General features: G+C 35.0%; 1 protein-coding gene and 1 pseudogene across 1 annotated transcript; both read left to right on the top strand.

Annotated features, from left to right (window-relative positions):
- Positions 1-26,645: 26,645 nt before the first annotated feature.
- LOC129230151 (solute carrier family 52, riboflavin transporter, member 3-B-like) lies at positions 26,646-44,770 on the top strand (annotated as a pseudogene).
- A 19,589-nt stretch (positions 44,771-64,359) lies between these two features.
- Positions 64,360-136,345, top strand: LOC129230150 (nidogen-2-like; the record flags this gene model as incomplete). The annotated part of the gene is made up of 16 exons (XM_054864552.1): positions 64,360-64,440; positions 73,624-73,760; positions 77,473-77,614; positions 85,025-85,233; positions 86,390-86,649; positions 87,651-87,884; positions 92,108-92,308; positions 93,645-93,854; positions 97,888-98,034; positions 104,948-105,173; positions 106,809-106,962; positions 107,577-107,953; positions 113,983-114,158; positions 118,038-118,277; positions 119,532-119,703; positions 136,186-136,345. Coding segments are annotated over 16 exons (2,976 nt in total), but the record flags the coding sequence as incomplete, so codon positions are not given.
- Between the last annotated feature and the right edge of the window lie 7,834 nt (positions 136,346-144,179).

The following is a 144,179-nucleotide window of genomic DNA, read 5'->3' as shown; positions in this document are numbered from 1 at the left end:
AAAATTAACTAGTATGTTGTGGCCATCACGAAACTTTCTTCTATATTTTTCTTTTTTTTTTCTGATCCCTCCCCATGCTTGACGAGGAAGCAATATTCCCAACAAAAACAAAATTACACATGCAAAAACTTGACGACCATCCCAATGTCTGAATTATTGCAAAAGCAAAGCAAAGAGCGAAAATTGAAAGTTATTTTAAAAGCCTTGCTTGAATTAATTACAAATATTTTATTTGTTAACAAACATAAGATGGCAACAGTTAAAAATTTTAAATCATTGAGATAATATTTCCGATTATTTCCATACAATTAAAATCACGAGAAATACGCAGACGACAATCTATTACGATTTATCTTTCTTATTGTTGCATTAATAAAGCTATTTTTATTCGCAAAAAAAAAGAGCAAGAAGCCGTTACATTGCTCTTTAAAACGGAATAAAAACTGTCTCGTTTTTTTAGGTGTAGAAGAGATATAAACCTTTAAATGAAACATTTGTTTTTCGTAAAAAATTATGTTTTGTTGTATAGTTAATAAAAATTGAAAGCAATTTGTTGTTTAAAAATACATTTTGCAAATATATTTCAATAAAACATGGTTAGATGGTAGTTTTGAAGGTATTTATCCAGTCTACTTGGCCTCTTTTAAGTTACATGCAAAAGTTATTATTGTACTATTTTAAAGGCTTCTATCTCCTGTACGGCCTAGAAAAAGAAGACAACTTTTGTTTTGTTTTAAAGAGCAATGTAACGGCTTCTTACCCTAGCATTTTCAAATTTTTATCACCTACCCAACAGGCAGTGGCGTAGCTACAGTGTTTGCCGCCCGGGGCGGTTCCTCAATTTGCCGCCCTTTGGTTGGGAAATAGCTAATACATAAAACTGTCAAAAGTATTTAAATTAAAAGTAGAAATGCAATTGAAGAAAAAATACGAATTAATTATTCTCTATATTTTTCAAAACAAAAAAAAAAAAAAAAAAAAAATAAGGGGGATAAGGGCCCACACTTGGAGAAAATTGCTAAATTTAAGTCAAAAACTGCAATTTTAGTAAAGTTATTAGGAAGAGCGCTTTGGGTTTGCTGCCGATTTTTTTCAGAATTAGTCTCTTTTAGTGTTTCTTTGTTGACGTTAGGGGATCAGTGGGCAACGGAAGGAAATTTTACGAAATTTTAAAATGCAGCTTAGGCTACTTTGGAGAAGTCAAGGAAATCCGGAATGGTCGGATACTCAATGCGGCATGCGTATTCTAACGCAGTTGTAGGCATTAGGGGTGAGAAGGCTGAGGTTTCTTACTGAAATGTTTTTAAAATTGAAATCAATTTTTGGGTATCTTTGGTGGTTTGGTTGAATTGGAAGGTTCGAGTTCTTTCTTTGGAAATTTTTCGGCACCGAAGTCTCGAAAACGCAATTCTAGGCTGTCTTTGTTGACGTCGTTGAGGGGTTCCCTAATGGCATAAAAAATTATGTGAAGCCAGGCGGTTCTCTCATGAAAAATTTTCGTAGTTGACGTCCGACTTTGGGCTTTGTTTTATAATGTTAGGAGGACAGAGGGAGGTTTCCCTTTCAAAATCATTTTTAAAACTTAAGTTCATTTTAGACTTTCTGTCAGAAGGAAGGGTTAGCGAGCTCTCCTACTCACGCAAAGTTCTAAGAAAGAATATTATGGGCTACCTTTGGGGAAGTTAGGAAAAGGGGTGAAGAGTTCTTCCCTAGGAAATTTTTCAAAATTGAAGTTTTCAAAACGCAGTTTTAATTTTTGGAGGCGTTAGGTGAGAGGAGAAAGGAGATTAAGATATCTCGCTCGGAAAATTTCCCAAATTAAAGTCCTAAAAACGTATTTTAGGTTATATTTGATCACGTTAGGGGATCAAAGACACTTATGGTTCAATGCTGTTTTCACAAATTGATATTGAAGTATCGAAGCTTTAAAAACTTAATTTTAGGCTAGATGTTGAGACTTTAGAAGAGAGAGTGGGAGTTTTCTCCAGGAAAGTTTTCAGAATTAAAGGCCTAAATATATACTTTTTGGCTGTGTTTGCTACGTTAGAGGAAACGGCAGGGGGATGGACTCTGTCCAGAAATTTTTCAACATTGAGGTCTAAAAACGTATTTCTAAACTATCTTTGGAGATATAAGGACAAGGGATGAGATATTAAAGCGCATTTTTGACTATGTTTGTATAAGTAGAGGGTCCAAACCATACGCTAAAAATGAAATTCGCTTACCTTCCATATCCATTGTCGGATAGATTATCTACTCTCAAAAGCGAGAAAACGAAAATCCCTTGTACTTCGTTTGAAGAAGAGATTTCTTGTAAAGAGTGGGAAATTAAAGCAAACTCTAAAACATATAAAGTGTGATGAGCAGTAAATAGTTTAGTGTAGCATTTTACACCTCCCTCTCTTTTTCTTATTCTTGTCATCATTTTTATGAAGTAAAAAAAAGAAAAGTTTTTGTTTTACAAGTAGGCTTTCAAGAAACTCTCTTAAAATACTGTTTTAGCTCTTTCTTATAACAAAAATTGGAAAAGTTCATTGTTTTCGACTTCCTGAAGTAAACCTCTACAACAGTCTAAGTAACAGATTTTTTAAAAAAATACTATGCACTTTTCATAATGCACTTAAAGAGATAAAATAACTTTTCTTTGTTAGAATGGAATATTTAAGTATTCTTTTAGTTTTCAATTCTTCCAATAAAATGACACCACAAACGAAGAAAAGTATGGCTGAAGTCAGGTAGAGAATTTCTTATTATTATCAAGCTTTCATTCATAAATTTGAGTGTTTAAACACGCGTATTTTTCTGGGTAAGTTTGGTTTGAAATGACTTGAGCCGCACTTTTCTTCATTTGTGGTGTCACTTTCTTGGAATTATTGGAAACTACAGGAATACTTATGCCCCAGAAAAGTTATTTTGTCCTTTTGAGTGCTTGAAGATTCTTTTTACCTGCACTAACAGATTAAAATCATAATTTCCTTATCTGGAAAATACATTTATGTTTTCCATATCAAAAGGATCAATTTGCCCGTCCCTAGAAAAGTGACTCCCGCCCCCCCCCCCCCCTTAGCTACAACTATGAGCCACCTCATTTTAACTTAGAAAACACAGTGAAAACACCATCTGACCTATTGTTGTCTGAGACTACATGTTTGTCCTCTGCTTGAAACTGTATAAAGAATTTTTTTATTCCATTATTTACCTTTTTCTTTTCATTTTTTTATTAATCATCATTTGTCGTTTTGAGTGATTAATAAAGTTCAACATGGTAAACGTACATAACGTTCTTTATTATCTGCCTACGTCTTAACATAGAAACATTTGAAAACTAGAAAAATCTTACCAACTAAAGGTAAGGTACCTATACATAGGTCTCAGAAAATACGTAGGTCTGACAAATTTTAAACGAGATCAAAAAAAAAAAAAAATTACAACTAAAACGCGAAATTGCATTTCTTATTCCAAATCTCATCAAAATAAATAATTTTTAAAATTATCTTAGTTTGTATTTGGTCCGGCGTTCAGTCAGCACCTTCTTCAAAAACTTCTAGTACGGGCTCATGTGTACGCGGGCGATAGGACGACCGGCCAGCCTTTTTCTTTCTTTTCTTACTATTATTTACAATAAATAACATAAAATATAACGAAAGCATCCCTGCAGAGAATAAAACGAAGCTCTAAGCCACTAAAAACCGTGAAAAATAGGTTGCCCATTGTTGTACCCCAATATTCCCATTTTTGATAAATGTTGAGAGCTTGTGAAAACTACGAAAAATTTTAAGTCAACAAGCGGCTTAATTCGTAACTGAGAAATTAGTAAAGCAAATCTGAACTTCCCAGATCTTGAAAAACAGTTTTAGTCATCTGCCCAAAAGAGACTTTCGGCTCTTCCACGAGTGAGTCGAATTACGCACTAAGAACGACTAAATTATATGAGGCGTACAAAAACAATGGCAATCTCTGAAGAAGCGTCTTTAAGTGCCTAAATGGTTAAACTACCTGGTGATTTTTTTGGAGCTTGTAAGTTCGAAAAATAGGCCACTAGAGAGCAAAATCATCGCCATGGTAACAGTGGCCCATTGTTGCCCCCCTTGGCACAAAGTTGTACCGTTTTACGGTAGTTTCTGCCACAAGATATTCACCGTATTTGAGTAGTTGATCTTCAAGAAAAATCTTATACTTTTCGAAAGTCATTCTTAAATGCACAAAAACAATATCAGTTTTCCCTTGAGACGAAAAACCTGCTCAAACCCTTACTGAGCCTCCACCCATTTGGCGGCTCATTAGTATAAGAGGAGACTTCCGTAAATCATGCTAAAAATATTGAAACCCGTCAGGACCATCCAGTTTACACTTTTTTTTTTCATCAGAAAAGAACAGAGTACCATTTGGAGGTCCAGGCCATAGTTTGTTTAGCAAAGTTTAGTTGGTCCATTTTGTGCCGGCTTAGAAGCGGTAGTTTTTTCTTCATTTTTTTTATATTTCACATAGGAAGCATTATGCAACACTCTGCGAATGGTTCTCCTTAAACAATTCAGTTTCAAAGCATTTTTAATGCCTGTAGTGGTCATTTTATTTTGCGTAGAGAGCGAAACACATGGCGTATGTCTCTTGAGGACAAACAAGGAGTAGGGTGAAGGCACCAGTAACACACAAGAGTCCAGTAACAGACAGTCATAAGTTTGGATTTAAATAATAAGAGTTTTAGGCGGGTTAAACTGATTTTGCTGTGACCAATGAATACGATGCAGCCATCTAGTGCTATCAGAGTGAATTTCATAAGTCAGTTGGTATTTACAAGGCAGTAGTGGCAGGTTATGAATAGCTACCACGAGGTTAGCTGATTTTTCATGCTGCAGATAGCTGTTTACGTTGAGAAGTTGAGTGTCTTCAACCGTCATTTTCCATTGTAAAATGTCGATGTGAGTGCATGCTGGAGGTATTTTTAATGTTTGAACTATGCTTTTTTCGGTTTTCCCATCCATTTTCACGTGCAATCACTTCTAATGTGAGTTTTATCTATGTTTGTTAGTCGTCCCCAGAAAACTCGTTTTTCAGTAACAGCCACCCATGTCTGTTATTGGTCCTTGAAGCCTTTTTTATTTTTTCCTTATTTTTTGCTCCAGAATAGGTTATTCATTGGTTCGATTGTGCCTACAGGTTCAATATTGAAAATCGAACAACGTGACTAGTGTCAGACAGGGTGTCTGTTACTTATGCCATATTTTTTTGTAACCTCAGTGAATACACCTTTAGGTGTATACACCATAGTGAATACACCTTTTTTCCAGGGTCCTTTCCAGGTTTTCCTTTTTTCCTTTTTTTTTCCAGGGCAGGATACCCCCCCCCCCCCCGACAGGAAATTCTGTTACAGTGAAGAACAGATGCAAACAGCCTTATTGGATGTAAATAGTAATGGTATGAGTGTTGCTGCTTCAACAAGGAAAAGTAGAGTCCCACGAGTTACACTTTTGAACAAAGTGAAAGGGGTTTATCCTAGTATAAGCAGGATGGGTCCAGATCCTGTGTTTTCAAAGAACGAGAAGAAAATACTGGTACTCTGGATAGCCTATCATCTAAAGCATGGTTTCCGATATTAAAAGAAGAATTTTTAGACAGCGTGTAGCTGCTCTTAAAGGAGTTGGGGAGAAACAATTCTTTTACTGATAGAAGACCTGGGAAATCATGATCTAATGGTTTTCTTAAATGAAACCCTTTAGTCGCTCATAGGATCAGTGAAAATGTCACATGGTCCCTGTTAAAAGTAACCACAGAAAGCCTGGCAGCTGGTTAAGACCGTTCACGACTATTTAATAAAAGACAACAATCACCTTGGCATTTTAGAAAATCCAAATCGATTTTTAATTGCGACGAAACTGCATTTTTTCTCAACCCAAAGGGATCCTGATTGCTTGCAACCAGTTAAAGGTGTGAAAAATGATGAAAAACAATGTGTCACAGTTTTATTCATTGCAAACGCTGCTGGGCATCTTCTACCACCAACAGTGATCCATAAATACGCAAAAATCCCAGATAACTTAAGTTCAGTATGCCCCATTGTTGGGGATTAGGAAATTCGGATTAATGGTGGATCACAAGCAAGACGTATTTTGAATTTCTGGTAGATGTAGTTCAGCAATGGAAAGAAACTTAAAGGCTGAATTCAGAACCAATGATTCTATTTGTAGATGTACATGTATCTTATTTAACACTTGAGACAAGCAAATTCTGTGAAAAAGGGAAAATAATTTTGATTGCTTTAGCCCCCAATGCTACTCATATTTTACAGCCATTAGACGTTTCTGTTTTCATGCCCTTGAAAACAAAGGGAAAAAAAAACAGTGAATCGATGGATAACAACCTCTGCAGATGGACTTTTGTTAAAAAAACACTTTCTTGGCCTGTTGAAACAGACAATAAGTACTTTAAGACCACAAGTAATTATAGGAGGCATTGAACATTATGGACTCAGTCCTTGGAATCCTAAAAAATTAAACAGATTCTCCAGTTGTAAGAAAAAGGAGTATATTGGAGAAAGAAAATGAACCAGAACAAAGCCAGTTGAAAACTACTGTAAACATTATAGAGAAGTACATTCCTTCAGAGAAATTCGTGTCGTTTAAAGAAATGGGCGCCTTCTGTTCTGGGGAAATAGAAGATAAGTCCCTTTATGAACTGTGAAAATTAATCGAGTCAGCATCCAAAAAATCATGGGAGGAAATAAGTAGTAAATTGTCAAGTTCTGAAACAAGTGATTCAGGTCATGATGTTGAAATTATAAAAACCACAACAAATGCAAATGAAACGGGAAACATTGATTCTGTTCAAGAACATCTAACATAATTGCACGAGCTTAAATCTAATTTTTGTTCGTAAAACCTCGCTGTCGTCGTAAATTCTAATTTATTTTATTCATTTTCTTTTTGTGATGAAAATTTTCTAGTTGGGTAGGTACTCAATTATTGTTCACTTGAACTTAAAGGTTTTTGTAGTAAAACTAAAGAACTTTTGAAAAATTTTAAGATAAAAAGGAAATTTTGTCTATTTCTCAGTCTGTCTGTTACTCATCCTTTTAGCCTGCTCCGAGCTTTCTTTGAAATTCAGCAAATAAAAATAGAATTGACTACTTCCGAGGATTCAGAAGCAGCCAAACGTTAGATGAGATGTTGTTTCATGGGAGAAAAATAGTTTTAAAAATCTAAATACATTAAAAGGGTGAGATAATTCAGTTTACCCGAGAGCGATGTCTTAAGCATGTCTGTTACTGGTGCCGTTACCCTACGTCCAGATCTTTTAATCACTGATCCCTTAACTCCTCTTTTCAAAACATTCCTAATTGTGCATCTAGAGCATTTAATAACTTTTGAAACATTACTAATTGAGGCACCCTTTCCATTTAATCACCAAATTTTGTGCATTTCACTTTCTTTTCATTCTATATCTTGTTGCATGTTTGTAAATGCGTGAAATTGGTTCTGACGTCATAACAGCGTGCAGAAGATTTGCATATTGCACATTATTTTCGAAACAATTCAGGCGTTTTAATTAAAAGGTTAGGGTGTCTTATAATTTCGTACATGGTAATGTTAATTTTTTTTAAATAAACTCTATTAAAATGTCATTTCTGTAAAACAATTACGTGTGATAATAGAATAAATTTTTGCTTTTGTCGTATTTAATAAAACGTTTTTAAGCTCTGAACCTTTTCTTTCACTATTTGTAAAATTAAACAGGTGTCTTATAAATATGTCCACCACTGTAGCTGTAAATATACATGCAAATCAAAGGATCTTTTAATTTTCTAACGCAGGCAAAGTCGTGCGAGCACCGCTAGTATGAAAATATGATATTTGTTTGTGTGCCACTTCAGGGTTAGAAATAATTATATACACTGTTGTAAGTTATGTTATGTATATAGCGGTGCATCAATGTTGAAACAGTATAAGGTTTTTTCACATAGAGTAGTCTCTAAAGAGATAGATACATAGGGAGAGAGGTATATGGCTACATTCAGAGACAGGTATAGAGTGTTGGAGAGAAACAGAAAACGTTTTCTTGAAAATAATAGAGGGTGTAGATTGATTAATATACAGAGATAGACAAACATAGAGAAAGATGGGCGAGGATATAGATATAGTTACTGGTTGATACAGTGATAGATAGAAACAATAGTTTCACAGAAATATAGATATTTGATTGAAATAATTTTTGAACCGTCGTAAGAAAGATAGACATGGATATAGATATAGACATAGAGACAAATATACACATAGGTATAAACAGATGTACAGAAATATAGATATTGATTGAAATAACTTTTATACCGTCGCCAATTGTATTTCAGCTGCTGCATAAATATAATTGAGCAAATAGCGAATTGCTCAAAAAAGCGAGTCATTTCGTCACCGAAGGCGGATAGTAATAAAAAAAAAACTATCTTCCGATAGTAATATTGTGGTGTAAGAATGAATGATAAACAATAGCCTTTTTTTTTTTTTTCACGGTTAGTCCATTTCGTAATGAATGCTTTGCCACAGAGTCCTTTATAAGTTTAGAATAAAATGTTTATATTTTTAGCCAAAGCGTAAGCTCTGATTTGCTTAATGATTGGTCAATTAAAACAGCTTTAGCACGTTATCGCAAAACGAACGCGAGCCCTTTCTGACTGTTTCGATTTCACTCAATACTTGAAATGGTATCAGTCCGCCAGAGTTTTCCCTCAAACATTACACTTCTCAGCACAAAATTACTAGTTTGCACTCCTTTAATGGGGGACGCAAAATCTATATGTTTCTTCAACTAAATCTACAAAATAATAAATACATAATATTGACTAGTCGGAAAATACAATAGAGCAACCCTGCTACAAAGTAGACTTCCTACAGCGAATGTCTCCTTGTATCGAAACTTTGAAAGTTTATGTACACGGTGGTATTAATATTACGGATGTCACCCAGGGCGGTAATTTGTGGTGTCACCCCTCCTCAAAATAAATAAATGAACAAATAAGTAAAATAAGTAATTTTATATAAGGAACACATACATTTTATTTTTATGAAAATAGTTATTGTTGGTTGGTTGGTTTGCTTATTTTTAATGGCGCAAGAGCCCTTGAGGACTATACTGCGCCAAACAATTTTTTAGTTTAAAATTTTTACAGAAATATAAAATCATGATATAATAAAATGAAAAATGTTTTGGTGAGAAAGGTATAAACATCAGTAATTTAAAATAACTATTAAAAAATCATGCAAACATTAAAAACTTTTAAAAACGTATGAAACAATATGTTGACAGAAAAACCTTTAATAACAAGGAAAGAGACAAAATTACACTTTGACGACACAAACTAAATTAAAAAGGAGAAGCCAATCTCCTGGAGGAATGAATACAAATTGCGATGGGGTGGGTCCCCCAGCAACTCCTTCAGAGATGGATTAAAATCATTAAAATATTTAAAACGTATTTGGTTAAAATTTGGGCAGTTTCATAAAATATGACCCACTGTCTGGTTGACGTTACATTTGATACAAATTGGAGCTGGTTCACGGCATAAGATGTGTTTATGGGTGAACCTTGTATGACCGATGCGAAGACGAGTCAATAAAAATTGTTTCTCCCCTGGAAAGTTGTAATGATTTGAAACCTGTCGTCGAGGGCTGGATAAATGCAATTTATTTTGTGTTTCGAGATTCCAAGTCCGCTGCCAACGCGTGTTAAGACATTCAGAAATTACGTTTTTTATGTCATCAAAAGGGACAGTACCATCAACCAGGACACTTGCGGCTCTGGCAGCTGAATCGGCTGCTTCATTGCCTGAAATTCCCACATGACCAGGGATCCAACAGAAGAGAACATGAAAATGATTTTGTGTAAGATATTTGAATAAATGATGTGACTGCAGGATAATAGTGTGGCTGTTATTATTACAGTGAGTGATGGCTTCCACTGAACTCTTTGAGTCGGTGTATATCAACCATTTTTTGTAACTGGATAGGGCTATTGATTGAAGAGATGTATATATGGCTTTTATTTCTGAAGTAAATACAGAGCAAGATGGGTTTAATTTTTCTGCCGTAACGTGACCATCAACTATTGTAGAAAAATCGACGTGATCGTTTGCTTTTGATCCGTCGGTAAAAATGTCTTTATAATCCGAATATTTGCTTTTTTGTATCATAAAATACTTGCTGGTAAGCTGTATTTGGTGTAGTCCCTTTAGGGAATTTAGTGAGGTCATTGATAGTAGATGTCTTTACTTCACACCATGGTTCAATTAGTTCTATTGTATTGAGAGTATTAAAATCCGACAGTTGCAAATCTAAGAGCACCTGGCGCATTCGGATCCCAAAGGTTGGGATTGCAGAAGGACGATGAAGAAATAAGACGACATTAGACGGAGTAAAAATATGCAGGTGTAAAGGGTGATCAGTATAAGGTTTTATTTTGAAGTAGAAGTTCAAGGAAATTTTGAGGCGTCTATTGTTTAAAGATTGTTCATGAGCAAGAATATGAAGACTGTTGATAGGTGAGGTTCGGAAGGCGCCTGTGCTGATGCGCAGTGCCTGATTATGTACTGGATCGAGAGCTTTCAGATAGCTTTTCGCTACAGACCCATAAATTTGGCATCCATAATCTAGTTTTGAGCGTATCAGAGCCTCGTATATTTTTAACAGAGACTCTGTATCAGCACCCCAAGAAGTGTTCGCTAAGACTTTAAGGATATTTAATTTCAATAGACATTTTTTTCTCAGGTCTTGTATATGCGGTATAAATTTAAGTTTATCATCAAGTGTGAGACCAAGGAATTTTCCTTGGTCTTTTACAGCTATTGGTTGATTGTTAAGGAAGAGATTTGGATCAGGGTGAAGCCCTCTTTTACGCAGAAGTGGATACAGAAGGTTTTTTGAGCAGAGAAAGTGAAGCCATTTTCCTCTGCCCAGTGTGATACTTTATTTATAGCGATTCGAAGTTGTCTTTCAATGATACTCATGTTCGATGAACAGAAAGAAATTTGAAAATCATCAACGAACATGGTACCTTTTACAGCAGGAGGCAGTTGATCGATTAAGCTATTAATTCCTATTATGAAAAGAGTTACGCTTAGCACACTTCCCTGGGGAACTCCTTCTTCTTGGATAAAGGTATCTGACAGAACAGACTTGACCCGTACGCGAAAAGTTTGATCTCTTAGAAAATTAGAGAGAAAGATGGGTAAATTACCTCGTAACACATACTCGTGCAGGGTTTTGAGGATCCCATATCTCCAGGTACGGTCATATGCTTTTTCAGTGTCAAAAAATACGCTCACAAGATGTTTTCGTTTGAGAAATGCTTCTCTTATTGATGTTTCGAGAAGCAGTAGGTTGTCTATGGTGCATCTGCCGTGCCTGAATCCACTTTGATATGAAGATAGCAGATGGTGCGACTTTAAAATGTACATGAGCCTGGTGTTGACCATCCGCTCCATTACTTTACAAAGGCAGCTTGTGAGAGTTATAGGTCTGTAGCTCTCTGGTTTATCAGATTGTTTGTTTGGTTTAAGAATAGGAATAACTATTGCATGGCTCCAGAATTTGGGGAATTTGTACTCAGAATAAATTCTATTAAATAGTCTCAGAATATTTTCTAATGAAGACCTTGCGTAGATTTTTTAACATGCTATTGTGTATTTCGTCAGGGCCAGGTGATGTGGTTTTTGATTTTTGTAAAGCAATATTTAGTTCTTGAAAGGTAAATTTTGTGTTGTATTGATGAAAAATGTTTGAATTTAAATCTAGAACTCTTTGTTCCTTGCGTGATCTGATAGTTAAAAAATTTTGAACAATAGTTATTTGCACTGGAGACTTCTGCCAAATGTTTCGCCAGGCAATCAGCCACCTCTTTGTGATCCGATAAAAGTTGACCATGTTTCTCCAGAATGGGAGCACAAGATGTATTGTAGTTACCAGAAATTTTTTTAATTTTACCCCACACTGTCTTCGATGGGGTGGACGTCGTGATTGTGCTGACATAGGCCTGCCACGAGTCCTGCTGGCTTTTTCGTCGAATCCTCCGAGCTTCAGCACGAGCTCGTTTAAGTGCAACAAGATTTTGTGTGTTTGGATAACGACGAAATGTGTTCCATGCCTTTTTTCTTATGAGCCTCCTGACAATCAAAGTTCCACCAAGGCTTAGGAAATTTGATCCTACCTTTAGTGGTTCTTGGAATTGCAACGTTCGCTGCCGTCAAGATAATGTTGGTTACTCGGCTTATCGCTACATCTATATCGATATTAGTCACGTCTTCCGATGTTATTTCTGCCAACTGGGTAAATGCTGCCCAATCCGCTCGATCAATGCGAAGTCGGGCATGTTGATGCTGCTGATGGCCGCAGCGTTCAGTAGAGGTTATCCAGATCGGAAAGTGGCCACTGGTGTAGAGACCATCCTCCACGTGAAAATCCCAACGTGGCAGAAAAGAAGGTGAGCATATTACGAGATCGATGGCATGGTAAGACTGGGTAGGTAGATGGAAATAAGTGTTTTCACCGTTATTAAGAATGCAAAGGTCATTGTCTTCAATAAAATTTTCTATTGTTAAACCTCTACTGTTGGAGTCTGGACTCCCCCAGAGAGGATTATGGCCATTGAAATCCCCCAAGATGACAAATGGGGGAGGAAGTTGATCAACCAGTGTCTGCAACTCCACGCTTCTTAAGTCATAAGAAGGTGGGATATACACAGAACAAAATGTGAACAGCGAGTGAAGGTGAATGCGCGCAGCTACTGCTTGCAGGGATGTGTTGATATTGAGCTGTCTAGATGCATAATCACTAGAGATTAGCAATGCCACTCCTCCACAACGACGGTCTCCTGACAAGCAGTCCTTGCGGTATATGTCAAAAACCTTTCAACCTCGTTCTATCAACAGGGGACAGAAATGTTTCTTTCAGACAAAATATGGCCGGTTGGTGTTATTCGACAAGATCTTTGATGTCCGTGATATTATGCGAGTAACTCTGACAATTCCAAGAAAGAATGCTCAGGGCCATGAAGAGAAAAGGAAGGAGAAACGGCCAGAAGAAGAGAGAGTAACTCAAGAGGGAGGATGGTCCGTCCACCCTTCATCGTTGGATGGCGGAAGATCTTCAAAATCAACATCCTCGTCCTCCTCTTGGGGAATAAGGTTGTTGGAGTTCTTCAATTTGAGATTTTGTCAATTTAACTTTCTTGCTAGAAAGCAAAAAGTCCTCTTTTTTAAAATTATAAAATTTTGGGGGCCTCTGTTTAGAGGCTACCCCAAGTTTTTCGCGCGTTTGGATAATTTTCTTTTTTTCAATTTTTTTCTTTTGTTTTTGGTCAGTTGGTTTGTTCGAAATTAATGTAGCTGAGTAACTAGTACTGGGATTTTGTGCAGTTTGTAATTTTATTTTCGTTAGAATTTTTATGTGCTGGTTTAGAATTATTGAGCTGCTTGCTTGTTGATTTAGGTGAGTTCGGTAATTTATTGCTGGTTATTGTGTTTACTGGAGGCTCAGTTTGTGTGCTTATGGAATGGAATATTTTTTTTACAGCAGCAGAATATGAAAGTCCAGCTGTAGGTGTACGAGATTGGACAATTTTTCTCGCGTCTGGATATGATATTTTTTGAGTGATTTTGATGACCTGTATTTCCTTTTCGGATAGCCATTTTGGACATTTTCTAGAGTACAAGGGATGGTCTCCTTTACAGTTGACGCATTTGAATTCCTTCGAGCATTCATTGCTGTCGTGGCCGGGCTCAGCGCATCTGGCACAGGCTCCTGTACCACGGCATGATAGCTTGGAGTGGCCAAAACGCTGGCATTTAAAACACCGTAGCGGATTTGGGATGTAAGGTCTCACTGGGTAAGAGAGATAACCAGCTTTGACACGTGAAAGGAGGATAGGCGTACCTAAAGATCAGAATGATATGTTTCGTATTCTGCATTTCGCCGTTGTGTTTGATAGTGGTCCTCTTCACTCCACTTACGTGTTGATCTTTCATTTCCTCTAGGATTTCCCTCTCTGATGTAAATAAAAGGTCTTGTTCCAAAATGATACCCCTAGAAAAGTTTAATGTTGAATGTGCTGAGACTGTACAAAGATATGAGCCTAGTTGTTTTATAGCTAGAATAGGTTGAACTTGTTTAGGATGCTTTATTTCGACTAATAATTCGCCTGTACGTAGTTTTTTAACTGATTGGAACTCACCGATAAGATTTATTAAAGCTTTGTTAATAAGAAAAAGGGAGACAGCAGTAAATGTAAGGTTTTCGTTTCTTTTGATAATAAAAATTTTTGCAGAGCTGAACGAGTCTTTCTGACGCTCCCCACAGGGGGGAGAAGTGTTCTTTGTGCTTTCTTCCATGAACGAACCAGAGAACTAGGGGGAAAAGTGGGGTCTAGCCCCTGTGTAGCCCCCCTACACAGAGGTAAGGCTGCGTACGACAGGGTTCGCCTGCTATCCCTGAAGACTCCCGTTTGAGGCACCGACTACCCCCGGTACCACGCAGCCATCCGCACGGTTGACACACCTTGGCTTAGGGGTTTTCGTCCGAATTTGGTAAGTGTGATTAGGGAAGGGGGGGGAGGGAAAAAATCCCCTCCCGCCGATATTCTCTTTGAGCAACTATGGGTTCACGACTCCTCCAAAGAGCTCGCCCCGAACTCACCACACCGCAAGCCCCCCCCCCCACCACGACAAGGTAAACGGACACGGGGGGGGGGCAAAGTTATTGTTGATAATGAATGAATGTTGTATCACTTTTGTATATTGCTCAAGTAGATATTGTATTGGCAAAGAGGTGCCTTGTCACCCAAATATATGTGTGCAGCATTTTTTTAATCAGTTTTGCAATTAATCCTTCAGTTATTAATTAGTATTGAAATGTGTGTTCCTTGAAAAATGTATTCGAAGCTTATATTTGAAAGCTGTGTTTCAATAATTTTTGATTATCTAAAATAATCCTCGGGAAACTTGTGTATTAAAGGCAAAAGGATGTTTTTAATTTTAAATTTCTTTAAAATCGTATATACAGCCTATATTTAAAAAAAGAAAAATTAGACATTTTTTGACCCCCCACAGCTTTTAGGGGGGAAAAAGGAAAAAATCGCGTATTGAGGTTTTTTCCCTTCTTTCTTTCCTCTTTTTTTTCCCTTGAAGGGGGGAAAAAAATCCTTTCGACTCGAGAACCGCTAAAAACTTTTGAAAAAAAAAAAAAAAAGAAAACTATGAAAAGGATGAGATATTTTTTTATTATTTTCTTTTATTTTTTCGCAAAAAGAAGGGGGGGGGTAACAAAGAGGGTTTTTTTAACAAAGAGGGGGGGGGGGTCAAAATTTGTTGGAAAAAAAAAGTGTGACGTCATTTATGGACAGCGCCTTAAGGGATTTCCGCTTTGATCAACTAAACTGTAATTCTATGAAACTTTTTCTTATTGAAAAGGAATTGCAATGTATCACGTTGCACCGAAGGAGCCTTTGTGAGTTAAGGCTGCAAATATAAAAAGCAATGCGCAGTGTTTTTTTTTTAAGACTTTTTTTTTCTGAAGGCAACTTTTTTTTCTTTTTCTTCTTTTTGCACAAGTCATACTAGTGTTGAGCTGTATTTAGTCCAAGATTGTTTTGTAAATTACCGTTGAACTATAAAGAATGAGTGAAAAAAAAAAGCAAACATTGTAACATATTTCGTTGCGCGCATCATTAGTGTTGCCTTTTGTCAACAATGAAATCCAGCTTTCGTCAAACATGCAAAGCAAAAATCCGACCGATTCCAGGCGAATGTTCTGCGGTCAGATCTTTGATATCGGGGTGGACTTTCATACGCCTGTTATCTGGTCTGATTACACTGTCGAAGTGAGGAAACCGACCCGAGGAACATAAAACGATTCTGCAGCAGACGACAATTTTCATACGCTGCCGGACGTGCAACAAAATACAGTGAAGCACCGTTTATACGTTTCTCTTTTATACTTATATACTCTTATATAATCTTTTAAGCGTTCTTAAAAAACGTTTTTATCAAATATACGTTTTCTAATTTGGTCCCTGCAGACTTTAATACATTTTAATGGATCCTGCTATACGTTTTTTTCATTTGTACACTTTTTTCATACAGTCCCTTCAGAAACGTATAAACGGTGCTTCACTGTACTATTCTTTTGCTACTCAGCCACCCTGTGGCATTGCCAGGCCTGTCAGACGAGGAGAACGTTCGATCCGCATTTAACACGTATAACTCTGTAGTGAACTATGTGAATTTTTTACTTAATTGAAATTAGTCCCATCTAGTGAGTCAACACCACAAGAACGCGTAGCTGCAATGGATCCGATGAAATTGGAAGTGGTAATTGATGAAAGCACTCTTTTCCTCTCAGAACAACAACGCAAGATGTTTCTCAGGTTGGCATATTTCACATTATTTCCTCAAGAATGATTCGTCACTTTACTGTGAAACAACATCTACAAGCATAAATGTTACCAAAGTAATTCAAAAATACTCCAAGTAATGTTTTAATTTCGGGCAACTGGCATAAAACCATGTACCATTGAATCACCTAAACATTCATTTGTTTTAGAGGACTCCAATCCACGGCCCTGCGGGCCAAAACTGGCGTTCGAGCAGATTTTGCCGGGCCCCAAAAAGGCTTGCCAACTGAATAAGAAAATCCAATTCTTTAAAAAAATGATAGATTTCCTTTTACGCATTTTAAAACAAAATAGAGCCCTGAAAATCTTAACAACCACCAGTCAGCTCTTAATTTGAAAAAAAAAAAAAATGTGTTTGTAGGAAACAGCGCTAACTAAACCATCTGAACTGAAATATATCGTTGGATTGTTGGTCCACTCTACAGCAAATTTACATGATGGCCATCGAGTTAAAAAAGTTGGAGACCCCTGGTTTTGGAGACATCAAACAAAATCCAATTAATTTATCCTTTGTCAGATTTTGTACTTGGTGTTGTTTGACATTCAAGTAACGATTTTTTCTGCTTTTCTATTTGTACAAAGTTTAGGAAGTATTGCTTTCAAGACAAAATTTGCCTCTGATGTTTCAAATTCAATTTCTATTTTAAGCAATCATGAAAAATTTTAAGTTTTTTATTTTCTGAAGTCTGCCTTTATAACATTACTAGAAAATCGCTCGTCAAGCTATAACGGGCATTTTCAAGGCTACGTATATATATTAAAGCTTTATCCGCCAGATAAACTGTCAAATTATCCTTTGTTTTTATATGAGACAGCAGGGTTCATCTGTACTTTTTAAATATTAGTAGAATTAATGTATGTACTCATTCTTTTTTTCTGCATTGCTGATTTTAGTGTGTTTTCAATATTTGTGTCAAACACTAAATGTGTTTCATCATAACTTAAAAGAATTTCCTTGATCTTATTATTAAATTCTGCAGCTAAATCATTACATGTTTTCACTTGCTCTGGTTACTTCATTAATTGTAGCTCTGTCATTCCATCAAGAACAGTAACGCTGTAAGATTTGCTGTTCATTTGCTTCGGTATGTTTGAGTATTTCATGGGATTTAGTAAAGAATCTTCGATGCTACTGTCTACTTTTTCTAAGCCTCATTATTCTAAAATCTTCATTAACTTTGATTTGTTTTTTGACAATTTTATCGCTCCGTCCTGATTAAACATAGACTAAGACTGTTGGTTGGTTTACTTATTTTTAATGGCGCAAGAGCCCTTGAGGGCTATACTGCGCCAAACGATTTTTTAGTTTATAGACTAAGATTGTGGAGCAGCACGAAAATTCATATGCACCTTGTGCATATGAATTATAATGTTATTAAATCAATGTCTTGTCGACTCCTCGATACAACTAACAGACGTGTAAATGACGATCGATCAGCTTTTAACTGTAGAACAGTGCCAGCTATAGTTGTTGATACTTTCTTCATGCTATTTTTACATAGATTAAGTTTTTCTTTCCTCATTGGGTGGAGTGTGTCCATCCTCCAAGATCGATGGTGCACCTCCTCTCAAAGCTACAGCACCCCCCTCCGTCAAATAAAATAAATCCTCCCCCCCCCTTTTATTTCAAGTAGAAGTATTATTCCATGCAAATCTGAAATGCATTAAATCAGGACTGTCCACCCCATAAGAACATAGCTCATCTCCCAAAACAAAATTATATACTAAAATATTATCATCCCCCCACCCTCTCTGATGGTGCACATTTGATTAAATGACCAGAAAAATTACGCTGACCTGTTTTTTGCTTTCAAATGATTTCTCCTAATCTTGTAACAAAAAGTCTTCGTAATCAAGATGTTTTTTGGAATATAGATCCTCAGCAAAATCGTTATTGTTGCAGCTATGTCTAACACAGTTTGAGCATATAATTGAGCACTTTAGTCCACTTTCAGACTTTTCAAACATTCACTATATCCAATGAACTCCTCAGAGCAAGCACAAGATTTGAGACGCAGAAAGTCTTCTAGAGCAGAAGGCTTGGCTGTTGTAACAGGACGCAGATTATATTTCTGTGGTGCTTTCTTTGCACCCAACAAAAATGACACTAGCTTTCCCATACTTACAAGTTACCTATACACTGCATTGCTGGAATATTTCCTTGAAGCTTACAGATCATTACCAAAAATATGACCAAGCAGGTATCTTCCATTTATTACATATGAGGCAGTGAGAAGCAAAGGGATGTAAGTGGCAAAATTAAAAATTTGGAGATAACCAGTACAAATGGTTGGTGAACCTCTCCTCTATCTCGAGGCAAGAGATGGTACTAGTAGACCTGGTAGTTGCTTCTATACAGCATGATTTAGAAAAGAAAATCAGTGAAAGCTTACCTAGGATCTTATCTTTAAACGCGTTTTATTCAAAACTTGAAAATGTCCACTTACATCCCTTTGCTTCTCACTGCCTCATACATGACACCAGCTGTTCGTTCTGTGATGGTGGATGAACCTTTTGCTTCAGATAATAGCACTTTAACGATACAAGATTTCTTTCCTTCTAAAACCAGATTCATCGAATACTGATGGAGGATCAGTGCATAACTCGTACCAGAAGTTTTTAACAATTTGTTATTCCATCTTTACTGTTCATACCATTCGGTGTAAAAAATGGTTTGGGCTTACACATCTTTACAGATAGTAACTACTCTCGCAACAGAAGCTAAAGACATAACTGTTTACCTCCTTTGCAAAGAAATGCCACAAAACTGTTTTGCCTTCAATATCCTTTGTACCCGTACGTTAAAGGTCTCATCGCAACTCATCTTATCATCAGCGAGCAATACCACTACCAACTTGAGAGGGAAGAAACTTCTGGGGGCTTTTGAAACGAATTGTGATTTCCAAAATGGGAGACAAAAAGGTGTAAATATTTAGCATTCTATTGTTGTATTGCTCATTGCTCTCATCAAGACTTGTTCTATCGTTGAATCACTACAGGTTCTAACCACCTGAATTTGTCACTGCGTTAGATCGTTGGATAGCTGATGTTTTAGCTGATGTTTGATGTGATCAATTTTTTTTTATCGCATAATGTACTCAAAAGTTTGAGATAGTGTTGCAAGTATATGTCTGCATATTTAGCATAATTCACATAACCAGCTGCGTAAAAGAGAGGTAGCTCGGTGTTTGTCAATGAGAACCCCCACCGACTTAGAGGGTGCAGAATTGCAACATTGCCCGTCTCACTATTGGCAATTTTGATTTGTCCCCCCTTACGGTGATGGCAAAAGATTGTAGAAAAGTTGAAGTAAGTTAATCAAGAAGTAGGGAAACATTGGTCAATTTGGACTTTTTTTAAGCTGCACAGGAATTTTGTTTTCCAGCGCTCTAAACAGTTTAATAACTCCAATCACAAATAATTTGGTTACTGAGCTCGCTTAGATCTTTTAGAATTATCATTCTGACATTACCATATCATTGTGTGGCATTTTGTACTTCTGAAAAATTTGAATCGGGGAAATTTTTTCGTGAACTTCACTGCAACAGTTCATTTTAGAATTTAAATTCAGGGTCCCCCCCCCCCCCAAAAAAAAGCGATGGCGCACCCCTTAATTGTGACGGAGTATCCATCCAGAATAAAAGCCCTCAAAAAAAGAAAGAAATACCCCTTGAAAAAACTGCCTTAAAAATTTCAATGACGCAAAGCTGCTCCATGAACCCCCCCATCCCCCCCGCCTGTGCACCCCTGTTAATTAGAATTTTTTTCTGTGAGAGTTTATTATTTTACTATTATAGAATGGTTTCTGCGAGATTTGAGAATTTTTTTTAAGTAATAGAAATTATTTTTATTTAAATAGAGAATTATTTCGTCCCCCCCTTCCCCCCAAAACCCGACGCGCAAAGTGCTGGGACTTTTTATCCCTTCTTGCTGGAAGGGTAAGAAGTAATTTGCAACAGGTTTCACCTTTTTTTTTTGGATGTTTGGGTTTGGCCATTTTTTGGCGTAATTTTACTGTACTAACACCCATTCATAGGGAGCTTTTCTCTAATCTAGAACATGGGTTTTAATGAATGAATACAGCATTTTAACAATAAAAAAAGATATTTACTTAAGTACACAAGTTATTTCAAATGATTTAAGTATGTAACGAAAAAAATCTTGGATTGCTTTTGTATGAAACGACTTTGAAATGCAAGAAAAAAAAAAAAAAAAAAAAAAAAAAAAAACAGAAAAAAAAAAACAGAAAAAAAAGCAATTAGTTAATTTTAAAATATATAAAGGAAGAATACAACTTGGTTATAAAATATAAAAATCATTTAAGTCTGAAGAAAAGAAAACCTTTATAATTACGGTGACAGCAAATAATATAACGGCAAAACACAAAGTTTTTCGATTGAAAGTTCACTTTTAGCAATTAAATTAAAAACGTGAAGAAGTAATAACTTTTAAGCTTTTATCAGTATCAATTCAAAAACCAAAGATTTCTTCTTGAAATCGTGATTACGGTACGCTAATTACTTCGAAATAATGGAATAAAGGCAAAGGAGCTAAGGCATTAATGAAGGCTTCCTCTTTGCCTGTATGGTTGTTTATTTTACATCACATTGAAAAGCGTGAAAGGAAATTTCAAGCTAGGTAAAATAAACAACCTAACAGACACAGAAGCAATCTTAGGATGTTCATCCTGCGGTTAATAAGAAAGATTCAATACTTTGACGTTGAGGAAAAAAAATTTACAACTATGAGGCAGTGCATAATCGCACCTCATTAATTTGCCTTTTTTTTGAACAGATTATTGGCGGAAAATGCGTAGGGAATTAGGATACAAAATTTTGTAAAGCAAAAAAAATTTTTTTTTTTCTTTATAAAATCAATTTTCCCTGATTTTTTGTTATTTTATCAAAATTCCCTGATATTTCCCTGACTTTTCCCTGATTAATAAAGTTCCCCGACTTTTCCCTGATCTCCCTGATCTGTCGCCACCCTGTATTATATTTACAATTAAATTCAGGTAGATAATTCTTTTTCTCCTCATTGTGACGAATTTTTCTGATTTCTATATCTAATGGTCCCTTTCTAAACTAAAATCTCAATCCCCCCCCCCTTTCTATATATATCGTCGCCTCAGAGCAACAGTAGGATATCTTAGTGTTATTCCTAGGATTAGATGTCTGAGTGTTGCTCTGAGGCGACGATATATGTGTGTGTGTGTGTGTTTAAAAAAAAGTAGGGCCGACAAAATCAAAAAATTGTACTACAAATCACAAAAATACGATTTTTTAGTAGGGGGCCCAAAATCAGATTTTGCGGGGCAGCCGAAAATTTGAAGTTACGCTACTGACTCACTGACTCCATTTTAAAAATTCCTTTTGAAAAATTCAGATGCCACCAATGTCTACACTCACTTAATTTTGTCTCTTCGCCACCCTGTACCCCTTTTCTGGGAGTTACCTAAACCCTCAAGCTCCCTGGTATAGTGGTACCCCCAACACTGAAGCTCTGCGCTCGGCCCTATAGATCTGACCAGCATTATGACCGCATTAGGATCGGATAAAACAAGAGGAATATTAGGACTCCATGCTGTATCAGGAAGTGATATAACAGATTAACTTGGGAAATCTTCTTTTTGAAAAAATTATAAGACAGCTGGCAAAGATACTCTTGATGCTCCGAGTCAGCCTGGATCAACTGAAGTATTCAGGACAAATGATAAAATTGTTATTGGAGGATTTATTTGTTTTGTGTATGTACCGCTGACAAATATTTCTGATATTGGAGAACTTGGTTGTTTAATGTTTTCCAAGCAAGAGACTCAAAATAAAATTTTGCCTCCTGCAAAAGCATATTTGTCCACTTACATTTTAAGAGCGCATTATCAGGTATTGGGAGTGGCGTCTTGCTGTGACCAGCAGCACCCGAGTTTACCATCCCCGTCAGACTTCGGATGGGAAATGAATAACTGGAACTTCTATGTGTTCCAGTTATGTGTACACTTCCTTGTGCATTTGAATTCACCTTGAAACCAGTTCGATGCAGCTGTGTTAAGGGGAAATGCATTGTTTCATGTAAATACAAATCTTAAAATATTTCATGCACTGAACGTTCTATGTGTGTGGAGGTGATGAGGACTTAAGTGAAAATCATAGCCAAAGAAGCAATATTGATTGCAATTCAGATGAAGAACTTAAAAGTAAGAACTGTTTTTTACCTTTAAATCTATATTTTTGAATTAAAATCAGAGTTTGATATTAATTTAGAGTAATGATATTAATTACTCATTACTTAGAGTACATAAAATGTAAATAATAAAACTATCATTATTTCTGATATTAAGTAACGGAAGTTGTAAATTTTGTTCTACATGGGGAAAAAATGCTTCTTATAACCCCAAAACACGTGTATGCAAATAGTTTTACAGGTTTTTTGGAACAATAAATTTGATTTTATCGTACAAGCTTTCCAAAATATTGTTTAACTGCGATTGGTTACTAAAAAAGTTCATAAAATCTATATCGAAAATCAAAAATAACTAAATGAATTAACTTATTTTAAACTGAATTTCTTTTTTTAAATTTGAAATATAATAGTACTAAAATATTAAATCCTTAAATAAATAATAGCCAATGATTCAGTAACCCGCGAGTTCCAACAATGAAACTCGCGCCACGGCATGATAAATTGATAATATATTTTTGTCATGTTTAACATGCAGGGAAAATCTCTATTGTGACAAGACTGATCCGATAACTTAACTGCTTGACTGGTAAGACAGTCATTTTAGGGGAATGAAGAATCAAAAAAGTGGTTGAAAATTAACGATACCTACTGGAGTTTAGGGTTAATCCATTGGGGTTAAGGTTACAATTTCAAGTATCAAAATACTTGAAATTGTAACCTTAAGCTACAATTTCAAGCCAAATAGGCAATGGCTTCATTCAAATGTAGAAGCAATTTTTATCCGTCATACCTCGACGGGTGATTTTCTAGTATTTTAGATAAGTTGAAAAAATTTCATAATGTGCCTCAAAAATGAGTTAAAACCGAAAATTTTCATCAAAATCTAGTGCAGCCGCGATCTTGGATTAATGACGTCTCACAGGTCGTCCAACACAAAATCAAACAAAGCAATTCTCCCTAGATCTAGGGACACTTGATCTGAATGCTGACTTGAGGAATATAATATTTTTGTAACATTTCTACTTTAAATTATGCTATTGTTTTTAGCCATAATAGTGTGCAAAGTAACAAACTATTTACATATATGCTTTTATTTTGTTCTAAACCAAAAATGTGGTCAAGTCTCCATAGTTTCCTCTATAAACATTCATGTATTTAAGTTACAGACTTTCCCTCACAATTACATCTTTTACATTACATACAGGTAATACTGCCATTTACCACTGCTTAAAAAGTTACTTCACTTTTGATAGTCAACACAGAAGAGTGCGTTAATAGTAAGCGAGCTGATGTGTCCATCACATGGCTTCCTTTTACTCCAATTTAATGTCATTTCCCCATCATTGGCAATTTTAATGTGACTCAACAGTTCACTATCTAAATATCACCAACAGTGACCAAATTGAAACCAGATTTAAGAAAAAAAATCGCCAAATTTGTCGCCAAGTTGGTGACGAAAATACTGGCGATGTATCGCCAAGTGTCCGTCAAATTATAACACTACTTGAATTTACATCGAAATAAACAATGATTTCCCCCCAAAAAGGGGCAGAAGACCCCTTTAGAAACATCCGAATGCAACCAGAAAAGAAAGTGAACAACTAGGCACCACTAGGAGTCTACGTACCAAATTTCAACTTTCTAGAACATACCGTTTTTGAGTTATGCGAGATACATACACACATACACATACATACGGACGTCACGAGAAAATTCGTTGCAATTAACTCGGGGGTCGTCAAAATGGATATTTCGGGTGTCTGTAGGTTCCTAGGCATACATCCACGAGTGGTCGGATCAAAAAAAAAAAAAAAAAAAAAAAAATAAATAAATAAATAAATAAAAATAAAAAAATAAAAAACTCAACATTCATTCGGGGGTGAGAAAAATGGAAATTAAGGTCGATTTTTGAGTGAAATTTTTTTCGCGAATACAATACTTCCTTTTTTGTAAAAGGAATTAAAAATGATAATTGTTTCCAGGTAAACATTCATATATTCAAGTAATTTGCTTTAAATCACCCAATTACATCTTTCACATTACATAATATTACCTTTTACCTCTACTTAAAAATATTACTTTGCTTTTGATAATCAATGCAGAAGAGTGTGTAAATAGTGAAATACGATAATTGCTCGTGTAAACAATTCATATGTTTATATAAGCTACAGATTTACCGAATACTTCAAAGGCAATGAAAAAAAGAAAATCCAATTGGTAAACGGGATAATTCAGCGGTTTCTTAAGAACTGTGTTGAATTTTCGCTACAAATGGCGCTTTATTTGAGTTTCTATTCTTGGCGGTATGACTTTTGCAGCCAACATTCTTTTTAACGAATATCAGTGAATGGATTGTAAGTTATTGTCTTAAAGTTTTATACTATGTTTTTAGCCGTTTATTTCCTCAATTAAGACAACATCAGTTAAAGAAAAAAAGTCCGTGCTGACAATTGGATTACATCACCAATTTTTTAATGTTATTCTTCTGTTTTGCAAGGTAAAACAGTTCATTATTCTTCTTAAATGTATTTAGACCTTAGTGTTTTGTAGTTGATAGGTAAGCAGTGTACAAAATGGTAAGTCTTTTTGTGTACGAGTAACACGTAGGGTGATTAGATCAAGCATTGCTAATATGCAGAGAAGTTTGGTAATTAATAAGCTTTCGTGTGATCATTTTATTCAAAAAATCGTAAAAGGTTTTTTCTCTTTCGACACGAACATCTAATTTAGTCAAATGTTTTAGCAATTTATAATTTTGCAGAGTTGTATTATAAATATGCAAAAAGTTCGGTAATTAATTTGCTATTGTGTGATAATTTATTCCAAGCTTCTTAAAAGACTTTGTCAGTCTGTTTTGAATATCAAGAAACTAGTTCTGCCAAATGTTTTTGCAATCTATAATTATTCAAAGTTTGCTTGAATGAGATAATTTTATTGCAATAATCTTTCAAGATTTTGTCTCTTTTTAACATTAAAAAACTAATTCCGTCAAATGATTTTACAATTTTCAGTTATGTAGAGCTTTATTATAATTACGCTCAATGTTCGATAATTTATTTATTTTCATGTTTTAATTTTCTTCTAAAATTCTTAAAAGATTATGTCTCTTTTTAACGTTCAAAACTAATTCCGTCAAATATTTTTGCAATTAACAGTTGTGTAAACTTGTATTATAACTATGCAGCGTTCGATATTATTATTTTACTTTCGTGTGATAGTTTTATTCTGAAATTCTTGAAAGATTGTCTCTTTTTTAAATAAAAAAACTAATTCCCCTAAATGTTTTTGCAATTTACATAATTATACACAGTTGTATTATGATAATGTATTAGAGAACTCGGTAATTAGTTTGCTTTCGCATGTGGGATCATTTTATTCTAAAATTCTTAAATGTTTTGTCTCTTTTTAACACTAAAAACTTATTTCGTCAAATGTTTTTGCAGTTTTTAAATTTCTAAGCTACTTTTCCTTCGAATTTTACTTCAACATTTTACAGTTGAAATAGCGAACGGATGGGGTGCGTTATATTATTAAATCTTCAGTGATTATTTTTCTTATATTTTTGTATTTTTTATCGATTCGTTATTCAAATGAACTATAGGAGGCGCTGTTGTTTATGGCCAATGGCTGCCGAAAGAAGTAAAAAACTTATACCTGTCCATTGTCCAATGAGACGTCTGCCTTGTCCACTCAAAATTGAAAAGTTATACCTCACTGGCTAATTCCTAAAACCACCGCAATGTGGCGCGTTTAAGCTCTACAACTGCAACGGATTCATAATGACCGCAATGTGTTGAGAACCCAACGATTTAATAAAATAAATTTTTACATAACTAGTGTATTTGTAAAAAAAAAAAATAATACGAAATCAGTTTTAAGATTCTCATTGCTTCTAGTATTCTTAAATTTCAGAAGAAAAAAAATGTTTCATAAGTATAAAGATCTTTTAGCTGAAATAGCGATACGACTGTATGACTATTTATATCCAATGAATTTTTCTTGGGAACTTTTGTGGGATGATCTGTTTTTATGGGACAATGTGCAAGAAATCAAGTGAGAAGGTAAATCATTTTCATTTCACTAACTTTTAGGACGAAACTTTTTTTTTTTTCAGATTATTTTCCCATAAAAGTCGAAGAAAGAAGCATGAATGAAGGCTTAGTGTATCTTTAAAATGTTGCTTAAAAAAATCAAAAATTAAATAATTTTATAAATACTGAAATTTTTTTAAAAAAATTGGAAAGTAGGCTTTGGAATCAGGAAATATGTATCTGGGTCGGCCTGTAGGTCTGTCCATACCTCGTCTCTAATAACTTCTGAAAGAACTGATCAATTCGAACAAACCTTTTTTTGTTCGAAAGATCTCAGCGAGGACCCTCATTCCCACATTACACTTTTTCGTTCAATTTTGAACAATTAAAAAAAAAAAACTTTTAAAAAACGTTAGCGTCTATAGAGAAATTTAAGGCAAATATGGATCCCGAACGAGATGCATTTGCAAACAACCATGATGAAAAAAGCTCTTTATGAAGATTTTTTCAACAAGAAGACTTTTTGAACGTTAACGAAACCACGAAAAAAACAAAAACAAAAAAATTGCAAAAATTGTGCAGATTCTGAATCTATTCTCAATTTTTTGCTTTAAGAAATAGAAGGAAGTTAAAAATTGAAATACCATGTCTCGCGCGCAGACTTAACATTGATGTAAGTCAAAGATAAATGTGATTGAATGAAAATGAAATGAATGCAAATGCAAATTTTTTGGCCGAGGCTGCGAGTCGGTGGAAAAATGATCAACTCCCGACTCAGAGTTCTAGAATTTTAGAGCTTTCGACCCCGACTCCGACTCCTTTTTTCTCAAAATTAGTCAGACTCTGACTCCGTAGCTCTGATTTTTACTGCGACTTAATGATTTTTGAGATGATATATTTTCATTGTCATTCTAAAGTTTTAATTAATTATTAAATTTTTGGCAACGGAAAGTAAAAGAACCTAGGGAAAGGAAGAGCAGTGCAGACGATCATATATTTGAGGAAAATTATTTATTTAAGAGGACATTTTATTATTTATTTATTTAGTTCTAAAGTACATTTGAGGCAGTGAGAAGCAAGTAACGCGTTTTAAAGATAACATCCTAGGTAATCTTTCATTGAATTTTTTTTCTAAACCATGCTGTATAGCAGCAACTACCAGGGCTACTAGTACCATCTCTTGCCCCAAGATAGAGGAGGGGTTCGCCTACCATTTGTACTGGTTAGCTCCAAATTTTTAATTTTGCCACTTGCATCCCTTTGCTTCTCACTGCCTGGGCCTGATTACCGTTTCATCCAAGCATCTCTTATATTACATGCATTGAGATGAGGGGATAATATTTTATGGGGACGATTCCCTTTGTTTATTTCGACTTGCCTTTCGCAGAATGTTTTGGTTCGTTCCTGGACTCCTGCTGAGTTGGAATGGGGTCGTTTCCAAAATTTTAAAAGTATTTTTTTTCTGAAAGAGCATGCCTAAAAACCTAGGATCTGGCCATTTTTTGGTAAATTTGTTTACGTTTAATATTTTTAAAAAAATACTTAAATTGGAGCGCTTTCATTGTTTACGGTTTCTGCCGATGACATCACAAATGATGAAATGCCATTCAGTGTACCCATTCACAGTGCAAAATATTAAATTCGCATCTTTACTCACGTGTATTGTGCAACGAAATGGTTGATAGCAAGCGTAGAGCGCAATTTTAATTCGCTGCTTGATTATCATAACGTGGAAACTTAGTAGAAAGATGCGGCAAAGTGCATCATTTGTGACGTCATCAAGACCACGTCTTGTTTGAAAAATCGGACATTTTAAAAAATTAATTTAAAAAAAAAAATGTTGAGAAAATGAAAGTATTTTTTGGGTCCATGTTATTTTTTTGCTCATTCTATCCATTTCAATGACTAAAAGTATTACTTTTGGCTGAAGGAAACCACAACATTCTGTAAAAACACTTATTTTTGCAATTTTCGCGAGCCCGACGCTATCGTGAAAATTTAGGTTTCGCAAAATATTTTTTTTTCGACAGAAAATCATAATAAAAATTAGAAAATTTTCACTTGTCCAAAATTTAATGACGTATTGCACAGGTACTTAAATAAGACACACGTTATATACAAGAGCCATTCCACGAAAACTTAAATCACAATGAGAAAACATTTTCTTCAGCTAATTGAGATTTGTGCTTATAGATCTTGAAGAAAAATGTGTGCAAATTATAAAAAGTTTAAAAATAGGCGACAGCTCCGTTTTTGTTTATTAAAAAGATTTTACAAAATGGCTGCTATACAGCATGATTTAGAAAAACTTTTCAACGAAAGTCTACCTAGGATTTCATCTTTAAATACGTTTGACTCAAAACTTGAAAATGTCCACTTACATGCTTTTGCTTCTCACTGCCTCAACAGACAGTATGTATTCACAGAAATATAGAGATGAAATGCGTAACTAGTGGGACAGTTTTAACTTTAGTAAATCTAAAATGATTTGATCTTCATCGATATTTAACAACGTGAGATTTGGCAGATATTTTTTAACATGGAAACAAATTATCTTGATATTTTTTTTAGGATCAAAGGGCACCTGATTCATTATTCTTCACTTTGCAAAAGAATTCTCAAATTTCTTTTTTTCAGGTTACGCCCATGGGGGCAGAAAAGAAAACCTTTTAGCGTAGTCTTCTCGTCGATCTCCTGATAGTTCTGTTTGGCGTGAGTTCATGGGTTGCAGTCAATGGTCTATGAGTCGAACTTCCAGTTCTGGTAAAAATTTTACCAGAGTCTTGGGAATTGGCATCGTACATAGTTGTGACATCCCAAGTGGCCAATTTGGGCCCAATTTCATTGGCCATCACAAGCCCATTCAGCGGCTCCAGGAAAATCTGGTCGCAAAAGGTAAGGCATTGAACTTGATCTTATAAAATTATCTGTAGGGTAGGTGAGGGTAAAGCCCCGCACCGACGTTTTTTACTTGATCGCCTTGGTGTGAGAAGTTTTCCTCCAAGTAGTAGGTATGTCCTATTAAAACCTATTGTGTCATGAAATTTTGTCCTTACCAGACACTCCAGGCACGAGAAGATGAGGTAAGTATGTTTTTTACCACTCAATTTTATAAAATATTATTTGAACATTGTAAAATGTAGGATTTGAAAAGAAGAATCAAGGAGTTACACGTAGTTACTGTTGCATTATAGCTTCACCTTCGAGTAAAAATAGTTAATCTAATGCCTGTTTAAAAAAAAACAGTACTCGTTTTTCAGAAAGTGGCTAAATTGGAAAATCCCCGCAGCTCCAAAAGTGTGGAGTTTTGCTCAACTGAGGCTCAACTATTTGCCACGTAGACACCAATAGCTAGGGCGAACCTAACCTGGCAGCGTCGTATCGCTGTGATAAGAATAGTCTTCACAATGCTGCCAAGTTAGCTAAATATAGTTGGGGCAAACCTTACATCTTATTTTTCATGATACGGCTGTCCTATTTTCTCAGGTAACTGAATTCTTTTTTTGTGAAGACGAAAACATTTTTGTACCAGTTTAAAAAAAATCATATTCAAATTTATGAGATATTCGAGTCCAATAGTGTTAAATAACAATAAACCAATGATACAACAGAGTTATCAAGTGTTTTCATCAAGTATTGTTCCATTTTATTCACATTCATCTTGAGTGGGGTAAAGGAGCTGTACCCCATTTTCTGAGGTAAAACCCCGCAATTTTTATTTCTGGCTAAATTGCAAATTTCCGGTTAATTGCAAATCAGACAGAGTTTGAATTTGGAGGAGTTATAGGCAACAAACCGTTCTTCAACCCTAATTTAAAAAAACGGGAAAATCTACTTTTTCTTGACTATGATGTTCTAGAAAATAAAAATGGCGGGCCTTTACCCCCACCTACCCTATCAGCTGTTCTGAAATTATGTTTTATTATGACACTGAAACCCTGGAATTTTCATGTAAAATTTCAATGTCCCCCCCCCCCATATGGATAGAAATCTAATGTATAGCTTATAGCTTGATGTTAATTATATCGGACTTAATCTAAAATTTTTTGGGGGGTAGGAAAATTCTAATTTTACCGAATTATAAAACGCGAGCTTACGCGCATATCATACATACGTACATAACATTTAATAAGAAGGAACGTTAGGTATTATTAAAAAACAATTTTTAGAATTTAGAAAAAGAAAAAAGAATACATATGTTGCAATGTTCATAAACTTGACAGTTTAAATTTCGAGAATACTTTTTTGCATGTTTTTGAGGGGTTTTTTTTGGGGAGGGGGGGGGGCAGATTTCAAATCTACCTTGGTGCGGCATGGAGCTAAATTCGGCCCTGCCCTTGTAGTCAAAACTTACAACTTTTGCCATTTGTAGGCTTCAAAACAGCAGAGACCCTGAACCACGGCGTTGTTGGTCTATTCAGAAATCAGGCCCTTGCGATTTCTGGTAAAAGTTAAAAAATTGTCGGTATGCAAATGTTAGTAAAGGAATTCTGATTTAACATTTACCAGGGGATCCTGCCTCGACCATGTTTATTTTCATTTGTCAGCATCTACACATTGTTATTTTCTACAACATTTTTGAAGATTTAATGAAGAAGTTCTGCTTGGCAATAAAAAAATGTGCGTTCTAGAAGAAACCTTGCCTCGAATGAAACTGATATTTGCTAGTATTATTTTAATATCATCTGACTGTAGCGTAGCTACGCAGTCAGAAATTTTATCTAATAAATTTTATAGGTTGACCCTGTGATAGCTTTTAGATACTTATTAAAAGTTTAATTTTAGATATGTTGACACCAATGGGTTCATGATTTATTTACCTTTTTTTTTTCTCAAGAGGTCCTAGATTCAACTCTTTGCTATTTTTTAATTTTGTTTTAGCATAGCTTTTGAATGAATGACGCGACATGCGTAAATTTCATTTTGATGTGTGAGGGTATGTACTTCACAATGTTATAAGCCATAGAGGCTCCCAAACTTTTCCAATTCGCGGCACACTTTGAAGAATTAGAATTTTCTTTTGTTGCCATTGTCCATACATTGATATTGTGAGTACTTCGTGGCACCTCACATCTCTCCTTGTAGCACCCACTTTGGGAACCTCTGTTTTAGGCGATTTTAATCAAATATGTTTAAGTTCAAATATTTGTCATAAATCCATAAATTTTTACTTATGTTGTTTTTACTTATGTGGAATGGAAATATGAACAAGAAATGGACAATTGCAGAACAGATTTATATATTTCAAAACACAGTACTTCTGAACTTGAAGTGAGTTGTTTTTAACTGTGAGTGAAATGAAAGTAAATGAGATATTCTCACTCAGTTTTGTATTAAGAAATCTAAAAAAAGACATTATAAGTGTTTAGATAAGTCACTGTGTTTCGTGGATTTTGATTCTGTAAACGTAAGGGGTGCCCCTCCTCCCAAAAGAGCGATGGTGTATTCCCCTCAACTCCTAAAAAGTACCCCAGCAGAACGTGAGCGCCAAAAGGAAAAAAATACCCCTTCAAACACCCCATACCAATTTTGATGGCACAGACTGCGCCAACGATCCTCTCTCGTAGGAATACCTGGTAAGAATAGTGAAAAATGGTAATAGCTGGAATATGCAATAAGCTTTTTGAAATTTGCATCAAAACTTGCTATACCAAAAAGTTGAAAGATTAACTATTGTTTATTCCACCTTTCTAGGTCCTTGAAATTCCCTTCATCCATGGCTCTCTAGCTCTAGTCATCACAGCATGCATCCTTTTGAGCATATTTTGGGATGTAACAACACACATTGGCAATGAACTGCACAGCACTGCTCTTCTAGTATTGACTTTCTTCATGTCCCTCGTAGACTGCACTTCTTCTTTGCTCTACCTACCTTTTATAGCCAATTTCAAAGAGCAGTACGTAATATCTTACCTGGTTGGTGCTGGTCTCAGCGGACCTATACCAGGCCTACTCGCTCTCGCCCAAGGTGTGGGAGGTTACGCACAATGCATAAACGTAACCGTGACTAACTTGACTGAAGGTGGGAACGTCACGGAATACGTGCTTCAACCTTACTATCCTCCGCCAAGATTTTCGACGAATATCTTCTTCGGCTTGTTGTCTGCTCAGATGGCAGTGAGCTGGGTCGCATTGTCCTGCTCAATAAATTACCATCAGTGAAGAAGGAAAGGGTAAGATGTAGTTCATTTTCAAAGATTCTCTTGCCAATACCATTTTTCTTCGCTAATTCCATTCATTATAGCAATGCTTTGGTAAAATATGCAAAAATTGTGATCTAAGAACTTGCTTTACATATTACTACAAGTATTAGAAAAACAACAAATTTATGACAGTAATTTGTAAGAGAATCCTTTTTAGGTTGACAGAACTCATGAAGGTGGGTATTAGATTTTTTGTTAAGAAATTCAGAATTTGACATTTTGGTGACTTGTTTCCGTACCATTGCTGATTGATTCTTCAGTTCAACTTTCAGATCTGATGACCAATTAATTGCTAAGTTGAGCTTTGTCAACGTTGTGTTTACTACTGTGACCAATCATATTAGTTCAATTGCCTATCTAGAAATCTTTCTAATGACTGAAAATTTGGCGATTTTAGAAAAAGCGTCAAGCACCTGTTATAACAGCGAAATTCTCAAAATCATTGGGGCGTTTGGCGGCCAAAAACCCCCGTGCCCCGAAACCTTTTTAAAAGGTTGTTATTTTGAAGCGTACAAGTAATCTGAAACTTTTTTTTTTGCATTGTTAAAGTGGTTTCCTTGTAACCCCGAAATACATATCCTCATTTTTTTTGTTCATTTCTGCTTTAAAGCTTTTGATATTGGTAATGTTATTTTAAAATAGTTGAAAATATTAAGCATTTCAGCAAATGCTATATAATACTGTTAAAAGCGCTTATTTTCGCGAGCCCGTCATAAACACGAAAATTTTTGCTTCGCGGAATATTTCAACTTTTTATATTTTCTAATCTTTTGGTTCTCTTCAAAATAAAAAAAAAAGAAAAATATATCAGACCGATTAGTATCGATGAACTCAGCTTTCCCTTATTTTGTTTCAGAAAATGAGAATCAAAACGAATCTAAATTATTATTATTACTAGAAAATCGCCCGTCACAAGACATGACGGGTGAAAATTGCTTTACATTTGAGCGCAGCCATTGCCTTGTTTGGTGATATTTTGATAGTTGAAATTGTAACTCTTACTCCAGTGGATGAAACCTAAACTCCGGTAGATAGCGTTCATTGTTGACCATTTTTTCATTTCTTCATTCCCCTGAAATGACAGTTTTACCAGTAAAACAGTTAATTTACGGATCGATTTCAGCTTCGTCACAATAAATCCTTTCCCTGCATGTTAAACATTACCAAAACATAGTATCAAATTATCATACCGTGGCACGAGTTTCATTGTTGAAACATGCGGGCAGGGCCCGATCAAGAAAAACTGGTGCCCAGGTCCTGGAAAGAAGATGGTGCCCCCCCCCCCCATGAGAAAATCAGCCCAATTTTAAAGTCAATGTTTTATACTAGAAACTTAATATACTAGAAACCTACACATTACTACAAAAACCTGGGATTTGAATACCAAACACTTGATAGTCACATAGTTAAAATTGCCTTATCTTAAAGTAAAAATGAGTTAAAAAAACAATTTAAAACTGCAAAAATAGCAAAAAAAAAAAAAAAAAAAAAAACAACTCATTCGGACATCAAGCTTTAAAAAGGCTTCTTTCTGTCTTTAACAGAGGCAAATGTGTCGATCACATAATCGAAATCTAATTTTGATGTCACAGAATTTTTAATGCTCAATAAGGAAAACGCCTGTAAATTATCCCAAGAAACGCAGCTTCTCAAACGATTTTTGATTCTTCAACGCTGAAAAGGAACGTTCTCTGGAACAGAAAATAAAATGAAGTAAGTTAATTTAGGCTATTTTAGTGCCCCTAAATTTGTGGTGCCCAGGTCCGCGGACCCGCCGGACCGTGCGTTAATCAGGCCCTGCATGCGGGTTTCTCGATCATCGGAAATTATTTATATGAGGATTGTACTTAAAAAGCTTAAAAGATGTCTATTTTTTGCTATAGCAAATTCAATTTGTTTCAGTGATTTCGATTAATTGTGTGATTCACACACACACATTATATCTATAGAAAAAATATATTTATTTAATTATTTATTCTTTTTATTCAGGTGTCATTCATTCCTGTCGTTACTCCGAAACACCCAGCAGTGGATGAAAACTTCCGAAGTTCAACGGATGCCAGTGTCAGCATTGAGAAGACCACATCTTCTGAACAAAATCTGCTGGGACATCCATTCATAAATTTCTCTCAGTACATATTTTTACTCGGAATTCAAGGATTTGTTAGTGCCATGCATAACGGAGTCCTTCTGTCAGTGCAAGTAAGGGCAATTAGTTTTTTTAACACTTGGATGGAATAACTGAGCTGGCGGTGTATTTTAGTATTTCTGCCTTAGCCCTGGCTTTAGGGCTGTAACTTACTACAAAATACTTGGCTTTTAGTATGCGAATATAGCATGACGTCAGACAGTTACGTTAATTAAACCTTAGATCAGAGGTTCCCAAACTTTATGCCTCCGCGGACCCCCTCCGGAAAAATTACGTATTTCGTGGACCCCCCCCCCCCCCCCCCCCCCCGTTGCTTCTCCCCAAAAAAAGATTTGACACAGTTTAATCTTTTTTTTTTCCTGATATATTTTTACGCTTTTTTCCTTTAAATTTTATTTATTCATTGTTCTGTATGTTTTTCAGAGTTTTTGTCTGGTTTTCATTTCTTACATTATTGATTTGAGTTATGGAAGAAAAATTCTATTTTAAATTCAGTTAAGAATTAAAATGTTATCGCCAAATTTCTGCAAGAAATTTACTAATGAAAATGAACTTTTGAAGTTAGAGAACAAAACACTGTTATCCAGTTAAAATGTGTTAACTTTTCATATGAGTTTTATTTTTAGGGCGTATTAGGATTTTAATTATTAACTATGAATCGGGCAAACCTACCCTGGCAGCATCGCAATGCTATGATTAGGATCAGCGTAACCTTCACACGAAAAATATTTCTTCACGAAAAAGATTTCTGTATACGGCCTTGACTTTTAGCATCTGATTCTTTCATGCAAGATGTGCCAATCAAAACATCCAACTCAAATTAGTCACTGTATTATTATACTGCAGAACGTTACAAACAAGTAAAAATGCTTACATTTATCTTCAATTTCAATTAACTAAAAACTACTCATAGAAATATGCACATTGGCACTTCTTGTAACTTCATGTTTAAACTTGGTTTTCATAATTTATGTTTGATTAATTATTCTCAATGCTCTTTTTACTTTCTAGACGTATTCATGTTTACCATACGGCAGCATTGCCTACCACCTAACCGTGACTTTGTCCAGTATAGCCAACCCACTGAGCTGTTTCTTGGCGATATTCCTGCCTGTGTACAGTGTGGGCGCTGTGGCGGGACTCGCAGTCTGTGGCACCTGTTGGGCCGCCTACATTCTAGCCACTGCTCTTCTCATTCCCAACCCACCATTCGTGGGAACTACCCTGGGAGCTTGTCTAGTAGTAAGTGTCAACCCACAATTTTTCAGTAATTCACTCATTTTAAAGAAGAATCAATATGAACCGAAAAATTCCGTGCAATTGAGACGTGGCCGGGCCGGTACTAAGATCTGGATCATTGGCGGATACAAGGGGAGGGTCATGACCCTCCCCCACCCTAAACCGTCGACAATAGTATCCGGCCACATTGTGTTCAAACACTTTATGCATAAAATGTAAACAATTATTATATCTTAAAGTAAATATTTGAACTACTACTTCCTTTCATTGCGAAAGAAATTCATTTGCAACGTTTATTCCCAACTAGCTGCGTTGCCCGGCTTTGCCCGGTTCACCTTGAAAATGAAAATTGTGTCAAGTGACGTATATTCAACAATCAGGCGTAAAAAAATATAAAAAAACATCATGATTTCCCTTCCAAACAATGACGACAGATATTAAAATACTTTTGAGAAATTAAATCCAGAAAGATGGATTTAAAATGCGTGACCATGAAAACACAAAATAAAATAAGTATTTAAGGAGTTAAAATGCGAAAGAAAATGGTTCACAATTTGAATGGAATAGAGATTTCTTAAACTTGATTAAAAAATTCATGTAACTTTTGTTCCTTTTGAGATAAAAGCTTATTTTTTCGACCATAGGTCGAGTTAGATCTGGAGTAAAAAAGATTGTTTTTTCCAATGGTGTCAAAAAGGAAGCTGTGGGACAATTCTTTCACTTTTTATTGATTTATTTAATGAAGAAAGTAGTGCCTAAATTTCAGCTAAGCCTAAAAAAATTCGAGCTAAAAACACGAATAACTCCCGCCGTAATAAAGCTAGAGCACTGAAACAAGAGGCGTAGAACTCGGAAAATTCTACCCTTTTTAAAGATATGTAATATTAATATGTGCAAGTAATTTTTCACCCCCATATTTGAGAATTTATGTGAAAATTGGACGTAAATTGGAATAAAAAAAGAACTATTCATCGATTTTTTTTTTTTTTTCGAACTGTCTGCAAAACTTTTCAGGACTTAAAGGAACAAACTGAAAAATTCAGCGCAATCGGCCGGGTAGTTCTCGAGTTTCGCGAGTTCAAACACACAGACGCTTTTTGGGCACTTCATTTTATACTATTTAGAGATTAGGTACCTTATTCCTGGTCGATTTGGTGCTAGCAGTTTCAGAATTTTTTTGTACCCAAAACCCATTCACTTAGAGAAGTTCGTTCAGGGGCCAGGGGGCCTTCTTTAGCATGACCCCTCCCCTGAAATTGTTTTCTGTATCCGCACCTGATTTGGATGTCCTAAAGAAGGAGGATAGAATAAAGGGGAGACGCTCAACGCAACAAAACCTGAAGCTAAAACCGTAACCGGTTTTAACTGCCGCGGGGAAAAGTCTACCCAAAACATTCGGATTTAAAGGGCTTTATCAGTGCTATTTTACCTAGAATACTGTGTTTAATAGTGAATATTTTCTGTTGATTTAACTAAAATGCCCGCTTGTGTTGCGTACGGGTGTACAAACAGACCGGGAAACAAGATTCCAGGGATATCTTTCGTGCCATTATAAAAGAATATTTAAATGTAAGGTTTAGGTATTGGGGAAAAAATACTGAAAAAAAAGCAATTCACTTAGACAATTATATTCAAAATTATTGCACTTTAAAGGCCAAAGGCAATAGTGGGTAACACAAAGGGTTAGACATTTTGCAGGCAAGAACTTATTTATACCAGGAAAGTGGAAAAAATGGCAAAAACAGAATTAGAGAATGTTGAATTGAGTTCCGTTAACAAAGATATAAGAATGAAATTTTTTAGCTATCAATTTTATTATTTATTATATTTATTTATAATTTGCAAAATTTGCATTTAGTAGTAAAAGTAATCCTTTTAAACCTCCATCACAATATGTTGCAATATAATGCTGTAAAATTTTTCTATGAGCTTAATTCTTTTAAACGTAAAATTTCAGATAAGTATTTTTTTTTTTTTAATTAGGTTTGGCACATTTCTGCCAAAGGTAGGGAAAAAAATTCTAAAAGTGTCCTGGCAAAACTATTTTTTGCCCATATTTGCCAAAGTGGCAAAACTAGATTTGCTTCATTTATGGGGATTGGATAGTGTGTTTAATATCATAGTAATTTTAACTGCATTCTAATAATTTTCATGCTTTTGTATTAAATTGTTTTTCTTAAAATATTAAATTGCATCAGTGGAACAGTAATTCATTGCTTTTGTGAAATGCTTTTCTTTTTTATTTTATGAATGCAGAAAGAAAGTGGAGAGTAAAAAGCAATAAAAATCAACTCACTGACTTTGGTATAAAATATTAATCTGTCCTAACTATTAAATAAGAAATTCTCATCTTTTAATTTTTAGCAGGGAAGTAGTGCAAATTTTGCAATGCCAACAGAGTAATAAAAATTATAAGAGGTCAACTATGATTATATAGTGTGAAATGTAAATGTGATAAAAATGTATAATTCATACTAAATGAAATTTTATTATTGACAATTACTCCTAAAAATAGTGAAAGCTCATTCAAATTCAGTTGGATCCGGTATATCAGGATATTTTTTTAAATATTGCATCGCAATATGCAAGTTTTAAATAATTATCTATTTCCCCTAGTTTACTTTAAATTGTTTTAATTATACATTTATATTAATGAAGAACCTATTCTTGGTCTGCTTTCATTTAAATTTCAATTGGATTATTCAAATTGTACAATTGTTGTACCTGTTTTCCCAGTTTTTGCCACTATCCTGGCAAAAGTATCCCTTTGCTGGCAGGACGACCAACCTCATCAAAATTTAAACTGTAATTCTTTTTCCAGATTTCATTTAGATTTTCAAGCTATTTAATTTTGACAGAAAATAGTCAAATAATATAGAAATTTACCTTTTTCTCTAAAGAAATTATACGTTTTTTTCTCCTGACTGGGGAAATTGATAATCGAGGAGAAGTAGTTGAGAACTGGTAATGTCTAGTCCTTTTAGACAATCATCCTTTGCATTTATTTTCCTGACTCAAATACAAATTGTAAATGCAATTTTTATTTAAAAAAAAAAAAAACAATTTTTATAAGCAATCGTTTAAGCAAGTTGAATCTTACATTTATTTTAAGCTAGATGTCAAAGAAAATAAAAACTGGAATTAAATTAAAGCATGTTTAATATCTTTCATTAATTTACTGAGGGCAAAATTAAAAAAAATACATAAGTTGTCTGTAAAAATTCCATTTTTTGTTCCCTTTTGAATACTGCCAAAAAATCTATTTTTGCTGGAAGGGGATAAAACAGTGTTTTTTTCCAAACGTGGCGAAATGCTTGCCAACCCTGGCAACACAACTTGAATAACTCATTTCTTGTTCGAAATATCTCTACTAGAATCATAGAAAAAAGAGGATAGGGCACATATTTTTTTAAATGCAAGAAAACTATAAATTTGCTACATCATATTATGTTATATAATGATGATTCATCATATTTTAACTTTCACAATTAAAAACAAGAACACTAGAATAAATTTTTATATGCTGCAGCTTAATTCTTTTGTACGTTTCTCTAGTTGATGGTCAAAGTGTTACGTGTAAGAAAACCTAAAACGTTACCCCTCTCATATTTTTCAAAAATTTCATTTTCTTTTTTTCTTTTTACATTCACACATCAAACTGTACATAATTTCCATAACTATTAATCGTTTTAATCCAAATTATAATTCTATTCGCCCATGAAATGTGCAAAATTTTACAATAGAAGATAGAATGGCAACTCTTTATTGTTATATCAGATTGAAAAAGAATTAGATATGAAAGCTATGTTAGATTTTTATACCTTATCAAACACTCTTGTTTTTATCAAGCAAAGGGGTCGCTCCAACGAAGCACATTAAAATTAAATACAAAGGTCACTTGCTTAAAAAAAAAGTATTAATAACGGTAGCTAAGTATAATAACATTGCAATAATTTTATAAGGATGAATTTCCTATATTTTATTTAAAACACAAAATATATTTAAAGGTTATGCAAACACTTATACAGGTGTGAAGTAATATGCACCAGTAGTACCCTAACAATATAATACATAAATAATTTTATACACTGTAGCAGACATAAATTACTTTCGGGGGGGGGGGAGGTCTAACAGGCCTCACATGCAAAGAAAATAAAAAAAACTACCGTACTGGTATTGGCCCTGTATGTTAAGATGAAAGGCTCTATGGCATTGTTGACCCTCAAATTCACTTCTCGGTGTGCAACTAATATTATGTACTTAAACACATTTCATTTTTTTAAAAGTTTGGTGGAAAAGGATTTTTAGCAGCCGCTCCCCAGGATGTCTAATTTACTCTTTAATTTATAGCTAAGACTATAAACAAAAGACAGACAAAAAGTAATTTAAACAGTTAAAAATCTATTGGTGTTATTATATATATATATGATTCTGATTTCAGTTGATTAAGAAAAGAACTTAATCTGTACGTAACTAAAATAGAACATTTTCAAATACTAATATAAAAGATAAATAATTTCTTTAAAATTTAAGTTTGAAATTAAGTAATACAAATATTCAGCTATTAGTTCAAAATATTGATGAAAACAACTAGGCAAGACACCTTTATCTTCAAACTAAAAGATGCAAATGAATAAAAATATAAAATAAAAATACACTGTACTAAAATTTAAAAAATATGTACACTTCTGTCAGTAAGGTGCAGTATAAGTGATATTGCTATTCATTTCATCAGCATGTTTTATAAAACAATAATAATTCTTTCCAATCCTAACAATTTTGATTTACATTCAATACAAAACTACAAAACGGAATGGACCTTGCAAGCAGTATGACCTTACTATCCTCATAATTATTAATATGCCGTTTTTATTTTTGTTCAATGCATTTTTTTTCTTCTTAAAATGTTAAACATCGAAAGAGCATGATATGCAAAACATCAATGTTAATCTTTTCTAACCTGAATTTTTAACTTATTTCACCTATAACAGCAAAAAACAACAGTAGGTATAAAATAATAAAGTTTCCTAATATGTATATATTTATCTGTACATAGAAAAATGCACATTTCCCCCAGAGTAGAAATCCTTATGTTATCCCTTATTTGTTTGGAAATAAGCGATTCACGCTCAAAGCTTACCCTTTCAGCTATTTCAATCGGAATTGCGACAGAAAGGGTATTAAAATTTACGTCTATGGTAAAAATATATTGATGTTTTGAAAAAATATTCACATAAATCTTTTAGCAAAAAAACAAATCTCGTCGAAAAAAAAGAAAAGAAAAGAAAAAAGCATTGTAACATCAAAGACGCATCGGAACTCCTCGGCGCGCTAGGAACTATGGGAGTTTTAGCATGCGTGAGTTTCCCCTTCCCCTCTCCCTTACCCGCTCTGTCCACGACTTCAAGTGCGCGCAGCAAGTTTACGGCTTTGGGCGTCTCCCCTTTCTTCTATCCTCCTTGGTCCAAACGCCACACCAGTTGGTTTTTCTGAGACGGAATTTGGTTCACTGAGTTGCAGCGAAAAATCTAGCGCTAATCGTTTAAAATTCACAAATGCGGAAATAATCAAGATAAAATCTTTGAACAAGTTTTCATTGAAAACGCTCATTAATTTGTTTGCTAAAGTATCCGATTTTTAAAGTTTGGACTAGTAGTTAATTTTGGCATTAAAAGTTGAAATTCTGTCGGGAGCTGAATTCTGAAAAAAATAACCATCTTCAAAGTTTTGGCATGTAAACTTTCATCAATAATATCCTTTCCCCATTTAACTATCCAAAAATACATAATAGATCAACAAATTCGCACAGTATCGATCTATCAGCCTATTTAGGTCCAAAAAAAAAATTAAAAAAAATCTCTATTTGTTTTCAAATACGCCATTGTAATTTAATTTCAATAACGCTTTGATAAGGTAATTATAAACGAGGCTGAGTTACAGTAACGTGACCGCCTGCAGCAATAAATAATGGAGTTGACGGATTAATATTACATTTTTAATGGAACTTTTAATGTAATGAAATAGCTTTTCTATTTATTTGGCTGATTGGTTAAACTTCTAATATAAAATTTTAATTTTAACAGCCTTTTGGAGCAATTTTGATGTTTTAATGGATAGTTTGGAATCGCCTTATTGATAAAGCTTTTTGAAATCTCGCCGAGACCACATTAACTCAACGTAATATTACAACTGCGTAAATTTCTCTCTCTTACAACGTAGCTCTTTCCTCTTGTGATGATTGCTGTATATGTAATATGGTATAACTTTTAAAATATTGCGATTCATTAGTGTTCTTTTTGTATGATATTTATTATGAATTAAAAGTTTCAGAGGAAACTGAAATTCATGCAAAATTATCAAGTTTTTAGAATCACGGCTCAATCACCTGGCCACAATCCTTGATTGCGTAACCTTCAATTTGTCAGAAAGGAATTCAAGTCAGTTGGTTTTTGTCATGGAGATATAAGGTTTTTGTTTGGTTGTTTGACCATGGTTTTTGTTTTAGCATAATTAATCTGTACGCTAATCCTGTGCGCGTCTGTCTGTGTGTTGGTCTGTAACTCTATCTCCTCCGGACGGGCAATGTCTACTAGATCAATATTATACTAGTACCGTTGGATGCAGGACAATCCAGGGGAAGCCATTTCGCCCTATCTCACCCCTTTCAACCTTAAGAGACTTGACATAAAGGGGTAAAAAACATTAAAATCTTTGTCACCCGCGGCAGGTGGTGAACGAAGTGAGCAGGGAGTGGATCCCTCTAGTTTGTTTTTAAATTCTGCTTCTGTATACAATCTGCTAAGGAAAATATTGCATTTCATTAGGTACCCTTTGGTGCCCAACTTTTAGAGGCAGTTATGACATCAGACACTAAATACTCTCAGTATACACACTAAATACAGACAACCTAACTTCTTGAGAGTTATTAAATCCAACAGAATCAGATGGCTGGGGCACTTTTTCGACGGTCAGATTTGAACCTGGATTGGATTAAAAAACTAACCCTTTCGAAGATTGAGGGCACTAGGAGAAGAGGGAGACAAGCTACAAGGTGGTTGGACAGTGTAGAAAAAGATTAGAAGATTTTGGGAATGAATAGGTGGGGAAACTTAGCAGAAAGTCGTGTACCACTTGGAGGAAGCAGACAAAGAAAACCTTGCCCTGCTCCAGGCTGTAAGATGCTGAGGAAGGATATCGGAGGAATTTTATTTGGTGTTTGCTCACTGGGACCGATATGTATCAACGCCTCCTCAATACTAAATGCCTATCGCTTTCTCAATTTTAACATAGAGCAAAATGATCCCAACAAGCAAATTTCGGTACTCTTGTTACTGCTATCTATCGAAGGCCGAAGGTATTAGAAATTAATAGCGTAGTAAAGCAATTGGTTAACTTCTAAATCTAAATTTTGGAATTATCCAATAAACAATCCGATTTCAATTGTTTGGACCCATCGCCATAGCAACGCTATCCTTGTATTGCCGCCAGGTAGCGTTGAATGTGTGTCGGCGGAGGATCACTTTTTGAGGCAAGTGTGATAGGCATTTAGTATTTAGGAGGAATTGTATGTATTGGCATCGAGGCCCCCACATTTTTTGGTTTAAATCAATCATTCTTAAATTTGTACATTAGGAATGTTATAGATCGTGAAAATGACTGTAAGTATCATTGTTCATTAAACTTATAATATCATGATTCTTTAATTAAACTGTGTTGAAATGCCTTTAAACTCTTTTTAGGTTATTGCATGGGTAATGGTTTGTGGTTTGGTAGCTTTCATCAAAGCATGCATCGCAGCCATCTTAAGGAGGCAAGGAGGTCAAACGGCTCTGTATCGATGCGGTGTCGTCACTCAAATAGGATCAGCAATAGGAGCTGTTACTATTTTCTTACTCTTGCGATATACAGACTTATTCCAATCTTACTCACCTTGCACCTGAGACAGAAGACGGTCAAGTTAATTTATCTTGCCACGGAAAAAGATGAAGTACTTTCTTTTAAAGTTCATGGCTTGTATTTTAAATATCACTTTTCCATACTTTTCATGTAAAGAACAAAATGTAGAACAAATATTAATATGTAATAAAAAAATCGGACGAAATATTATTTTTTTTACTTATAAATTTTACAGCACCTGCCTCTTAAAGACATTTTTAAATTTTAAGTGCATAAATGTAAACAATTTTTTGCTCTACTTTTGCATGTTGAATAATACAAATTAATCTTATTTTAAGTGGCGTTTATGTGCTGCATTAACACTAATTCTATGCAAGGGTAGATCGAGGCTTGTTGGCTTTCGGAGGGTCATTACTAAAATATTACCACTCAATTTGGAAAGGGGGTGGGGGTTCATAAGTAAAAAATATTAAGGCAAGATTTCTTGTACCCAGAATGCAGTTTTAAGCTATTTTCGGTCGCGTTGAGCGTGACCCATGTTGACATGTGAGCCCAGAATTCGCAGGTAAGCTCGATTCATTACTGAAGATTATTCTAAATTCGATTGAACTTTGTAATCTTTAATTTACTCAAGACATTTATCTACTGTGTGTTGTTAGCTTTTCAATATTACCAACTTCGCGCTTCGTATTTCCAACAGCATTTCAAAAATTGACACAGCGACGAATATTTTTTTCTGGAGGATTTAGAAAATATTGTATTTGTATTTATAAAGTAACAAAATATTCAAACTTTATTCTAAATGTAAAAATTAAAACAATAAGCATCTTTTTCGCGTTTACAATTCTTCCTTTACTATGTAAAAGGAAGTAGTAAAAAAGAATGTCTCATGAAAAAAAAATTGATGGTATTGAATTCGTATCAAATTCAGTTGTACTCAAATTGTTGTATGATTTGTTTTTCGGTAAATTTTAACCGTTAAAGGCCAACCTTTCTATTTGGACCATATTAAGACCCACCACACCTATTTTGCCCAAAGTTTAAGCGTACAATTTCATGAGAGGCAAAGCGAAGAACTATATTACAAAAAATATTAATATTTCAAATTTGAATACGTAAAAAATAAATCAACAAAAAAAAAATAAAGTAGAAGCAACTCTTTAACAAACAAAAACAACAGCTTTTCTCTGTTCAAAAAAAAAAAAAAAAAAAAAAAAAAAAAAAACTTTTACTCATTCTATTTGGTAGGAAAATAATGCACTTCGAAAAAAATCTCAACAATCACTATTTCACAACTAGCCGGCTTCGGCACCTGGCTCGAAAGTTTAAACTCTCTGAAATTTTAGACATTTTATTTTGTATATATTCGAATTTAAGGAATCATTAGGTCTAATCTGAAGTACAAAGTTTTTCAAAAGTTTTCTTTCATAAGACAAATAATGATTTTTATATGTTGCGGGCGTGACCGTGCGGTCACACCCATAACACGTTTTCAGTTACAATTTTTGTTTTCATGTTAATACTCCATATTATGATACATAATGGTTTCTTATGTTCGAAATATCACAATAAAAAGCCACATCTTAAAATTAGAGGAGTAAACTGAAAATATATCGGCAAAAATGTAACATCCGTGCAAATGTATTGATTAAATTAACCACTATTTAACACGAAAACTAATTCTGCCTTATAAATTTACTTTAGGGACTTTGATGGGAATCACAAACTGCTTAGCCAATATCTCTGGTTTCTTGGTGCCTGCTTTCGTAGGATGGGCTGTCAGAGATGGAGTAAGTATAAAATCCATTATTTTAAAAGAATTTCGGTGAAGCAACTTGAGATTTTCTTTCAGAAAAAGCGCATAAAAAATTGTTTCGAAAGATTAACAAAAAAAATAAGAGAGTATTCTGGTTGTCCTAAATGAAATGAGTCTAAATGTAGGGGGATCAAAAAAATCCATTATCAGTATGTATAACGACGAAAAGAAATACATGCGTAGAACAAAGAATATCCGAGCAATTCTTTAGAAAAGTGTAGTTTCTTGTCCCACGTTCATAGCAATCATAGAAATTCTTTTCCATTTTCTAATTATTATTTATTTGTCACCTTCTGAAAAAGAAGATAACAGGCATTTAACAGTGCAAAATGATAGTTATTTATGTTGAGGCTTAATATAAGAATTAAAATGGCATTACCAAACCACTGTCTCTGATCAAAAGTTCTATCTTTCATGGCCTGCCTAGACAGCTGTATAACTGATTATCACAATGCTTCAAGTATCCTAATCTGAAATCAAATTTCTTTTTTTTCTTTTATTACATTAATGTGTTTTACCCATTATTTTGCGTTATTAACATCTAACAGTTTTTACAGTCTTGCATGACCCCCTAGGTGCAACTGTCGACTCAAATAACTTTCTGCTTTAGTAGCAGCTATCGTAACTTTGATGGCAAAATAAGAATTTCGTGTGTAGAAATTTCCAAGTTTCTTGCCCCCCCGTGTCCGTTTACCTTGTCGTGGTGGGGGGGGGGCTTGCGGTGTGGTGAGTTCGGGGCGAGCTCTTGGGAGGAGTCGTGAACCCCCAGTTGCTCAAACAGAATATCGGCGGGAAGGGACTTTTGTTCCCTTCCTTCCCTCATCACACTTACCAAATGCGGACGAAAACCCCTAAGCCAAGGTGTGTCAACCGTGCCTATGGCTGCGTGGTACCGGGGGTAGTCGGTGCCTCAAACGGGAGGCTTCAGGGATAGCAGGCGAACCCTGTCGTACGCAGCCTTACCTCTGTGTAGGGGGGCTACACAGGGGCTAGACCCCACTTTTCCCCCTAGTTCCCAGGTTTATTTATGGATGATAATATAAATAACCCTTCTCCCCCGTGCGGGGAGCGTCAGAACGTATTGTCGAGCACAGCTAAGTTTTTTCTTATTAAACGCAACGATCCAAACCTCAATTTAAGCAAAGTTTCCCCCTTTTTGATAAATAAAGCGCTCACTCATTTAATAGGAGAATATCAATCTGTTAAAAAACTACGCAGCGGTGAACTTCTAGTTGAAATTAAAGATACAAAACAAATTAAATCTATAATGGCAATCACACAAATTGGTTCATATCTTGTTACAACTTCAGAACATAAAACTCTTAATTTTTCACGGGGAATAATTTCCGAACCTGACCTTCTCTTTACACCCGAGGAGGAAATCTTGGAGGGAATGAAGGATCAAAACGTACATTCAGTCAGAAGGATCACCATCAAACGGAACGGCGAAATAATAAACACCAAACATGTCATTCTGACATTCAATACACCTGTCCTCCCGCAACGTGTTAAAGCCGGCTATCTCTCTTGCCCAGTTCGCCCCTATATTCCAAATCCGCTCCGGTGTTTCAAATGCCAGCGGTTTGGACATTCGAAGTTTGTGTGCCGTGGTACTGACACCTGTGCCAGGTGCGCAGAGCCCGGACACAACAGTAATACATGTAACAAGACCTACAAATGCGCAAACTGCAAAGGGGACCATCCTTCATACTCCAGATCATGCTCAAAATGGCTCACAGAAAAAGAAATTCAGATAATTAAAACAACACAAAAAATATCTTATCCAGATGCAAGAAAACTAGTTGAATCCCGCACACCAACAACAGGTGTTTCATATGCTTCAGCCGTTAAAAAGGTACTGAAGTCTGTATGCACACAAACAGATACCCAAACAGATGCTTCTACTAATGCCAAAACTGTAAACACAACCAAATCAAATAAACAAAATTATAGCCCCAAATCTTCTTTTAAGGAAACTAATCAAAATCAACAACAAATACAAAAAACAAATACTGTATCTGTTACTGTTAATGAAAAGAAACCACTCACACAAAATTTGAAAAAACTTAGTGAAAAAAAGAAAAATATTCAAACGCGCGCAAAAATCGGGGTAGCCTCTAAACAGAGACCCCCAAAACTTTATAATTTTAAAAAAGAGGACTTTTTACTCTCTAGTAAGAAAGTAAAATTAACCAAGTCCCAAATTGAAAAATTCCAACAACCTCCTCCCCAGGAGGAGGACGAGGATGTAGATTTTGAAGATCTTCCGCCATCCGACGATGAAGGGTGGACGGACCATCCTCCTTCATGAGCTGCTTTTTCTTCTTCTGGCCGTTTCTCCTTCCTTTTCTCTTCATGGCCCTGAGCATTCTTTCTTGGAATTGTCAGAGTTACTCGCATAATGTCACAGACATCAAAGATCTTGTCGAATATCACCAACCGGCCATATTTTGTCTGCAAGAAACTTTTCTGTCCCCTGCTGATAGACCGAGGTTGAAAGGTTTTGATATATACCGCAAGGACTGCTTGTCAGGAGACCGTCGTTGTGGAGGAGTGGCATTGCTGATCAACAATGATTATGCATCTAGCCAACTCAATATCAACACATCCCTGCAAGCAGTAGCTGCGCGCGTTCACCTTCACTCGCTGTTCACAGTTTGTTCTGTGTATATCCCACCTTCTTATGACTTAAGAAGCGTGGAGTTGCAGACACTGGTTGATCAACTTCCTCCCCCATTTGTCATCTTGGGGGATTTCAATGGCCATAATCCTCTCTGGGGGAGTCCAGACTCCAACAGTAGAGGTTTAACAATAGAAAATTTTATTGAAGACAATGATCTTTGCATCCTTAATAACGGTGAAAACACTTATTTTCATCTTTCTACCCAATCTTACCATGCCATCGATCTCGTAATATGCTCACCTTCTTTTCTGCCACGTTGGGATTTTCAGGTGGAGGGTGGTCTCTACTCCAGTGGCCACTTTCCGATCAGGATAACCTCTACTGGACGCTGCGGCCATCAGCAGCATCAGCAAGCTCGACTTCGCATTGATCGAGCTGATTGGGCAGCATTTACCCAGTTGGCAGAAATTAAATCAGAAGACGTAACTGATATTGATATCGATGTAGCGGTAAAGCGAGTAACCGACATAATCCTAAACGCAGCTAACGCTGTCATACCAAAAACCACTAAAGGCAGGATCAAGTTTCCTAAGCCTTGGTGGAACCTCTATTGTCAGGAGGCTCATAAGAAGCAAAAAAAGGCATGGAATACGTTTCGTCGTTATCCAACCACACAAAATCTCGTGGCACTTAAACGAGCTCGTGCTGAAGCTCGAAGGATTCGACGGAAGAGCCAGCGGGACTCGTGGCAGACCTATGTCAGCACAATCACGACGTCCACCCCATCAAAGACCGTATGGGGTAAAATAAAAAAAATCGTTGGCAACTACAATATATCTTGTGCACCCATTCTGGAGAAAAACGGTCGTATTTTATCCGATCACAAAGAGGTGGCTGACTGCATGGGGACTTATTTGGCAGAAGTCTCCAGTGCAAATAACTATTGCTCAAAATTTTTAACCATCAAATCACGCAAAGAACAAAAAGTTCTAGATTTTAATTCAAACATTTTTAATCAATACAACACAAAATTCACCCTTCAAGAACTGAATGCTGCCTTACAAAAATCAAAAAACACATCACCAGGTCCAGACGAAATTCACAATAGTATGTTAAAACATCTAAGCAGGTCCTCTTTAGAACATATTCTGCATCTTTTCAATAGAATTTATTCGGAACACAGATTCCCAAAATCCTGGTGTCAAGCAACAGTAATTCCTATCCTTAAGCCCAATAAACCATCTGAAAAACCTGAGAGCTATAGACCTATAGCTCTCACTAGCTGCCTATGTAAAATAATGGAACGGATGGTCAACTCCAGGCTGATATACATTTTGGAGTCGCATCATCTGCTATCTCCATATCAAAGTGGATTCAGGCGTGGTAGATGCACAATAGACAACCTATTGCTTCTCGAAACATCAATAAGAGAAGCATTTCTCAAACGAAAACATCTCGTGAGCGTATTTTTTGACATTGAAAAGGCATATGACCGTACCTGGAGGTATGGGATCCTCAAAACCCTGCACGAGTATGGGTTGCGAGGTAACCTACCAATCTTTCTTTCTAATTTTCTAAGAGATCGAACTTTTCGCGTACGTGTCAAGTCTGTTTTATCGGATACCTTCATCCAAGAAGAAGGAGTTCCCCAGGGAAGTGTGCTAAGCGTAACTCTTTTCATAATCGCAATCAATAGCTTAATTGATCAACTGCCTCCTTCTGTAAAAGGTACCATGTTCGTTGATGATTTTCAAATTTCTTTTTCTTCATCGAGCATGAGTATCATTGAAAGACAACTTCAAATAGCCATCAATAAAGTATCACAATGGGCGGAAGAAAATGGCTTCTCTTTCTCTGCTCAAAAAACCTTTTGCATTCATTTCTGCCGTAAAAGAGGTCTCCATCCTGATCCAAACCTTAATCTTAATAATCAACCAATAGTTGTAAAGGATCAGGGAAAATTCCTGGGTCTCATATTTGATAAAAAACTTAAATTTGTACCGCACATACAAGAACTGAGGAAAAAATGTTTATTGAAGCTAAATATCCTGAAAGTCTTAGCAAACACATCTTGGGGTGCTGATAAAGAGTCTCTGTTGAGAATTTACAGGGCTCTTATACGCTCAAAACTTGATTATGGATGTCAAATTTATGGCTCTGCAGCGAAGAGCTATCTGAAAGCCTTGGATCCAATACATAATCAGGCACTGCGCATTTGCACAGGAGCCTTCCGAACCTCACCTATCAACAGTCTTCATATTCTAGCGCATGAACAGTCTCTTAACAATAGACGTCTCAAACTTTCTTTAAATTATTACTTCAAAACAAAACCTTACACTAATCACCCACTACACCTTCATATTTTTAATCCATCAAATGTTCTGTTATTTCTACACCGTCCTTCGATGATCCCAACATTTGGGATCCGAATGCGACGGATGCTGTCAGACCTGCAGCTATTAGATTTCAAAACCTTCAACACATTAAAACCAATTGAACCATGGTGTGAAGTAAATACATCTACTATCAATGACCTCGCTAAATTCCCTAAAGAGACTACACCAAATACAGCTTACCAGCAAATATTTTATGACACAAAATGCAAATATTCGGAATATAAAGATATTTTTACCGATGGATCAAAAGCAAACGATCACGTCGGCTTTTCTTCAATAGTTGATGGTCACGTTATGGCAGAAAAATTAAACCGATCTTGCTCTGTATTTACTTCAGAAATAAAAGCCATATTTATATCTCTTCAGTCAATAGCCCAATCCAACTACAAAAAGTGGGTGATATACACTGACTCAAAGAGTTCAGTGGAAGCAATCACTCACTGCAATAATAATAGCCACCCTATAGCCATTCAGTCCTATCATTTGTTAAAAAATCTTATGCAAAACAATTTTAAAGTCCTCTTTTGTTGGATCCCTGGTCATGTAGGCATTGTAGGCAATGAGGCAGCCGATTCGGCTGCCAGAACTGCAAGTATTCTGGTTGACGACCGTGTTCCTTACGCTGACATCAAAAACGCCATTTCTGAATCTCTTGATACGCATTGGCAGCGGTCTTGGCATTCAGAAACCCGAAACAAACTGCGTTCAATTCAGCCCTCAACTAAAGGCTTTACATCATTGCCTCTCACCAGGAGAGAACAAGTTTTGTTAGATCGACTTCGCATTGGTCATACTAGGTTCACACATAAATACCTTTTATGCCGTGAACCAGCTCCAATGTGCATAACTTGTAATGTCATTCAGACAGTGTTACATATTTTAAGTAACTGCCCAAATTTTAATCAAATACGTTTCAAATATTTTAATGATTTTAACCCTACTTTGAAGGAGTTGCTTGGGGACCAACCCCATCGCAATTTACACCCCTTCCTCCGGGAGATTGGTTTCTCCCTTTTAATTTAGTGTTTGTGTCGTCATTATGTGATTTCGTCCTTTTTATATTTTTCAAGATATTGTTTTATCCATTTTTTCGTAATATGTTTTTAGCATTTATATGTTTTTAAGGTGTTCCTTTTTTAATACTACATCTTGAAGGTTTATGCTTTTACTTCAAAAAATACTTTGTTTTACTTTTTTGATTCATTCTTAAATGAAAACTAAATAAAATATAACAAAAAATCGTTTGGCGCAGTATAGCCCTTAAGGGCTCTTGCGCCATAAAAAAATCAACTAACCAACCATCCAAGTTTCTTGAATAGTGTATTTAATTTTAGAGTAAATAGAAGAAAATGCGCCGGTTTTACCATCCTTCCTTAATATGAGTTACATATAATGATTAAAATTTTCACACAATTTTGCATAAATATACAAAATTTATAAAAATATGGATGGTAAAGACATTCTAAGGATAAAATGGTACTGATTGCATTTCATATAATATTTTAGATGTTTTTTTTTTAAGTAAACTTTTTTAGCTATGGATGCATTATTCCACAGGTTTAATTGAAAAATTAGTTGAGGAGTATTTTTAAAAATGTTCAATACTTAACATTTTAGGGGGTTTTTTTTGGGTTTAGATAATGAGTTTAATGAAGCTTTGGTTAATCAATTGATTCATGAATCAAAATCAAGAAAAACTTAGGGAAAAAAATTGCTTTCATAACATTTTCCAAATTTCATCCTCAGTATTTCTAAAGTAAACGAAGATTATTTGTAAAATTCTGAAGCTTAAAGAAAATACATATCCTGCATTTCTAAACTAGTATGTTGTGGCCATCACGAAACTTTCTTCTATATTTTTCTTTTTTTATCTGATCCCTCCCCATGCTTGATGAGGATAGGGTGCGTCTTATTTTTAAAGGTGTTATTTTTTCATGAGGCACCCTCTCATTTTGTTCCTTTGGATGAGAAAAAAATTCTCATATCTGAAAAATAAAAATTGAATATTATTTAGAGGGTGCTACCACTGCTGCAAAATTTGTCAACTCTCTCTCTTTTTATTTATTTTTTAAAATTTATTTGTTTAATTTTTTTAGCATTGATTATTATTATATTTATTTATGTGACTTGTTTTAATTAGTGATAATTTAGATTGTCATTGACTTTGTACTTTACATTTTATGAAATCAGTTTAATTACTTGTAGCTACAGTCAACTCTCAACTGTAAGTTAACTCAAATATAAATGTTTCTTTTTTTACACAAATGCTATCATTTTTTCCTTTCTGATAAAAATAGATGTTCTTTATAATTGCTAATAGAATGGAAAAAATGTAAATAACAATTCAAAATCTAAGCTTTGTTTAGTTTTGCTGTTGTGAAAATTTCTGCAGCTACAACTTTTTCAAAATCATTAAGGAAACATCCTCGTCAATTATCATAATTATGTATAAGAGATCAAACGTCCTACTGATTAAGTGACAGGAGACTTTCATCAGAAAAGAAATCTCTGACCTTGGCGGGGAGGAGGGAGGGGAGAGAAAGAAAAAAAAAAACATTCTGTTATAATTATTCAAAAAGAAAATTAATGGAAACAATCGTTCTTGCTTGACATTGCTCCAGCTGGTGATACTTTCCGCAAGACCTCAGTTTCAAACGATAAATCATTTCTGACGAAACAAAAACCAGCATGATGAGGCTAAATTAGTAACCAATATATCTCTAATTAAAAAGGAAACATAATTTATACGAAAAGAAGACATTTAAAAAGACAGAAAATCGTGAAGAATCTGGATAAACTCTTTTGAAAGTGTAGTTTTTAGCTTCTGTTGTATTTGAATGTACTTCAACTAATCCTGAAGAACAAGAATTTACATTAAAAGTTAAATCTAGATTTGGTCTGATGGTGTTAAAAACCAATTTCATTTACAAGAAGGAAAATGCCGAAATTTCAATTGTTGCTTCAAGCAATCTTATTTCGACATCTACTTGTTAGAAGTAGATGGTGTTCTTATTCGTTTTGAAGGCACCAGGGAGGCTAAATTTCTGAGGTGCCATTTCTAGAAATAGAAACTCCACACACACACAGAGAGAATGTTTTTTTCCTAAACAAACAACTTTTCTGGTGAAACGCTGCCTAGCAGATGATGTAGAATTAAAACTCAAGGAAACATCAAGTTTTAGAAGAGACTATCAAATAGTCTGGATAATAAGTAGCAATTAGTGAAATGTTTGTATTGTTACATGGAAGTAACAAAGGAAAAAATTACAATATTGCTGAAGTAAAAGACCGAAAGTGTAAATCTGTGATTTGAATGGCATTACCAAACTTTCGGATGCTTTTTCGACATTATTACATAAAATGACAACCATGAAAAGCTTATTATTTTCATGTATATATAAGAAATAGGTATTTGTGTTATGTTGTTAAACCCAACCAACCTAATTTCACGTTGATTAAAAATATGACAAGATATATTGGGGAGTTGATTTTTTTCACAATGAATGTAATTTTAATCACTGGTAGCACCCCCTAAATTATGTTCAAATTCTACGAAACTTTTATATGTGTATTTTTTCATCAAGAGGAAGCAATTAAAGGGGTGCCCCATAAGAAATCCAAAACTTTTTTAAAAAGTGCATTATAAGACACACCCTAATGAGGAAGCAATATTCCAAACAAAAAAACAAAATTACATATGCAAAAACTTGACGACCATCCCAATGTCTGAATTATTGCAAAAGCAAAGCAAAGAGCGAAAATTGAAAGTTATTTTAAAAGCCTTGCTTGAATTAATTACAAATATTTTATTTGTTAACAAACATAAGATGGCAACAGTTAAAAATTTTAAATCATTGAGATAATATTTCCGATCATTTCCATACAATTCGCTACTCCAACGAACTATAGAGGGCACTGCAGTCACTGTCTAATGGCCGACTTAAACACTAAAACAAACGCACATGGTAACGAAGAAAATGCTAAAAGTGTTGTGATTTTTGTTCGTATGTATGATTTTTTCGCTTTATTCATTTGAAAAGATTTTTCAAAGTCTTTTGGTTATTCTGACCCATATAGAAAGAGATTAGAAACCAAAAAGGATTACGAAAGTAAACAATTAATGCAGAACACACAGTAAGTTGTTCTGAAGCAGCCATTTTCACGATGTTGAATTCGAAATTCATAAATTTTTGGTTCGCTTCGAACGGCATTTTCATTTTGTACCGTTTTTTCTATACATTAGTACATATTAAGTTCAGTTTCGTGACATTTCCGGCATTTGTTGACATTTTTGTCACATAGTGCACACACGTGGCAGACTGTCAAGAGTAACGTTTAACACTAGATAATTTATTTCTATGACTATATGATTGGATATCTAAAGAAATCATGCATTTAATTCATTCGTCATGGAAATGATTTACCTGATATGCGAAATCTTGTTAAGATACATTATTCTTTCACACAATTTTAAAACCATAACTTTATAAACAGATTTTTGTCGAACTTTTATTTTTTATTGTTCAAATTCTTAACGTTCTTTCTGGATTTTTCAATCTGTTCTGCGATAAATATTTTCAAGAAAATTTATTTGCATACTTTCTATTTCAGTAGGATACTGTAGTTAACAAAGGTTATTTAAATCATTTATGTGGAATTAGGTTAAGGAAAAGTGTCCAGTCAATGTTGTTAAGTTCGTTTTTTTTTTTTTTTTTTTCATCGAATTGAAAAACTGATATTTATTCAAATTCACTCAGAACAAAATAAATAAAATGTGTACTCACAGTTTATATATGGTGGTAGTTTTCTTTTCAGTTGATTGACCATTATTTCTTTTTACTTATCGAATTCTGTAATCTTACTATCATTTTATTCCACTCATGATAAAAATTAAAAATGGTTTAACTAAAAACGCGAAATCTCGCCAAGGCTACTTTGCTCGCACAATTCCAAAACTATAACCCCAAACAAATTTGGCGAAACCTTTCAGCTGAGAATAAAAGGAATAAAATAAATTCTTTCTCGGTTAAACATTTTTCATTTTGTTCTACGATAATAAATTCAAGAAAATATTTTGCATACTGTCCATTCCAACTAATTTGGTTGAGTTGGTTTTTATGGCGCAAGAGCCCTTGAGGGCTATACTGCGCCAAACGATATTTTATTATATGCTATTTATTTTTTATTAGAGAATGTAGTAAATAGAAGCATATTTTGAAGGAGAAAGCATAACACTTCTAGTGCCAATATTAAAAAAGTGCGGGCGATAAAAACATTTAAACAATTTGAAGATAAAGACAAAATGGACGAAAAAATATCTTGAAAAACAAAGAAAGGACGAAATCACATAATGACCAGACAAACACTAAATTAAAAAGGAGAATCCAATCTCCTGAAGGAAGGAGTACAAATTGCGATGGGGTGGCTCCCCCAGCAACTCCTTCAAAGATGGGTTAAAATTATTAAAATATTTATAACGAATTAGATTAAAATTTGGGCAGTTGCATAAAATGTGCAACACTGTCTGATTTACATCACATGTAATGCATGTTGGAGCTTGTTCATGACATAAGAGATATTTGTGGGTGAATCTGGTATGTCCAATGCGAAGTCGAGTTAATAAGACTTGTTCTCTCCTGGTGATATTTAATAATCCAAAACCTCTAGTGGAGGGCTGGATCGAATGCAGTTTATTTTGGATTTCTGAATTCCAAGTCCCCTGCCAATACGTGTTGAGGCTTACAACGATGGCGTTTTTAATATCATTGAAAGGGATACTATTATCAACCAGGATACTTGCAGCTCTGGCAGCTGAATCGGCTGCTTCATTGCCTGCAATGCCCACATGACCAGGGATCCAACAGAAGGTAACTTGAAAATTATTTTGCATGAGGTTTTTGTATAAAAGATATGACTGGATGACTATAGGATGGCTATTATTATCGCAATGAGTGATGGCTTCCACTGAACTCTTTGAGTCAGTGAATATCACCCACTTTCTATGAACAGATTGGGCTATTGATTCTAGAGATGAAAATATAGCTTTTATTTCTGCGGTAAATACCGAGCAAGATGTGTTTAATTTTTCTGCCGTAATTTGATCATCAATTATTGTGGAAAATCCGACGTGATCGTTTGCTTTTGATCCGTCAGTGAAAATGTGTTTATAACCAGAATAATTGCTTTTGATCTCATGAAAGACTTGTTGATAAACTGTATTAGCGGTAGTTTGTTTTGGGAATTTTGAGAAATCATTGATTATAGAAGGTATGACTTCGCACCATGGTTCAATTAGTTTTATTGTGTTAACGGTTTTGAAATCTGAAAGCTGCAGGTCTGAGAGTACCCGACGCATTCGGATCCCAAATGTTGGGGTCATCGAAGACCGGTGTAGAAATAAAGCAACATTAGATGGATTAAAAATATGGAGATGTAGTGGGTGATTGGTGCAGGGTTTTGTTTTGAAGTAAAAATTTAAAGAAAGTTTGAGGCGTCTATTGTTTAGAGATTGTTCGTGTGCAAGGATATAAAGACTGTTGATAGGCGAAGTTCGAAATGCTCCTGTGCAGATGCGCAGTGCCTGATTATGTATTGGATCCAGACTTTTCAGATAGGTTTTTGCAGCGGAGCCATAAATTTGACATCCATAATCAAGTTTTGAGCGTATCAGAGCCCTGTATATTCTTAACAGAGACTCTGTATCAGCACCCCAAAAAGTGTTCGCTAAGACTTTAAGGATATTTAATTTTAATGAACATTTCTTTTTTAACTCTTGTATATGCGGTATAAATTTTAGTTTATTATCAAATGTGAGACCAAGGAATTTTCCTTGATCTTTTACAGCTATTGGTTGATTATTGAGGAGAAGATTTGGATCAGGGTGAAGCCCTCTTTTACGGCAGAAGTGGATACAGAATGTTTTTTGAGCAGAGAAAGTGAAGCCATTTTCTTCCGCCCATTGGGTTACTTTATTGATTGCAATTTGAAGTTGTCTTTCAATGATACTCATGTTCGTTGATGAGAAATAAATTTGAAAATCATCCACGAACAGGGTACCTTTTACAGCGGGAGGCAATTGGTCAATTAAGCTATTGATTGCTATAATGAATAGAGTTACGCTTACTACACTTCCCTGGGGTACTCCTTCTTCTTGAATGAAGGTATCCGACAGAACAGATTTGACGCGTACACGAAAAGAACGATGTTTCAGAAAATTGGAGAGAAAGATGGGTAAATTACCTCGCAACCCATACTCATGAAGGGTTTTGAGGATCCCATACCTCCAGGTACGGTCGTATGCTTTTTCAATATCGAAAAATACGCTCACAAGATGTTTTCGTTTAAGAAATGCTTCTCTTACTGATGTTTCGAGAAGCATTAGATTGTCTATTGTGCATCTGCCACGCCTAAACCCACTTTGATATGAGGATATGAGATGGTGTGACTCCAGAATGTGCATCAGTCTGGCGTTTACCATCCGTTCCATGACTTTACATAGGCAACTAGTGAGAGCTATAGGTCTATAGCTCTCAGGTTTATCAGATTGTTTATTTGGTTTAAGGATAGGGATAACTATTGCTTGACTCCAGGATTTTGGGAATCTATGTTCAGAATAAATTCTGTTAAAAAGCTGCAGAATATTTTCTAATGAAGACGTGCTTAAATTTTTTAACATGCTATTTTGAATTTGATCTGGACCTGGTGATGTGTTTTTTGATTTTTGTAAGGCAGTATTTAGTTCATGAAGGGTGAATTTTGTGTTGTATTGGTTAAAAATGTTTGAATTAAAATCTAGAACTTTTTGTTCTTTGCGTGATTTGATGGTTAAAAATTTTGAGCAATAGTTATTTGCACTGGAGACTTCTGTCAAATAGGTCCCCATGCAGTCAGCCACCTCTTTGTAATCGGATAAAATACGACCATTATTCTCCAGAATGGGTGCACAAGATGTATTGTAGTTGCCAACGATTTTTTTTATTTTACCCCATACGGTCTTTGATGGGGTGGACGTCGTAATTGTGCTGACATAGGTCTGCCACGAGTCCCGCTGGCTCTTCCGTCGAATCCTTCGAGCTTCAGCACGAGCTCGTTTAAGTGCCACGAGATTTTGTGTGGTTGGATAACGACGAAACGTGTTCCATGCCTTTTTTTGTTTCTTATGAGCCTCCTGACAATCAAGGTTCCACCAAGGCTTAGGATACTTGATCCTGCCTTTAGTGGTTTTTGGTATAGCAGCGTTAGCTGCGTTTAAGATGATGTCGGTTACTCGCTTTACCGCTACATCGATATCAATATCAGTCACGTCTTCTGATTTAATTTCTGCCAACTGGGTAAATGCTGCCCAATCAGCTCGATCAATGCGAAGTCGAGCTTGCTGATGCTGCTGATGGCCGCAGCGTCCAGTAGAGGTTATCCTGATCGGAAAGTGGCCACTGGAGTAGAGTCCACCCTCCACCTGAAAATCCCAACGAGGCAGAAAAGAAGGTGAGCATATTACGAGATCGATGGCATGGTAAGATTGGGTAGAAAGATGAAAATAAGTGTTTTCACCGTTATTAAGGATGCAAAGATCATTGTCTTCTATAAAATTTTCTATTGTTAAACCTCTACTGTTGAAGTCTGGACTCCCCCAGAGAGGATTATGGCCATTGAAATCCCCCAAGATGACAAACGGGGGAGGAAGTTGATCAACCAGTGTCTGCAACTCCACGCTTCTTAAGTCATAGGAAGGTGGGATATATACAGAACAAACTGTGAACAGCGAGTGAAGGTGAACGCGCGCAGCTACTGCTTGCAGGGATGTGTTGATATTGAGCTGGCTAGATGCATAATCATTGTTGATTAGCAATGCCACTCCTCCACAACGACGGTCTCCTGACAAGCAGTCCTTGCGGTACATGTCAAAACCTTTCAACCTCGGTCTGTCAGCAGGGGACAGAAATGTTTCTTGCAGACAAAATATGGCCGGTTGGTAATATTCGACGAGATCCTTGATGTCCATGACATTATGCGAGTAACTCTGACAATTCCAAGAAAGAATGCTCAGGGCCATTGAGAAAAGAGGAAGGAGAAACGGCCGGAAGAAGAGGGAACAGCTCATGAAGGAGGATGGTCCGTCCATCCCTCATCGTCGGATGGCGGAAGGTCTTCGAATTCGACATCCTCGTCCTCCTCTTGGGGAGGAGGTTGTTGTAGTTTTTCAATTTGGGACTTAGTTAATTTTACTTTCTTGCTAGAAAGTAAAAAATCCTCTTTTTTAAAATTATAAAATTTTGGGGGCCTCTGTTTAGAGACTACCCCAATTTTTGCGCGCGTTTGAATAATTTTCTTTTTTTCCACAGTTTTGTTTTGTTTTTGATCAGTTGGTTTTTTTGAAATTATTGCAGATGGATAACTTGTACTCGGGATTTGTGTACTTAATATTTTAGTTTCGTTACTATTTTTTTGTGGAGGCTTAGGGGTATTGAGTTGTTTATTTTTTGATTTAGGGGAGTTAGTTGATTTAGTGCTGGTTATTGTATTAATAATTTGAGGATCTGTTTGTGTGCTGGTAGAATTGAATATTTTTCTTACTGCTGCAGCATATGAAAGTCCGGCTGAAGGCGTACGAGACTGAACAATTTTTCTGGCATCTGGATATGATATGTTCTGAGTAGTTTTGATTACTTGTATTTCCTTTTCGGAGAGCCAGTTTGGACATTTTCTAGAGTAAGACGGGTGATCTCCTTTGCAGTTGACACATTTGTATTCCTTTTTGCATTCATTGCTGTCGTGGCCGGGCTCAGCGCACCTGGCACAAGTTTCTGCACCACGGCATGACAGTCTGGAATGCCCAAAGCGCTGGCACTTAAAGCACCGTAGCGGGTTAGGAATATATGGTCTAACAGGGCAGGAGAGATAACCAGCTTTGACACGTGAAGGGAGGATAGGCGTACTAAAAGTCAGAATGATATGTTTAGTATTCTGCATTTCGCCATTGCGTTTGATAGTGATCCTCTTCACTCCACTTACGTGTTGGTCTTTCATTTCTTCTAGAATTTCCTTCTCTGATGTAAATAGAAGGTCTGGCTCTGAAATAACTCCCCGAGAAAAGTTAAGAGTTGAGTGAGCTGTAACTGTACATAGATATGAGCCTAGTTGTTTGATAGCTAGAATAGGTTGAACTTGTTTAGGATGTTTGATTTCAACTAATAGTTCGCCAGTGCGTAGCTTTTTTACTGATTGGAATTCGCCGATAAGATTTATTAATGCCTTGTTAATTAAGAATGGGGATACAGCAGTGAATGTTAGGTTTTCATTTCTTTTGATTATAAAAAATTTTGCAGAGCTGAACGAGTCTTTCTGACGCTCCCCACAAGGGGGAGAAGTGTTCTTTGAGTTTTCATCCATAAACGAACCAGAGAACTAGGGGGAAAAGATGGGGTCTAGCCCCTGTGTAGCCCCCCACACAGAGGTAAGGCTGCGTACGACAGGGTTCGCCTGCTATCCCTGAAGTCTCCCGTTTGAGGCACCGACTACCCCCGGTACCACGCAGCCATCGGCACGGTTGACACGCCTTGGCTTAGGGGTTTTCGTCCGCATTTGGTAAGCGTGATGAGGGAAGGAAGGGAGAAAAATCCCCTCCCGCCGATATTCTGTTTGAGCAACTGGGGGTTCACGACTCCTCCCAAGAGCTCGCCCCGAACTCACCACGCCGCAAGCCCCCCCACCACGACAAGGTAAACGGACACGGGGGGGCATTCCAACTAAATGCTGCTGTAAAATATGATTAGTTAAATTAATTTAAGATTAAAAAAAAACTCATATTCTTACAAATTCATACAAAACAATAAAAAAATTTACCTGGTATAACGTTATCCAATTTTGTTAATCCAGAGTTTTCTTGTTTACGCTTCCACCATATAATACTTTTTTGAAAGAAATAAGGAAAACTAACATTATTTTGAGAAGCTCGAGAATACTACTAAGGGACGAATTAATTTCTGTTGTTGAAGGCGTTCTTAGACATGTTGAATTACTGAGAACAAACTGATCGCGTTTACGTCAACAGATACACGTGGAGCGCAACGTGGCAATGTTTTAGTTGCATTCCCAGTTTTATAAATCACCGCAAGGTAGCGTATTCGAGCGCTGGAGTTCCGAATTAAAATCACGAGAAATACGCAGACGACAATCTATTACGATTTATCTTTCTTATTGTTGCATTAATAAAACTATTTTTATTCGCAAAAAAAAAAAAAAGAATCAACACCTCTTGGAGCGATTGGCGTCAAAATTGAACCAAAGCCTGTTTACATATGGATTCACATATGTTCTAAATTTCAACCAGAACGTAGCATTACTTCTTGAGACAGGGCACTCACAATGGAAAAAAAGAACGGGTTATTGCTCTTCCCCCTTTTTACTTTCTTCTATATCTAATATATAGAAGAAAGTATTGGATTCGTGCAAATTTTCCAATTTCGAATTTTGACGGATTCGAACGTTTTGAGGTGTGCTGAGTGCATTTCGACTATTTTTGGAAAATGTCTGTCTGTCTGTGTGTATGTGTGTGTGTGTATGTGTGTCACGTCTGTGTGTGACCAGTTTTTTTGTGGCCGCTCTACAGCAAAAACTACCGCATGAAATCGAACGAAATTTGGTACACATATGTGCCCCTTTGTGAACTTGTGCCCATTGGTTTTTGGCGCGAATTCCTCCAAGGGGGGTGGAGGAATGGGAAGTTTTTTGAGTTACACGTGCTTGCTATTTCTCAGGAAGTAACTGGCGGAATCAAACAAAATTTGGTCCATATGTTGCCATTAACAGGAACAGGGGCTGATTCAATTTTGGTGTCAATAACTCAAACGGGGGTTGAGCTATAGAACGTTTTTTTTTTTTCGTCAGTTGTGACTGCTGTATCTCAAGAAATAATGAACGGAATGAAAGAAAAATTTATCGGCAAGTAGCCCTTAGTGGGTATAAGAGCTGATTTTATTTTGGTGTCAACAGCTAAAAAGGGGGGTAGCGCAATCGCCCGTTCTTTTTTTCCATCGTGAGTGCCCTATCTCAAGAAGTAATGCTACGTTCTGGTTGAAATTTGGAATATATGTAAATCCATATTTAAAAAGGCTTCGGTTCAATTTTGACGCTAATCGCTCCAAGAGGTGTTGATTTTTTTTTTTGAATAAAAATAGCTTTATTATTGCAACAATAAGAAAGATAAATCGTAATAGATTGTCGTCTGCGTATTTCTCGTGATTTTAATTGTATGGAAATGATAGGAAATATTATCTCAATGATTTAAAATTTTTAACTGTTGCCATCTTATGTTTGTTAACAAATAAAATATTTGTTATTAATTCAAGCAAGGCTTTTAAAATAACTTTCAATTTTCGCTCTTTGCTTTGCTTTCGCAATAATTCAGATATTGGGATGGTCGTCAAGTTTTTGCATGTGTAATTTTGTTTTTGTTGGGAATATTGCTTCTTCGTCAAGCATGGGGAGGGATCAAAAAAAAAAAAAAAAATATATATAGAAGAAAGTTTCGTGATAGCCACAACATACTAGTTAGCTGTTAACACCAAAATAAAATCAGCTCTTATACCCACTAAGGGCTACTTGCCGATAAATTTTTCTTTCATTCCGTTCATTATTTCTTGAGATACAGCAGTCACAATTGACGACAAAAAACGTTCTATAGCTCAACCCCCGTTTGAGTTATTGACACCAAAATTGAATCAGCACCTGTTCCTGTTAATGGCAACATATGAACCAAATTTTGTTTGATTCCGCCAGTTACTTCCTGAGGAATAGCAAGCACTCGTAACTCAAAAAACGTCCCATTGCTCCACCCCCCTTGGAGGAATTCGCGCCAAAAACGAATGGGCACAAGTTCACATAGCGGCACATATGTGTAGCAAATTTCGTTCGATTTCATGCGGTAGTTTTTGCTGTAGAGCGGCCACAAAAAACTGGTCACACACAGACGTGACACACATACACACACATACACACACACACATACACACACACACACACAGACAGACAGACATTTTCCAAAAATAGTCGAAATGGAGTCAGCACACCTCAAAACGTTCGAATCCGTCGAAATTCGAAAATTTGCACGAATCCAATACTTTCTTCTATATATTAGAGTAAAAAGCAGTTAAAGCAAGTATACTTGAACCAATAATTAAACCAACGTCGATCTGAAGAAAAATATCTGATGTTAGAAAACCGATGCTGCTATACGGGAGAGTTGACTTCTTTAGCTTTACATGAACTTAAGCTTGTTAAAATTTATATTTCATCTATTGAACCTTTTAGTTGTTGGTGTCGACTCATTTGTTTTCTTTTTCAGGTAAATGACAATGGGCTTTTGTCTTTTTTAACAGATGTTCCATCCTTTTTTAACGCACAATTTCCACTTACTTACCGAATAATAGCACCGTTATATTCAGATGTGGACACGAGAGGATCTGGCAGAGTTTATTACAGGTAAATTCTGAGATGAAATATTTTTTTATTTAAAAATAGTATTAAAATTCACCTCTTTTTCAAAGTTGTCCTTATATTTAGATTTATTCAAATGTCGGACTATATTTGCCAATCAGCAAAAAGATTGAATAAGTTTTATGTAAAAGGTATATTTAATTTTCCTGGTTCTATTTCATGCAAAATAATTAAAACCAATCTAAAAGCAGAGTTTTGATTTTGAAAAAAATATATGCCCCCAGAAAGGGAATACTAATATCCATAAAGTAATCACAGAAAATGTCTGAAGGCTACATTATGCAAGGTGTCTACAAAAGAGTTCTGCTTTTTTTAAAAAATAAGAATTGTTTAATTCAATCATAAAAGTGGGGTCTAGATATAGTAAAACTGCTTTGTGGTACACATGGCAGTTTTGCTATTCAGCGCACCTGATGGTGACACGCTAAAACCCTTCAAAATGGCTAAGCTGTAAGTGGGGCCCATTTAAAGCTTAGGTCCTTCAAAGCCGGGGGGGGGGGGGTAAAGCTCTCTTAGAGGGCAAATTTTCACGGAAAAGAAAGGTGACTGGTAAGGAATGTGTGCATATTATTTTTTAAAATGTTCTTTTCTATTTAGAGCATAAGTTTTCACTTATTATAGTCCAAGCAATAGCTACCTTGCATTATTTCTTTGGTCTAGAATTCGCTTCCTTGCTTCGTTTTGGCCATAGCTCTTTTTGCTCCAGCTTTTTTACTTTCTTCTATATCTAATATATAGAAGAAAGTATTGGATTCGTGCAAATTTTCGAATTTCGAATTTTGACGGATTCGAACGTTTTGAGGTGTGCTGAGTCCATTTCGACCATTTTTGGAAAATGTCTGTCTGTCTGTATGTGTGTGTGTATGTGTGTGTGTATGTGTGTCACGTCTGTGTGTGACCAGTTTTTTGTGGCCGCTCTACAACAAAAACTACCGCATGAAATCGAACTAAATTTGGTACACATATGTGCCCCTATGTGAACTTGTGCCCATTAGTTTTTGGCGCGAATTCCTCCAAGGGGGGTGGAGCAATGGGACGTTTTTCGAGTTACGCGTGCTTGCTATTACTCAGGAAGTAACTGGCGGAATCAAACAAAATTTGGTTGGTTGGTTGGTTGATTTGATTTTTATGGCGCAAGAGCTCTTGAGGGCTATACTGCGCCAAACGGTATTTTATTATGTGCTATTTATTTTTTATTAAAGAATATAGTAAATAGAAGCATATTTTGAAGGAGAAAGCATAAAACTTCAAGTGTCAATATTAAAAAAGTGCATCCGATAAAAACATTTAAACAATTTGAAAATAAAGACAAAATGGGCGAAGAAATATCTTGAAAAACAAAGGAAGGACGAAATCACATAATGACCAGACAAACACTAAATTAAAAAGGATAATCCAATCTCCTGGAGGAAGGAGTACAAATTGCGATGGGGTGGATCCCCCAGCAACTCCTTCAAAGATGGGTTAAAATTATTAAAATATTTATAACGAATTCGATTAAAATTTGGGCAGTTGCATAAAATGTGCAACACTGTCTGATTTACATCACATGTAATGCATGTTGGAACTGGTTCATGACATAAGAGATATTTGTGGGTGAATCTGGTATGTCCAATGCGAAGTCGAGCTAATAAGACTTGTTCTCTCCTGGTGATATTTAATGATCCGAAACCTCTAGTGGAGGGCTGGATTGAATGTAATTTATTTTCGATTTCTGAATTCCACGTCCCCTGCCAATACGTGTTGAGGCTTACAACGATGGCGTTTTTGATATCATCGAAAGGGACACTATTATCGACCAGGATACTTGCAGCTCTGGCAGCTGAATCGGCTGCCTCATTGCCTGCAATACCCACATGACCAGGGACCCAACAAAAGGTAATTTCAAAATTATTTTGCATAAGGTTTTTGTATAAAAGATATGACTGGATGACTATAGGATGGCTATTATTATCGCAATGAGTGATGGCTTCCACTGAACTCTTTGAGTCAGTGAATATCACCCACTTTCTATGAACAGATTGGGCTATTGATTCTAGAGATGAAAATATTGCTTTTATTTCTGCAGTAAATACCGAGCAAGATGTGTTTAATTTTTCTGCCATAACTTGATCATTAATTATTGTGGAAAAGCCGACGTGCTCGTTTGCTTTTGATCCGTCAGTGAAAATGTGTTTATATCCAGAATATTTGCTTTTGATCTCATGAAAGACTTGTTGATAAACTGTATTAGCGGTAGTTTGTTTTGGGAATTTTGAGAAATCATTGATTATAGAAGGTATGACTTCGCACCATGGTTCAATTAGTTTTATTGTGTTAACGGTTTTGAAATCTGATAGCTGCAGGTCTGAGAGTACCAGACGCATTCGGATCCCAAATGTTGGGGTCATCGAAGGCCGGTGTAGAAATAAAGCAACATTAGATGGATTAAAAATGTGGAGATGTAGTGGATGATTGGTGCAGGGTTTTGTTTTGAAGTAAAAATTTAAAGAAAGTTTGAGGCGTCTATTGTTTAGAGATTGTTCGTGTGCAAGGATATAAAGACTGTTGATAGGCGAAGTTCGAAATGCTCCTGTGCAGATGCGCAGTGCCTGGTTATGTATTGGATCCAGACTTTTCAGATAGGTTTTTGCAGCAGAGCCATAAATTTGACATCCATAATCAAGTTTAGAGCGTATCAGAGCCCTGTATATTCTTAACAGAGACTCTGTATCAGCACCCCAAGAAGTGTTCGCTAAGACTTTAAGGATATTTAATTTTAATGAACATTTCTTTTTTAACTCTTGTATATGCGGTATAAATTTTAGTTTATTATCAAGGGTGAGACCAAGGAATTTTCCTTGATCTTTTACAGCTATTGGTTGATTATTGAGGAGAAGATTCGGATCAGGGTGAAGCCCTCTTTTACGGCAGAAGTGGATACAGAATGTTTTTTGAGCAGAGAAAGTGAACCCATTTTCTTCTGCCCATTGGGTTACTTTATTGATTGCAATTTGAAGTTGTCTTTCAATGATACTCATGCTCGTTGATGAGAAAGAAATTTGAAAATCATCCACGAACATGGTACCTTTTACAGCGGGAGGCAATTGGTCAATTAAGCTATTGATTGCTATAATGAATAGAGTTACGCTTAGTACACTTCCCTGGGGTACTCCTTCTTCTTGAATGAAGGTATCCGACAGAACAGACTTGACGCGTACACGAAAAGAGCGATGTTTCAGAAAATTGGAGAGAAAGATGGGTAAATTACCTCGCAACCCATACTCATGAAGGGTTTTGAGGATCCCATACCTCCAGGTACGGTCGTATGCTTTTTCAATATCGAAAAATACGCTCACAAGATGTTTTCGTTTAAGAAATGCTTCTCTTACTGATGTTTCGAGAAGCATTAGATTGTCTATTGTGCATCTGCCACGCCTAAACCCGCTTTGATATGAGGATATGAGATGGTGTGACTCCAGAATGTGCATCAGTCTGGCGTTTACCATCCGTTCCATGACTTTACATAGGCAACTAGTGAGAGCTATAGGTCTATAGCTCTCAGGTTTATCAGATTGTTTATTTGGTTTAAGGATAGGGATAACTATTGCTTGACTCCAGGATTTTGGGAATCTATGTTCAGAATAAATTCTGTTAAAAAGCTGCAGAATATTTTCTAATGAAGACCTGCTTAGATTTTTTAACATGCTATTGTGAATTTGATCTGGACCAGGTGATGAGTTTCTTGATTTTTGTAAGGCAGTATTTAGTTCATGAAGGGTGAATTTTGTGTTGTATTGGTTAAAAATGTTTGAATTAAAATCTAGAACTTTTTGTTCTTTGCGTGATTTGATGGTTAAAAATTTTGAGCAATAGTTATTTGCACTGGAGACTTCTGCCAGATAAGTCCCCATGCAGTCAGCCACCTCTTTGTAATCGGATAAAATACGACCATTATTCTCCAGAATGGGTGCACAAGATGTATTGTAGTTGCCAACGATTTTTTTTATTTTACCCCATACGGTCTTTGATGGGGTGGACGTCGTGATTGTGCTGACATAGGTCTGCCACGAGTTCCGCTGGCTCTTCCGTCGAATCCTTCGAGCTTCAGCACGAGCTCGTTTAAGTGCCACGAGATTTTGTGTGGTTGGATAACGACGAAACGTGCTCCATGCCTTTTTTTGTTTCTTATGGGCCTCCTGACAATCATGGTTCCACCAAGGCTTAGGAAACTTGATCCTGCCTTTAGTGGTTTTTGGTATAGCAGCGTTAGCTGCGTTTAAGATGATGTCGGTTACTCGCTTTACCGCTACATCGATATCAATATCAGTCACGTCTTCTGATTTAATTTCTGCCAACTGGGTAAATGCTGTCCAATCAGCTCGATCAATGCGAAGTCGAGCTTGGTGATGCTGCTGAAAGCTGCAGCGTCCAGTATAAGTTATTTTGATTGGAAAGTGGCCACTGGTGTAGAGACCACCCTGCACCTGGAAATCCCAAAGTGGCAGAAAGGAAGGTGAGGATATTACAAGATCGATGGCATGGTAGGTTTGTGTAGGAAGGTGGAAATAGGTATTTTCACCGTCGTTAAGAACACATAGATCATTGTCTTCAATCAAGTTTTCAATAATTAAACCTCTGCTGTTGGAGGCTGGGCTTCCCCAGAGAGGATTATGGCCATTAAAATCCCCCAAGAGGACAAATGGGGGAGGAAGTTGATCTACAAGTGTTTGCAATTCCACGCCTCTCAAATCGTAAGAAGGTGGAATATATATAGAACAGATTGTAAACAGCGAGTGAAGGTGAACGCGCGCAGCTACTGCTTGCAGGGATGTGTTGATATTGAGCTGGCTGGATGCATAATCATTAGCGATTAGCAATGCCACTCCTCCACAACGACGGTCACCTGACAAGCAGTCCTTGCGGTATATGTCAAAACCTTTCAACCTCGGTCTATCAGCAGGGGACAGAAATGTTTCTTGCAGACAAAATATGGCCGGTTGGTGGTATTCGACAAGATCTTTTATGTCAGTGACATTATGCGAGTAACTCTGACAATTCCAAGAGAGAATGCTCAGGGCCATGGAGAAAAAAGGAAGGAGAAACGGCCACAAAGAGAGGAAGCAGCTCATGAGGGAGGATGGTCCGTCCACCCTTCATCGTCGGATGGCGGAAGATCTTCAAAGTCAACATCCTCGTCCTCCTCCTGGGGAGGAGGTTGTTGGAGTGTTTCTATGTGTGATTTGGACAATTTTACTTTCTTGCTAGAAAGCAAAAAGTCCTCCTTTCTAAAGTTATAAAATTTTGGGGGCCTCTGTTTAGAGGCTACCCCGATTTTTGTGCGCGTTTGTAAAAGTTTCTTTTTTTCAATTAGTTTTTTCGAGTTCTGACTGGATGGTTTGTTTTGATTAACAATAACAGATACATTATCTGTTTTTTTTATTTGCTGTTGATTTTGATTAGTTTTCTGAAAAGAAGATTTGGGGCTATTATTTTGTTTATTTGACTTGGTTGTGTTTACAGTTATAGCATTAGGTGAGTTTGGTATTTTATTGCTGTTTACTTTGTTTACTGGAGGTTCAGTTTGTGTGCTTATGGAGTTGAATCCTTTTTTTACAGCAGCAGAATATGAAAGTCCAGTTGTAGGTGTACGAGATTGGACAATTTTTCTCGCGTCTGGATATGATATTTTTTGAATGGTTTTGATGACCTGTACTTCTTTTTCGGTTAGCCATTTAGGGCACTTTCTAGAGTATGATGGGTGGTCTCCTTTGCAGTTGACGCATTTAAATTCCTTTGAGCATTCATTGCTGTCGTGGCCGGGCTCAGCACATCTGGCACAGGTTCCTGTACCACGGCATGACAGCTTGGAATGTCCAAAACGCTGGCAATTAAAACATCGTAGTGGATTTGGGATGTAAGGTCTAACTGGACAAGAGAGATAACCAGCTTTGACACGTGAAGGGAGGATAGGCGTATTAAAAGTCAGAATGATGTGCTTCGTATTCTGCATTTCGCCGTTGCGTTTGATAGTTATCCTCTTCACTCCACTTACGTGTTGATCTTGCATTTCCTCTAGAATTTCCTTCTCTGATGTAAATAGAAGGTCCGGCTCCGAAATGATTCCCCGAGAAAAGTTTAATGTTGAGTGTGCTGAAACTGTACAAAGGTATGGGCCTAGTTGTTTGATTGCAAGAATAGGATGAACTTGTTTAGGATGCTTTATTTCGACTAATAATTCGCCTGTACGTAATTTTTTAACCGATTGGAACTCACCGATGAGATTTATTAAAGCTTTATTAATTAAGAATGGGGAGACAGCAGTAAATGTTAGGTTTTCATTTCTTTTGATTATAAAAAATTTCGCAGAGCTGAACGAGTCTTTCTGACGCTCCCCACAATTGGGAGAAGTGTTCTTTGAGTTTTCATCCATAAACGAACCAGAGAACTAGGGGGAAAAGATTGGGTCTAGCCCCTGTGTAGCCCCCCACACAGAGGTAAGGCTGCGTACGACAGGGTTCGCCTGCTATCCCTGAAGTCTCCCGTTTGAGGCACCGACTACCCCCGGTACCACGCAGCCATCGGCACGGTTGACACGCCTTGGCTTAGGGGTTTTCGTCCGCATTTGGTAAGTGTGATGAGGGAAGGAAGGGAGAAAAATCCCCTCCCGCCGATATTCTGTTTGAGCAACTGGGGGTTCACGACTCCTCCCAAGAGCTCGCCCCGAACTCACCACACCGCAAGCCCCCCCACCACGACAAGGTAAACGGACACGGGGGGGCAAACAAAATTTGGTCCATATGTTGGTATTAACAGGAACAGGTGCTGATTCAATTTTGGTGTCAATAACTCAAACGGGGGTTGAGCTATAGAACGTTTTTTGTCGTCAATTGTGACTGCTGTATCTCAAGAAATAATGAACGGAATGAAAGAAAACTTTATCGGCAAGTAGCCCTTAGTGGGTATAAGAACTGATTTTATTTTTGTGTCAACAGCTAAAAAGGGGGTAGCGCAATCACCCGTTCTTTTTTTCCATTTTGAGTGTCCTATCTCAAGAAGTAATGCTACGTTCTGGTTGAAATTTGGAATATATGTGAATCCATGTGTAAACAGGCTTTGGTTCAATTTTGACGCCGATCGCTCCAAGAGGTGTTGATTTTTTTTTTTTTTGCGAATAAAAATATTTTTATTAATGCAACAATAAGAAAGATAAATCGTAATAGATTGTCTTCTGCGTATTTCTCGTGATTTTTACTTTCTTCTATATCTAATATATAGAAGAAAGTATTGGATTCGTGCAAATTTTCGAATTTCGAATTTTGACGGATTCGAACGTTTTGAGGTGTGCTGAGTGCATTTCGACTATTTTTGGAAAATGTCTGTCTGTCTGTGTGTATGTGTGTGTGTGTATGTGTGTCACGTCTGTGTGTGACCAGTTTTTTTGTGGCCGCTCTACAGCCAAAACTACCGCATGAAATCGAACGAAATTTGGTACACATATGTGCCCCTTTGTGAACTTGTGCCCATTGGTTTTTGGCGCGAATTCCTCCAAGGGGGGTGGAGGAATGGGAAGTTTTTTGAGTTACACGTGCTTGCTATTTCTCAGGAAGTAACTGGCGGAATCAAACAAAATTTGGTCCATATGTTGCCATTAACAGGAACAGGGGCTGATTCAATTTTGGTGTCAATAACTCAAACGGGGGTTGAGCTATAGAACGTTTTTTTTTTCGTCAGTTGTGACTGCTGTATCTCAAGAAATAATGAACGGAATGAAAGAAAAATTTATCGGCAAGTAGCCCTTAGTGGGTATAAGAGCTGATTTTATTTTGGTGTCAACAGCTAAAAAGGGGGTAGCGCAATCGCCCATTCTTTTTTTCCATCGTGAGGGCCCTATCTCAAGAAGTAATGCTACGTTCTGGTTGAAATTTGGAATATATGTAAATCCATATTTAAAAAGGCTTCGGTTCAATTTTGACGCTAATCGCTCCAAGAGGTGTTGATTTTTTTTTTTTGAATAAAAATAGCTTTATTATTGCAACAATAAGAAAGATAAATCGTAATAGATTGTCGTCTGCGTATTTCTCGTGATTTTAATTGTATGGAAATGATAGGAAATATTATCTCAATGATTTAAAATTTTTAACTGTTGCCATCTTATGTTTGTTAACAAATAAAATATTTGTTATTAATTCAAGCAAGGCTTTTAAAATAACTTTCAATTTTCGCTCTTTGCTTTGCTTTCGCAATAATTCAGATATTGGGATGGTCGTCAAGTTTTTGCATGTGTAATTTTGTTTTTGTTGGGAATATTGCTTCTTCGTCAAGCATGGGGAGGGATCAAAAAAAAAAAAAAAAAATATATAGAAGAAAGTTTCGTGATAGCCACAACATACTAGTTAGCTGTTAACACCAAAATAAAATCAGCTCTTATACCCACTAAGGGCTACTTGCCGATAAATTTTTCTTTCATTCCGTTCATTATTTCTTGAGATACAGCAGTCACAATTGACGACAAAAAACGTTCTATAGCTCAACCCCCGTTTGAGTTATTGACACCAAAATTGAATCAGCACCTGTTCCTGTTAATGGCAACATATGAACCAAATTTTGTTTGATTCCGCCAGTTACTTCCTGAGGAATAGCAAGCACTCGTAACTCAAAAAACGTCCCATTGCTCCACCCCCCTTGGAGGAATTCGCGCCAAAAACGAATGGGCACAAGTTCACATAGCGGCACATATGTGTAGCAAATTTCGTTCGATTTCATGCGGTAGTTTTTGCTGTAGAGCGGCCACAAAAAACTGGTCACACACAGACGTGACACACATACACACACATACACACACACACATACACACACACACACACAGACAGACAGACATTTTCCAAAAATAGTCGAAATGGAGTCAGCACACCTCAAAACGTTCGAATCCGTCGAAATTCGAAAATTTGCACGAATCCAATACTTTCTTCTATATATTAGAGTAAAAAGCAGTTAAAGCAAGTATACTTGAACCAATAATTAAACCAACGTCGATCTGAAGAAAAATATCTGATGTTAGAAAACCGATGCTGCTATACGGGAGAGTTGACTTCTTTAGCTTTACATGAACTTAAGCTTGTTAAAATTTATATTTCATCTATTGAACCTTTTAGTTGTTGGTGTCGACTCATTTGTTTTCTTTTTCAGGTAAATGACAATGGGCTTTTGTCTTTTTTAACAGATGTTCCATCCTTTTTTAACGCACAATTTCCACTTACTTACCGAATAATAGCACCGTTATATTCAGATGTGGACACGAGAGGATCTGGCAGAGTTTATTACAGGTAAATTCTGAGATGAAATATTTTTTTATTTAAAAATAGTATTAAAATTCACCTCTTTTTCAAAGTTGTCCTTATATTTAGATTTATTCAAATGTCGGACTATATTTGCCAATCAGCAAAAAGATTGAATAAGTTTTATGTAAAAGGTATATTTAATTTTCCTGGTTCTATTTCATGCAAAATAATTAAAACCAATCTAAAAGCAGAGTTTTGATTTTGAAAAAAATATATGCCCCCAGAAAGGGAATACTAATATCCATAAAGTAATCACAGAAAATGTCTGAAGGCTACATTATGCAAGGTGTCTACAAAAGAGTTCTGCTTTTTTTAAAAAATAAGAATTGTTTAATTCAATCATAAAAGTGGGGTCTAGATATAGTAAAACTGCTTTGTGGTACACATGGCAGTTTTGCTATTCAGCGCACCTGATGGTGACACGCTAAAACCCTTCAAAATGGCTAAGCTGTAAGTGGGGCCCATTTAAAGCTTAGGTCCTTCAAAGCCGGGGGGGGGGGTAAAGCTCTCTTAGAGGGCAAATTTTCACGGAAAAGAAAGGTGACTGGTAAGGAATGTGTGCATATTATTTTTTAAAATGTTCTTTTCTATTTAGAGCATAAGTTTTCACTTATTATAGTCCAAGCAATAGCTACCTTGCATTATTTCTTTGGTCTAGAATTCGCTTCCTTGCTTCGTTTTGGCCATAGCTCTTTTTGCTCCAGCTTTTTTACTTTCTTCTATATCTAATATATAGAAGAAAGTATTGGATTCGTGCAAATTTTCGAATTTCGAATTTTGACGGATTCGAACGTTTTGAGGTGTGCTGAGTCCATTTCGACCATTTTTGGAAAATGTCTGTCTGTCTGTATGTGTGTGTGTATGTGTGTCACGTCTGTGTGTGACCAGTTTTTTGTGGCCGCTCTACAACAAAATCTACCGCATGAAATCGAACGAAATTTGGTACACATATGTGCCCCTATGTGAACTTGTGCCCATTAGTTTTTGGCGCGAATTCCTCCAAGGGGGGTGGAGCAATGGGACGTTTTTCGAGTTACGCGTGCTTGCTATTACTCAGGAAGTAACTGGCGGAATCAAACAAAATTTGGTCCATATGTTGGTATTAACAGGAACAGGTGCTGATTCAATTTTGGTGTCAATAACTCAAACGGGGGTTGAGCTATAGAACGTTTTTTGTCGTCAATTGTGACTGCTGTATCTCAAGAAATAATGAACGGAATGAAAGAAAAATTTATCGGCAAGTAGCCCTTAGTGGGTATAAGAACTGATTTTATTTTTGTGTCAACAGCTAAAAAGGGGGTAGCGCAATCACCCGTTCTTTTTTTCCATTTTGAGTGTCCTATCTCAAGAAGTAATGCTACGTTCTGGTTGAAATTTGGAATATATGTGAATCCATGTGTAAACAGGCTTTGGTTCAATTTTGACGCCGATCGCTCCAAGAGGTGTTGATTTTTTTATTTTATTTTATTTTTTTTTTTTTTTGCGAATAAAAATATTTTTATTAATGCAACAATAAGAAAGATAAATCGTAATAGATTGTCTTCTGCGTATTTCTCGTGATTTTAATTGTATGGAAATGATAGGAAATATTATCTCAATGATTTAAATTTTTAACTGTTGCCATCTTATGTTTGTTAACAAATAAAATATTTGTAATTAATTCAAGCAAGGCTTTTAAAATAACTTTCAATTTTCGCTCTTTGCTTTGCTTTTGCAATAATTCAGACATTGGGATAGTCGTCAAGTTTTTGCATGTGTAATTTTGTTTTTGTTGGGAATATTGCTTCCTCGTCAAGCATGGGGAGGGATCAGAAAAAAAAAAAGAAAAATATAGAAGAAAGTTTCGTGATGGCCACAACATACTAGTAATTGTATGGAAATGATAGGAAATATTATCTCAATGATTTAAAATTTTTAACTGTTGCCATCTTATGTTTGTTAACAAATAAAATATTTGTAATTAATTCAAGCAAGGCTTTTAAAATAACTTTCAATTTTCGCTCTTTGCTTTGCTTTTGCAATAATTCAGACATTGGGATAGTCGTCAAGTTTTTGCATGTGTAATTTTGTTTTTGTTGTGAATATTGCTTCCTCGTCAAGCATGGGGAGGGATCAGAAAAAAAAAAAAAAGAAAAATATAGAAGAAAGTTTCGTGATGGCCACAACATACTAGTTTTGGTATGCATCAGAATTACTTTCTTGCAGTGATGGATACAAGGAGAGGGTCATGGGTCATGACCCCCCTAAAACCTTCGTCAATAGTATTCGTTCAAATTGCGTTCAGACACTTTATGAATAAAATGTCAAGGATCTCACTAGTCTTTTCGATTCATAAAATTATTTTTGAAAGTAAATATTTCAAGTTCTACTTCTTTTCACTGCTTATGAAATTATGCCGTATTAGTTGCATAGCTCGTGGCAGATTCTGTGCTTTTTATTGAAATCCGAGCAATTTGAAAGAATGTTCGTATCCAAAACCGTAGGTTCGTTCATAGAGGAGGAGGTCATTCTTCAGCATGACCCCTCCCCCCCTCTAAAATGGTAGTCTGTATCCGCCCCTGCTTTCTTGCATTTGGTACGCTGTAGCTTTGTCGTTTCTGAGTTCAGATACAACGAGATCGAGACCCAATACAAGAAACACCACGAAAATAGGTTACTGGGATTTACTCTTTAAATATTTTCAGTGATGTGTGATGCATTTATAAGATTCTTTTCTACCGAACAGTTAAGTTCTTAAACAGCTTCCTTCTCTCTCGACACGTGAGCACATCGTGTTGTATTGTGAACAGTTTACACATTGCTTAAAAAATTAATAGTACCTACTATTTCTTTATCAGATTTTGATGGTTTTTGTTTTCTTACTAGCGGTACCCGCACGGCTTTGCCCGTAGTAGAAAATTGAGAGTCATTTGGTTCGCCTGTATATTTACAAATAAAATGGATGATGACTTTCTCGCCAATTTTCCATGTTCATCGCCCATGTAATGGTAATTTGCTCGCACACGTTATGATAATTTACTCAATCACGTTATAATAATTTACTCGTCCATGTTATAATAATAAGCTCGATAAGTTTTTTTAAAACTGGAATAGAAAAAGAAAAAAATCGAATTTTCGAAAAATCGCTTCGAGGTGCTCACCCTTATCCCACGAACGAATTTTGTGCCAAATTTCATGAAAATCGGCCGAACGGTCTAGGCACTATGTGCGTAACAGACATCCAAACAGAGAGGCAGAGATCCAGACTTTCAGCTTTATTATTAGTATAAAGAAGACGCATATGATAGTTCTAAAGTACTTTCTGAAGTAGTTTATTAGGAGCTGAATAACGTTATGATGGAAAAAGAGAAAAACTTGAAAATTTATGACTTGTTTCGTTTTGCATAAATAGGACCCCATGTATCCAAGATGCCGAATGACTTCGTATTTTAAGATTACAGCTCATATCAAGAATTCTCCCAACTTTGTCAATGGCAAACGTTCTAAAGAATTGATTTGTCCTTGTAAAGTGAAGTAAAATCATTCTTACTTTTAAAGAAATACACATATATACCAAATATTTTCAATCAAAGTCGCTACAACTTAGTCCTGTTTCTGGAATTGCATCACTATGTTCATGATTATTTCAGATCATTTTTGCAACACAGTCAGGTTAATTTAGACATAAGTATAATGCTTGATGATAAAAATATTTCAGAGAAACTCAGGCATCAGAACTTCTTGAACGAGCCACAAGAGATATTCGAAGTCATTTTTCGAATGCAGGATCATTTCAGCCTCGAAGTCTTTTCATCGTTACATGGGAAGAAGTGGGACATTACAACAGAGGAACTGATAAAGTAAGTGCTACTACATCTTTGGTAGGTATGCCAAAGCCATGTAGACCAATAAGACTAACCGCCGATAAATTTTTATCTATGAGCAAAAATTCGATAGATTGTGACTTTATTCTCATCATGAAGCTTAACTGATGATAAAGCACTGTCAACAACCTAATTCTTATAAACAGGCAAAAGTGTTGCAACCGTTTTTACAAAAGAGTCTCGTCAAAATTGCATAATCTTATTTTACCTTAGGGGAGGGTGGCCCAAAGCGGGTGGGGTCGCCCCAGGCGGGTAGGCACTCGTACGCCGCCGCATCAGAGCCGTAACCAGAAAATTTTCGGGATGGGTTTAAAAACTTTCATGCGGAGCTTTGCACTATTTGTGGTAATGTTCAAGTCTCGCGTTATCTATTATGAAAGCGTTTTATGCGATTACTATACATATGAAAGACATTTGAGTTCTGGAACAATATTTTTTGGAAATTTTTAAACATGAACGAACATTTAAATGCCAAACCGATTTTTTTTTTTGGGGGGGGGGGGAGGGGTTGAACCCCAAGACCCCTTTTCCTTGTATACGGTCCCGCGCCGCATGGTGTGGAAGCTGCGATGTCTATGCATGTCGTGTTTACCAGAGCACCCCCAAGTTTCAATCAGTCACAGCGAAGCAGCAGTGAAGCGGTATGGTGTAACCACATTTAAAATATAAAAAAAAAACGATGCATATTTAAAAAAACTGGAGGTATGTAACTTGTAATTAGTCGATGACCAGTTTATTTTTTTAAATATCAATAATATTACGTTAATCTGACACCATCCGCCTACAAACTACAATGGTCATTTCGTTTGTTTCTTTTTTAAATTTAAGGTAATAATTATTGAAATAAAAAACGTGCCTTCAGATAAAACGGGTCGGGAAGAGCGGGTATAGGATTTAATCATATATTTATTTATAATTTCTTGACACATGTTCTGACTTAGATTTTCTATTTCAATAGGATAAGTATAACTCTAAAAAGTTTTTTTAGGATGGCAATTAATTAGTTTATTAATTTAATCAGTTATTTCTTTATGTTTTATAAACAAATGTGCTGACTTTAAATGGGATAAATGTAACTTTTTTATATATTTTTTCATAATGGCAAGTAGTTAGTCAATTAATTTAATCATTCATAACTTCATATTTGATTTACAAATGTACCAAATCACAATTAGTTAAGCTTACCCGCTTTGAGCCCCTGGTAGGGCAAAGCGGGCTTTTCAAGTGTTTGTAATGTTTGATAATAAATAAATATTGGGTTTTAAATAATAGAAAAATCATTTTATTTTGACGTTCAAGTACACTGATAGGAAATAAAACCGAAATTGTTACGATAAAATCCAATAATTACACATTTTGAGCATTCTTTGTTAACCTACCCGCTTTGGGCCACCCTACCCTAAATTTCTTTTTTTTTCCATGTTTCACTGCAGTTAACTAGCATTAAAAAAAGTTAATTATTCCAGAAATCCGTATTAATGAATTCGAAAAGAAAAATGTCACTGTGTATTACCATTTTTTCCTGTAACTTGTTAACAGTAGAAAAGTAGATTGTAGCCCAACAAGACCTTGATTGGTCTTATTCGAGCTCACGTGTCTTTTTTAAGACATCGGAGGGTCGGGAGAAGCTGCATATTCTACACACATGTGCACGAACTGCGTGCAGGAGGACCAAAAGACAGAAAGTAATGGTTAATCAGTGTCCACAATATGGAGATTGATTTTTCTCTTTTGGATTCAATGAAGCAAATATGGAATTTTAGATAATGTTTTCGAGTTTATCAAATGTGGTTCAATGTGTTTTAAAAGTAACGATAAAGAGTTTTTCCGGGTTTTTTTTTAGTTTGAAAGTCCTTTTTGGTCGAGTTAACTATCAATTGCTTATTAAATCCTCAAGTTCTCTAAAACTAAATTACTGCTCCATCAAACCTATTTTACTTAGAAGCTTCATACGTACGTTCGTTTTTGCTGAAAACAGAACAACAACTCTATAACCAAATATCCTCGATGTAAAAACTTTGGTATTTAACTGATAAGAAAAATTACAATGAATAATCAGTATTTTCTCTGCATTGATGTAGCTACACTTGTATCACATGTTTTACCTATTTGAATTTCTTTCGATTTACGTAACCCAAATTGAACGGTTTATTTTGAAATTTTTTCCAATGAAAAGAAAAATGGAACATTTTGAGATTAAAATAATAATTTTAAAACAATCCATTCTAGTCAATTTTGTGAAATTACAAGGCGTGTTTTTTAACTTACTGGCGGTTTTGCACGTCTTATCATGCCGTAGCAAGATCACGTCGCTAGCGTTTTACACGTATTTTTCTGACACTAAATTTTCGTTGTCAAACGGTCCAAGGCGTAGAATCCTGCGTTTCCTTTCCCCTCTCCTGAGAGCGGCACCCCGGAGCGCAGGGGCCCACCTTCTGTATTCACACATGCAAACAATACCCTTTCATCAGGTTGGGGTTTCAAGGTTCAGTGCATCCTTCTTATCAACGCAAAGATTTCTAAGCAAACCTCCTTGCTATTTATTGTAAGCATCTGCTAAAAGCAAAACTTGATTCCAAGAATGAAATATCCACTTCTCTTTCTTCTAAGCTTAAAATTTACATTTAATTAATGATTGTGCTGTAAATGGATGCAACATTATTTAATCGACGACAATGACATTCAATTACATTTCAAATAAATTAATAAATAAAAGCCGTGAGATTTCAAATTGAACGAAAACAAACTAAGTATCCTTTTGGAAATAAATTTATAGCTACGGCTTTATTCGCTACTAGCATATAATTTAGGAACTTTAACTATTATAAAATCACAATGCTGTAAAAAAAACCAAAGAGTACACGTAAAAGATCAATTTTCAACTTTTATGTGCACTTACGTCGCGTTTTACGCACATTTAGGCAGATGTTGTACTCAAAACACATTATAAAAAATATAAAAAAAAGGGATATTTTTTCAAATTTATTTACTCTAACTGATTGGCCTTGGGTTTTGGTCGCAAATTTCAATCATTAATATCAGAAACATTTTAAATTCACCGATTCTGTCTAATACTTCAGCTTATAATTATTTTAATCACAAAGAAAAACAAACATTTATCTCTTAGCATACAATTTCAATTCTGTATAAGTAAAAAAAAAAAACTAAATAAACAATATATAGTAAGAGCAAAAATTTTGCACAACACCAGGCAGCTATTGTGTTAACATTTATACAAAAAAAAAAAAAAAAAACTTCAGTTGTTAGCAAAGAACAATAATAATATTTTTTTTTATTGTTATTAAAAATGGAAAAGTATATGAAAATGAATAGTTTTCAAAAACAAAAAAAAAATCAAAAATTGAATCGTTTGTAGCTTTTTCTTTTCAATAAAAAATAAAGAGCCTCGGAATTGTTTTCATTGAGAGGGGGAAGAAATTCAGAAGAATGGGACCTGACTCTTAGTAAAGGAAATTTCTATGGAGTTGCTTAAGATCTACAGTATTTTGTAGGAAGATGGAAATGGGGAAATGGTTAAGTGAGAATTTATAACTATTCTTTTATGTAAAAAAAGGAATAATAATAAATAGAGAAAAATAAATAAAGGTTTAAACCGTTTTATAATTAAAATAAAACTTCAGCAGAGCTTAACTATTTGTACTTTATTAAGCAACAAATCCAGAATTTTCATTGATCTCAATTTGCCCAAAGCCTGATATTTATCTCAAATCACTATTTAATCTGTGCGATTGCTTGATACAAGTCATATGATCTTTCAATTCCATGGAACAACTTAAGCAAACATAATTATAAAACCTTGATTTTTATAGAAAAATCATCATAATTCATGCTTCATACTAATTAATAAACCTTTTACGGGGATGAAAATTCGTAAAATTATTTTAACAACTTTTTTGCTGCGACTTTTTTTTTACCACTATAATTTAAAAGTATTTCGTTGTTTACTATTTTTTGCTTTAATTGTGTTTTCATAACTTTGATTTGATACCTAGTTCGGTCACTTAGGTCTTAACTACTAGCACGGGCACTCCGAAATAAAATGAGAGGGGGGGGGGGGGGGAGAGGTGGATTCTCAAATTTTCGAATGAAGTTCTACTTTTTCCAAATGATAAACATGAGCATGCACATTATATCATACTTACATAACATCTAATGAGAAGCAACATTATGTATCATTAAAAACAATTTTTAAAATTTGAAAGAAGAATCTCAATGTTGCAATAGTGTTTCCACATTTTTCAAATGAGAATTTTTTGGGGAGGTTACACTGTCCTTCTGAGCCTCTCATCGAGGCGCCCCATACTAGATCCCATGTGATTGTCAGTGTTTCTTTAATAATAGCTTTGTTAAATACGCCATAATTCAGTGAATGTTGGATTTAGTATTTGTTTTCCGATTTTCAAACGGGATCCTAGACAGTCCCGATTTTCATTCAAAAATCCAGTGTCCCGGCCAGTTTACTTCACGTCTCGGTAAAATATAAGTTTCATTACAGATGACCAAAAAAATATAAAAATAATTAACCGTGAAGGATTATTTAAAATAATAAATTTTTCATTTCTGTACCTCGTAGCCAGACTGACGTAAGTCCAAAAATTTGAATTTTCTGTTTATTACTGCTAGGGTTCGCCGATATATATCCGATATTTGTTCTGAAAATATCATGATATTTTGATATTTTCGATATTTATTTTTCCAACTACGGTATTTTCAGTATAAAAATTATATTAATCATAGTAATATAGCTCATTTATTATTAAAAATACCCAAAAAGTTATGCACTATAGTTTTATGATGTATTATTACACATTAATATAACAAAATAATGTATTTTTTTTATTCATAAAATTATTAGTAATGTAACAATTTTAATGCATATTAAAAGTACCTAATTAAATGTTAACCATGGTTGGAACAAAAGAAAATGTCTTATGACTGTGCCCCTGATTGTTGCATATTGTTTTTTTCTGAATCATATAACTGTGTAAAAGTAGCTAACAGAAGACAAATGAGTAGAACAGCTAACGCTATATTAACTCTATTAAAATTGACTAAAATGTAAAATGGAATATTAGATATGAATAATTAAAGAAACCTTAATTTTAAGTCTGCACATTATAATAATAAATAAAGAGTGATTTGAGGATGCATTTACTATTTTGAAGACATTAGTTTGCGTTGATTGAAAGTATCGGATATTTTACATATTTTCGAAAATTGCACTCACATGACATATTTTTTTCTCTCCTGTAAAGTAGCGTATGTGAATTACGTTAGTTTAGCTCTGAGGTACAGATTTGTAATTTATGAGCTATAAAATTACTATCGGATTTGCTTGTAAGGAATTTTACAAAAAGATTTAAAACAAAAAAGACTTTCTAAAAAAGTCCTAGCTAATGCAATAAACAAGTAAATATTGTTCAAAATGCAATTCCTCATTTCTTGCTGAAGTAACTTCAAAAGATTAACGTTTACAAAATAAATTGTTTAAATGTATCTGCTTGCGTCATGTATCATTTATTATTCCTGGTTTAGGCTGATAATTAGTAATAATTTATCCATAGCATTGAGAATAAACTACCTTCTAAAACACTCTGAAAACCAGCCGGGGTGTGTACCTTTTGAAATACCCACGGTGGGGGGGGGGGGGGTCCTGGTTGAACATTTCGGAAATAAGGAAGGCAAGTCTAGGTATACCGCTATTACGATCACTTAGTCTCAAATATGGCGAGATTCGAAACATAAAAATGCACAAATAAAGAAAAAAATATACATATACAAACATAGTATGTAAAAAGTATGCATAGATGTATAAATTTGCAGTGCTTTTTTCCCCCAGCGTTAAAAGAAAAACAACGAATTGCTGTTGCGCGGAAGGGGGGAGGGAATTCCTTTATTGCTTTTTATTATTACGTATCATTTCAGGTTATGCAAAACATTACAATCATAACTAAATGCATTTAGCTATTTCATATTGAAATAACTTGTTCCAAATATTGTTCTATAAATGTTGAATATGAGTAGTTAAATTCAATAATAAAATATGTGAATAGTAATTTAGAGCAGTAGTAGGAGATAGCAATTCCAGAGATTTAAAATCTAGATTATTACTTCATAAATATTACAGAAAGTTGTGATTAGTAAAACACGACTGGCTGAAAGGAATTCAACTCGTTTGCTACACGTGTTGAGGGGAGAAATGGGCGGGACGGACCTTGGCAGCATGTCTGGAGGAGTTCCACTCTTCCCTGCGACACGCGTTGAAAAGAAATTGGTTGAGCTTTGACAGCACGTCCTGGTCAAAAGGGATTAAGTGCTTTTTATCTCCTTCCGAAAGGGGGAGGGAATTTCAAGATAAAAAGTATTGACCATTTCGAGCAGATAGCCATGTTCCCAAGGTGACCTTTTCCAGGTGAAATTCCGCTCGTATGTCAAACCGCCAGAGAGTTAAGTAACGTCCGTTTTTTATGACACCAGTAGTTTGCGCGCATACCGCAACGAACACGTGCGTCGTGTACCGGCATGCCTCGGGAACAACTGTGCTCATTTTCAGCTCTGTAGCTAACCTGTACGGTTATGTTCTATGCTTTCATAATGTTTAAGACTATCAACTTGCCCGTCGCATGTAAGGTTTGCTCAGTGATAAGCTTTTTGTCAGCAAGGAACCTGTCTGCTGCAGAAATTCATCGACAGATTTGCGAAGAATTTCGCTTCCACTGAAGCCATCAAATCGTATGTAGTCAAGGAAGGGCGACCAGAGCGCTCCTCATCATGGACGTTGTCACGGCCATCTTTGAATTCTTTTACCAATTTACGCACTTTGCTTTCCCTCATAACAGTATCACCTTACACTTCGCAAATCAGTCGATGAGATGAATTTCTGCAGCAGACTTGTTCCTTGCTGACAAAAAGCGTATCGCTGATCGAACCTCGCATGCGACGGGCGAGTTGATAGTCTTAAACATTATGAAAGCATAGAATAGAACTGTACAAGTTAGTTACAGAGCTGAAAATGAGCACTGTTGTTCCGGAGGCATGCTGGCACACGACGCACGTGTTCGTTGCGGTATGCGCGCGAACTACTGGTGTCTAAAACAAAACGGACCTTACTTAAAAAACACGCCTCGTACTTGTTTTTCTAACTTCAACATAAAGATGATTTTCAGATGGGCGTTTAAGATGAGGTAGTACGCACTAATAACTATTTTGATAGTTCATGTTCAATCAACAATTTTTGCTCGACAGTAAATAAGTTGTCCAAAAAAATGGATCATCGGAAAACCCGGGTGTATCATTTTATTTATAGGAAAGATGTTAGTTTGAAAAAAAAATTGCAAAATCTTTTTCTTTGAACTGTTTTTGCAGCAAAACACCTTTCAAGTAATCTTGGCATCAGATGGAGATGATACTTATGCATATTTCTTATATCCGTCCGGAGGTGTGCAGTGGATTCAAGGGCAAGGCAAAAATCCCGACCTGCCAGATGCCCGAGCACAAGCTGGATTCATGTCTGGAGATGGACGATTGTACACTCTCAGAGGTTCTGGAACCGAACAAGAAAGAAACTTTGACAGGTAAAAATTGTACATTTGCAGGGGGGAGTCGGGAGGAATCGGACAGCGCTGCAGTTATGCACGTAGGATGTAACACCAAGAGTCTAAAGCTGCTACATCTAATGCATAAGCTAGAAATAGTTTGATATTTTTTTTTCCAAAATGCAGCTCTGTTCCACTGTTAAATTAAGCAGAATAGATCACTATTTTGAAAAAAAAGAGAAATAAAAATATCTGTACAAATAAAAATTGTAACTGTTATCGCAAGTTGGTGCTTTCATGCGTTAGTGGGGTATGGGACACAAAAATCGTCAAATTTTGAAATTTTTTTTATATAAAGCAATTTTCCGTTTTTTTCTGCTCAATATGACGTTTGAATCTTGTTTCTATCTTAGTTAGAACGAAAGAGATACACTCCTGTTTGTGAAAATTACAACACCATGAAGGAACTAAATCGACTAAATATGCTAGTGATACCGGCAACGTGTTTCAATCATGCTTTTAAACTAGTTTTGAAGGAAGTAATACCAAGTCTCATCTGTTTGATATTAAAATACAAACAAATCTATTACAGAGTCAATACTGTTACAGTATACTCATTTTCCTAAGAGTAAAATCTATGAATTCTTTATGTTTGCTTTCCAATCTAAAATTACAGAAAATTATTCTATTCAGGTGGCGTATATCACGAAAATGGGATGACATAAAGACTGACTACCATGCTACCGTTGCAGCACCAGCACACCTGACTATCTATCTCCACACCACTTGTCTTTATGACAAAATTTTAATTGTCAGTTATGAATTTTTATCATTATGTAATATAGGAAAACACGGGAAAAATAAACCACTTAAAACCTATGATCAAACAAAAACTGTGGGTGAAGGGAAAATTCTGATTGAATATTTGAAATCAACGTCAAAAATTACATTAGAAAAACCATAAATGTGTCGGTAACAAAATCTTTGTTTACCAGTCTATTAGTTTATCATAACGTGATATAGGGAAAATAAATAACTTAAAACCAATTAATTACACGAAAATTGTGGGTAATGGGAAAATTCTAAGTGGGTATTTGAAATAAACGTCAAAAATTACCCTAGAAACACTATAAATGATTCATGTAACAAACCTTTGTTTACCAGTGTTATATATTCGTTTTGTTGATTCAATTAGAATGTCAAATGCTCGGAAGCCAGGCCTTTGGCTTTTCCACATTGGTCGCCCGCTTGGTTCAGAGGGCAATGTTATGCCTGCAGATCTCGAATCCTCGCCAAATAACGAAGATAGGCCGGATGGACAGTCTGCTACATGTGCGGATACACTTCTTCCTTGTTCTCCTCATTCAACTTGCATCGATCACCCTGAAAAAGATGGTTTTTGCTGCGTGTGTAAAGACAATTATTTCGGGAACGGAAGAAACTGTGCCGAGAAAAGTAAGAATCTTTATGAAGCGTATTTCTCTGAAATTAATAAGTTTTTTGTCTTTTGCATACAAAGTGAAACTTCTTGTTTTAAAAAACAGGTTAACAATCACTTTTGCCATTCTATGAACATCCTATCATCCCATTTTTGCGGAACACCCGTGACAGCATTCTTAATGCTTTTATTGCTGTAATGCCAGTTTTCTTCTACTCGCATCTTAAGCCCAAAATCGAAGCAAACTGTAAATTTGTTGTTTTTCCAACCACTTGAACTGTTTCGCGACGAAATGTCTTACCGAGTTCATGAAATAAATAGAGGCCACTGACCGACACGTTAACCACGCGTGCCAAATGCATGTATTTCACTTAATTTTTTGCAGGAAATAGTATGAAAATGTTGAGTTGCGAAGTGAGGACCAGAAGCTACGGATGCCTCAATTTAATTTTTCGAACGTTCAGGTCTTTCACACATTTCTTGTTTGATATATGGTTCTTGGATCGGCTTCACAAAAGTGCCATGAATCTTTCTAAATGCATTGACTATTGTGAAAAAAGAAAAAAAGAACCCTTACATCTAACACAATAATCCAGATATATATAATAACCAGAATCCCTGATCGAGTAACGCTCTTGCGTCAGCAACAATGAAACTCGTGCCATAGCATGCGTGACGGCATCATTTCACTGTTAAAGCACCAAAAATTAAGTAATTTTATTCTTATAATGGTTTTTGGAAAGGTTTAACATACAACGAAATGCTTTATTTTGACAAGGCCGAGTTCGAACTGTTAACTTGACTGTTTTACTGGTAAAGCAGTAAGTTCAGTAGAATGAAGAAGTGGCCAACAACTAACGCTATATCTACTGTAGTTTAGGGTTAATCCACTGGAGTTAGGGTTAAAATTTCAACTACCAAAATAATCAACTTACAGGCAACTGCTTCGTTCAAATGTAGAAGCAATTTTCATCCGTCATACCGTCAATTTTCTAGTATTCGATAAATATCATTACAGATTCTCCTCAGAGAATGAATGGCAAAGTGAGCGGCATGATTAACGATGTGCAACTTCAAGATGCGGACCTGCACGCGTACATCGTGACAGAAGATGGTCGGACGTACACAGCAATAAGTCGTGTTCCCTCGGCAGTTGGATCAGACCTGCAAATACTCACCCCTCTAGGAGCGGTCGTTGGGTGGCTTTTTGCTGTTTCACGAAGTGGAGCACCTAACGGATTCACTATAACAGGTACTGTAACGAGTTCATTAACAACATTCGATAACAGGCCATTTTGCTGAGAAGTATTTTTATTCAAATGGTATAATCAATATTGCAAGATATGAAATACACCGCCAGCTCAGTCATTTCCAACCGAGGACTGCAGTTTCGTGCTTATTAGCACTCATCAGCCCAGCATAGGAAAGTGACTGAGCTGGAGATGGAAAACCTCTTAAGGAATCCAAGAGTGCCAAACAAACTGGTAGCTAATATAATTAGCACGACCAGACGAGTGACCGAAGCAATGGTTCGGTTCAACTCAAAGATTGAAGGCAAGGCATGGTATATTCAATAAATTACAGCCCATTAGCCAAGGCTAAAGCAGAAATACATGAAATACACCGCCAGTTCAGTCAATGTAAGATGTAAGGCACAAATGAAAGATGTATGGGACAAATACATCTTTCAATTTTCGTATCAATATAATAAGCATGTAGTAACGACAACAACAAATCGTGCTTTATAAATTTCTTTCTTTTTCCATGTATTCCCACGTTATCTAAAAAAAATTAAATCATATTTTGATTTCATAAGTGTTCTGGCACGCAAAATTTAACTTAATAGGAGGTTACAGAATAGAAACTATTGAATTAAAATATTAGCTCAAGATTTTTTTTTTTTTTGCCCAATCTAAGCACATGAAAATTTTCAAGTTTAAAACTTCGGATAATTTATATGCATTTCTTTCCCCTTTAACCTTAAAATGCTTTAGTACGCAACTCGCTTCACCATTAGTCTGTCGAAGTGGCTGATCTCTATACAGGGTGTTTCGTTTTAAGCTGCAAGACCTTTATTTTCGCAACCGTTAGTCCTAGATGTATACTTCCAATTCGCAACTCCAATAAACTATAGGGGGCGTTGCAGTCACTGTCTAATGGCGAATGAAAAAGGTAAAACAAACAAATGACGTAATTTATAACTTGCTTTGAAGCTTAATGAATGTCAGTAATTTTTCATCGTGTTTGTGGGAAGCTTTCTTTTCTATTCCTCTAAAATTACACAACAAACTGTCTGAAGCCAGTAATTCATCCCAAAGAATTAAGATATTGAAAGTTTGAAGTAAAAATTAAAATAAGCCAAAAAATACAAAATTTAACTTTTTGTACGGGCCCCAGGCCCCTAAATAATCTTTAAAGAAATAATCTCCATTGAAAACTATTACTGACGCAAAAAACTTGACATTTGAACAACCAAAATTCAAGGAGATATTTGATTTTAAATTTTTAAGGGACCATACAAAAGATGAGATTGGAACTTATCGCCCTTTCAGAGGAATGTCAGGTTTTCGAAGTAAATAAAATAAGTATTTCTATTTTTCATTGCTATTACAAAATAAATGCAAATGTTATGTCATGATACGCAAAAGCACACTACAAAACCTCGAACGATTTAAAAAATCACACTAGTGATATGCACACATATAATTTTAAACCCTCGCTAACCGCTATATTTTACCCCAAAAGGTGTTATTGATGGCGAGTGTTAAGTGGTGTAAGTCACAAAACGCTGCGTTTCATAACTCGGTGAATATTGGTCGTACTGATGTCAAACTTTTACTGTTGGAGTGATTTTTCAATGGAGAAAATTTCTCTAAATATAAGCAAGGGGACCTGGGGCCCGTATAAAAAGTCAAATTTTGTTTTTTTTTTTTTTTTTGACTATTTTTATTTTTACTTCAAACTTTCAATATCTTAACTCGGCATCTGATTTTTAACATTTTTGCAATTGGAAGTATACATCTATGACTAACGGTTGCGCAAATAAAGGTCGTGCAGGTGAAAACGGAACACCCTGTATATAAAAATCTCGTGTCACGATGTATGTTCGGGGTAAACTACGAAACTACTGAAAAGATTTAAATCAAAAGTCACAACTATCTGTAATTTGGCCCAACTTCAGAGATACGATAATTTTTATTATTTGTTATTGCAAACTAAATGTTAACTATACAACAAAAGTGTATATGGATTGTTTAGTTCAATGAATTCCTAATAGATGGCGGTGTAAGTTAATTAATCAATACTACTCTAACATCGTTTGTAAAAAAAAAACAATCCGAAAAGTTACTGGTTATTTCCATAGAACGTTTCGGGATATTGCAGGTTTTTATCAAGTATCTTTGTAAAAAAGTTTCCTGAATTACAACAAGTTGTACAAATGCAGACTTCTCATTGTTGTAAAAAAATATTTTTTGCCAGCAGTATAAAGATTAACTGAGCGTATTTAATAAGTGTATCGGCTTCAACTCGCATACGGCCCGTCCAGATAGACTAAGCCCCCAATAAGAGCGAAAAAATCTCTAGATTTTGTAGGGTTGAGAGAATTGCAAGTGAAATGCATGGTTCTTGCTTGCTATTCTGTCTTAGCGGTGTCAGTATTTGCTGTAATGGTTTTGGAGCTTTCTTGGCAAAGTCGGAATTATGAAATACTTAACCAAAAATGGTTTTATGCGGTAGATAGTGTGTTATGGTCAAGACTATCTTATAGACAAAATTTTAAGTTAGTTGGTGACAAATCAAGAGTTATGATACGTCCAATATTCCGGACATACATCCTTGAAAAAAATATTTCAGATAAAAAACGATGAAATTTCAAACAAACTTCACAGTAAAATGTTCTCCAATATATATATATATATATATATACATAAAAGCATAATATAAGTATTTGAAATGATCAATTAAAGACAAAAAATATTTTTAAAAATCTAAAATAAAACCTCGCCTTTGCGACGAGAATCCATGGTTGGAAAAATTTGCCCCTCCCAATCTTTAATTGTCAGTGTTGTCAATTCCAAAACAAAAAATTGTTGAACAGAAAATAAATATATGCATAATGTAATGAGACAGCTACAAAAAAAATCAAGTAAACATTATTGATTATTAAATGACTAGCAGCTTTTTTTTAAACTTATATCTGGTATACCGTACACCAGGTAGGAATAGATTAATCCTTGCAAGGTTGTCCTCGCAATAGAAAATGCATTGGTAATTACATCCTCAGGCATCGCTGCTACTTTGTTAGATGGTGGACAAAGCTTTAAAAATACCATTAGACATTCAGAACAAACAAACGCAATTAATAACTTTAAAAGATAAACCGCGGAATGGGGCTTCAGTATTGCAAAAGAGTACAATTACAATTTGAGATGAGTGTACTGTGGCGACACCCCGGGAAGAGGCCCCATTTAATCCAGCTAATTAGTGAATTTGGCGAACAATTTTTGGCGAAAATTAAATGTAAAACTTTTCATTAAAGTCTGCAGAAACTTTTACAACACTCAAATGTGTGTTTTTCATAATTTTTTAAACTATAAATCTCCAAACCCGCTTTGTTAACTTTGCCGTTTGACCTTTTCTTTCCTTGTTTTCGGTCCTATTCTTTTCTTTAAAGCGTTTTATCAAGCCCTTTACTATAGAATGGAATAAATTTACTAGTTTAGAGACATTTTAAAACAATTTACGGCTGCTGTGAGGAAAAACGTCAATTTTCGAATCCTGTTTGTTGTTTTTTACGAATGCCATCCATTTTAAAGTAATAAGCAAAATATTAGGGAATAAATAAACAAAAAATTGAAGCCAAATAACTTTCAAGTTTCAACGCAATGCAAAAATAATAATAAAAAAACGATACATGATAATTTTAATCATGAATTTATTCGAAAATATTCGAGTGTACGATGACTTGCGTGGCGTATTATTTCTCAGTCTTTTCGTTTTTTTCCTCATTTCAAAAGTAAGATTCGTCAATATTTTGAAAAAAACTACTGGGTTTTATTCAGAATGACATAGGAATGATGTGAAAAAATATTGAACTTCATATTCGAATTCAGTTTTGCGTTATTTTGGTTTTCCAAAAAATTTCAAACTGTACGAACACTTTTGGGAGCCACACTGTATATTTTCTTGTGTTCCTTGAAACAATTACAATGTCTCATTAATTTGCTAGTAAATCTTAAACTGATTAATTCCTCATATTCTTTCAATTAAAGCAAAAAAGGATGTTTTAAAGATTTTAAAGACCTTACTGTTTAGATTCTGGAAATTCTTTTGGTGGTGGAGTAACTTATACTCGTTCTTTCCATCTTCCTCTAAAACCTTTTTTTTTTTTTAAACTATACACATTTTTATTTTATGCTTTTTTTTGTGAAATCACAACATCGTTATTCGTTTAATGTCAAACTTTTTTTTTAGGTGGCGCTTTTAACCGTACTGTTGAAGTGGACTTCCCTCAATCTGGACATCACGTGTTCATCGAGGAGTCCTTCCTCGGCCCCGATGTCTTCAATTACATGAGAGTTCAAGTGAAAATCAGAGGAACGCTGCCATCGATACCAGATGGCTCCAAGATTGAAATTACAGATTATGAGGAGGAATATACCCGAATTTCTGAAGGTGAGGAATTTTTGATACAGTTGTTTTTTAAATCTTAAGCCAGATTATTATGCCAAATTATGCTCAGATGTAGTTACAAGAAACACACAGCAAGTCATCAGAATACGTCGATAGCAGTGGAAAAAAAAAACCTTTAAAATAATCCCTTACTTGAGAAATAATGTAGGGGAAGATGGCCTAAAGCGGACAGGCCTTCGAATCCCCCTCCCCCTAGGGTGTGTTAGTGGCGATGAATACGTATGTCGTGTTTACCCGAACACCCCCGAGTTATTATCAGTACCAGAAAAGCAGCAGTGAAGCCGCATGACGCAACCAGGCTTGAAATTTTAAAAAAATGAAGCTTTGTAACTTGCGATTAGTCGAAGACCAACCTATTTTTTTGATTGTCAATAATATTACTTTATTCTGACACCATCCAACTACAAACTACGATGGTCATTTCGTTTGTTCCTTTTCAAAATTTAAGGTTATAATTATTGAAATAAAAAAACGTGCCTTTGGGCAAAGCGGGTATAGGATTTAATCATACATATTAATTCTGAAATAAAAAAAAATAGTACAAAAAATCGTCACCAGGGGAAATTTTAGCCTTGAAAAGGTGTATTATTGTGAATATTGATTAAATGCTAGCTGCCAAAATATGCATCAATTTTATTCCCAAAATATGATTTTTACTAACAAATAAGTTTCAATATGACCAACATCGAGGTACTTTCCATGTACTGCATACAATGCACAATATTTTCCACGCATCCGGGGGGAGGGAGATTAATTTCCCCTACCTGCAATGTTATTCGAGTTTTCAAAGTTGAGACATCTGGAACATGTCGTAGAAACACACCATTAAGAAATCCCCAATGCGGAACGTCACTAGGTGAAAGATAGGCGACCACGGTGGATATACAGTAGGAAATGCATGACTAATAAATCTGCTATCAAAGAAATGTTGTCGCCATACACTCAGTACCTAAAGGTCAAAGTGGGGTGGTGCACCATCTTATAAGAATATTATTCAAGAAGAATAAGGTTTTATTAAACCTTATTTGAAAGTAACAAACATTTGTCGTTTAAAGCTTGATGTGTGCTGAATTTTTTAGCATTTAATTCTTCAGTATTCGCAAGTGATACACTTTTGCAGCGCCAAAATCTCCCTGGTGGCGAATTTTGGTACTTTTTTTTAATTGCAGAAATAGAAATCCCATGGTCTGCTATGTACGCCCATGAAATTTGGCAATGTTTTGTCCAATACTTAACTTGCTAGAGGGCTCTGAACACCTCACGTTATTTTTATAACCACCCTGTATATAATCAAAAAATATTGTCTTTTAATATTTAGGTCTTATTCGATCACATGCTTCTCGATCTTATCGATTGGAGGGAAACAATTTGGAAGTGCCTTTTACCCTAGACCAGACCATCACTTACAGCGAATGCGAAGTGCCCATGCTGACCACTCGATTGAAGGTGGCAAGGAACTTCATCGTTTATGATGGACAAGAGCAGATTGTTCGTTATGCTATGACGAATAAAATCTCGCCTCTGAGTGGTTAGTAGTTTCACCATTATCTGCGCTGCTTGACAATTGCTAAGGAACAATTACGTTTTTTGGAATAGTTAAGAATAGATAAAGATTAAAGAAACAGAACGAAATATCTAGTTAGTAGAGAGGATGTGCCTCTATTATAAGTACAAAATAGTACAGATATTACTGCATCAATAAAGTAACAACTTAAAAAAAAAAAAAAATTCCTACTTAGATGATTTTCATACATCTACAAAAAAATGATCTAGGTCACAATGATGGAGACATGAGTACCTTAATATGATGTATGATTACCAGGGACACCGATGCACAATTCACATCTGTTTTCCATACTCCCCACTAATTATTGAGGAGTGCTTGGGGGATGTTTTCACACTCCTCTTTCAATGCGGATTTGAGTTCTTGTACTGTTTTGGGAGGGACGGTTCTTCGCGCAACACGTCTGCCAAGAACCTCCTAGGCAAGTTCAATTAGATTTAAGTCGGGAATGTAAGCAGGCCACTGCATACGGAGAATGTTTTCACTTCTTCATGTGTCTGACACTTCAATGCTCCAGTGTGGCCGTGTACCGTCGTCCGTAAAAAGAAAGTCTGGGCCTACAGCCCCCCTAAAAAGAGGAACATGGTCCAGCATAACATATCTGCAATACATTTGCGACGTATCGCTTTCTTATTCAAAAATGTGAAGCGGTGTTCTGCCATTGTGCATGATGCCTGCCCACACCATGACGCTTGGGCCGTACCGATCACGTTCGCAAACAAATTTTTGAGCATAACGTGTTCCACGCTCTCTCCACAGTAGTTGGTGACCAGAATCACTCGTCACACTGAAACGAGATTCGTCAGAGAACATCACTCTAGACCAATTTTGATGATCCCACCAACATGTTCCTTACACCAGCGTAATCTCTTTCGACGATGGCGTGGTTGAACTTGGATACAACGTACAGGCTTCCTTGCATACAAACCGACATTATTTACTCGCCGTGAAATGGTTCTTGCAGAAACATGCGTACCGGAAGCGGTTGTTAGATTTGCAGCTCTCTGTCCAAGAGTGAAATTTCTGTTCCTTTTTGCCACGAGGGCTACATAGCGATCCTCTGAAGGTGTGGTGTTCCTACCACGACCCCCGGCATGCTTTTGCAAAACATTTCCACCTTCATCGGCTGTCTTTAATCTGGAGATGGCACTTTTTATACACCCATTGCAGCACTCACAGTGGTGACACTTTGACCTGCTTTCAGTAGTCCAACCGCTCGTCCATGATCGTAGATACTCAAATGATGTCTTGCTGACATTTTACTCTTAAGTATTTTAAGAACCAAACAGAATTTCAGAGAAAAACCTTTTTTAACATCCAGCACTATTTTTGTTAAAAACCAAACAGCGTGAATTTTCGTACGAATCTTGAGCGTGTATTCACTGTCTTTTATACAGATAACGAATCTTGGTCTACCACGCCATCTGAACTTGAATTTATTTCCATTGACCAGGTAGTTGAGGTACAAATTTGCATAAATCACTTGTTCCTTAGCAATTTTGAAGCAGTGTATATGTTTCATGTTACATTACTATAAAAAATGGATTTATCTCTACGGGGGTATTTAGCAAATTTATTTATTTATTTAGCGGAAAAGTTCTTCCTCGTTACATTGTTTAAAACATGCACGGTCGTTTGATTTGGAAATAGGCATAGTGATGTGGTGGTTAAATGTTGACTTCTTCCGCACAAAAGCGCAGGTTTAAACTGGCTCCAGTCGGTGAATTTTCAAGATACGAAGAATTGTCAGCGTCCATGTTGTACGATAACGACGCAAAAAAAGATCTTTTGAGTTTTCCTAGAACTTGATTACTCTCCATAAAACCAAATTCCGAGTCCAGTTTCACATCGAAGAGAGCCAAGGTGCCTCCATCTGGTGGGGAAACTGGACGTCAACGTTTTCGTGGTTAATGACTTTTCACCGATGGATGTGCCACATGAAGGAATCCATATCAGCTTTTGCACTAGGTCTACAAATGTAGGAAAACCTATCAGCCCTATTACAAACGGGCCCCGCAGCCCTATTACAAACGGGCAAAAAGCAACAATTTTGTAATGACTATCTCAAACATTCAGCCGCATCTTGGTGTAACCGAATGCTCTACATTTACAAATTGAAAAAGCGTAATCGCAATTTCGCTAGATACCGAAGCGACGTTTTGTAAAAAAGATAAAAAGCTATTTTACACATCTTACAAGTCATTTAATTTAAAACTGATCAAATATTTCAATACAAAAATTTCAAGCAATATCGCAAAAAGATTTTTAACTCTAAGGCTTCAATTACGCATAGTTGAGATATTATGACAGTTTTTTTAAAAAAAACTTTAAACAGACGGAAATTTTCGATTCTTTTCATATAGAAGAAAGTGGAAAACTTCATTTGAACAATTTTTAATGTAAAATTGTTTCACAAAAGGATTAATAACTTCACACTGGTAGTTAAGTATACATTAGATTACAGCATAAAATATTGAACATTGATTTATAACCCGTTTTATCAGTTGCAAAAAATCAAGCAACAGAAATCTAACATAACGGATGCTGAGAAGATATTAGGCCAAATAACTCTGCATAATTTCGCAACTCATTATTGTTGTACAATGGTTTGAGTAAGTGACCTCAACCCAATATTCACCAGTATCAAAGTCAATCAGCGTTTTTCAAACGTGTTATTATTGAATATTTATTCATCACATGGTCTTGGACGGTCATGCATCTACCATTGATCATTTTCATTTCGTCATTTACTTCGTGATTAATACTAATCGTGAGGCACGAAATAAGCGCGACACTTCGGTTTCAAAACGCTTGACACATTTTACATTAAAAACGTGAACACTTTTCACACAGTAGTTCATGGGGTAGCTTTAATCCAAATTTTACAAGGAATGCAGATGATCTGTCAATCATAGTTGCAACGAACTTAAAAATAAATAAATGAATGAAATAAAATAAAATTATAACACTAATAATTATACCAATTCTGTATTAATATAAAAAAAAATCATGTATAAAGCATTAAATTTTTAATAAAAAATGCAAAAAACCGATTTCAGAATTTAAAGAGCATTTTTAAAATTATACTTTTCTTAATATTTTGAATTTAAAAAATTATCTTTTTCTCCAAATGACTTCAAAAATAACAAAGTTGCATTTTTATGAAGTATTAACGCTAAAATTATTTGCTCCTGAAAACTAGTCATTTTGTTTTAAGGCATATTAACAAATTTATAATTGAAAAAAAATTCCTGCACACCTTAACCATTTTAATATACATTCTTATTCTTTGAAAGTTAAGGAATAAGTAACTATACCACACGTAAAACCATCTTTAAAAAATAAGTTTTAGTAGTTGAATGATGTCACTGGAAAAATCAAATGCTAGAAAAGAGGCACTTTTTGCGATGAAGTTGTTTCGTTCTGTTCAAAGTACTACCACAAAATACTTTTATTTTAAAAACCTTTAATTTTTAATTAATCATTTAAAACGTCATATTTCTAAAACTAGACGCTTTATCATGTGGCGTCACAAGCGAAGACTGAATCGGAGCGCGGGATTGTCTTTTCTGGCAAGATACTATATCACCTTTTGGTGATTTTTCACTGTGAGTAATTATTAGCGGAACGATAATTGTTGGTTGAATGAAATATTCATTTGACCAAGTTTGGAAACTTTGTTCTGACAACGCTAGCGGCTTGTCTACTAGTAACGTCAGCAGCGAAAATGAAAATAGCGACTGAACGTCTTTTAAGATTAGTTTTTTAAAGAAGAAAATAAGTCAAAATTAAGAAAAATAAGTAACTCAGCGCATGTTTTGGACTATGCTCTTCCGGAAGAAAATATCTATAAAAAATGGGATACAACTGAATTGTTTTTTTTTTTTTTTCAAAATAACACTTCATTTGTATTGATCGTCTTTTATCATTTATCATTAGTATCAGATTCTAAACATTTTATTGATTAGATGAAGTACAAAATTTCTTCTAAATCTAGTGGAAGACCCCTGCAAAGAAGGCCGTCACCAATGTGAACCAAATAGTAACTGCGTAGTGGAAGGCGATTCCTTCCGCTGTGCATGCTCACAAGGGTATCAAGCCATTTACGAAGAAGCCATTGAAGCAAAGCGTACTACCTGCATTGGTAAAATTCATTTTTTCAATTTATTTATGAAGAAGCTCTGAATTTTCTACGTGATTGCGTCCAAATCATCCCAGAAATTACAATTGAATATAGCATTCGTTCTCTTGGCATTCCTCTCTTAAAGTATATTAAAACTGCTACGATAGAATAGGTTTTAAAACCTAAATATTATGTAATTTTTATTCTAGTTTTGTTTCCAAATGTTTATTGGCATGTTTAGGTTGCTTTTCCGTTAAATCTTTTGCATTTCAACCGTTTTCAAAACTGCGTTTTAGAACTTGAACAGAACACGGGTACTTTGGAGCACGTTCCTTTTGCTCCTGTAATTTTTAAGAATTTGTAGCCCTGACTATCATGTTTTAGTTTTAGATATCTATTAAAGAGGTCAAAGCAGAGCCAAATGTAAGGTATTGCTGTAACCTCGTGCTTTGTCAACAACTGCTAACGCAGTATGTGCATTGTGCATGTCTCGTCTTTGATATCTCACGTTGTCTTACACTTCACGGTTAATAAGAGGTTGATCTATAAAAACTATCTGTACCTGAAGGTCATCTGTGTTTTGAAATAATAAATTCTACCATTGAACTAAATTTTAAAAAGACATGAGAAGTTTATCATTTACAGGATAACCTTTCAGGAATGTTAATAAGTTTTTTGAAAGTCGTCTTCTCCTCCCTCCCCAAAAAAGACAGATATTTATAACGATAAACATGAAAAAATAAAGAAAAGGATTTTTTTAGGGATAAAAATTAAGACGCTAGTGAGTAAACTCGTTCATGCAAAGCCTTAGGGTGTGTTATGCAGTAAGTTACCACCCCTAAGCCAGAGCTAAGGTAGAACTACATGCAATATACCGACAGCCCGGTTATCCCATACAGAGACTGCAGTTTCGTCCTTTTTTGCACTCATTAGTCTGGAATAGGGGACAACCGAGCTGGTGGCAGATGTCATCTCATTGAAGATGAGAATTCCAAAAACTGGTAGCTAAAATAAATTTACCTCACCAGCGGGAGTCCGCAAAAAAGTATCTTGAACTGAATACAAAAGCAATTCCTTACTAAGCAGCGTAGGTTACCTGATACAATAAACTATATTATAAATTTCTTTTCCCTAGCTCGCTCTTCGTATGCTACTTCATATCTGCTTGAAACTGCTCATGAAATGTCTCGAGACACTGGCTAGGGTGGATAGAGCTTCTGGATTTGGAGGAAGTCATAGAAGTCGCAAATGCCTGAGACTACTGGTTTTTGAAGAAAACGTAGTGGAACGACTATTAACTTTTCGCGGAATTCGGATCAATCAAGATTAATTCAAATTATTATGGAACACTTCCGATTAGGAGGAATGACTTTTATACAAGTGAATAGGGAAGCCAATGTATTAATTTGCTCAATTGTAATAAAAACGTACCAAAACAGCTCCAGACCAATCGCAGTAATAGGAATGCAGATCTACTTTCGATTCTAAGTGAAAGAGGGGTATGTCAGGAACTTCACGCTGTATTTGTCACTCCCAAACCAATTTAATACAAAAGAAAATTTTACACTATATTGATAGTAAAAAAAAAGCCTTGGGTTCCCTGAAGGATCCTCTTCTTTTTCTCCACGCAGCCACAGGATGGGAGTCCACGTCAGCAATATTAAGAAAGCAGAAATCTGGAGCTCTCAAGTTGCTACAGGAAAACAGCAAATTGCTTTCTCTAATCTCACAGTTGAATAGTTCCAGCTTGATCCAGAAAAGGTCATTCAGATTGCAGAAATGTTTCTGAAACATCTTTGTGGTTGGGGAAGACTTAATTCTCAAGACACCAGATGGGGGTGGGGGTACCATACAATCGCAGTAATAATTAAGTAACCAAAACTCGTTCTTTTGAAATTTAAAACTTTGCAACCCTTCCACCCACAAGTGCAGCAACTTTACAGCATTAACCGTGTGCAGGGATCAAAGTCGTCCTATATTTCCTATAAATCCTATATTTTTCAAAAAAGGTCAAAAACCATCCTATATTTCCTATAAATCCTATATTTCCAATAAAAATCCTATTTTTTTGGTACCCCAGAGGAATTTTACACCTTATGCATAACGAGTTATGTCACTTTTCATTGAAAGTTATGCCCTGCGTCATCAAAAAAGAAGCTCTTAAAGGGAAAACTGGTGAAAATTTACTTGAGTTAGATCTAATAAAAGATTTGAAATTTCATGTTGATAAAATGTTGCCCTGATTGCCCCAAATGTACCACGAAAACATTTTTTCAAGTTAAAAAATATTGAAGTGTCCTGCACCAAGGTCGCCCATATGGGAGGGGGGGGGGCAAGAGGGGTCTCAAGCCTCCCCGCCTTTGAAATTAGAGCTTCCTTGCTTTTATTACTTTTTTCTTTGCAAAAATGTAAAAACATTTCTTCTCCAGCAATTAATGAATAATTTATTAAAAATGTCAAACTTTAAATAACTCTAAATCTGTACTGAAATTGATTTCTATGGAGAAAATATCTGAGCCCCCCCCCCCACTTAAAATTTTGCATATGGGCGCCCTTGTCCTGCACTTAGCCTAAAACTTATAACTTTCTTCAAGAAACTTTTTTTTCTATATATTTTTTAAAAAACATAAAGTAAGATTTTAGAAATTGTAAAGCTGAAAAATATAAATAATAAAGTAGGTAATTAGCATTATAAGTAGGAGTTTTTGCTCTCATGCAATATTTAATTCTCTCACATAGTACACTAAAATATGTTTTTTTTTTCATGTTTCAGTTAAATTTTTCATTTTAAATACATTATTTTTTTTTATTATTCATTTGCAAATGTTGATTTAAACAAGTGTTTGCTAATAATTTTTGTAATTGATTTTTTATATAAATTTATAACTTTTTTAAAAAGATGGAAAAATTGAATTTTTTGAAAAAAAGGGCTTTTGCTGTATACTTTAATATTTTAAAATTTGGATAAATTTTTTGTTACACATAGGGCTGTAGGGGCAACATTTTACCAGCATAAAATTTCGAATTTCAAAAAAAAAAAAAAAAAAAAAAATTCTGGATTCAGCTTAGTACATAAGTGATGGTTCACAATTTCAGACGCAAGTCGGCACGGTTGGCGTTGTTGAAATTATGTGATTTTTTTTAGTTTTGACATAAAAGGAAAAATATGAGGATGTGCCACTTAACAAAACAATTTTCCTTTTTTTTTGATACACCCTAATGTACATCAATGACGAAGGTCTTCCTAAGAATATAGCAGATAACCTCGTCAATAAGTATTGGAATGACATCTTTAACCTGAAGGATGAAAATCTGCACTACCCTTATTTGACCAAATTTGTTAAGGCTGTCCTGACTTTCTCTTATGGCCAAACTTCCAAGGAGAGAGGCTTAAACAAAGAATTTTGACTAGTCACTAGTAGTGACAAACCAAACATGAATTTAGACGCAATTGTTGCTCTCCGAGTGATAAGACGTAAAACTCCCTGTGGAAAATATTAATGTGAATTTAAAAAATGATCCAGCTGTGCAAAGCAGCACACTTGAAATATAAGGAACAGAAAGAAAAAAAACTGAAAGAAATAAGAAGGAAAATTATAAAACCTAAATTGAGTGATGTAACAAAAAAAATCTTCTTGAGATAAACTGAGAGGTTTATCTCAAGGTTGAGATAGAACTAGAGGTTGTAACGAAAGCATTAATTCAGCTCAGGCAATGATAGATGAGGGGAATTGGAAATTAAAAATTAAGACTTGACATTGAGGCGGGGCAAGCTGTAACAGACACTGGTAATAAAAAATTTAAAAGCTTCTCAGAGTCAGCAGTTCTATATAATTTGTTGCTAAACTATTTTGATTTTTAATTGAAATAAATTGTTATTTCCCATAATATTATCATCGTTTTTACTTATTTATTTTTTGCGTATGAGAAATTTAAATTTTTATAGTACAGGAAAGAATCAATAAGGTATGTCTAACAATTTTTGTATACATTTTTTCATCAATGGCACTGAAAGGTAACTTCTTTATGATGTGTATGCAAAATTTAATCTTTTTTTGGTGTCCTATAAATCCTATATTTTTTCAAAATGTGTCCTATATTTTTTTCAAAAAATGTCCTATATTTTGTCAGTTGGTCACTTTGATCCCTGCGTGTGTTTATCCTCAAGTACAATAGTGGCTGAAGAAAAACATGAATCCTATTGAATTGGGGATGTGTTACGAAAGAAAGTGGACTGTGCACAATGCTTTCGTCACTTCCGGTTTTTTCGTTTGTCCCCTTCTTATTCTTTACTTAATGTTTTATGACTACAATATAAACCGCAATTATGTGAGACTGTGATCTCAGGGGCCAATGAAAACGCAGATCTTTAATGTTCCAAGTTTTGCATGCGCTGTTTAGGTGAAACACGTGAAAATTCAGTGCCTGTGCACAGTTTCGAAGATGAAGATGATGACGATGTTGAATGATGATGCTTATTTTTCTTCCTAGATTTTTTACTGATATTACTATCTTCTCTTTATATATTTTTACATGTTTTTCAATAAGATATTATATACCAGTTTTTAAAGTACTAAATGTACTAAAGTAATTAAAGTACTAAATATTCTACAATTTTCTTGAAAATTCTTTAAAGGTCACTTTTTTCCCCTTATCATATTCTCACTCCAAAGCTAGAGATAGCAAGATTTCAGAAATGGAATAAAAGCTACTTGGTTATTCAGTAAATGGAATTTATCAATCATTTTGCAGTTAATATTTTAGAAAGAATACCATAACAAAATCTTTATTTCAGAAGCTTGTTTGTTTTGCTGCTTATTACGTAGAAAATAGAAATATTAGCTTTTGGCTATTTTAGCTTTTTTCAACTGTTTGAACTTTTTTATTGATTATTTTAGGGTACATACCGAAACAGTATTACTTTTAGAGCATACAGTTTTTTAGAACTGAAAAATCTTCATTTTTGCCCGAGTTATAAGGAAAAATAAAAGTTCTGGCGGCCATCTTTGATCCGCCATTTTGGACGGAAGCTCACATGGGAACTTAGTGGACTTTTTAGGATTTACTCTACATGCTATGAGGCACTAATTTTGAAAATATTTCTTAATTATAAATTTGTGGTGCAAAAAATCTTAAATTTACTGGGCTAATATAGTAACTCGCTCATTAGGTCTCAAATTAATTTTTATGGTTACTTTTTTTGCAACCTCGATACTTTTTTCGATTGTACTGAACCACTTGAAGAATACACCGTCTCTGCTCTTCGTCTTTAGTAATAGTCTTAGCAAACGTTTCGATAAGGGCCACGCCACCCTTCGCATTGACGTTTACAACTATCAGTTTCTCAGCTAGATCGAAGCCTCGCTGGTAGGTATCTTGAAGTTCCCAATGCTCAGGACCAACTTGCTGGAACTCCCTGTCAATACATAATAGGCTGAAAAACATGTTAGTGTTTTTTGTCGCAAAACTGGACAATGTCTTAGTCATCAATTCCTGAATATCCTCCTTTTGCAATTTTGAGCGCTTTAGTAGTTCATCCGTCTCGTTCATGAAGAGCTTTGACCATCTCTCGCTTTTCTTCCACTGAAACATCCAAGTCAAAGAATGCGAGTGCTACGAGATGCTCGTTGAGATACCATAGATGCAGAACCAGTTTTTCAATAGCCACAGCTGATATTTCTTCGAACATGCTCCAATTTTAGTACCAGTATTACTGTATGTCGTATCGAAGCACATATCTCGTAAGAGCTCAGTAAGCTCCCACTTGTCTTACAATTCTCCAACGGCATTTTTCATAGCAATTCCTGTTCCCGATTCTAATTTAGGAACACCCAGCAGCTGATCATCAATGTTTGGTCCTGATACTAAAACTGGCAAGCGATCCTCCCTTGTTTTTCCGGATATATTTCGCATTAGTTTCCCGTCATCAAGGAGGCTGTAGCCACAGATTGGAATTTTTTTTTTAAAGTTGATAGCTAAATTCATTGCGAATAGTTTACCCTTGTCTTCTTAACGGACGAGTGGCTAAGTGTAAAATCATCCACTTTTCGACCCATACTTTCTACTGTAGCAGCCTGAGATGTACAGATGCCTTTGCTATGCAAAAGTTATAACAAGGGAAGATACAATTACACGGCGGGATGGGGAAGAGAGTTATCTCACAGTGAGTTATTATTTTATTGACTGATTGGAGATTGTTTGCCGTGTAGAGACGAAGAAAAAAAAACATTTGAAATCATTCCCCTTTAAATGAAATGTTATTTCAACTTATGGCATCATACGCTATTCTCTATTTGTCCGAATTGCTGCTTTTCAACAGATTTCAATCGTGTTGCGCCACCTCTAAATATTATTCTATTGAACTGAAAATTCGCCTACGCCATCTTTTTTGAATAGTGTAAAAAAAAAAAAAAATCAGGGTAAGACCAGAGACATTTAAAAAAAAAATTTTTTTTCTTGAAGCACCCTAATGTTATCTTAAATGGGAGGGGGTGGGGTCATGACCTTTCCCTCTTGTTTCACTCTTGGTTACGGATGCTTTGGATACTAACTCCAGTCTTAGAGCAGGAATTAAAATAGAACAAGCAAGTCCAATCATTGGCTTAGCGAAAGCTGACCCAAAGACCCCAAGTCATGTGTCTCAACAACGACGAATAGTTGGCTCGTTTTGCATGAAACAAGAGAAAGAAACCTGATTTTTTTTTCTAATGCTTTTCTCTAAAATCTGTCACGTGACTTGGGGTCTTGGCTTCACGAATGAAAGTCTTCACTCCCTCCATTTTATCTTTTCTCGGTCATTAAATTTCACATGGTAAATTTCGTGTAATACTTCTCGCTGGTAGCATGTTTGATAATAATACGTAGGAGAAATTATAGTTATGTACTCTAAAATAACATTGTATTTTTATATTGGAATCTTTCTCCATTTTGCAAGGTAATGGTGTAGTTTGCGTGGAGGACTCTTGCGATATCGCAGACAATTGTAATCCAGATGGTAGCTGCTTATACGATGAAGTAGGAGAAGCGTACTATTGTGCCTGCAATGCTGGCTTCTCCGGAGATGGTTACGTGTGTCTTCCAGAACGACCATTTTCTAGTTGTGACGTCATTAATAACTGTCATCCTGCTGCCCAGTGTGTGTTTGATTCCCAATCACAGAGGTATGATTTAATGTTAGCATTCTGTTTTGTGCATCAAAAAATATAATTTGGTCTATAAAAAGGTCCTGTTGAGTGGTAACTGATTTACCCCTCGATAGTATTAACTTCATTTTTTAACAGCAAAACAGCGTCGATTTTCTTCTTATTTGGTGATATCTCAAAAGATCACCTTTTTGTAAAACAAGGATAAAACTTTTCATTGATTTTTTTTTTTTCATTTTTCTTTTTTCTTTTTTTTTTTTTTTTTGACATAAAAACAGTTTTTTAAGTTTATCAGAAAACAAATGTAATCGATTAAAGCGGAAAAAGGGAGGAATATATTTTGGGCAATTTGTGCACTACGTTGAAACACAAAAAATACGTACCTGCTCAATTCATAAACGGCTGTAACTACAGGTACCTGAAATAAGCCTACTCGTAGGAAGTAAAAATCGTTAAAAAAAATAAATGGATAAATTAATTAATAAAAAATTGATTTGTTACTGAAACTTTCTAAGTTTCGCAATCTTGAATAGCAGCTAGGTAATTACTCTGTACTTCTAAAAGTCATAATTTTTCAAGCATTCTAGTTTACCTTTTAAGATTTTACATCATTCTCAGATTAAACACTATTTCCACTTCATGGATTGTCATAAGCATTTGTATAGGTATTTTTCGTAGCAGTTACTGCGATGCTATACTAATTAAGATGTGAGCTTTCTTGCTCTCGGTGACCATATTTTTGGAAAAAGAAAAGACGATAATAAGTTTTGAATAAAAAATTACTTTCGTAATGAATGTGTGATTTCCGTTAATAGAAACTACAGATCAAATTGGAGTATTTTCTTAAAACTTTGATCTGTCAAGAAATATAAATTTTTGCAATGGTTTTGAGTGTATTTATTCTTGGACGGTTTTATGATGAAAAAATGTCATGGTCGAACTTAACTTTAGCTGTAATGCAATGCTGGACCGTCGATTTTTCCGAGCAGATGAATATCGAGAACCTGTTCCCTTGATCTATCTTTCTTCAAGTTTTTATATCGAGTTTCAAAGACAAAAACCCTCAGAAATAAGGTGCAATTGTCCTCCCCCCACCCAAGCAGATGCCAACCGTAGTAAGGGCCCCGAGCTTTCTCCTCCTTATATCCGTCACTGCTACTATAATGGTGAGGGGGAAATAAATAACGTATTTTTTTCTGTTAAACTTTGAAAGATAGTATTAAAAAAAAATCTTTGAAGGTCTTAACAGAATTTCAAATTTTTATGTCAAAATAGTAATAATAATTATTATTATTATAATAAAGAAATTTTCAATGAATTTTACCATAAAAAACAATTTTTGTGTGACGGTTTGAGCATTGGTCCTTTAACCAAATTAAAATGAGTCATGCGACTAATCTAACCTTCAACCAAGCATTTATTCTAAGGCTACTATATAGTCTTATGAAGTAGCTCTAATGAAGACGTTTGAGATTTCCTTACGTCAGGCCGTGGTCGGAGTGAGATCCCTAAGCAATCTTCTTGATTGCTGAGAGAAAAAAAAAAAGCTGTCCTCTTTCCACATTGTATACGTCAAAACGAGTGTGAACAACGTGCATTGCAATGCATAACAAAGCGATGACTTGACGACTAATCTGTTTCCTTTCGTCCCAGGTATCAATGTCGGTGTAACGCTGGCTACAGAGGCGATGGTCAGACTTGCACTAGAGCCGATGATGTGGGTTGCGATCGTGTCAACATATGCTCTCCCCATGCATTGTGTACCAGAGATGAATTTGTGTGGAGAGACGTCTGCCGTTGTAATGAGGTAAGGTATGTTTTAATAAGTTTTTATCTGACTTTTAAAATAGATTGACAGATTTTCTGATCTTTTATTATTGATGTAAATAAAATCTTCTCTTACCACTGGGCAAGACGACCGGCAATTGCTCGGATATTGAGATAGTTTGACAGAATCGGCATTAAAATTTTATTGTTCGTTCTTGTTACAATGTTTTGCAACATTTTTCCTGAAAAAAAAATCCCATTGCTATAACCAATTAATATATGCAGCCAGTTTAATGACATTTGAAGCAGTGAGAAGCAAAGGGATGTAAGTGGCAAAATTAAAAATTTGGAGATAACCAGTACAAATAGTAGGGGAGCCTCTCCTCTGTCTTGAGACATGACTTAGAATTAGTAACCCTGGTAGGTGCTGTTGTATAACATGATTTATAAAAAACATTCAATGGAGCCTACCTAGAATGCTATCTTTAAACGCATTTTACTCAAAACTTGAAAATGTCCACTTACATCCCTTTGCGTTTCACTGCCTGATTTGGTCTTTTCAAGTCAAATAGAACTTATGTTAATTTTTAAATTCAGATTATTTTGTTTTTGATTGCATCTGATTTTTATTTTCGATCATCCATTTTATTCCAGGGGTATGAAGGGGACGGTCAGACGTGCACACCTGTTGACGAATGCAGTACAGCTGACAACTGTGACCCCAACGCACAGTGCCTGTACGACTCAGGCAGCCAGAGGTATCGTTGTCAGTGCTTGGCTGGATTCAGAGGCCCCGGAAGAATTGGTGGATGCAGTCCAGATCTTGATGCTTCATGTAATGTACGCAACACTTGCCACGAACAGGCTGTTTGTGCTTATGATTCGGTAGATTTGCGATACCGGTGTCAGTGTAACCCGGGATACAACGGCGATGGTTACAGGTGCGAACAGGCTGAGATTCCCTGCAACGTCATAAACAGTTGTCATGTGAGAGCTGAATGTCTTTATGATTCAGGTTCTAGAGGATACAGGTAATTGATATTCATAACTAAAATGATATAGTTGCTTCTTTTAATGAGGTCACTGCCATATGTTCATAAACACTGGAAAATCCTTAACATGTATGAAAAGTTGCAAAAAAGAAACGTAATTTTTATCTTGTTTGCCATTTACAACTTTCTCAAAAATTTCATCGTCAACCCGATTCAGACCTAGCTTATATACTAGGTGATCCGCAAGTAGTTGACCAAAAAAACAAGAATAAGCAAGTTACATATTCTGTATCTGATTGCTAAAACGAATTTCTAGCATTCCATGAAATGCTCCATTTTATTTATAGAACTTACTAAAGTTGTGTACGTGCGTGTGGGGGCGGGGGGGGGGCGTGATCCCCAACCCATCTATGGATCCGCTCCTGGAACTGACCTGATGACATGACAATTAACCTTAGTTGTCGAAGTGTTCCGGATGCTCCCAGAGATGACGCTTACTTCTTTTCACTTAGCTACGCGTCAGGATTGTCTTTTCTAACACCTGTTTTAAATCGTTGTCTATAGAACACACTTTTGGCCTCTCTGGCCCCAAATGACGAAATGGATGATCTCCATCTATTCCATTCCCTTGGACGCATGCGGTACCCATCAGAAAGAGCATACTGGCAAGCAAGGGAACTTATGAACAAATACTGTACGTTTAATTTGTTTGTTCTTTAGTTGATTTTAATACTTGTTTTTATTTGCAGGGTTCCCTTGAACTACGGGGTTTTGAAAACCCATATCGAGTTAACAGTAGGAATAAGGTCAGGTCCTCTAAATGTGAAAAAATCAATTTCTCATCAAAATTTATGCGCACCAGTTTCAATTTGTTTTTTCTACACCAGGTGGGGCAATGAATAAACAATTCGGCTACAAGTGAATCGGAATGGCAGAACCTATTTCTTACCTTTCTGGCAACGCAAAAAAAAAATGTAAATTTTGTATCACGTGATATAGTCCAGTCAATGAGTGCTCAAAACAAAGGTGTAGCGTGTCGGATCGTTAAAAAAGTAGATCCGCGGATACGGATACGGATCCGGATCATTAGTGTCAAGATCCGCGGATATGGATACGAATCTCAATTTTTTTTACCCAATTAAAACATCCAAGCGTAAAATTTGTTACGGAAGGTATTCCCGTCAGGATAATGGCAGTTTCTTCAAAAAATGTCGACTGCAGCAAAAATATAATCAACACTATGATTTACTCTTTAAATCTTTAAAGAAATCTCCGTTAAAATTGAGGCAGAGTTGGAAGGAATGGGCCAGCGCTGCATTAATGCTTAGATGGAATGTGAAAAATTATTTCTAGCTTACTCGGTAGATGTAGGATACAGGAGCAAGAGTGTAAAGCTGCTACTGGACAGACTAGAAATAATTTTTCGCATGTTATTTTCAGTATAAATGCAGCAATGACCCATTCCACTGAACTTACTCCGACCGACGAAATACAGAGCCGGGAACACCTTTACAAACAGTAAATAGAGAATTTAGTCTCACCTTTTTTTAAAGGATGCCGAGAAAAAGAAAAATGAAGAATAACAGAAACCCCAAATCAATAACAAAAACTGATATTAAATTAAAAATTAAAAAAACAAAACGTCCCAGAGAGCCGACCTTAGATTTAGATGAATTTTGCGGGTCAGAACAGACATTGTTAACAAATATGAACTGACAGCAGGTAAAAATTTTAAATCATTGAGCTTTTTCTCCCTATCTTCCGACTATGAAATCGCTACTAATCACGCGTATAAAGGCTTAGAATTGCATTTAAAATTTACTTTACAAGATTATAGCTCTTACTGTATATAAGTTGGAAGTTTCAAATAAATATCAAACGCAGAAAACTTCGTTCTTTCAATTAGGGCCAACATTTTTAACGTACGGGTAAATTTTTACCACCATAATTGTGGAAAACGTTAAGTCGTTTTTTAATTAATTTCTCCGGTAATTAAAGTTCTACAAAAACGAGGCTAAGCTAAGAATACTTCTGATCAAGTCACCTTTTGAATTAAAAATGAATCATCAAAATCGGTTCATTTGTTTAGGAGCTACGATGCCACAAAAAGACACACTGATACAGACTTTTAAAACATATTTCACCTTCCTTTTTTCAACGAGGGGGGGGGGGGGGAGATACGAATTTGCTTCTAAAATGATACCTTATAATTTAAATAGGGAATAAAACTAATTCAAACGGAATTTAAGAGTTTTTTATTCAAATATTTAAAATTTTTTAGAATTGCTTGCAAATCGATCCGTTTAAAATCCGACAAAAAAGTAACGGATACAGATTTTTATTTTCCCTCGGATATCCGCGGATACGGCTATCCGGAACATCACTAGTAGCGTGCATGGAATATGCAATAATTTTTGACTTCAGAATATTGTTAAGGGTAGTTAGTAAGTAAACATACTAAAAGTCCCCGACTCTTGGGGGTGAGCGAAAGGTAGCAGGGAGGGGGAAGAAAAATTTGGGTTTTTCGAGAAAATGTCGGAAACGTTGGAAAAAAATGCGTTTAAAATAAAAATTCAAGCTAAATAAACTTCTTACGAAATTGTTTCTACACAAATTTGTCGAATTTCCAATAATTTAACGGGTATATGTATTCTCTCTTTTTGTCAAACATTTGCTCCTAGTGCCTCCCAGGATCAGTATTCATGAAAATTTTCAGCGACAAAGTTGTAGAGCTTTAAATTTCCTTCAATTTGATACGCCATTTTGTATATTTTATTCAACCAATCAAAAGTTACAGAATTTTAAACACGCACTTTCATGTCAAAAATGGAACACTTACCATTCACAAATTTTAAACTGACTCGAAAGGATCGTACACTTTCTCTTTCCTCAATGAATTCGACAATCCTGATGGACAATAAAGAAGTATTTGTGGATTACTGCAACGCAAATGATGTTTAAGGGGGGGGGGGGGGCGAGTTCGTGACATTGTGATTTCGTGACAAGAGGTGAGGAAAGAGTTAGAAGTATGATATCAAGCATTTTTTAATACGAATATGTTTCTGAAAAGAAGCTTGCAAAACGAACTTTGTGACAAAAAGGGAGGGGGTCAAAAATGTTGAAAAAAAGTGTAACATCATTTACGGACGGCTCCTTACCAAGAAATCGGACGGAGATTTGCAGAACTAAGTACCGTAAAACCTCGTTAAGTCGTCACTCGAGGGACCAAAAAATTTTGACCACTTATGCGGAGTGACTACTTATGTGGAGTGGGAAATAAGGAAGGAAAAAAAAACTTCTCACAAGTACTTTCATGAATAGCTGTAAAAATCAGTGAGAAAAACCAAAAGCTTGTGTAATCTATGTCTATAAATTAATGGAAACTTTAAAAAGAAGGAGAAAACACTCATTATAGTTACCTAGTTTTATTTTCTTTTACTTATACATTACTTAATCATAATATCTCATTTTAATGTACTTACTGTTCTTTAAAATAATCCATCAGTGTTGACTGATGAAGTTGTTGCTTACTGAAAATAACTGTCTTTTAACGTGCTTCAAGCTTTAAATTCTGCGTCTGTTGTACCTATAACGAATGTTAAATACTGACAAACGTTCTCCAGACATTAAAATTTTGTCTGCCTTGCTGGATGGAGTTTGATTCATATGATTGGTACTAGACAGAGTCTCAGCAAGAAATATGCTTTGAATGACCAGAAGTGAGTAGCGAGATTTCAAGGAAAAATGACTATCACACAGCATTCTAAGTCTAACGCTAGTTTCTAAAATCCGATAAGAAGAGAATTTTAGAAAACAATTATTGAGTGACTAGTTAACTGGGGTAAAATTAAATTTGGTGACCAGTAAAAGAGGATCATTTTACATTACTGTGAATGAGACCTTGTCGGGACCAAAGGAAAACGACGACTTAAGCGGAGTGACCACTTAAACGGTTGACTACTTATTGAGGTTTTACTGTATATGCAGTTTGAGTTAGCTCCACACACATGGCATTGTTTAACGAAAGTGAACTGAAGAAGTGCAAAAAGCCAGCACTTCCTCAGTAAGAAATTTGTTACAAGTTTAATAAGTAAACATACTGAAAGTCCCCGACCCTAAGGGGGAGTTAAAAGTGGGAAGGGGGAGCCAAATTTTATGGTTTTCGATTATGTCTCGAAAACGGCAGGAAAAATGTGCTTCCGAATAAAGTGAAAGTTTATTGAATTTATTGTGAAATTGTTTTCATACGTATATGTAAAATTTCCAGTGGTTTTTTAGGTATGCGTTCTTGAAAATCAATACTTTTCGAAAAAAAAAAAGAATTATCTCGTTCTTATTGTCTCAGAGTGTCTGTACGAAGCAGGCGCTCAAGGCATCTTGTGCAGCAATCGTGTGACAAGGACCCTGACGGTTTTCTATATCTTAGAAATCGACCGGCTGAACACTTGAACTGCAGCTTCAAACTTGATACCAAAGAAATGCGAAGCCTATGCCCAATCACCGCGACACCCAGCTGACAAGCAATAAAAAAATATGAAGTTCTAGCATGTACTCAATTTCGTGATTCTTACCGAAATTAATATGTGATGCTATGGCATGATAATGAAAATTTTAATAATAGAAATAAGGTAAATGTAACTGACAGGCAGCACCTTTTTGTAGTTTTGGATTTTATTACGTTATTACTAATCATATTTTGAAAGTATTTACATAGAATATGGACTGACAGTAATTAGAAAATGAATCGTTTTGCAAGCTACTTTTCATAAACATATTCGTATTAAAAAATGCTTGATATCACACTTCTTACTCTTTCCTTCCCCCATGTCACAATTTCACTCCCCCCCCCTTAAGCCCTACCATTCGTCATGCTTGGGATCCGTTCAAGTGTAAAAGATCTTGGTGTTTCACCTGCTGAGCTTGCATATGGTCAACCTCTCACACTACCATGAGAATTTTTTTTCGATTCCCATCCACGTATCTCTCAATTAGTTTTTGTGAATCTCCTGCGGCAACATATGAGAAAACTTAGACCTGCTCCAGCTTCTCGTTATGTAAAAGATTCTACATTTGTGTTTAAAGACTTGTCATCTATAACTCATGTCTTTATGCTAGTTGATCGTGTGCGTAAACCCCTGGAGCCCTCTTACGTTGGTCCTCACAAAATAATTTCCAGAAATGATAAAGTGTTTCATCTGGACATAGATGGAAAAAAATCTCCTGCTTCTATGCATAAATTCAAATCCGCTTTTTTTTATTGTGAGCTTTTAAGTTCAGAACCGTTAAAAATACTGTCAGAAAGTCTGAAAGAATCTCTCGCCCTTAAGTCCGGTTTTAATTATGACGCTTTTCGGACTGCAGGGGGAGTATCTGCCAACGCAAAAAAAGATGTAAATTTTGTATCACGTGATATGTATCACGTAAAAGTATAAAAACCTAGTCACGACACGCAAGCAGTTGTTTGCATTCATTTTAAGTTTATTTGCTGACTTTTTTGTTAAGTGCAATGTGCAATGTTTAGAAACCAAATAAAATCAAAAGTCCATTCCATTTTCACGCAGTGTGATTTCCGCTTTATAATTTTAAGCTACTTCAAGTATCCGATACAGCCTCTACGAAGCCCTTATTAGCTCCATGCTACTTTTTTTCTGAGTAGACATCAACAAAATGGGAAAATTCAGGATGTACACCATCTCCGGCAAAGGATAATCGCTTGTGTGGCCAACAGTCTAGGCATGCTGGTTGTGGCGTACGGTTGTAAAAGCAGGGTGAGCGGTGCTTGTCCTAGGCGGGAATTGATCAACGGACATTTGTGATGATAACTCAGTACATTTACAGCTGAGCCAAAAGGACCCCAAGGCTCGGGGGCTTATGTGCTCTTTGACGAACGCCACGCTGATCATGACGTGGGAACAGGTCAATAACCATTTGACTCTGTGTCATTCCACAAACGGGTCACACATTTAAGCTTACTAAATATTTAAAATCTTGAGAAACTAACCTTTAAGTACAAATATATAACATTTTCATACATCAGCATATTTTAACTCAGTTTTTCTCAATACCAGATGCCGTTGCTTACCTGGTTATGATGGCGATGGACACGACTGTCGCGTTTTGAGATCGTGCCGAGAGGATCGTTACTTGTGTGATCGAAATGCCGATTGTGTCCCCAATGAAGCCACAGGAGAATTTACATGTCATTGCAAGCAAGGATTTATAGGAGACGGCATTTCCTGCACTGGTGAGTTTACGGCTAGTGAACGTCGTATCTTTAAAAATTCATATTTTGACATCTGTTAGTTTCGAACGACTTGCACGTTTTTTTAAAAAGTCGTTTGGTAAAAATATTTTTTGTTCTGAAATACATTAGAATTAATCATATGCTACTGATCTTTTATTTAAAAAAACCCCGTTTTGTATATAGATAAGTTACAGACATTTCTTGAAAGACTAAAAATAACAAGAGTAATCAGTGAAGCTCATAGATTTTCAAATTCTTAACTGCTAAGAATTATTAAAATTCGGCTCATTAGATCGCTGATAACTTATCAGATTTTAAAGAAACCAAGGTAGAATTTTTTTATGAGATGTAGAATAGATTTGGGGTTTCGATTATGAAGGCTATAAATTGCTATCTTTCGCGCATGCGCAATGAAAAATTGATTGCTTTAAACGTTTATATTTCATTACATTTTCAATATTTTATAACTTCAAATTTTATTATTATGTTTCTCTAATATGCTGTCAAATATTCTAAACGTTTAGTAACTTTTGACGGAAAACTCTGCCTGATATAAGCCGAATACCTTAAAAAAAATTTGCATTTTTGAAAGAAATGCTTATACCTCCGTTGGTTATAAGAAATACTTTCACGAGAATATAAAAATAAATTTCAGATAAGTTTTTTAGCTATTTTTGAAATTTATAGTTTATTCCTGGCTATTTACAATAAAAAATGATCAAAAATCTTTTTTTGTTTCCTCAATTTGTTGTTCGCCCCCTAAATGAATAGTAGACTTATTTTTGTTGGAAAATGGCGACTCAAGTATACCTTTTATGTGAAAAAAATTACAGAGCAATTAGTCTTTTATTTCTCGAGAAATCCGTAAAAATATAAATTTTTGAAAGTGTCCGAATACTTTTGGTCACATAATGTACATCTACCCGACCTCTCTCTGAAATATAACGCAATATTTTTGTTTAAATTTTTATGATGAAATTTAAGATTTATTATTGGGGATTGTTTTTAGTATTAAAGTATTTCAATTTTTATAAACTCTGAATTTACAGTGAGGTGTCACCCAGCAGATGGGTGTTCCCGGAGGGGGCACCGCCCCCTCTCAAGAAAAGTTTTTTGGCTTAGCAAAAAAGATTTTTTTTTCTCTCAAAACTTTTTTCTGTGCTTTCAAAAATTGGAAGCACAGAATTTGATCAATATCTATTTTTTAAACATTAAAGGGGAGCAAATTAATCCTTTTCAATTTTTTTAAAAATGAGATTTTTAAGTAATCTCACTGTAGAAATAGCAACTATTGGGTAATTTGATTTTCAAGTTGAATTTCTAACGTTGTATGCATCTTAGATTTACAATAAAATACAAAATCTTAAAAAGGAATTAATATTTCAGTCATCTGTTTAGGGGGTTTCCCCCCTTCCCATGAGGGGGCAGGTGATTTGAAAAAATAAATGAAAATAAGGAAAAAAGTGGGAGTCGGACGTTTAAAAATCCTGGAGTCTGAGTCGACCATTTTTCTTCCGACTCCGCAGCCCTGAATACAAGTATAATAGGCTACTTGCGGATCATATCCCAGAAACTAACAAACAAATCTTCCAGTAAATGTAAGACTTTTCTTTTCTTTTAAAATTTTACGTTTTTAACATGCTTTTATTAGCTTCCCTTGTATCTTTGTGAGTAACTCTCTTTGGACTAAGAGCTAGTAACTTATTACTGTTAGTATATTCCACCACTTCATGAGCGTTCGTGGCCGAGCTGTCAAGGCGCGGGTCTTCGCTGACATCCATCTCCGGGAATCATTGGGCGTACTTTCTAATCCCGTCTATACACCGAAATTAAATTTATAATCTTGCAACTCAATTTTCGCCCCCTTTCTGTGATCGGATTCTTTTAAAATTTTGAATGCTATCTCAGACCCGATGACAATGCAATATTCTATAATCAAATTAATTTATTAATGATAAGTTATTAGATTATTCTAATTAACACGCTTTTATTAGCTTAACTTGTATATTTGTGGGTCCAACTTTCCTTGGACAAATAGCCAGTGGCTTATTAGAATTACTTAGAACGTACAAATCAGAGCTGCGGAGTGTAACAATGTTTGCACATGAATTTACCAGAAAGCATTCAAAATGTCTGATGCAAATAATGCAATAGAATACTAAGATACATTCCATTATAGTAAAATAATAGTTTAAAAAACTAAAAAAGCACGCTTTTGTAGCAAAATGAACTAAAAAGTAAAAAATAATGTTTGGATGACAAGTATATAAAGTAATTGATCAAACACTTAATTTTACTGTAATAGGAAAAAAAAGAGTGGGCGGGCTTCTTATCAGTTGTCTTAAACTTCTTTCACTTGTTATCCAAACAAAAATGTAAATAGGCAACGCACCCCCCCCCCCCCCCGCTTTCTTTTTTATTACAGTAAAATTAAGTGTTTGGTCAATTACTTTATATACTTGTCATCCAAAGATTATTTTTAACTTTTTAGTTCATTTTGCTACTAAAGCGTGTTTTTTTAATTTTTTTATTTTTCCCTCAACTATGAAATACTAGTTCGTAGACTTCATCACGAAGCTGAGACCAGCGTCGTGCTGTTTCTGACACCGGGATTTGTACATGGAACTTCAAAAACAAAATTTGTATAGATCAGAAAAATTTGTAGATATTTTTCAGAAGTATTGCCTGTTTGTAACGATTTTTGATGCTTATATATAATACACAACGAAACTCTTATATCCGGAAATGCGAACTAAAGAATTCTCCAAAATTGATTTGCTTATGGAATTTAATTTTTTTTTCTTGAAATAGAATATAATGTTATTGGAGGGTTTACATACTTTCTACGCTTATTATATACTAGGTTTTGTTATTACCACTAATTATTCAAATGTACCACGTTTTTCTTTTATTTAATTGTTTATATTACGCTTTCTCAGGAACCATGGGTGCCCATTCCCCTAAGAGCTAGGGCCCCCTCCCCCTCAAAAAAGCAAGAAACCCCCTCCAGAATGAATAATAGCCCTTAGCACCCTCCCTTAGGTGAGCACTCCTGCAGAACTTTTCCTCAGTAATCAGAACAATTAATCGGTCATTTTCAGATTCTCAGTTCGAAAACGCTACGAGCGAAATAAAAATTGATGAAGTAGCAAACTGTCAGTCACGTTCGATGGAACCAAATAAAATAATGTGGAAATACCCTGAAGATTTGAAACTAAAATGTTTTGAATGTGGTAAAAGTGTTTTTCTTTTTTTTCTTTTGGGGGAAAACAAATATTTAAATTTTTAACATTGTAAACGTGCATACAGTAGTTACTACACGCGGAAAAATTCATGGGGCTACGGTAGATTAGTTTTGTGACAAGAAAAATGCTATTAATTTATAATTGGGGGAAAATTCGGAACTTGGAATGAACGGTCCAGAGGATTCCGCATTTATGACTTTGCACTCTTCAGCATTCAACTCAACATCTGATTTCTTAATTTAATAATTTTCAATGTTATACGCAAGTGAAAAACTGGTGTTAAATGCAACAGGCTTCTGCTACTATTATTTTGGTTCGTGTGTAAGCTTCTTGTAAAGAGTAAATTTAAAGAAATAACAATGTTAAAAGTTCAAAATAGTAATATAAAACTGCATGTACTTTTTTTCGGAGTTGGTCTCTTTGCTAATGTGAGCTGAGGGAAGAAAAGATATTCGACGAAAGGCCTTAACTTTAGTCTGTCGAGGTCGGTTGGAGAATTTTATATGCGTCAGTGTGTAGTTTACTGCATTTGAAATCAAATCAAAATTCTCCTGAAAAAGTAGAAATATATTTGTGAATACACATGCTTATTATTTTGAAAGTTGATGTTCATTTACTGATGTGTTTTTTGTAGCTGCTCCACAACACGTTGGTGGTTACTTGGTGTTTGCACACGGAATGTCTCTGCTGCGCGTTCCAACAACTCCAACCAAAAGCAACCCAGGACAACTTTTGTTAATGGAACCAAACCAGACACCAGTTGGACTAGCCACGGATTGTAAAGAAGGACAACTTTATTGGGCAGATGCATCTTTGAGAGTAATACGAAGAGCAAATTACAACGGGTCTGACGTGTCCATGGTCATTTCCGACGGTATGACGGCTGCTTTTAAAAGTTACTTTTCTGAATATTTTACAATTTGAGGTCTTACCCGTGTTTGCGCAAGGTTTCCTACGCATGATTAAAATTGGCAATTAAGCTTTTCATTTTATATGGATTCAATTTGTCGCTCATATTTTTAAAAAATTGGCAGGGAACATTTAAATGCGGGAGTAAATACAGTCTGAGTAAAAACTTAAAGGCCCAATAAACTTTTTTTTTCCTTTGTGAAATTGGACTATCTTAAACTAAGGATAAAAAATCATTTAAGTAATATTTACTAACCTTAAATACAAGTAAAAAAGACAGGAAAAAAATAAGTATTTCATTATCATAAATATTACAGACTAATACTTTAGCCTGAAAAAAACCTTTAAGGCCAGTATAGAAAGAAGCATAGGAAGACAAAAATACCAGCATTTAGAAGCTTGTGTAAGCAGATTGAAAAGCTGCCTTACCTTCATTGTGTTATGACTCGGTAGGCCATTCTAATAATAATTATCCATTTCTATGAAATCAATTTAAATAAAACAAGATTGATAATAGATAAGCAAAGAGCTTACCTTCATTTGTTCATCTGTTGTTCACGTTGGGCCTTCTCTCTATAATCATTTTATATTTCTTTTAATTGTATAGTGTTGTCATTATTACATGCTTTATGTAGTCACTGCTCAATAATTTAACTAATAAAGAAATTAAATACATTTATTAGCTAACGTTACATCACATATCTACACACTACGGTGGTTCGAGAGAGACTGACTGTTTTACAATATGGACGCGAACGCGGAACAAAAATGAAAAAGTTTTGGTTTGGATTTGAAAGTTCGCGTTTCAGTTTACAGTTTTGGTTTGCGTTTAGCAAGGTTCCTCTTCAGTTCACTTCAGAGATCAATATTGGAAAGTCATTTCTAATACATTGCATGTAGTTAATTTCACATTTGCATCGAAAGAAATAACGCACGATAGTTGCGGAACACAAAAGGAATTGGAAATGACAACTGTGAGCGGGAATCGCATCTGTTGCCTTTTTACGGTCGCTACCGGCAATATTATTCGCCAAAAGTGGCATTCATATCACATTCAATTTTTTGTTCAGTCAAGCCAGAAAAATGAAAATAAAATGCACTATGCTTTTGAATATACATTTGCACACGATGTGCAAAAATATAAGCCAATTCATCTAACAGCGTGAGCCAACAAATATTCCATAACTAACGCTTAATTTGACATTTTTTTTTCTCATAGATATGCTCGCACCAGAAGGAATCGCTGTTGATTGGCTAGGAAGGACCATATACTGGACCGATTCAGGCAAAGATACCATTGAAGTAGCAAGTCTCACACAGAAATACCGAAAAATTCTTATATCTGAAGGACTTGATAATCCCAGAGGCATATCCGTGCATCCTGGATTAGGGTAATATTTCGTTTATATATAGTCGTTAGATGTGAAATGCTCTATTTGAAAAATAGTCTGTTTCGTTATGGGGTACTTATCACTGAAAATGTTAAAATATGAACAAATGCAAAAAAAAAAGGGGGGATGGGGAAATAAGCCAACTAGTTTCAAGTGCAATCGTTCCCTTCGTCGATAACTAGAAAAGAATAGTATAAGACAAAGCGTGAAGGTACTTAAACTTCACACTTACAATAGTCTTTCTTTCATAAGAAGTGTGAAAGCAGTTGTTTTAATCTCACTCTCACATAAAATTAGCCGAGCAAATAATTAAATGTCAAAATTTAAACATAAAAAGTTTTTCCCTGCTACTATGTGCAACAAAGATTCAAGTTCAGAAATGTGGGATTTTTGAATTAGAAATTTAATCGTTAAAGAGAATACTTTTATTTATGACTAACGAAAATACAAATCTTACTGTTCGTTTAAGACATTTCTCTCTCTCTCTCACACACACACAAAAAAAAAAAAAAAAAAAACATCTAGCTACTACAGTTGTGTAGGCAGGGATACAAGTAGGCTCAAGTAAAATTTTCAGAAGACAGTGAAATTTTCGGAAGCTCGACCCTCCCCACGTCAAAACTCTTTAAATATGCGTACAAAAATCATTGAAAAAAAAAACATTTTTAAAGTTTTTTTTTCTTATTTTAAGTACAATTTTTTAGTTTTAAAATGTTGCTAGACCAAAATTTTCGGAAACGGCAACCCAAAATTTTCCGATCACTAACACCCCTGGGCGTAGGCAAAAGGTCAGTAGGGTGTGAGTTTGTATGAAAAAGTCGTACATTTTCCAAAGTTTATCATTTTTCATATTTTTTAGTTTTTATTACATTAATAAAAGAATGGATTGCAGAGGCTGAATTAAGGGGGGTCTCGAGGAGACATTTGCCGTTGGCAACAGCACCGCCAAGGAGTGCAAAAAAGAGTATGATGATCATGTATTGTCAATTTTATTGATATTAAAATTAAATTTACAATGACATCATTCAACAATGATCGCTTGAAAATGCCTTGAATGAGGTTTTAATATCTAATTTTCGAATATTTTACGTGAGTCGGGGCCTCCAAACCTGTCCTCCTACTAACGTCACCAGTAGGGGAAAAAGGAGAGTTTCGCTGCAGCAGGCGCAGCCGGCTGCGCCTGTGACCTCGCCTGGTTGCTCCTGTGACCTTGGGTTGAGCCGCCTCCCAGGGCCGCCGCGAGGACTCCTAGAAGGTTACGGGGTTTTTTCCCGCGTTTTTGAATATTTTCGCGCCTTTTTTGGACTTTGTCGTTTTTTCTTCTAACCTTATACGAAGGTTTTCGCACGACCGCGTTTTCGCACGACAACGTTTTCGCGCGCCCACGTTTTTGGACTTTGTCGTTTTTTACTTTTAGGGAATGGCAACACTTTGTAGAAGATTAGGAGGTTTTTACTTTTAGGGAATGGCAACACTTGTTGTCATGACAACCGAAGTTTTCGTATGGCAACACTTGTTGCTATGGTAACCAAAGTTTTAACTTTTCGATTTTTACTTTTAAGAACGTTCGTGGCGCCATCTATCGGGACTTTGAATATTTTTTTCCGGACTTTGATTATTTCTATGAATTTCATTATTTTTATTTTTAGAGTGTCGGGAATCGAACACCCAAACTGAGTTAGCAAAAACGTATGCTAACCACTATGCTATATTTCCCATTACTCTTTCAGTCTTAATGTGAATCTGTACCATGACAACGAATATTACAATTAAATTAATTTTAAAACCATCAATTAATTTACTCTTTAGTACTAATCATGGCATATCATTAACTGAATTTCAGCTCATAATTGAAACTATCATCATTATTATTATTTTTCATAATAACAAAGTTTTCCACTTAAGTAAAGATTTATTTAAATACAACGGATTCGAGATTTTTGATTTATTTCAATGCTTTGTGGACTTGAAATATATTTTAAACTTTGATTTTCTTTTTCATGCATTTCAAACTTTATCATTTTTTTTTTACAACATTGATTCTTTGCATGAATTTCAAAACTTGCAATCAATTTACTCTTAGCATTAATTAACACTTATCATTAACCAATTTTCACGGAATTTTTAAAATCATTTTAAATATGTTTTTCTCTTTTTGTTTTACTTTTATACAACAAAATATTTATTCTAACTTGTTAAATTTTCTTAACTATTTTTTTTTCTTTGTCAAATTTACAAAATAATTTTTCTAACTTGTAAAAATTTCGAAGAAATAATTTTCTTAACTAATTTTTTTTTTTAACTTTCATACGACAAAATATTTTTTCTAACTTGTTAAAATTTCGAAGAAATAATTTTCTTAACTATTTTTTTCTTACTCGTAATTTTTTTTTTACTACGAATAAAAATAAATCAATTTTTTTTTTTTTTTTACTTTCATACAACAAAATATTTTTTCTTACTTGTTAAATTTTCGAAGAAATAATTAACTTAAATATTCTTTCATACATTTTGAACTTTAACGTTTTTTCCTGTCAATTAGCACTTTGATTATTTTTTTTCACTATTTTAGCGTTTTTCAATTATTTTCAGTCTTTAACTATTTTCTTACTTTTTAGTCTTTAACTAATTTCAAGCTTTCAGACTTAGATTATTTTTTCGTGATTTCGATTTTTTTTTTAAGTATATTTTAGAGTTTGATCATTTTCTCGCTTGTTTTTACTTTATCGTTTTTTTTTTCCGATATTTTTAAACTTAGAAATTTTTCACAATTAGTGACAGGAATCGAACCCTCAAATTTTTCGAAACATTATCAGGTCTACAATTTTCATCCAATTTAATTTAAAAACTTGCAATCAATATACTCTTAGTAGTAATTAACACTTATCATTAACAAATTTTCACGAAATTTTAAAAAATCAACTGATTTAATTTTTTTCCAGTAAGCAAATTTCGCACTCAAGTTACATTTCATCACTTTATATGCTTTGCAAGAGTTTCATTTAATTTATCACATTTTATTCAATCAACTCTAATAATTATTTTTTGATTATTATTTAACTTAGTCATTTTATCGCATAGTATTTTACTTTATTATTTTTTTTTTCATACAAGCACTCTTGTTAGAATAAAACAAAATTTTCAACCGTCATGAATTAGAATCACTTTGACTATTTCATTTTCCCAATAATATTTTATTTTACTTTAACAACTAATTTCTTTAACAGAATCGATATCATTTATTTTAGTCTCTATCCTTTTCGAACGATACATTCAAATGGTCAGCTATACGTTAAATTAAGAAACTTAATCTAAAATTCGACAAATTAAGTTATAACTAAATACTGAGTAAAATTAAGTACAAAATACTAACCTTTTTGATTTGAAATCCCTCAAGTACCAGCTATCAGGAAGTTATTTAAAAACAATGAATGAAATTGTAATAAGTTTATTGTTAATTATAACTCAATCTCTCAAAATTACAACTACACGCATGTTTTATTTGAAATCGCTGCATACGGCTGGTTGCCCATTGTCGATTTGCAGAAGGCATGCCGTGATATCGGCAAATCAACGCGGCTGTTGAAAAAAACATACCCTGATCCTACAGAACTTCGCATCGTCCACACACACCGATGCGAATTGAAGAAATGACTTTATCAATATTGCTATCTACCCCTTTACCGATAACAGATAACAAACCCCACGTGCGAGTATAATTCACCCCTAGCAAGCACATCTTGTGAGTGATGTCACTGTTTCTGACCAATTAAAATTAGTTCACGTTTCTCAAACGTCACGGCAAATCTCAATCATAGATCGTCAATAGCCTGATGATAGGTTTTCCAAACAAAATTTTGGATTTTAATTCATAGTTTCGAATTAATTTCTTTTTCATTTCAAACTTATAAAAAAAATTTCCAACTTGTAAGAATATTTGTTTCAAAACCAGATTTTTGATTCAAAACAGTATGTTTTCAAACTTGTAATATTTTCCTACTTAGAAAATGAAATCAAATATTTTTTTTTCTTCAATCCTATAAAATGTTTTTAAGAAATAATTTCTCAAACTTGTAATATTTTTCCACTAATTGAAAAAAACAATTTTTTTTTCAATCATATAAAAATAAATTTTTAATCCTACAAAAATAAATTTTTCCGCAAAAATATTTTTTTTCAAAACAAAAAAAAATAGTAATATTTTTTTAACATATTATTTTTTTTTTCTTTTCAATCTTTTTTTTTTTTTTTTTTTTGCAAAACTTTTTTTTTTTTTCAAAAATTTTCAAACCTACAAAATAAAATTTTTTTCAACTGAATCTTCAAACGCAATGATTTAATTAAATTTAAAACTCAATAACACTTTACTCTTAGTATTAATAACCAATAGCATTTAACCATTTACTCTTTGCACTCTAAGTATTAATTAACACACACGCATTGCAAATAATAATAATAATAATGTCTAAGATACTTACAAATCATCTACTCAAGCTTTCAAATATTCATCTAGCATGTTATTGTTCATTCGTGTGAGGGAACTTGTAATTAAACTTTACTCATCAACCGAAATTATAAGCGAAAATATTACATTTTTAGCACTTAATATAATCATACAATTAACAAATTGGTTTTAACTTTGAATTTATGAAAAATAAAAACTATTACACACTTAGTAACATATCTTTCGATATTATTTCATGACAATTCACAAATAGGTGAGGGTCTTTTATTGATCATGTAACCAACTAAGTTAAGAAAGAGCGTTCTTATCTCATATGAGAATTTGAAGGTCTATATTAAAATTTTTCTCCAATATAAGTATATAGACACGTACGAGTTTGTGTATGTGAATATAACTTTGTATTGTTTTTAAAACATTGACATGTTTAAGCATTATGCTTCTAACTTTGACTTTCCACTTAGCATAAGTCGAAGTCCTTCGCATGTATTAATCTACTGAAATATCACAAAAATTATATTTTCATTCAGTCTTAATTACAAAACCATACAATAAGATGAAGACAACACCGATAGTATAAAGATTACTTACAAGAAAGCGCATATAAAAAATATATGTAACAGTGATTTCAAAGTATAATCCATCAACCATATTCAACAACTCAATAAAAACACAAGTCTCTTTTAAAATGATAAACACAATTTATTCACACACAGTAAAAGACAAATAAACTTACATCTTTAAGTAAAACTCTTCAAAACTTTCAAGCATATTTTTAACATCGATTGCATCAAATAAATCAGACACAAGACATTTTAAACATGGACTATCAACATTCAAAGTAACGAAGTCACGAGCCAAGTTTTCCCAATTAACATTATAAAGAGCCTGTGCGAAAAAAGCTTCGCATGACATGGTCAATCACGTGCAATTGATCATGTCAATTTGCACGAGATGCGAAAACGTCATCGGCATTCGATGTGATGTGAAAACTTATTGCCATTTTAAAATTACTCGTAGTAGGTCAGGATGAAGTTGGAAGTCAAAGTGTTGGCATTTTCTAAAAATCTGAATACTGTGGAAAACAACTCAACTCTGCTCAAAAGTTCGTGTGATATTCTATGACGTCAGTAGCAAGAGACTTATGAACACTTCTTATTGGTTAAAAGGAATATTCATTGGTTTATAGTGGATGTTTGGAGAATCATTTTCAGAGTGATTCTGAGCTTTGAAAGACGTCGTGAAATTTTGTTCCATGTACTTAGGATTTTTCTTCACCCGCTAGTGTTAAAACCTAGTTTGATTTATTTTTTAAGTTCACAGGAAGTTATTTTAGTACTGTGACTCCTAATCCTATGAGAGTTGAGAATGAGTAACGTTGGTGAAAATCGTTCTGAAACTTTGAAGCCTGAAGATGAACAGATGAATGTAACGAGCACGAAAACGAACATTAAGCCTACTCCACAGCTTGACGATATGATACACTTGGGTGATTGTATTTTCACTTTAGTAAATACTTTTCGGAAACGTACACGCGTGCATATTAGGAAATATACGTGTGGGAAAGATGGTATTCTTCGACCAACTAAGGATGGTATTTCCTTAGAACCAGTTGCGTGGAGATCACTTGTTTAAAGAACGTAAAAATATAAATCAAAAATTAATCGAAGATCGTGATTTCGCTTTTGTTATAAAAAAGGACTTATGTGTATTCAACGAGAGTGTGAATGGTAACATCTGTGTTAGTGTGCAAAGATTGTTCAAACTGAGACGAGAAGTGTTCCAGTAGATGCCTGATAGAGTTCTACTTTTGGAAAGCCAGATTGACAAATTGTGTTATGCGTCCCCTTGTATCTCACGTAGTGTCAAAGACAAACTTATGACTTATACTCTAAAAGAGTACATCTTTTCGGAAATTGAGAAAAAATATCCCTGTGATTGTCGATGTGATAAAATCAGCACATATACATCACAAGGAGTTAGTAAATTGTCTGATTTTCTACGTAAGTGTCTATTTGATGAGCTCATACGCAACATAAACTACCTTTCAAAAAAAGAATGTGTGGATTGTAGAAATGGATTCATTTTTTACATGAGAGTGCATGAGTGTGAATCATTAACAAGGGTTCGAAGCTTTTTTCGAACAGGCTCTTTATAATGTTAATTGGGAAAACTTCGCTCGTGACTTCGTTACTTTGAATGTTGATAGTCCATGTTTAAAATGTCTTGTGTCTGATTTATTTGATGCAATCGATGTTAAAAATATGCTTGAAAGTTTTGAAGAGTTTTACTTAAAGATGTAAGTTTATTTAATTGTCTTTTACTGTGTGTGAATAAATTGTGTTTATCATTTTAAAAGAGACTTGTGTTTTTATTGAGTTGTTGAATATGGTTGATGGATTATACTTTGAAATCACTGTTACATATATTTTTTATATGCGCTTTCTTGTAAGTAATCTTTATACTATCGGTGTTGTCTTCATCTCATTGTATGGTTTTGTAATTAAGACTGAATGAAAATATAATTTTTGTGATATTTCAATAGAATAATACATGGGAAGGACTTCGACTTATGCTAAGTGGAAAGTCAAAATTAGAAGCATAATGCTTAAACATGTCAATGTTTTAAAAACAATACAAAGTTATATTCACATACACAAACTCGTACGTGTCTATATACTTATATTGGAGAAAAATTTTAATATAGACCTTCAAATTCTCATATGAGATAAGAACGCTCTTTCCTAACTTAGTTGGTTACATGATCAATAAAAGACCCTCACCTATTTGTGATTTGTCATGAAATAATATCGAAAGATATGTTACTAAGTGTGTAATAGTTTTTATTTTTCATAAATTCAAAGTTAAAACCAATTTGTTAATTGTATAATTATATTAAGTGCTAAAAATGTAATATTTTCGCTTATAATTTCGGTTGATGAGTAAAGTTTAATTACAAGTTCCCTCACACGAATGAACAATAACATGCTAGATGGATATTTGAAAGCTTGAGTGAATGATTTGTAAGTATCTTAGACATTATTATTATTATTATTTGTAATGCGTGTGTGTTAATTAATACTTAGAGTGCAAAGAGTAAATGGTTAAATGCTATTGGTTATTAATACTAAGAGTAAAGTGTTATTGAGTTTTAAATTTAATTAAATCATTGCGTTTGAAGATTCAGTTGAAAAAATTTTATTTTCTAGGTTTGAAAATTTTTGAAAAAAAAAAAAAAAGTTTTGCAAAAAAAAAAAAAAAAAAAGATTGAAAAGGAAAAAAAAATATGTTACAAAAATATTATTTTTTTTTGTTTTGAAAAAAATATTTTTGCGGAAAAATTTATTTTTGTAAGATTAAAAATTTATTTTTATATGATTGAAAAAAAAATTGTTTTTTTCAATTAGTGGAAAAATATTACAAGTTTGAGAAATTATTTCTTAAAAACAGTTTATATGATTGAAGAAAAAAAAAATATTTGATTTCATTTTCTAAGTAGGAAAATATTACAAGTTTGAAAACATACTGTTCTGAATCAAAAATTTGGTTTTGAAAGAAATATTCTTACTAGTTGGAAATTTTTTTTATAAGTTTGAAATGAAAAAGAAATTAATTCGAAACTATGAATTAAAATCTAAAATTTTGTTTGGAAAACCTGGCATCAGGCTATTGACGATCTATGATTGAGATTTGCCGTGACGTTTGAGAAACGTGAACTAATTTTAATTGGTCAGAAACAGTGACATCACTCACAAGATGTGCTTGCTAGGGGTGAATCATACTCGCACGTGGGGTTTGTTATCTGTTATCGGTAAAGGGGTAGATAGCAATATTGATAAAGTCATTTCCTCAATTCGCATCGGTGTGTGTGGACGATGCGAAGTTCTGTAGGATCAAAGTATTTTTTTCAACAGCCGCGTTGAAAAATGCTTGAAATTAGTTAAAGACTGAAAAGTAAGAAAATAGTTAAAGACTGAAAATAATTGAAAAACGCTAAAATAGCGAAAAAAAATAATCAAAGTGCTAAATGACAGGAAAAAACGTTAAAGTTCAAAATGTATGAAAGAATATTTAAGTTAATTATTTCTTCGAAAATTTAAAAAGTAAGAAAAAATATTTTGTTCTGTGAAAGTAAAAAAAAAAAAAATAGTTAAGAAAATTATTTCTTCGAAATTTTTACAAGTTAGAAAAATTATTTTGTAAATTTGACAAAGAAAAAAAATAGTTAAGAAAATTTAACAAGTTAGAAAAAATATTTTGTTGTATAAAAGTAAAAAAAAAAGAAAATAAACATATTTAAGATGATTTTAAAAAATTCCATGAAAATTTGTTAATGATAAGTGTTAATTAATGCTAAGAGTAAATTGATTGCAAGTTTTGAAATTCATGCAAAGAATCAATGTTGTAAAAAAAAAAAAAAGAATGATAAAGTTTGAAATGCATGAAAAAGAAAATCAAAGTTTAAAATATATTTCAAATCCACAAAGCATTGAAATAAATCTAAAATCTCGAATGGGTTGTATTTAAATAAATCTTTACTTAAGTGGAAAACTTTGTTATTATGAAAAATAATAATAATGATGATAGTTTCAATTATGAGCTGAAATTTAGTAAATGAGATGTCTTGATTAGTACTAAAGAGTTAATTAATTGATGGTTTTAAAATTAATTTAATTGTAATATTCGTTGTCATGGTACAGATTCACATTAAGACTGAAAGAGTAATGGGAAATATAGCATAGTGGTTAGCATACGTTTTTGCTAACTCAAAGTTTGGGTGTTCGATTTCTGTAGCAACAAGTGTTGCCACTCGAAAACTAAAAACTTTGGTGTTGCCATCCAAAAAGTAAAAACCTCCTAATCTTCTACAAAGTGTTGCCATTCCCTAAAACGAAGTCCAAAAACGCGGGCACGCGAAAACGTGAACGCGGGAAAAACCCCGTCATCTTCTTCAAGTTTCAGGCGCAGGGGGAGGGACGGCGGAGGGATGGCGCAACCAGGCGAGGTCACTGGCGGATCTGCTGATCCGGCGATCCGCCTGCTGTCGCGAAACTGTCCTTTTTCCCCTACTGTCACCAAAGATTGTCTCTAAGCTAGTGGTTTTCGAGCTACAATCTCGAAATCCTTACGGAATCACGAACCTTACCTCCGTGAGGCCGGATCTTTAAAACTTGGGCCCCCTGCAATAAATCTGTAAGGCTTTCCAGAGGCCAGCAATGTATATTTACTGCGTTAATAAATCTTATTACTTTTTTTTTTTTTCAATTTCTTAGGCCAATGGGGCTTTTAAGGACGTTTCCAGTCTCCCCGCACTGCGGGTACGCAGATCCGGACCAGCTTTCATCTAGTATCACCAAAGAACGTGAAAAATTGCGTTTTTAAAACTAGTATCGAGAAATAGTCGGAGTGTTTCCCTGAACCTCATACCTTTCCTTTCGTTACAAAGAGGGAAAATACCATCCCTTTTTTGAGATTTTTTTTTTCAAATATTTCTAGGGTTAGGCCATAAAAGTTAATCTGTTCTCAACATCACCAAAGATCGATTAAAATGCGTTTTTATAACTTCATAATAAATAGTTATTCCTTGAAACTTCAATTTCGAAAAATTTTCGGCGGAAGCTCCCCGATTTGCTTCTTATTTTTATCATCACCTTAAGATCGTCTAAAAGTGAGTTTTCAAAACTATAACATTGCAAAATTGTCAGACGGTCCTTGAATCTATTCCTTCCTCTCATAAACAAAGATGGCTGACAGTTACATTTTTTAAACTTAAAATTCGAAACACATTTTCGAAGGTAGGCTCCCCAAACTCTTCTTCGTCTAACGACGAAAAAGTCTAAATTGCTTTAGTTTTCAACTGTAACTCAGAAAACTGTCCGTGGGAGTACCCCCGAAAACATGTTTCTGCTCAAACCTGCACTTACAACTAGGATCATATTACTAATTAAAAAATATAATTAAACTTGTTGTCTTTGTAACAAAAGATATAATTAGTAATATATTTTTCAAGTTACAAAGCACCCCGCTCCCGCTTGATGTTGGGAACAGGGAAGTTCGATGGCCTTCCCCTGGAAAAGTTTCGAGATTGAAATCTTAAAAACACGATTATAGTGCCAGCAAAAAAAAAAAATCTCTACAGTTAGTTCGCAATTTAAAACTTTACATGCGAACTTCCTGTCAGGATTTTATTTGGTGTGCTCCCTAGTTATTTGACCGAATACCTAAGTACGGCCAGATTATGGCCGAATATTTGGAATTCGGCCAATTCACAAGGGAGCATAACAGTTAAAATCAGGACAAAACTAGTATGTTGTGGCCATCACGAAACTTTCTTCTATATTTTTCTTTTTTTTTTTCTGATCCCTTCCCATGCTTGACGAGGAATCAATATTCCCAACAAAAACGAAATTACACATGCAAAAACTTGACAACCATCCCAATGTCTGAATTATTGCAAAAGCAAAGCAAAGAGGGAAAATTGAAAGTTATTTTAAAAGCCTTGCTTGAATTAATTACAAATATTTTATTTGTTAACAAACATAAGATGGCAACAGTTAAAAATTATAAATCATTGAAATAATATTTCCGATCATTTCCATACAATTAAAATCACGAGAAATACGCAGACGACAATCTATTACGATTTATCTTTCTTATTGTTGCATTAATAAAACTATTTTTATTCGCTAAAAAATAATGATAATAAAAATAAATCAGCACCTCTTGGCGCGATTGGCGCCAAAATTGAACCAAAGCCTGTTTACATATGGATTCACATATATTCCAAATTTCAACCAGAACGTAGCATTACTTCTTGAGATAGGGCACTCACAATTAAAAAAAAAGAACGGGCGATTGCGCTACCCCCTTTTTAGCTGTTGACACCAAAATAAAATCAGCTCTTATACCCACTAAGGGCTACTTGCCGATAAATTTTTCTTTCATTCCGTTCATTATTTCTTGAGATACAGCAGTCACAATTGACGACAAAAAACGTTCTATAGCTCAACCCCCGTTTGAGTTATTGACACCAAAATTGAATCAGCCCCTGTTCCTGTTAATGGCAACATATGGACCAAATTTTGTTTGATTCCGCCAGTTACTTCCTGAGGAATAGCAATCACGCGTAACTCAAAAAAACGTCCCACTGCTCCACCCCCCTTGGAGGAATTCGCGCCAAAAACCAATGGGCACAAGTTCACATACGGGCACATATGTGTACCAAGTTTCGTTCGATTTCATGCGGTAGTTTTTGCTGTAGAGCGGCCACGAGAAACTGGTCACACACAGATGCGACACACATACACACACAGACAGACAGACATTTTCCAAAAATAGTCGAAATGGACTCAGCACACCTCAAAACGTTCGAAAATTTGCCCGAATCCAATACTTTCTTCTATATATTAGATATAGAAGAAAGTAAAAAAGAATGAAACAAAGGTTCCCATAGTGAAAAGTTGAAAAATATGGAGTGCAAAATAACACCTTTCTAGAGAATTGCCCATATATGCATAGGAATCCATTAAATTTCAACATATCCTGTAGTTCACCAGCTATGATGTTGCGGACTGCTTCGCGTAACTGGTGCAGCCTGTACAAAAAGAATTTACTTAAACCCAAAGGATTCATTTAAACCAGTTGCCGTTATTATGTAATCCCAAGCAAGCAAAGAAATCAAAAGGCGTTAGATCAGGGGTTCTTAACCTTTTAGGCTGTACTCCCCCCTTTGAACACTGACGGAAGCTCACGCTCCTACCCCCCCCCCTCAATACGAAGGCACAATAAAAATTTGAAACTGAAGCTAGATGGGATAGCTGAAGAAGGTTATTAAAACTGCAAATTGTGATAAGATGCCACTTGGTGGGAATGTTGTTTATGACTATAAAATGAAATTAAGACCCAGAAGCACTTTCAAAAATCGTTTGAATCCAAGATGGCGGCGTTTTTCAAAATGGCTTCTCACATTCTTTTTTTAAATATATGTCATACAAAAGAGGTTTTTATGTCTATTTATAAATTTTTCAAGTCAAAGATTTTGTTTTTTGTATTGAAACAAGAGCCAAAGCCAATATAAGACTATAAGTGGTATTTATTATTAGTTCTCAGGCGGTTTTTAAACACTAAAAAAACCGAGAAATCCAACAAAAATTGATTTTTTTAAATTATTTTAATTTTGCTGTAAAACTACATTTGTTTGTACATATACTGCCCTACGCTAAAATATGCAGGATAACTACCTTGAAAAAAATGAAGCGTGCCCGGTCTTCCAGAAGAGTTTACGGTAGTGAGACCAACAATCCTTTCTTCAAAAGAACCTGATATTGCAATTTTTTCCGATGCTAAATCAAAGCTTATGTTTTCACTATCTGCCATAGTCAACAAGAAGGAAAATATCACGTGGCTGAAACACATTGTCAGTACTGGTACCAATATGGGACTATGTTTCGTGGGCTGCCTACCAACATGCATCTTGTAAGACAACTCCAGCTAATTTCAAGACTCGAATTTTCACACTTTTAACCACTATTTTACGAAGATTCAATATTAATAGTAATGATTCAGTATGCTATGAACTTATTTAACCAGTTACGCTATTTCTTAATGGAAATTCTGTCATGGCATTGGATCAACAATTGTTTGCAAAAGCAAAATTAATTCTGTAGAATAACCCAGAAGTATATGGTGAAAAGAAATTTTGCATCATGTTTGGTGCATTTTAAAAACTTTTCTCAAGGCGCTGGATCAATTGGATGTAAGGAAGTGGATGGAGTAGTGCAATTACTTTTGCTGATATTGCAACTTCAACAGTTGCGAAAAGTTATTCGAAAGTTAAGCACGTTAAGAAAGCTAGAGCAAAACTGCTGTTACCCTGTATCACTTGCTTTTTGATGTTTATGAAGAAGCAGATTCCAAGCTTGAATTTCCGGCATGGTGTGAAGAACGAGCTGAAGGGAGTAACGCTTCGTTTAAATATTGGCTAACTTGTCTTAATACGGAAATCCTGTTGCTCCTGTTTGTTCGCTCAATCAGAGATCGAAACTACATTTGTTCCGTCAGTGCTTGAACGGAATGATTCCTTGTTTTTATTTATATTTATTTATTTTATTTTTGCTTGATCATCATCACTACGCACGTTGGTTGTCAACACATCTAAAAGACCTTTATGATGCAGAGATTGAACTACCAGAGCTAAATTGATCATTAATTTTTGGACAGTTTGTGATAAGAAAATCTAACAGATTATTCTCAGCAATCAGAATAGACCATGCACATGAACACAATGAAATAGTTAAATGGGAAGAAGATGCAAAAAAGGATCCATCTCCACTAAAGAATGGTTTCTGGACCAGAAATAAGATAAGTAAAAAATAGTTTGAGTGTGGTATTAAGCTAAAGCATAAAGGAAATAGTCGGCTTCATCTTGAGCAGTACCACTCATTTCAAGTTAAATTTGTTACTAAGGTTCGAGCTCTTTATACCATTTTGAAAAAGCTTGGAAATCCAATTTTGGAAAATGACCAGGATCTTATAATCGATAGCAGAGTTATTGTGCTCAGTGATGTCAATGCTACAGTTCATGCAGCCGAGTCCACTGGGAATTCAACTATTCCATCAGGGAAGAAAGACTTGAAAAAATCGGTTACAATATTTCAACCTTTGAAAAAGAACAACGTTCCTTTAGAAAGATACTACATTTTCAAGACATGTTAGAAAACGGTTTCAGGAATAATGTCATTCGCACTCTTAATAAGGATGTCGTAGTTTTAGCAATGTCTTACTTTTTTTCCTTGTCTACATTGGATTATTTATAGAGCAGGAAAGAACTACAGATTCATTCCGGTTCATGCCATATATGAAGCTATTGGGAAAGAAAAGGCATTAACTTTTCCAGGATTTTATGCCTTCACTGGTTGTAACAACATTCCTAGCTTCTCTGGGAAGCTTTAAAAATTGACTTGGAAGGCCTGGATGATATTAAAAGAAGCAACTGCGGCATTTTTATTTATTTCGCAACCTCAAAGTTCTTTACCTGATGAGATTTTCGACATTTTTTAAAGGTACGTAGTGCTACTGTACTGTTCCACTAGTTATACCGTAACTATGATGCAAGGAAATCGTTGTTTATGACAAAAAATCGGCCACTTGAAAGTTTGCTACTAAAAAAGGGTGCCTTACAGTAACAAGTATTGCGTAGTGCTTTCCAGGCTGGACACATTTGGGAACAAGCTGACAAACAAATCATACGTGCTCCATCCCCAAGTGAATGGGGATGACTGTTGGATGGGAAATCTTGGCAGCTGAAATGGTCGGAGTTATCGGAAATTTCTGACTCGTGCACTGAGCTCATTAAGCGCACGTGCAAAATCTACGAAAACAAGTGTAGCTGCAGAAGTGTTGATCTGTCCGGCAAAATAGTATGCAAATGCAAAAATGAATGCGAACAATGAAGCAGTGTTTGACTAACGACATATTAATATTTTTGCACATGTTTGCATTTAATATTTTTCCGATTTTTATATTGGTACATTGAAAAGCATGTAATCTCTTTTATAAGTAATTAAATTAGGTTTAAAAAAAGCACCAAAATGAACATTTAACTTATTTTTTAACCTAGAAAGCGAAATCTGCGACTTGAAAAACCCATAATTCGATATAAAAACCTCTTTTGTACGACAAATATTAAATGTTGTGAAAAATGGGTAGCCATTTCGAAAAGCGCCGCCATCTTGACTTTAAACTGTTATTGAAAGTGCCTCTGGATCTTAATTTCATTGTATAGTCATAAACAACATTCTTACCAAGTGGCATCTTCTTATCATAATTTGCAGTTTTAAATCGGTTAGCTCCCAGACTACTATGCTGAGAAAAAATTTTAAAAATTATTTTCTTGCTGACGAAAAACCGATAGCAAGTTATGAGGTGGTTAGAAATCCATTTCATAAGATTCCCGAAGGACTATCCATTGATCAAGAAAAATTCAGACTAAACGACAAGTTGCGAAACCAAGAGAGAATTTAATAATAAATCATTTTTTGAATTTCGGTCAGGAGCAGAGGATTCTTTTTGCGTACTAAAAAAACGAGCATTTCACACTATTAGTACTTTAAGCTTCCTACCTTTGTGAAACTAGATTTTCTGCAATGGCTTCTTTGAAAACAAAATTTAGATCTCGGCTAAATTTAGAAACAGAACCGAGTGTGGCTATTTCTAATGCTAAGCCTTCCTTTGAAAAACTCAGTTCTTCAAGACAGGCCCAAAGAAGGCACTAATAATTACTATTTTTTATTTTTAATGTAGTATGTTTTTATTAAGTAAGTTTTGATTCAGAAGTTGTTTACTTTAATAATTATTAAATATGTTGAAATGCATTTTCTTTTCTATATGTCCGCTTGCCCAAAGGTTGAAAATCACTGCGTTAGATGACTAGGTTTCATTAGATTGGAGGCGTTTTCCGCAGTTACAACTGACAATCGGCTCTACACAGCGGAAGCAGCTCTTCATGGGTTTTACCACCCAGTTCCCAGGAACCATGGCTTTTCTTTCGTCCAAGAAGAGCATTTCTTTAACCATTATGAATAGTAGGAGATCCTCTTCCTGTTTGGGGGTAGGTGCCGCTAATTATAAGGATTTCGAACTTTTTATTTAAATGAAAGTCTACCTAGGATTAGGATCTGAACTTCAAAGGCGTTTTATACAAAACTTTGACACTTTTGGAGGAGCAGTGAGAACAGTTGACTTTTCCCGATTCTTTCTTCCGATTGGCTTTCTTTGAAGTAGGACCATTTTTCTAGCAGTTTAGTTACATTTCGCCTTCCAGATATGACAACTAGTAACGCGAACGCCTACGTTTTTCTCTGCTTTGCAAAATCTCTTGCTTTTAGCAGACGGCGATAGAACTTGAAGGCGCTTTAGTGCATCGAAGTTTAAATGTTTTTTCCGCTTTTGCTTCCAGCATGAAACTATTTTTTATTGTTTTGAGTGCATATAAATATAGCTTTCCTGTTTTCATATTGTAGCAAACATTGAAAAACTGGAGTACCGTATTTGTGACCACATCAATCGTTTACTTCATCATGGGAAGCATGTACAACTATTTTGGATCAGCTGAACTGCAGCCGTGGGGATCTTCAAGCAGAAACATGGAGCCTGAAACAATTCTTCTAGACCCTGAAGACGAAGAACGCGAAAATAATAAACAAATGTCATACCCATAAAGCAGTTTGATTGCATTTTCGGTAGAAGGTTCAATGCCACACTCTAGGGGAGCGATTAAAAGAGTTTGCTGCTTTTTATTTCGAAAAAGAACTGAAAACACTACACAGTTCACCGTGTAACAGTTACTGTAAAATGGACTGTTTAGTAGCTGTTTTTAAATGCTGACTTGAAGTTGCCGAGCTCTCGTCCTACCTTTTAATTCTGTGCAATATAATATATTCTAAAAGTATTGTGATGCTATTAAGCAAAAATTAGAAGTGCAACAGTCATTCTAAAGCGACGGCTTAAGAAGCTGCTTTTGGGTACTGTTTTGAAGTCTTCGAACACTCTCGTTCTACCTTTTAAATTTGGTGCAATATAACAAGTGCGAGAAGTTAGATGACTAGGTTTCATTAGATTGGAGGCGTTTTCCGCATTTTCACAGGTACAACGGACCATCAGCTCTACACCGCGGAAGCAGCTCTTCATGGGTTTTATTACCACTCAGTTCCCAGGGAACCATGGCTTTTCTTTCGTCCAAGAAGAGCATTTCTTTAACCAGTCTGAATGGTAGAAGATCCTCTTCCTGTTTTGGGGGTAGGTGCCGCTATATATGAGGATTTGGAACTTTTTTTTTTTAAATGAAAGTCTAACTAGGATTAGGATCTGAACTTCAAAGGCGATTTACACAAAACACACTTTTGGAGCAGCAGTGAGTACAGTTTGCTTTTCCCCATTCTTTCTTTTGATTGGCTTTTTTTTTTTTTTTGTAGTAGGCCCATTTTTCTAGCAGTTGAGTTACATATCGCCTTCCAGATATGACAACTTCTAACGCGAACGCCTGCGTTTTTCTCTGCTTTGCAAAATCTCCTGTTTTTAGCAGACAGTGATAGAACTGAAAGGCGCTTTAGTGCATCGAAGTTTGAATGCTTTTTCCGCTTTTGCTTTTAGCATGAAACTGTCTATTTTTTATTAATTTGAGTGCGAATAAATATAGCTTTCCTATTTTCATATTGTAGCAAACATTGAAAAACTGGAGTACCGTATTGGTGACCACATCAATCGTTTACTTCATCATAGGAAGTGTGTACTGTTTTGGATCAGCTGAACTGCAGCCATGGGGAGCATCGGCTGTGAACAGGGATCCTAAAACTGTTCTCCTATGCCCTGAAGACGAAGAAAGCGAAAATACCAAACCGATGTTATACCCCTAAAGCATTTTGGTTACCTTTTCTGTCCTACTGCAAGTAGATGGATCTTCCACATCTAATTGATGGACATTAAAAATGACAGTGAATATTGTAAAAAGGCTAATGGTTGAGATCAATTTATTGCATGTGAAAGTATTATTTGAACAAAAAACGTATGTATTCAATGACAGCTGTTTCATTAACAATCGTCATTCCTTCGGTTGGTAAATTTTTATTACGGTCATGCAGGTTAAGTTTGAACCATATTGACTAAATTTTCCCAAATTTATAGAGCGTTTCCCCGTTTGGTCTGCAAGACCTCTTATTTTTGCAACCGTTAAGAGTCATATACAAAGTTAGATCTCGTATTTTTCGCAAACAACATTTTTCGCTTCAAGATTTTAATTTGTTTACTTTTCATATTATTTTGACCATCTTTGCAGTGGGAAGTAAATATCTAAGACTAAAACGGTTACAAAAAAAGGGTGGGGAGTCCTGCTCGTGTTGTTGGGAATTTTAGAAATTTGACTTCAAAAGAGACTGTAGAAGGTCCAATGCTACACTCTGGGGGCACGGTTGAAAGAAGCTTGCTGCTTTTTATTACGAAAAAGGAATTGAAAACACTGCACAGTTCATTGTGCAAGAGTTACTCTAAAGTGACTGTTTAGATGCTGCCTTTAAATGTTGACTTGAAGTTATCCAGCTCTCGTCCTACCTTTTAATTCTGTGCAATATAATATATTCTAAAAGTATTGTGATGCTACGAAATAAAAATCAGAAGTGCAACAGTCACTCTAAAGCGGCTGCTTAGAAGCTGCTTTTGGGTACTGATTTGAAGTCTTCGAACACTCTCGTTCTACCTTTTAAATTTTGTGCAATATAACAAATGCGAGAAGTATTGTGATGCTATGAAATAAAAATGAAAACTTTTTAAACATTTTGACTTTTCTTTTCTTGTTCAGAATTATTCACTTTTATTACAATCATTTATTTTACACAGTGAAATCCCTTTAAAACAAATATATATTTTCCTATCATTCATATTCGTAGTTTCATATGACATATTACGCAATCGTTGCGAAACACTCGAATCAAATTCATTAATTTGTCGCACGGCTTAAATATAAATAGGCCACATGGAATCTTCAGCAGAAAGCTCGATGAGCCAAGTCAGTGCAGTTGCTGCTATGGAAAATGACTGAAATTCGAGATTGAACGTTTGTTCTAACAGCAGCAGATTCGCGCGACACAACTTGTAATAGGGGGAGCTCCGTCCCCTGCTCGTTTTGCTCTCCCTCCCCCCCCATTTCAATGCAACCTGTGGAGGGTGACAATTTTCATACGCTGCCGGATGTGCAACAAAAGACTATTCTTTTGCTACTCAGCCGTCCTGTTGCACTGCCAGGCCTGTTAGACGAGGAGAACGTTCGATCTCAAACACGTGTAACTGTGTAAATTTTTTACTTAATTGAAATTAGTCCCATTTGGTGTGTCTACACCACAAAAACGCGTAATTGCAATGAATCCGATAAAATAGGAGTTGGTAATTGATGAAAGCACTCCTCTCCTCAGAAACAACGCAAGATGTTTCTCAGGTTGGCATATTTCACATTATTTCCTCAAGAATGATTCCTCACTTTACTGTGAAACAACATCTACAAGCATAAATGTTACCAAAGTAATTCAAAAATACTCAAAGTAATGTTTTAATTTCAGGCAACTGGCATAAAACCATGTACAGTTGAATCACCTAAACATTCATTTGTTTTAGAGGACTCCAATCTACGCCCTGCGGTCCAAAACTAACGTTCGAGCAGATTTTGCCAGGCCCGCAAAAAGCTTGCCAACTGAAAAAGAAAATCCAATTCTTCAAAAAAATGATAGATTTCCTTTTACGCCTTTTCAAATAAAATTGAGCCCTGAAAATGTCAACAACCACCAGTGACCGCTTAATTTGAAAAAAAAAAAAATCGTGTGTGTAGGAAACAGCGCTAACTTAACCATCTGAACTGAAATATATCGTTGGATTATTAGCCCAATCCATGATAAATATGTTTAGATTTAACAGCCATCATGTAAATTTAACTTGTTGCAGGTACGGGACATTTGATTTAATGTCCTAGATTCTTACTTCATCATTATTTTAGTGAATTTAAACTCGAGAGACAACGCTAAACTTCAACAAAACTACTTATTAAAAACAAATTAAAAGCATGGTTGGTTTACACACGCGTGAAGAAAAAGGAAAAAGCAAGTAACCAGTCCTGACTACCACAACACTGGCAGTTTTATACATTAGGCAACACTGTTGCCACACCAAAAGTAAAGGCATTGGGAAAACAGAACAAGATTAATTTTGCATAAACATTAAATAAACAACGTTAGTAATTAAATATGAACACAAAACATTGAGAATATTCTATTATTCAAATTCTCCATTTTCAGTTCCAACAATGGCCCTCGAGTTTAAAAGGGTGGAGACCCCTGGTTTTTGAGACATCAAACAAAATCCAATTAATTTATCCTTTTTCATATTCTATACTTGGTGTTGTTTGACATTCAAGAAACGATTTTTTTCTTCTTTGTATTTGTTTGTACAAAGTTTATGAAACATTGCTTTCAAGAGGAAATTTTCCTCTGAAGTTTCAATTTCTATTTTAAGCAATCGTGAACAAATTTTGAAACTTTCTTTTTGTGAAGTCTGCCTTTATTACATTACTAGAAAATCGCCCGTCAAGCTATGACGGGTGAACAATGCTTCAACATTTGAACGAAGCAATTGCCTGTCTGGTGTATTTTGATAGTTGAAATTTTAACCCTAACTCCAGAGGTTGAACCCTAAACTCCAGTAGATAGCGTTAATTGTTGACCACTTTTTCGTCTCTTCACTCTCCTAAAACGACAGTGCTACCAGTAAAAGAGTTATTGTAGCGGATCCAGTTCAGCCTCGTCAAAATAAAGCATTACCCGGTATGTCAAACATTACCAAAAAATATAATCAAACTGTCATGTCGTGGGGCGAGTTTCATTGTTGATGACGTCAGGAGCGTTACTCGATCATTCGCTATTATATGAGGTTTGAGTAAAGATTTTTTATGGTCGTGAAAAATTTCGGTTTACAGATTTCATCGATAATCATTCTTAAATATTAAACATTATGCATACGAGGAATTGTTCACATCTGATTGTACAGCTGAAAATTAAATTTCTGATGTATGATTTTGAAGTCAAGTACTCCCGATATTCTGAAGAAATTTTTTTTTATTCCGGTTACCATCATTACACTCCTTACGTAATCTCTGACAACAGAACTTTTTTTGTTTTGAATGTGTAGCTTAATGTGTTCCAAACTGCAGATAACATTTTTCTCAAAAGGATTTCTTTAACTCTGTCTTCAGACTACAGATGAAAAAAAGTTATTTTTATGCAATTACACTTTCCTCATGTCTTTCTTAAATTATCTTTGGCAACAGAAAACAAATTTCAGTTTAAATAATTACAGTTTTCTCCCCAATTTCACTGACACGAAATTCCCTGCCCCCTATTTTTTTGCTTCCATCTAATCGTTTAATATATTTAAGGGGGGAGGAAATCTTAAATGTCGGCGAAATTATGGGTAAACCGTCTTTCCATACATGTTTTCAAACAAATAAGAATTTTCAATTTGAATAATTACATAATGTCTGAAATTAAGGAAATTCAGACTTTACAGATAACAATTTTTTTTAAAGAATTAAATTTCCCTCATTTGTCTTTAAATATCTTGAGACTCTAAAATAACTTTTTTCTCATCTGTTTTCGTAAAACTTTGGCTTCATACTAGAGATAACACTTTAAGATTAAAATAATAACATTTTTTTTTCTCATTTGTCTTTCTTTAAATATCTCCAGGCTATACATTTTTAATTTTATTAAGTAAATTTTTTCTCAAGTGTCATTCTTTAACTCTGTATTTACACTAGAGATGCCAACTTTCATTACATTTTCTTACGTGCTTTTTTTTTAATGCCTGCAGACTACAGATAACAGTTTTTATTTGAAATATTTTCATTTTTCCCATGAATCATTTCTAAGACATCTTTAGATAGCATCCTATTATAAATTGAATTATTTCCATTTTTATTAAATGTGTTCAAACTATATATAACTGTTTTTAGTCGGAATACTGACGTTTTCCTCATTTTTCTCTTGTGAAATGCTTTCAGACTATAGAGATAACTTTTTTTTATTTAAGTAATTATTTTTCTCATTTGTCCTTAAATATCTTCAAACAATAAGTTTTTAAATTTCAATTATTTTGATCTGCCTTTCGTTAACTCTACCTTCAGACTGGAGAAAACAAATTCCAACTTAAACCTTCCCATTTTCCTAACGAGTCTTTCCCTTTTTATCGTAAAGTTATAAATAACAATGTTTGATTCAAATTAATCAGATTTACCTCATATTTCCTTCATTAAATGACTACAGATAACAAAGTTTTACTTAAATAATTTCATTTTGCTTATGTGTCTTTCCTTAAATATCTCCAGTCTATACATGTATTAGATTTTAAAATTTTAATAGCCTCAGAATTTTTCGAAGTTTCACAGATTAGGAGCATTGCAGAACTATTATTTTTGAGCCAAATGCTTTGAACTATGAAAAAATACCTTTGGAACAGTTAAAGTTAGGAGTTAAATAAAAGGAGGATTACATTTGAAATTAAAAACTTGCCTTTTAGTCTGAATTAGAAATACGTGTGAATTTTGATAATATTTAGGCATTCATTCTTTATAATAGTTGTTACTTTTTTTCTGAAGCAGGTAACAGTTTGTGTTTTACGCCAGACAGCTTTGTATTTCTTTCGTAATCACTTATATATGCTAAACGGATATTCCAATTTAAGTAAGTCAAATGTTTCTTGGTCCATTTAACGCGAAGTTCAAAAATAAAGATAAGTAATACAGTAAAACCTCTTCGAGCGGCCGCTTTTGACTTCAGCGTCCTCCCCTCTTAGCGGTCAATTTTTTGCAGCACGGCAGCTTCGTGTTGAACTGAACCAGCAGTATTAAATAGAAAAATGTTTAATATTTTCAAATTTGAACTTCTAATTCATTTTAGTTCAAAAAAATTGAATGAAATATTGACTAGCAGCTGGCCCAAAAAATATATATTTATTTCAAAAACTGAATAAAATAAATAAAGCAAATAAAATAACGAGCAAAAGAAAACATATCATAAAATAGTAACACATTATTAATTACGTAAAAAAATATTAAAGTCATAAAATCAGTAATGTTTGGTGTCCAAATTTTTATTCTTATGTTTCTTTTGGCATGATCCATTATATTATTTCTTCGAGGTGTCAAAGACTTTACACTTAATTTTTTGTTTATAAATAGTCGAAGACTAACGCTCAGACAAGAATAATTTAAATCTCGGTTTATTAATAAGTTATTGGCGTCAAAAATGATCTCTATTTTTTCGATTTTCAGAAAATTAATGTATTCAGTAACGACTAATCTCTGAGACAATATTTCACATCAGAGTTTCATAGAAATCTGATTATAATTTTTAACATGTGAGTGATCGGATAATTGATATGAATGTTCAAAACGACTTTCATTTTTCACACATGTGAGACGGAGAATTGATTTGAACTTTGATGTTTTTTTACACCCTTTAATTTTTCACGTGTGTTTGGCTCTCGATGATTTACACTAAACAACCTTTGAGATGGTTCGAATAAAGACATATACTCATATCATATATAGTAAAGGTCAGGCGTATGAATTGTATTATAATTAATTTTAAAATGTTTTCAGGTGGACACAATCACAAACCTCACAAATGTTTGTGATGAGGACGAAATGGGGCCACATACCGGAGTCATGTCGCTGGTGGAGTCAGTAATTCAAGATTCGTTTCTACTTTAGTATTTCTCTAAACGAGTCCCGTTTCAGTTTCAATGTGTATGATAACATAATAAAAACTTGATACCAGCTTTAACAGCAAAAACATGTTGAGCTTAAATTGGGACCTTGAAACATGCGTGAAAGAACAAAAGCACTAAATTATGTTAACGCTTTTATATCAACTTGCATTTTGTACTCAGCTGTCTGAGGAACTGAATGAAGTATAATAATTTTAAATGAAAATTACAATTGAATTTTTACTTAACTGCAGCATTTTAGTCAGTGTACGTTGACTGACAATGTTATGACTACTCGAAGCCAAAACCAGTGAGTCTATACAGAGCCAAATGGGGCAAAGGTATTCCGCTTTGGCAAATATTTGACTACGCCCGATAGTGCCAATAACATAATTCGATGACAAAACGTCGTAACATTTTACAAGTCTTTGTTATTAGTTAATTTTTTGAGCACATTATTTTATATACCTAAGTATCATAATGCGGTTTTGCTCTAATTTTTCATATTCCATTCTTAGAGCATTCACAGTATTGAGTAAAATACAACAACCAGTACAAATAAAAGCAATAAAAAAGAGTTACAATCTCAGCTAACAGCTATTTTAAGGCTGTCAAAAACAAACCTCTTCATCTATACTAGTTATATAAAGCTGTAGAGTTTGTTTGAACGCACTGATCCCGGGAACTACTGGTTCCAATTGAAAAATTCTTTTTG

This window comes from Uloborus diversus, chromosome 9 (assembly GCF_026930045.1).
Source record: "Uloborus diversus isolate 005 chromosome 9, Udiv.v.3.1, whole genome shotgun sequence".
In the NCBI taxonomy this organism is placed as follows: Eukaryota; Metazoa; Arthropoda; class Arachnida; order Araneae; family Uloboridae; genus Uloborus; species Uloborus diversus.
The sequence above is the reverse complement of the archived record's forward strand: the minus strand, read 5'-3'. Positions and strand labels throughout refer to the sequence as shown.